At 37.8% G+C, this 111,394-nt stretch overlaps 1 protein-coding gene across 1 annotated transcript; it reads left to right on the top strand.

The window, feature by feature from the left end:
• The first annotated feature begins 311 nt into the window (after window positions 1-311).
• On the top strand, window positions 312-106,482 carry LOC134801060 (actin-binding LIM protein 3). The gene is made up of 20 exons (XM_063773588.1): window positions 312-762; window positions 71,819-71,979; window positions 72,558-72,676; window positions 72,906-73,177; window positions 74,075-74,132; window positions 74,460-74,613; window positions 76,727-76,825; window positions 77,239-77,331; window positions 79,947-80,018; window positions 81,978-82,155; window positions 82,823-82,950; window positions 85,468-85,579; window positions 85,730-85,911; window positions 95,498-95,577; window positions 95,717-95,877; window positions 100,819-100,898; window positions 102,126-102,195; window positions 105,040-105,080; window positions 105,676-105,864; window positions 105,971-106,482. The coding sequence occupies exons 1-20, from the start codon at window positions 558-560 to the stop codon at window positions 106,082-106,084; spliced, it is 2,568 nt and encodes an 855-aa protein (XP_063629658.1). The 5' UTR covers window positions 312-557; the 3' UTR covers window positions 106,085-106,482.
• The last annotated feature ends 4,912 nt before the right edge of the window (window positions 106,483-111,394 follow it).

Below are 111,394 nucleotides of genomic sequence, written 5' to 3'. Positions count from 1 at the left end.
CTCTGGCACGTTTCGGCGGCAGAGCCTTCTTTGGCTTTCACTCGAGACAATGGACTTTATTTGCATTATGTTTTCAATCATGATGAACTATCGGGTCGGAAGTGGCAACGGTGACATTGACATTGCCGATAAAACGTTGCTAATTCTGCAACCTTGGCATCGAAATCGAGCGTAAACACCAGCTCAGCTTAGTCACCGCGAAAAGCTTTCATGGGTTCATTGCCCATAAATCGTCTTCTGATTCCATATGCTGTATAGGAAGTGAAGGTTTTATTTTTAGAGTTTGACGCTCCCACGCGGCGCGCGCGCCGGCGGCGCCGGCAGTGCTGCCCCGGACCGCGCCACAGACGGACGACGCGACTCGCAGTTATCGTACCGCCCTCCGAATTTCGAAACAGTCGAGTGTCAGTGATAACTTTGATACGGATTCGCCAATCGCGAGCGTCGACGCTCGTCTTGATAAGAAGGTAGCTAGTCGAGTGCGGAATCGAAAATTTTCAGAGTGCAACACGGGATTCTGTTTCTATAATTACATTACCCTTGTGTAAGTGAGTGCGATGGGGCCGAAGGACGAAACGGACGCGAAAGTCCAGACGGGGACTTTCATCCTGTCAGAGAAGATCGACGACACCAAGTCGAGGAAGAACGAGAAGGATTTGAAGAAGGAGATGAAGCGCTTGGAGAAGGAGAAGCAGGAGCGCGAAAAGCGCGAAAAAAAGGCTCGCGAAAAGGAAAAGGAACGTGAGAAACAAGCTAAGAAAGGTCAGCATTATAAACATTTCTACTTAGGATCTAATTGAAAAGGTTTGAGTTTATCATTAGCGTTATCGTGATGTCATCTTTTGGAGGTTACGAGATAAGCGCGATTGACGTCGGACAATAAAATTGTGCGGTTTTATTGCTAAATAAAAGCGCGCAGCCGAATCGAGGCAGCGGTTACATCATTAGCTGACCTTGGTGCGCTCATCGCACATTCTTGCTGGTTACTCATTGGGCTAGCAAAATTAAAGTCAATAGAGCAGTCCGGAGTTGTCGCGTGTGTTGTCCCCGAGCTATGAGTAATCATAATAGTTTATTAAAACTACGAAGTCAAGAATTTCAAATCCTCTCTGGCAGAGGCTTCTAAACGGATTACTCGTTAAGCTATCAATAAGTCAAATAAAGTGTGGTTTACAAATATGCTTTACGTATGCAATCTTTGATTATTTTATAGGTACCTATGTAATAAAATGTTCCAAAAACATTGCGTCACCTTTCTTACAAACAAAGACCTCAAACCATTCAATATCACATCATAAGTGTTGAATATTCATGTTTTAATGGTGTCGTTAAGAACTATTAAAGTAATGGCTTTATTTCTGCTCGGAATTGGATCATTTGAACAGTCTAGAGTTTGCTAATGGAGCAATTAGTATTCGATAGGCTGTTTGTCGAATCGACTCTCTTTCTATGTCACATCTTGAACTTATTCCGGTTGCATCTCTTCCTCCTTAACTACTGCTTCAGGACTTTGTGTCCTCTTTTCCGGCTTTTCTTGGCAACGCTTTTTCTTTGGCGTCCTCTTTTTAAAAACAGTGACTTAGACTACTCTCCGGTATTTATCGAGTCTCGTCGACTTCGTGGAATTGAAATCTAGATCAGGAGTATTATGTTGGCAACACCTCGACGTTTCTCGGCATGCGCGTTACCTATATTCTATTTTGGAAAGTTTACTACTATTTCACCTAAATGCTCTATGAAGAATCGTATGTAATTTTATCTGGACGTTTTGCGATAAAATTCTGGGTGACATTGGTGTCGTGACAGCCGATCAGTGTTATTTATGATTACAATAGGTACAGTCAACCAATTTGATTCCTAGGCAACTATAGAACCATGTCATATAAATCATTTTGTCGAATTGAAAGTTAAATCTTTGAATCTATTTAAGTGTACGGTATGGTGTCTGCTTATTGCTACTGCACACACAAAAAAAATCCCAGCGATTGCATGACATGTTAAATAATCCTAGCTGATTGCTTGCATTCGTCATGGACCATGCAATTCCACGTTCTCCCGTATTTATACATTGTAATGCGGTTTCTCCTTCAATCATCTCGCCGCGTGACCAGCGGGTTGTAAATATCTTTATTTATGCCGCTTTACAAACAAAAGGCACCGGCTGTCACGATTCTGCCTGCATTTAAACGAGGTAAGGTGAAACTTCATCGCGGTCGCTACAGATTATTGGAGGTTGCATATGTACTGGACTGGCACAATATACTGTAAACATATTACGTCTAAAGTAATGTCAATGTTTGAATATGTTTGAATAGAAAATATATTGATTCTACCCAAAACTAGCGTTTACTATCAGCTCCACTTATTCTGCTGGAGACCAGGACCCTGGTTCTTCTAATAGGTCATGTGCCTCACGCACTGATAGTGCTAGTTTAGTAAAAGAGTGGTAGAAATATTTGAGTAGTAGTGAAACTTGCGTAAATGTAAATAATGTCTGAAGACAAAGAAAACGGCATATGTGGTATAAAAAAGCTGAAGGGATCGTCGGACTACCCTAACTGGAAGTTCCTGGTACGTAATTACCTTGAAAATAAAAACTGGTGGGAGGTAATATCGAAAGATGTAGTAAATGCTGACTTAGACCGGAAAGCACGAACAACTATTTGCCTGTTGTTGGAGCCAGAGTGCTTTACCCACGTCTACAATGCGAAGACTGCCAAAGAAGCCTGGAACAACCTGAAGAACGCCTATGAAGATAAAGGTTGGGGCAGACGTATCCACATACAGCGAGAGCTCTTTAACTGTAAGTTGGAGAATTTCAATTCTATGGAGAGCTACATATCCAAAGTGACGTACCTTGCACAGCAATTGGATGATATTGACGCAAAAATCCAAGAAAATTGGTTGATATCGATTTTGCTCGGTGGTTTGACGGCGGAGTACAGCCCCCTCATAATGGCTGTAGATAATAGTGGCCAACCAATCACGTTAGAGCAAATTAAGACGAAATTGTTGCAAGAAGGAGGTCGTCAAAGCAAGTTGAACACGGACTACGAGCAAGCGTTAGTGACACGTAAAGCACGAAACGATGCCAGATCTACACCTAAACCTAACGATCGTAAGCAGAAGTTTGTTTATAAGTGCTACAAGTGCCACGAACAAGGACATAAGGCGTCCGAGTGCAAGGAGCGTACCAAGACCGCGAATGTGTGCCTGAACACTAAGGAGGCGATTGACAAAGATAAGTGGTATCTTGACAGTGGATGCTCTAACCACCTTACCCATGACAAGAGTAAGTTGTTGTCTTATAAACCTGAAAGAGGCAGCATGAAAATATCGGTAGCAAACGGTGAGAAATTACAAGTAAAAGGACGGGGGAACGCTGAGCCCCAAGTCAGCGAGAACGAAAAATTAAATTTAGAAAACGTTATGCATGTTCCCGATTTGTCCATGAATTTAATTTCGGTAAGCGACTTAACCAAGAAGAAATGTAAAGTTATATTCGACGAAAAAGGTTGCGTAATTCAAAAGAAGAACCGAACTATTGCAAGTTGTAAAGAGGTCGATGGCATTTACGAGTTGACAGAAAAGAAAAACAACGTCGTGTATTTGACACTGTCAAAACAAAATGAAAACATTTCTAACGTTTGGCATAAGCGCTTGGCCCATTTATCCCGAAATTATATGTTGAAAATGAAAAACATCGTGACCGGTATGCAATTTAAGAGCACAGATTTGTGCGAACCATGTATTCCCTGCATTGAAGGAAAGACGTGCAAGAGTCCCTTTAAAAACAAAGGTACGAGAGCCACGGATGTTCTGCAAATCGTTCATACTGATTTATGCGGACCCATGGAAGAGCCGTCGTTCGGAGGTTCGAGGTATGTTCTGCTTTTTATCGACGATTATACTCGAAAGACTCATGTTTATTTTTTGAAAAATAAAAGTCAAACTTTCGATAAGTTCCGTGAATATAAGGCGGAAGTAGAGAATGAGACGAGTAAATCGATTAAAATCTTAAGATCGGATGGAGGTGGAGAGTACTGTAATGCAATATTTAATGCTTTTTTGAAGTCTGCAGGAATAAAACACCAGACGACTGTACCCTACACGCCTGAGCAGAATTCTGTTGTTGAGAGAGCTAATCGTACGATCATCGAAAAAGCAAGAACACTACTGTCAGAATCGAACTTGAGCAAAAAATATTGGGCGGAGGCTAAATACTGTTGTTTATTTGAAGAACAGGAGCCCCACGAAAGCTTTGAATAATGCAGTGCCTGAAAAGCTTTGGACTGGAAAAGACGTGGATGTCAGTCATCTGAGAATATTTGGTTGTTTGGCTTATAGACTTATACCAAAACAAAAGAGACGTAAATTGGATATGAAGACAGAACCAATGATTTTCATAGGAGATCCAGACAATCAGGAAGGGTATCGTCTGATGAATCCAAAGACGGGTGAAGTGACAACTGCGAGAGACGTCAAATTTTTAGAAAATGTGTTTCTTCAAACAGAGAACGTCAAGAAGTCGTCAGAAGTTGTCATTAACCTGGATACGGACTCTGATAGTCAGCCCTATTTATTAAATGGATCCACGAGTGTTCCTGAAGTATCGGAAGTGCACGAGAATGAGTTTCTTGACGCTGTAGACGAGAACATAGAAGGACCTGAACCTGAAGTACCTGAGCATGAGCACGTACCTGATGAGGTGGTCACTAATGGCGAAGTGATAATACCTGGCCTATCAGACAGGAGGTATCCTCAGACAAGTTGATCGGTACGGTTGCAATGTTATGTATGCCAAAGAGAGCAATCTTGATGGAGATCCTGTCACCATAGAGGAAGCATTGGCGAGACCGGATAGCGAATTATGGCAGAAAGCTATAGATGATGAACTTACGTCACTGAAGGAGAACCAGACCTGGACGTTAGTGGTCTACCAGCTGATAAGAAGCCAATCCAATGCAAATGGGTGTTCAAGATCAAGAAAGATAGCGAAGGCAAGGTAACGAAGTACAAGGCTAGACTCGTAGCGAAAGGGTTCACACAGGTATGTGGTGTAGATTATACGGATACCTACTCTCCGGTAGTTAGAAGCTCTACTCTACGATTATTGTTCTCGCTAGCTGCTGAATACGATTGGTTTATTGACCAATGGGATGTCACGACTGCATTTTTATACGGGAAGATAAAAGAGGATATTTACATGCTTCAGCCGAAAGGAGCAGTCGCCAAAGGTCAAGAAACCAAGGTATGTAAGCTGCAGCGATCTCTGTATGGTTTGAAACAAGCGTCTAATGCTTGGTTCAAAGAGTTGGACAGTGAAATGTTAAATTTAGGCTTTGTACAATCAAAAATAGAACCGTGTTTGTATCAAAAACAGCTTAAAGGTAACAAGAAGTTAATTGTCGTGATCTATGTTGATGATCTTTTTATATTTGGCGATTGTGAACAGGAAAAGCAAAGATTAAAATCAGGTTTGCTTGACAAGTTTAAAGTGAAGGACTTAGGCGCGGCTAGACATGTTTTAGGCATGAGACTGAGACGAGAGAAGGGACTTATCCATCTCGATCAGGAACAGTTTATTTTGGACTGCTTGAGGGACTTTAACATGACAGAAGCTAAGCCGGTAACTACTCCAATGGAAGTAGGAATGAAATTAGAGAGATCGACTGATTCCCAATGCCACCTACCATACCAAAATTTGATAGGATGCCTAAATTATTTAGCCTGTAATACGCGACCAGACAATGCACACGCCGTAAGTGTACTTTCTCAATTTAATTCATGTTATGATGAAATACACTTTAAGTGCGCGAAACGGGTCCTAAGGTATTTAAAAGGTACGTCTAACGTGTGTCTCACTTTTCGAAAAACAGGTGATTTAGACTTACGTGGCTATGTAGACGCAGATTGGGGTGGCGCGCTCGATCGCAAATCCTTCACGGGGTTAATTTTCAAGTTAGGCTACAATATTGTTGCCTGGGAAAGCAAAAAACAGGCGACAGTATCATTGAGCTCTACAGAGGCAGAGTACGTAGGGCTGAGCCAAGCTTCAAAGGAAGCATTATATTTGCGTAGTTTACTGAACAGTTTGACTACTGGAGGGAGTAAACCTGTAGTCATTTTTAACGACAATCAGTCGGCACATAAAATTGCAGCCAACAAAATGATGCATAATAGGACAAAACACATTGACATTAAGTATCATTTTATCCGTGAGTGTGTACTGGCTAATAAGGTTGAAATAAGGTATATGTCAACAGATAAAATGATAGCGGACATTTTAACTAAAAGTGTTTCTGGCCCGAAGTTAAAAGGTTTTTTGAAGGATTTATCCCTGTCAAATTATCCTATTAAGAGGGCGGATTAGAGTAGTTAGGTGTTTGATATTATTATGTGTTATATGTTTTTTAAATATTTTGTGTCAAGTAATAGAATAATTTTCTAGTTTTTGCTTTTTATGCGATTTAATTTGTTGGCGGATTTCTATGTTTGTGTAAAGTCAGTCACGATAGTTTAGCATATAAATTTTATTTTATGTACCGAGTACAGACGAGTACAAAAGTAAATTATGTATGTCCGTAATAGTTTAAGAGGGCGTATTGGAGGTTGCATATGTACTGGACTGGCACAATATACTGTAAACATATTACGTCTAAAGTAATGTCAATGTTTGAATATGTTTGAATAGAAAATATATTGATTCTACCCAAAACTAGCGTTTACTATCAGCTCCACTTATTCTGCTGGAGACCAGGACCCTGGTTCTTCTAATACAGATCTGGTCTGAAATCGACTCATTTGGAGTTTAAATCGGGTGCTTTCTTGCTCGACATCCTGTCTATCCACTTCTATGCGCCCAAAAGCAAAAGTTACTTAATGAAATAACTTTCAAAATTTTGTGCACCCTCTTGCTTTGTAAACAATAAAGTCGTGCATACTCGTATATCATTTGAACATTTGGTTCGTTTGACTATTGAATGCACATATTTCCGTTTGTGCCGGAACAACATCGTCTTTGTTTTCCAGTGTTTTCTTTTCCAATTAGCATTGTAGCTTTCTGGGTTAACTGCTTGAATAATTCTGCTTTCTTAGTCATACATATGGGTCTAATCTAATTGGAATTGTATAGTATTCCCACAGTGGTTTTCTATCACGGCATTACTCTCCGTTGGCATTGTTTACTTCATCTTTACTAAACCTTGGTCAACGGTTTCAGATTAATTTCTTCCCGCTAAATAAGCTCCCTGGCAAAGTTTTCTAAAGATACTACTTACTGGCTAAATTAGGCTCCCAATACCTACAACTACAGTTAACAGCAGAAGTACTAAAGTGAGCGAGGTGTTCAAATTCAAAATGATCTTGATCTCTAATTTATTTTTATTTTATTTTATTCATTTTAGGGATAACAAACAACTATAGAATGTAATGTTACATTTAGTATTACAATTAAAATTAACTTAATGTAATGTATACCTATATGACCTATACCCTGCTATATCATTACGACGATTTCTAATTCACCACCTAATTAAATTTTAGATACAGTCGACGTCAAAAATATGCTAACATTTTTCGCCTTATTACAAAGGAATAAGGTACAAAAGTGTAAACATATTTTTGACGTCGACTGTACTAGTCCTACCTCAAATTGATTGCCACTGTATAAAATAAACTGTAGTCAATTAACTGGAACACTTTACGTGAGTTTATGAGTTTGTGTGTCAACGTGTCTGCGGGACCGGTCTGTTATCTAACACTCGCCATTGAGCAATCGTTTAATAAGGTTCGAGACAGGTTTCGTATCTGCGACCTCAAAAACTTTTACGAATAAAATTCGGTAAAACGTGTTTAAGATATCGCAATTGCTTTATCTCTGGAGAAGTCTTAATTAAGTGTTCTTTATTAGTGTTATTGTCATCTGTTTTAGATAGCCGTGGACTATTGTAGTTAATTGTGTTGTTTATCTGTCGTAGAGTTGTCAGCTTGATGCAACTAATTGGTTTTGCTATTATATTATCTAAGGAAGTTATTGTTACTGTAATCTTCTTGAGTAATAGTGTCGCCATTGTTGTTTACAATCTGTTAATCCGCTTAGAATGTTTTTTGAGTATTATTAATATTTGTAATAATGAGATATTTACGTACACATATTAAGACTAGCGTTGGTTCGAGTTTTTAATCACATATTTTGTTGAAAATGATTTTAAAAATCTTATAATTTAATTCGTGTGAATCCTTCATACTTATTTCGCCTTACATGATTTACACCAAAATCACATCAGTCAGAACCTAACCAACATTTACTTCCAGATTAGAAGATTAGATTACCTGATGTGATGAGGGAACGATCATCAAATCGTGTTAGTAAATGCCGTGATTCGAGATTTGCCGCTCGACTGCTGCTGAAAACGATCGTTCCAACCACCAGACATCACTCGAATGTTATGCATCGCAGTATCAGATAAATGGTTCATATTTACATCAACTTGTCATGTTGTGCTCTCACTTATCGCTTGAATCTAGCGACGATTATTAAGGGAGTCTGACCTTTTTCGTTGCAGCATTTCCTTCTAACCGTCTTCATTTTCTGTTGTGTGTGTAGGATTTGTGTTTAGTGCTACTAAATATGTGCACTGTTAAATATGTGTTTCATGGAAGTGTGTTAAGTCTTTTCGTACCGTATATTAGTGAAGGTTACTCTACTTCGCTATTATTATTTATTAATCGTAAATTAAATGTGCAAAACCGCAAAACTCCAGGCAATAAGTGCGGTTGCCTGAGCGAACCGGAAACAATTTAGCAAGAACAGTTTCGTACTGACAATTCACGTCTTCCAAAGTTATATTACTTATGCTAGTTTCAGTAGACAATTTAGACAGTTGTAGATATGGATAAGAGAGTACTGAGATAAATATTTTTGCTCCTTGTATTATCTATTTCCTTGGGAATTTTGTGTAACGGAACCTTGCGTTGAATCTTTAATTTTCACATCGACATCATTATCATTATCTTACTACTTAATACCTAACTATCCTGATCTGGACCTTTCTTCTGTATCTTTGACCGTTAGTATTTATCGCATCTGGTCATAAAAACGCATGTCACGTAACATAACGTTTCCAAATACAAATATATGTGCAATTGTGTACATACTGTAAGATATCTTGGTTCACTCGAATATAAAAGGATAGGAAATATCATCATGGCATACAATTGAAGAAATGAGAAAATAATATGAAGCTACGAAACGTTCGGCTTTAGTATCAGCTGTTGGCAGTGGTCTTTCTTTAGGGTCATCATCACTCAGTTCACAGACGGAGACACAAATTAAAATGCAAATTGAGCTCTTATAAACTGTTCTGAGTTTGAACTCCAGACAGAACAAGTTTACACCCAATCAGCATCATACTGATTGCCGATACGATTTTTACCGTGGTGCGGATTAGACGGATGATAATGTGTAGACCTTATTTATATGCAATAAGGGTTACGTATGGTCAGTTAACTGGATAGAACTGTTCGTAGACCTTTGGTATTATGGCGGCGGCAAAAAGTGTGATCGATCAATCACAGTCGTCGACCGTCTGCGCCGATCGACTTATAAGTACCAACACCAACCTATTACTTACTCCAGTTGAACACGGTCATAAATCTTTGGTCGATGGTGGCTTATGGTGGTTGGTTTGCGGTAAGTCTGTTAAAAACTTACAGTCAGTAGCCATGAATATATATGTATAGTTTCGTTCAGATTGCTCACCAATCAACAACATCTGAAAGTCTGAACACGTTCAGACATATATGTATACGATATAAGAGGTAGAGTCGGCCCAAGCTAGTATTGCAACTGCATGGCATTTGTAATGACAATATGTAATACGAAGTTTATAATGACACTTCCTTACTTTGTTCTGTTCAAACTCAGCTCAGACGGACATTAAAGAGAAGCCCGACTGTGACCAACCAAGGTTCTGTCTCTGTTCAAAGTAAGGCTGTAAACGGAATGCGCGGGCGCCACTCCCGTGTCCACTGCACTTGCGCGGTGAAACCTCGCTTCCTCCTTTCTACTAGCACGACGGGAACTCGTCGCTTCCGTCCACGGTTAAAATCACTTTTCCTTTTAATATAACTTTAGCCATAATATACAGGCAAATATTTCTGCCATAATCACTAGCCTTGCTCTGCGGAGGGCCTACCGCGAAACACTAAATTCTAAATTTCTACAGACGCAGACGTCTCTATCACACTTTCGTATTCGAGCGATAAAGAGGCAAATAACGAAATTTCGAATTTCGTGTTTCGCGGTAGGCCCTCTGTTACCAAATGTCTGTAGTTCCAAATATGTATGTCAGTCAGCCAGTCAGTCGGTCTGTGTCAGGTCGTGTCGAAACTACGCTAATCCCTACAACAGCTGCCTTTGTTGTTTGAAAATAAATTATTTTAGGTGATAAAAGAAAAATGTGTGGTCTACCCTGTCATAAGCACTTATGTTCTGACGAAAAGCGCAGAATTATCAGCTCTGACACAATGTTATTTATAGAGCCATAAAAGCGTGTCATGCATGTTAGCGGGCTTCGTTGTGTAAGATATTATTGCAAATGACTGCATGTCACCAAATAAACCTACTCTCGAACTTTGGCCCTTATTATTCATCAATTAATTGTCATACATTGTTCTCTCACAATTCATAAACCAATTGCAAAGACTAGGTCCTGTTAGTACAATATACATCTGTGTAAGACAATAATCAGCCGCACGCCCCAGTTGACGATGTTTTCCCGGCGGTTCTACAGAACATTTGCAAAGCATTTGCGCTGACGCGCGTAAATACGGATGCCTGCGGGTGGTCCGACTGACCAACAATCTCAATGTGTTCCGTGGAAATTATGCAATGTATGTATGTACGTGTGGGAATTATTTCCTGGTATCGGATCTAAATAAACGAACCGTCATATCTTATATTTTGACGAACATTATTTGTAAAATTGTTGTTGCCTAATCTGCCATACATACCTATATATGCACATACATTTGCAGCTAATACGTTTGGATATTTAGACAACTGCAACTTGTTAAAGTAGCAGTAGAGTTAAGCTACGGGCTTACATAAACTTGTTAAGTTAATCTGTCGTTGCTCTTTCTAGATTTTTTAAAGATCCTCATCAACGCTTCCGAAATGATAATAATAATTTGCTCCAATACCATGCCCATTAGCTAAACTTAGTATTTGCCAAAAGTTCCATAAAAAAAGGGTTTTCAAGGTCAATACCGCGCTGGATAAACTATGTTCGTGTCGTGACACACATCCCATTACTAGGCACGCACACTTTCAAGTGTTAATGAAAAATAATAGTCCCGTTACGTCACTACATTAGGTCACTATTCCAGGATTAAATAGAACACTTGAAAATTCCAAAAAAATCCCGATTAGTCATTCCAAGAATACCAACTACGCTTTAATTGATCATCGGCGAACCTTATTCGCATACACATAAGGTTTATACACTGAGAGAAAAAACTAACAAAAACACACTTAGAATTACAAAAATAAAACTTAATCCGGGGACAAGGAGAGTCAACTAATAGGAACAAATTGACTTTTGCAATTTCCATTTAGTAGGAAATACAACTTCTATATTTGTAATTTGAAGTATGCTAGAGTAATTTCAGAAATTTGGTTTTGTTATTCCGAGAGGTGCTTTAGCAATATCGGAGGTGATGACGTCATGGGTGAAAACTAACCGTTTTGTAATTCTAAGCGTGCTTTAGCAATATCGGAGACGATGACGTCATAGGTTTTACTAAACTGTACTGCGATTCCAAGCTAGCTGTTGTTATTCTAGAGATAATGACGTCACAGGCAAAAACTAAACTGTTTGCAATTCCTCCGCCCCTAGCAAACGGGCGCCGCGAGAGCATGTCGCGCGCGTGGTAGCTACCCGTCTCTATTTCTGTCTGTATGAATAAAAAAGCATTTGGTAGTATATCTCTGTACTAAAGAGGCACTATAAAAGCCTGTCGAGATATTCTACCCATTCCTTTCTTATTCATACAGTCAGAAAGAGACTAGTAGTTATTACGCGCGCAACATGCTCTCGCGGCGCACCTGTGCTAGGGAGGTTGGAATTGCAAACAGTTTAGATTTACCTTTGATGTCATTATCACTAGAATAACAACAGCTAGCTCGAAGTTGCAGAACAATATATTCCTGTAGACCCCAACTACACAGTAGGTCGCGGGTTAATATGTCCATGGCCCACAATATATCCTAAATTTATTATTTAACTTAAGTATGTTTTAAACAAAGAAGACACGAGACACGCCCGCGCGACATCCGACACAATACTAACTCTAACCAAATGAACGTAGCAAGTAGCTGTGTTGGTATTACAAAACTCGTTTAGTGATTGGTACAACAATGAACATAAACACAACAAGTCTATCTACTAAATACCAGTAAACTTTGTAATGTCGCTATAGTAACAACTGAATTGTTATTTTAAATGGGGTAATGTTATTCCCGCGAACTCGTTTTTTAGATATTACAAAACTATGTAAGTGAGACATTTACTAAAATCATAACTTGAAATCACAGATGCTTTTTTCCAAAAATCACAAACTTTACTAGTAAAAATCGGAGAATTTTAGTAGTAATAAAAATGGATTGTAACAAATACTGAACTTTGTTTAATGCTCCATTTACTAAAGTCTGTTTGCTGAAATTAGATTTAGTATTACTGAGCTGTTTGTAGAAATAAATAAATTTTACAGAAATAGTGAAACTTCCATGATTACTACTAAAACTTCATTTTTTCCCCCAGTACAGAACTGTTTATTAATTCCTGGTGGTGATTTTTCTCTCAGTGTAAATTGTGCGTGAATTATGTTGGGTGAATGACGGGCTATTTCTGCCCGGCCACAGGTCACGGCGCATGAAACACGCGGCCGATATTCTTGGTCTTAGCAATCGCTGGCGCCATAATTACAGTGGAGTTGGGATTTCTAATGTATAATATCAGCCCTACGCTTTGCTACTGCCTCATGATTTGGTAAAGAGAACATAACAACCGGCGAATCGAATTAAAAAATGAACAAGTACGATTTCGTTGGTCCGTCGTTGGAAACGTGGACACAAATTTGAACTAATTGGTGTTTTGAGTTCTTTATTTTCAAAATCGACAAACATGTGAGAAGCCTTCAAATTGGGCTCACTCATAATCATTCAGTAAACATTCGGAAGATTTTAACCCTAATGTTGATTGACTCTCTAGAAGTTTCAATTTCAATATCCCTAATGTGGTTGCTTTCCCTATTGAGTACTGACTGTTTTCACACAAAAATCAACGCCTGCGTCCCTACTTTCATCACCTACTCCACGTATTTACCTTATAGTTTGTTTAATTGAACTTGTTTGTGTCTTTTCTTATTCAATATCGTGTGAGTTAGCCGCAACCTTCACCTTTGTCTGGTTCGGCGTGAGAGGGACGGAAGTCTGCGACTCATCGCAGTCACGCAACGCGTGAACAATGGCACTAACTATTAAGTTCGTGTGAAGCACTTCTTTAAAAAAAAATGATTGTTGACTTTAACCAGGTATTGACAATAGGCAAGTATTAGCTATATTTATCGAGACTATTGTTAGGTCGTAGAAAACAAGCCAGACCAGCAACCTATTGAAGTGACAAAAGTAGCGTGGAAACGACACGGACTTTAATAAATGGTATTAGAAGAGACAGACAAAGGTTTTAAAACCTATTTGTTTGCTGTTGCTATTGCTGTGGTATCTATTAAGTAACTCCGGGGTAGTTCGCGGGTAGATCTATTTGACTTTTACTTTCCCTTTTAACAGTTACGGTGTTGCGGTGGCAAAAGTGGCTGTTAGTGTTACTTTACATGCATAAGATTTACACCAGAAACGATTAAACAAGTACCTACCAGTATGCAGAAAGCTAATTTAATTAAACCCTAGCTGTGGAAACATTCATTAGCTTCTGTACTGTGACGAATGCATTTCGGCTGGTGCAGCGAATCGTTCCGCTTGCCATTCGCCTCGGCCGTTCAAAACACCTCTCGTCTCAAAAGTTCATTTCATTTGCTGTCAGAATATTTGAATCTTATTCAGGAGGAAATAAAGTGGAAGTTCATTCGTAACTTAATAACTGAGAATTTGCAAATAAACCAAATAGATTAGCGGAGCCGCTATACTCTTCCTGATGTATTTTTAAATCTATTCAAGCCAATGGGTATTATTTTCTACGCACGAATATTTTTATAGGTGCAAGTTGATCAAGGAATCGAAAAGATAGGAAATCGAGGAGTGCTAAGGAAACTATAGACAAAAAAAATACATTTTACTGACGATGGTTAGATGTTTCCCGCACCAAGGTGCTTGACCTTTTCTTTAGTTGTCGGAAATGTTTGATATCTTAAGAAATTTGTTAATTCTGAATTAGGCCAACGAAGGTTCTGAAACATTCCCTTCATGAGACCAAGGTATAAATGTACTACGCTTTGGTTTGACCACGACACGGTCTTTGCAATATTCTTTACGAATTGTGAGTTAACTGTGTGGATGGCAGTCTACCGTTCCCTACAGCGCGGTATGCCGCCCGTCTGCCACCTTCCGCTATAAATAGCGACATCTCCAGCCGAATTGCCCGCCGCTGGAATGCACAAAACACACCGAACTCTACTTATATCACTTTATATTCGTGCGCTAATTACCGGAGACCATTTACTTTGGGTGGTCCAACAGTTGCCTAATTTAGGTCACTAGATAAATTCGTTGCCAAACAAATCTTCAATTTGTCTTGTGTCCAGATGGTGAGATAATGTTTCCTCATATTTTCCTTTAGCGAACTTTACTGTGTTTTCCGACTTTTCCGTTACCAGACAGCCAGTCAAATGGTCTTAAATTGACGGTTGAAGCAAGTGACCATCTTCAAATAAAAGTAAACTTTTAAGGCCTCTTTATCAGTGCATTCCTGAGCGGTATCCACTTTATTTTTAGCGTATGATTGCTCCGTGACAGACCGATAAGAGCGATATCAGTAAAACGTCCGAACACGTCAGTATCATACATCTCAGCAATTATACAAAAACAAAAACATTACAACCGGACATCATTTGTAGTTGCCGTTTAACTTTTCGAACAAGATGGACTATTTTTTATCATTCCTTTTGAAAGTATATTACGCACAATTTCACCGTTTTCGTACTCGTTTTCATCAGTAATTATAACTACTTACTAATAAAGCTGTGCGTCGTGCTCCTTGCGCTATGATCGCCGTATCTTTTTATTGATTTGATACCTTTTATACCTCTAAAGTGTGTGCAACTTGCAACGTGTGCTATATTTACACATTTTACACTGATTAGGATTACGTCTGATTATCCCCGTACTAATTGCACCGCACTTTTGCTCGGCTTGTACAAATCAATTCTGATTCTAAGGTGCGGTTCCCTCAAGGTTACCGTGGTTCAAGGTGAATGACGTCACCAGACGTGCACTCGTGGCGTTGCAGTCCTCTAACTCACCTTGCCTGTTGTGTGTACCCATAGCTAAGCGAGCGTGTCGCCTCAGGCACCTTAAAATTATAGTTACTCAACTGCTTACAGAACAAGAAAAGTGGTTATGGATCTCGATCTCATTTTCCTTTTGACTGTATGGCCACTAAGCCACTATTGCCACTAACATCTCTAAGGGTCGGTTGCACCAAACCGTCTGTCACCTGTCTGTCACCGATTTAGCGTTCGCTAAATTTGATTGTATGAAAAGCTTCATAGTTCTCTGCTGCTTAACGTTGATCAGTCTGTTACTTGTGGTTGGTACAACTGGCCCTAAATCTCTTTACGTCTCCGTCACAGACTTTTTTTATAATGTTATGGATCCGAGGACTGTGCTAAGGCTAGGTGTGTATTTAACAGCATTTTCAAGGTAAGCATGCTTTTGAAAAATAATAAGTAAGGCACATAATGCAAGTCGTGTTGCAATGCAATACACATGCAGTGTTATTTTTATTTGTTCTTAATACTAGTTTTTTCTTAGCTACGTGAATAACCCTTGTCGGTCCAATTGCCATGGCTGCAGTAATGGTGCTCGGACGATGAACCGGTGTCTAATCAAGCGTGTAATGGGGCTTCCATCGATTTTGTACAAGACGTTCTTTTCTTGTTGACTCGCGAGTCGCGACGTGATGTTATCATGTTTTGGTAAACTTGACTGATCTCTCTGGAGGCCCTGGTCACTTTTTCTTCGTATATGAATATGATTTTTTTTTCGAGTTGTGTGATGTTTACCGGAAATGGTTAAAGAAACGAAAGGAAATCTTATTTGCACAAGTAAGTAAGTAAGTAACACTTTATTGTACGAAAGAGCGGAATACAGGTACAAGGCAGTTGTCTTCATATTCCTGCCGCTCTATTACTCCCTCTTTTGGTCTGAAAACAGCTTGAGTGAATTTTAAGGGTTAAAGTCAGAGAAGATTTTTGGACTTCACGATCGCTACGCCTAGAGTAAGATTAAGTTATTGTATTTAGATTTCTCGTCAAAATAGTTTCCGTTCAAGTCAGCAGCAACGCTACAATTAATGTCCGTCTGTCAACTCTAACAAGCCAGCATTGATAAGATAATCGTTTGTCCCAATCTGTATTTTTGACTTTTGTGTTTGTTAGAAAGAAAGAGGCAACATTTTGCTAAGTTTTATGAATGTGTGTTTATTTATTATATATTGGCAATCGTTTCCGTAACCTCGGATAAACAAATGACTTGCAAAGCCATCCATACATTATACTTTAAAAATGTTATGTGACAGGGAATGGGAACCAGGAGCCTTAGTAAATTGTATGAATGCACGCACACGTTTCCTACTTTTACTCTCACGAGTTCGTTTACTTTGCTTATGCCAGCCTACTTGGACTCTATTTACTACTTAGTAAGGCACAATTTGCTGCAGCAAACTACTGAGCCCTTTGGTGCTGCAAATTGCACTTCGTGATGCGGCTTGTTTACTTAAAGGATTATATACTCGCGCGTGGAATGGTCTGGATGTTATCTTGATCAGTCGTGTATTCTACTTGATAACTGAAGCTTTTTTAATGTTGTTGCTTCAACGCCTCCAACAGAATAGTCTGAGAAGTGACTCGTTCACAAGCTATTGGAACTAGCAAGCTTTGATTAATGTTCTTTACTATCAGGAACAAATAAGAACACAACTTCTGTGTAGAATGTAGATATTTTATTTAAATTGATTCATCTAAATTGGATTTTTTTATTTGTTTCCAGGTACGTTTGACGTCAAACAGTTTCAGACAAATCACAGTATATCACGGATATATGAGTGAGTAACGCAATGGCATCAGTCCAAGGCATGACTTATTTATTATCTTACGGTCAGCAGAAGTACCTAGACGCACTAATTCTTCAAAATTACAAGCACATAGGTATATGAGCCTATTCTCTTGTTCTCTTTACAATATAGTTGTGTTCTGTTCATTTTAGCTACTCTTGCTTTAGGCCAAACATTTGTTCAGTTTAAGGAGTCCGACCCTTGGCATTTAAAGCCCCAAAAAGGTCCAACGCACTTTGTGTTGATATTTTAATTGGCCTGGTGCGTTAGCACGTAACACCATTATTGTTTTGCATAAATTAATCATCTATTTGTGTATTTAAATTCAGATAAAATACCTACTATTTAATGTCGGTGAAGCTTAATAATCATTGTCCAATTAAACTTTAGTTAGCTAACGTGATGACGTTATTGCGATACCTGTTTGCGTATGTTACAAACTCTAATACTACTCGAAACTTGATTGAATGGACACCGAAAAGCAATGTCAAAGGAGCAGCTTTTTTGAAGTGAAACTTCTTTAGCGGCGCTGGGCACTTTTTGAGGTGGGGAAAAAATGATAAACTCGAGACAGCGTAACGCGATCACGTGACCGTAACGTATAGATGACCACTCATTTAGATGGCATTTAAATCAATAAAGAAAAACTCAATGACATTACATGAAAAAGGTTCTAATCTTGTACGGGTTGAAATATGAGGATCACACAGTTACATTCTAACTTTATATCACTCAAATATAATTCAATAAAGCTACATCTTGATGAAATCGCTAATAAAAGTGAACTTTTTAGTACTGGTGAATAAAACTCAAAATATCATGACCAAATATATTTAGATGCGAGGTCTGCAATCTGCAAGGTAACTTTACAATTTCTATTCGAATTTTAAACAATTAACGCTACAAATTTGAATTTCGAATTTTAAACAAGCTCACTGACCAGCAATTTCGGAACTAAAGTTTTTCAATAGAAAGGAGGAAGGAGGATGGGTCAATTATACATAGTGCTGCAGATATTTTGGACTAGTCATTGAGTTTTCACTTCTGTCGGCACTCCCGGAGTGCAACCCGTTGTTTTTTTTATATAGTGCCCCGTTTTCTTTGCTCGTAAGTGTAGTACGCGCCTGCAACCAAATGCCGGCCGGTAAGGTCAAAATAAAGGCAGACGTAATAAATATCTTCACGGCTGTTGCGTCAGATTACGGTATACGGCAAATTCTTTCATTAGTTTTCGTAGGAGATAGATGTAACAAGTTAAAAATCAATGCTGTTGAAATGATTTAAGAATTGCCCTTACAGTTTTATTTCTCTCAAACGAATTGTCTAAACAAGCGAATATATAACATTAAAATGAGAACGACCGAAAATCCGAATCAATCGATTTTACCAAGTCATGCCGCGATAAGCCTCCCGTGTTGACTTTGCTTTCGCTACTAACAGAACCCTATTCCATTAACGTGACAGCTATAATTAAATTTGACAGGCGTCGATTAGCTCTTTATAGCCTTGACCCATTATTACAGCGCTTCAAATTAATTTCCTAGAGTTTTTAAGAATTTATAGAAAACTGCGCCAGTTCTCAATTCTTATGGAAACGCTTGCAGTTTTTCTTACAAATCGGCCAATAAGTGGCCGCTGGTAATTACTATCTATAATTTCCCTAATAACTTGAGTCTGTCTACGCTAAATCTGCACACCAAGTGCTACGTTTAGTAGAGCACTGCTATTACGTCACGTGTAGTGCGTGTAGATATACATTGACACTGCCGATGTTAGTACAAAGTTATAGTAGAATGTAGGCAGACTTTATCAAGTATTTTTATACATTTTTAAATATTTAACAATCCATTTGTAAGAATGGGAAATCATTTGTCTACACACGAGTTGTGGACAGAATGGTCCCGGTCTCTGATTGTTGGTCACAACTCGCTCCAATCGACTTTGTGTTCTCTAATGGATGACTTCTTGTCGCGGGTTACAATAGCACCGTTGTGCAGCATATTCGTTTAGATTAGCGTAATATGGTACATAGGTGTATAAAATGGCCAATATTATGCTATTCTAAGGCTTTGAAATCTCCTCCATTAAAATGTTCATACATGGAGTTAAGAAGAGAATCTTATAGAGGCGATGTGGCTTTGCGTAGGTTTCGAAAAATACAGTAGTATCGTAGACATTGATAGTTTAAGTTTTGCTATACGAACACTGACGATTCCATAAAGTGTTCCTCTTGTCCCCCCGGTGTTCTTCTTACCCCATCTTTTTGCAGCCGTACAGCTGTAGTATTCAAAACATACTTATACTTTCCTATTGTACCTGCTGCCTATGCTTATTTATAAGTAGAGTTACATACTTGTGCGAGCATGTAGCGAGCACAATAACATACAATGTCACAGGTTCACCATTCATTCGTCGACATAACGGTTGTCTCTTGACAGCTCTTAGCGCTGTCCGGTTCATAGGTCCCGTGTTGTGACTCCTTAAATGGCACGTCTTTGTTGCATACATGCATAACTAAACAATAACGGTATTGTATGGTTTGACTTGACGCGAGCATGTGAAAGGTGTTGTGAATAATGTAAATTGCTAGGTTGGAGTACAATGTCATTTTGCTCATAATATTGAGTAGCTCAACTAGCTCATAATATTGTACATCACCATAGCAGGTATTGCTTTGTCGTGCTGGTCGATTTCATATGTCAAGTCACGCTTGAACAATGAACATTTGATACATATATGAACTTATGAAGTCGCAGGAGACGAAACAAGATGTCCTAGTGTAGAATATACAGAAGAGCAAAACAACAAAGACTGCAGCTTTTTTTGACATGTAGTGTAGTTTAGTGACTACTGTTACTAGTAAACAAAAAAGAATGATAGTTACCAAATTACTTGAGATCATTGTTGTTAACCTCATTGTTGACAAAATTAATATTGATTAAAGAGCAAACTTTTACAAGTTTGGAAACGCGCCTTTTATTTATCTGAAATTTGCAAGCCTATTGCTTTCTACTTATCATCAAACTTACGACCGTTGTAGAAAAATAAAGGGACCCCAACAAACATAACTCGATTAGCTACCAGAACTCTGGCCTAATCGAATCACGCGGTGCCACGTGTTGGAGTAACACTGATCCTGTCAGTTTGCCAAACCGTCGACCTTAACCCCGATACACTTTCGCTTGTGACTGTACACAATAAACATACTCGATGTTTTTATTGAGCCGGTTGAGAGTGCTTGTGAGAGGACCTTTGTCGTGTTTGTTCAGTTGGGCCTTAAGCCTTAAGGCTAAGCCAAAGTTTCTGTCATTTAAAAATGTTTAGCTTTTGAGGCTTGAATCTAAACCTCTGCACAGCGAGCATGATTGGATTCTAAACAATCTCCGGTTAAAATATGTCATTAAAATTAAGATAAGGTTATAAAGTCCTCTTTACACCCGTTTCCTTATTATTTAAGGTCATGAAGATCGTTTCCTTAAGTTTTTTTTGGATAATGTTCCACCATGTCTTCCTCTGTAGCCAAGTTTAGAGCGTCGTGATCTGTGAATCAAAAGCTAAACGAATTGTTCAGTCCACCGTGTCGGAAATACGCTTATATGCCTTTTTCGATTTTTTTTAATTATTAAACGAATTTTTAACAAATACTTTCAAAGGCCTCATCAAATCATTCATCTTCATATTGGACTCAAATAAGCACGCACGATATGTATTAACTTAAAGGAATTTACAATCCGGCTGTAAAACACCCTGGGATTATGTCAAGGTTTTGCACTGTGTGGACTCTTTAACAAATGTCATTTCTGGAGAAGTAAATTGACTTAACAGCAACTTTTTATTATAGTAAGAATTCAAAAGCGCTGGATCTTTAGAGGATAAAATAGGTCCACCAAGCGTGAAACGGAACACGATAGACAACCGGGGATGCTTGATTATTCGTAATGAACGGTTGGAGTGGCCTCGCGCGAATTGCGGCCTCGGCCTTCGCTCCCGCCGCCAATTGTCTTCGGTTTCGCACATCCCGTGCCTGCTCCGGCTTTAGATAACTGCGCTTCAGTCTGGAGAATTATCTACCAGACAAGTGTAGTAAACCTTATTGCAAAGACATAAGGCCTTCAAAAGGACAATTAAACGTGTTCCTTATATGTAAAAGGAACTAGGTCCCCATGAAATTCTCAGGATAATCGATTTGAATTGATACCTCCTCGACCTCGCTCCCGTAGCCAATTGTCCTCGGTGCTGGATTTCCTGTTAGAGCCTAGGAATAAAATATACTATCCAAAATGTATGTTTTAAGCTCGACGTAGCACGTTGCACAAATTCCAGGCTTTATTGTATTCCGTCGTACATATTTCCCATAGGGACGGAAAAATGTCTGCGCCAAAAATTCTTTTGCTACAGTACAGTTAAGGGGCCCATTGATTAACAGTCCGCCGGACGGTATCGGCCTGTCAAGTTGTTCGGAACTGTCAAAATTTTGTTCTAACTGACAGGCCGATAACATCCGGCGGACTGTTAATCAGTGCGCCCCTTTAGGTAACCTCTTCTGCAATTCCTTAAATTTACACGCAGATTTATATTTTTTTCTGAATCGTGAAACGTATAGTTTACGATTACAACATTTTATTGCGCACTCGTGAAATCTTGAATTCCGAAGATCTTTTTTGGTCTGGTAATTGACATGAGCAGAACAAATTCTTATTATAATGGTATGACCACGTGAAGTTGTAAAAACGAGTCCTTGGTAATCTCCTGGTTTATGGCTTGCCTACTGTTTACATTCGACGCGCTAAATGTTTATGTCATTAACGAGGCAATTCATTTGTGTTTTCGCACGTATGAACTTACACATCATTGACTACTTTTTTTAACAATTTTGTAAACTTTAATGCGAAGGGATAAGACTTCCTAACGGTTACTGTTATAATTAGGCATGTTTTCATTTGTATTTAGTCATCAAAATATACATGTTGTCGAGCTTTTGTTAAATAATTGAGTCGTGGCTGTTTTTCTTCTATTTTATACATAGTCTGTCTGTCATTGCGTGTCTGTTGTATTAGCAGTATCAGCACAGATGTTTCCATTCAAGCGACATGATAGATCGGAAAACGAACAACAAAAACAAAGTTAAAATGTCTTCGTCAATAATCCCTCATCCCTGCCATAATGTCATGTATATGCCAAGTTACCGGCAAATCTAACTATCTGCTTGCACACGCACTCTGTCTATCCGTGAGTCCGTGGGAATCTTATTTTTTATCCGCCCCTTGTTATTGTTTTTGTCTAACACTTAATCTGTGTTTTACCCGCAAATTGTGTTCTCGGAATGTTATCTCTAATCTTTAGTGCTCGAACTGCCAATGCCACGCGATGGGGCAATCTCGGGGCCACGGAGTTATCTGTCCGTTTCATGTCAACCTTCTTCGTTCGGAATCAAATTAAAGATCAGAACAGTTGTAGGCTTTGCTATAAAAAAAATCGTTTATTTCAGATCATTGATCTACACCGTGTTTTTTTTGATTTCCGTTAATTTCAAGGGTGCATACCTGAGCTTAAATCAAGTAACTTTCCCAAAGACACCGATATTCTAATTAACTCCATTTCGAAGATAATCAATATTTTATTTTTTTCCTATAAGGCCTCTACAAGCTTGTACAGTCACCTGCAATAATATGTTACACAACGAACGCCGCAAAAATATCTGACACGATCTTATTTGTAGAGCCATAAGAGTGTGTCACATATTTTTGCGGCCTTCGAAGAGTAACATATTATTGCAGGTGACTGTACACTTGCCTTAAGGCCGGTTTACATATTGATTAGTGTTTAGAATGAGTTCATACGTTTGCTACTAAACTTAAGTAAAATCTCGGTCGATCGATGTTCGAATTGACATTGATATGTCACAGATTTCAATTGTTTGGTTTAGTTAAATGTAATGCCCGTGTTACAACAACGCTATATGCTACATTTAATTACTTTTTAATATTAATTTTTCTGAAAAAAAAAGCAAAAACATATTTTTTTTTTCAAAATAACTATGCCATTTAGTTTTCTTTAACGTACTTAACCATACCCCGAAGTTAACGGAATTCAGTAAAAACACGGTGTATAGCGTGTTTTGCCTTTACTTCGAAAACATCCATACTGTTTTCATGGAAATATGTATTAGTTTTTTTCTTTCTCAGACTAAGCTTTCGACAGAGTTACAGACACAATACAATAGTCACAATTCGTCAAAGAAAGGTCAAAAAAGGTCATCGTCACTGTGGAACGCGTTCTTTAGTATCAAGAATCGGTCTCGGTGTACGTCCAGTCCGGATCGAATCGCAGTAAATATTTAAGTTATCGATCAATTGCCTCCACATACTGCTCACATGCGTGACCAAGGCACTTGATGGCTTACATCGTTATTACAGTTATGGAATGGATTAATCCTTTACCTCTTCTCATTTAATTGTATTATGATTACTTATTCAATTAGTTGCCGCACGGCCTCCTCATTTCGGGTTTTATATAGAGATCGAAAAGTAATCAAATGTATATGTTATCTTCTGTATGGTGTTGTATATGCCGCACACTAAACCTTAGAATTGAGAAAATAATAAGTGTGTTTGGGTTTAATACAAACCTCTCAAAATAGTGTTTTAATTTGAGTTTCTCGACTAGATCATAGACATCATAGTCCGCTGATAGAAATCATCTGCACAGACAAACGAGTTCGTTCAACTCTCCCAAGAAATTAAAAACATGTGAACCTTTTGAAAAGTCGCCAATAATACTGAACATTCCTTTCAGAAGTCACAAATCTTTCGTTTGATCGCGATCGTTCTTCCATAAAAACTTCAGGCGTACGGGGGTGTGACGAGAGGTTAATTCCGGAACGAATTCCTCGGATCGTCACCCTTATTCCCTTCTCTTTCTGATGAACTAGAATTACTGTGATCTCCGAATGTATGTACCTGTTACAGATCAAGAGGTTTTCCCTCAAGCTGGTACTTAATGCATTTGGTTCGGTTAAGCAATGTAAGACCTGAGAAGGAGCTGTCAACGCGGCGCCAGGGACTGTTTTGGTATCATCACCCACACTATTTACGGTGTCCATCGGTAGACCTTATGCCTTTTGTAATAAGGTCCACCGATGTACAGTTAAGAGTGTTGCTGTTTGTACCAGGTATTCTCATTGCTTTGGGCAATTCGAACGTTCTAGTGGACCAATGCAACTGAGATCTTAAACCCGTCACGATTATTCGTGGTCGCAATTGCACTTATACCAGTTTTCAAGACATTTGGAATTACACAATTTCTAATTTAGACGGATTCGTAGGGATCGGTTCTACAACCATCTTGTTTGAAAACCGATAAACAAGACTAGGTATAATCATAAATCTCAATTTCACAGTCTCACGGGAATTTCTTAGCTTGATTAAATCTGTTTAACATTGTTTTTGTATGTCAGTAATATTCATGACTTCATGAGGAATACACAAACTTTTCCTGTTTCTAAGGATTCTGACGGCGAGTCTGGGTCTCAGGTTACAAATGTTTATTGAAATGGAAAGCCTTTCCGCGTCTTCCTGTGGATGTGTTACTTAGTATTTCACGGCTGACATGCGTTGAGTGGTGGGATCGCTAAAGTGGTTAGACATTTGATCCTTATCCGTTTGGCTCTCTAGGGTTACATGAAACTATTTAGCTAATTGCAGTGGTGTCGTTCTTTGGAAATAAGCGCATCGTAAATGTTTGAGATCTTTTCCTTCTTTTTGCAAAATGAAGAAGAAAGAAAGAAAGAAAGACATTTATTGTAAAAACCTTCTACATACAGCGCCACTTCAGTTACAAAAAAGAGAGAAGAACTTACTCACTAAAACACTTAAAGCTAGATACAGGGTAATTGTTAAAGTAAATGTTACACAAAAATAGACAAGTCCACCAGCAAAGTGAAAAATAAAAGAAAAAAGGAGTAAGATAACTACTAAAATAAAATTTGGCGCCGCTATAGTGGATACAAAAGGACACCACTCAGCATATGCTCTGGTATAAATACCACAGCGCTGGTTTTCTGTGGAGCCCCAGGCCGGAGGGTAGTTTAGAACTTATTACCTATCGGTAGTGGCAACCATACAATATTGCAGAAAGGAAGCAGAAAAATAAACATAATCATTTGAAAAATATTTAAAAATACAGATAATATAATTACTAATAAAGTTACAAATTGGCTTTAATGTTATGATGGTAAGGGTAGGTATTATATATGGCATAAGACATTATAAGAGGTTGAGAGGTTGAAATATAATAGAACTTATCATAATCATATTTGGAAAATTTGAAAAATCTAGTTTAAATTCATGTAAACTCTGGTAAAAAAACTTTTACGTCTGACAATTTGAGAAATCCATGGACGCAACGAGCACGGCAATTGCAGGCTAAAGAGATATTTTCTAAACTGGAGTTTAAATGTGGATAGTGTCTTGGAGTTACGTATAGGCGGAGGTATGTTGTTCCAGCACTTCGTGGCAGAGTAGCGAAAACTGCCACGAAATGCAGCAGAACTGCCGTGTCTCGGACAGATAAGTCGAATGGCTTCTCTAGTCGGGCGGGCGGAAAACTTTAATTTGTTAAAGAGGTACAGAGGTTGTTGAAGATGGACAACACCGAAAAGCAGAGACGCAAAATGCAACGAACGTCGTGCATCCATTTTCAACATCCTACCACTATTAAGATAGGGAGTCACGTGAGTCCGTGGAGGGATGGGGAAGCAGAACCGAGCGCAGGCATTTTGGATGCGTTGAAGGAGTGCCTTAGAGCGAGCTAATAGGCAACCGTTAATGACAGTGTCGACATAGTTAAGCCTGGATAATATAAGCGTGTCACATAATTTTATTCTAATGTCAACACTAAGGTATTTACGGACCTGGTAAAGTACTTGCAGTCTATAAAAACAGCTTTTAGCAGCTTGTAGTACATGTTGTTCGAAACGTAGCTGTTCGTCAACGAGTAGTCCGAGATTACGTGCTATGGTGACTCGTTAAAATGTTAAAAAACTCTTTTTACCTGGCAATTATAATTAGTGTTTTAATAAGTACTGACATTTTAATTTACCTTCGACGTTTCGCGCCCGCGATTTTGGTGAAAGACTTGCTAAGCTATGCACATTTCCCTTTGTATTTCTCATGATATGTAAAATACATATGTAAAAGTTTTTTTTCTATCATTTTTCGTTATCTGATCAAGGAACCCGCATCTGCAAATATAAAGTATAAACACGCTTGACAAGTAAATGTGGAGTGCGTTGATTTAGTTTGTCATCATCCACATTTAATTAGCTGACAGCATCTATTAATGCCCGCGTGTTTTTACATCACACTTGACAGCCGCTGACACTATTAACGGCCTTTTATGTTTGGCGTTTTTTTAGCTAATGACTTCCTGCTTCGAATGTGATGCCCACTATTTTTTTATATTTGTAATAAAAATAATTCGTCTATTGCTGTTTTAACTGCTGACCATATGAAAAGACCATAGTCTTTTATATTTACAACATTTTAGGCACACTCTTTCCTCTTTAGTGTTTTTTTTGTTTGTTTCTTTCTTTCTGATCATTGGTTAAAAAAGTACCTACCCTTGCCACCCTTGCATAAATTTACCGATGGTTCATTCTCGATACTCTCAACATTTATATTATAGATCTTGGTATTACATGTTGTTGTTGTTGTAATTACTGGGAAACTTTAGGTGATCTAGCTTCCATAATTCCATCTCAACCTTATTGCAAAGATACAAGTTCCACCAATGGTTAATTAAGAAGTTTGGCGGTATCATCATCAACCCTCTCACCGCGATATCTAATTCAATCGAGTGAAAGTCCAATCAAGTTGACGCCTGTCCGTCGGCTCATCTGATTTCATCTCGAAAGCCACTAATTACCCGGGATGCCGGAAGCGAGTAGCTCGGGTTTCTCGCCTCGGGTTACTGGGGTTACCCTTTGCTGACTGATCTTCCTAGATTACATTGACAAAGCGTTTCAATGCAGATAGTTTTTACCGCCTTAGCCGCTTGAGTGTACTTGCCACGGAAGAGTTATCACCGATTACCCATACTTTGTACAGATCTTGAGTTCACAATCATCATGGTTCTTGTTCAAGTACGATTTTCCTATTGCATTTGGTAAGCAATAGCAATAGGGCACGGCCGCTTAAGGCTATTATTGGCTGAAGCGGCTTTGGCTAATATGTTCGTAGGATATATCAGATCGCAAGATTACAGTTTTACCGCTACTGCTTTGAAGAAATTGAATCGAGATAAAACTCTTCTTCTTCCACGCGTTATCACGGCATTTTGCCACGGCTCATGGGAGCCTGGGGTCCGCTTGACAACTAATCCCATGATTTGACGTAGGCACTAGTTTTTACGAAAGCGACTGCCATCTGACCTTCCAACCCAGAGGGGAAACTAGGCCTTATTGGGAATTAGTCCGGTTTCCTCACGATGTTTTCCTTCACCGAAAAGCGACTGGCAAATATCAAATGATATTTCGTACATAAGTTCCGAAAAACTCATTGGTACGAGCCGGGGTTTGAACCCGCGACCTCCGGATTGAAAGTCGCACGCTCTTACCGCTAGGCCACCAGCGCTTCTTCTTCAGCGCGTTAGGGTCATTGGCAGATGAATCGAGATAAAACTGCGAACTATTTTATTGTTTGATAAGTGACTCGTTAAATGCTCGCCTTTAGATCGATTAGAAGTTTTTTTTTAGGTTTCTATGCGAAAGTGTGTTCATTGTCAGTGGTTGTGCACACGGCTCCACCAGCGTAGGATTAAGTACTTGTTTCTATATTTCTCTTCCTGTCCCAAAAGGTTGGCTCCCTACAACCTCTCCTAAAGGTTTAACACTTAATAGTAGCTGTAAAACGGTATCAGACAGATACAGTTACTTATAGAGGATACTGACGTATTTATAATATTAGCATGGATATTAGCTCTTGTCTTTGTAATTATCTCTATCCTTTTATCTGTTCCGTCAGGTCATTTTACCTACACATACGACTCAACTTTACTTTTACTTGTACCGCACACGGTCTATGCGTCTTTTGATCGTTTGGTTTAATCTCAAATTTGCTCTACAAAACGTTTCAGAAAAAGTTGTCGTACTCGGGATCACATGACCATCTTGACTCACTTACTTTTAATGGTTTTTAATAAGCATCAATTCCTCCACAAGCCCCAGGAAATAAGATCGCTAATCAAATACCGCCTCTGATCGGAGAAATTGATTTAAGATATCAATCGTAGTTTTATTTTCAAAACGATGGCACGACGCGGCCCACATGCAGTGACCTGACAGCGATAACGAAAGTTTCGTTATTTCTGATATCAATGCCCTTGGACAAAGTGGAAATCAGTCTCAATAGTCTATTGTATAGGTTCGATAAAGATTACGTGAATCAGATACTAGCCTGAGTACAGAATTGAAGTAACCAGAATATCAGCTTCATCAATTCTGTGTTAGATTATTTTTTGTTTGTCTGACTATCTGCAAAAGGAAATGTTAGGTTGAGCTTTTAGGTAGTAGGTAGTGTTCCCTAGAAGATCACGTGGTTGTGGGCTATTTACAGGAAGTTAATAACCAAGATAATAACTGAACCAAGACATTAAATAAACCATTAAAATTAAGATCATAAATGGCTTGGTTTATAACATATTGTCTTAGGGTCATTGGCAGATTTTAAAACGAAAGTTGTCTCTCCAGTAGACAATAGTTAACATATTCGCTCCGTGTATGACTGGCGCCGCCCTAGTGGGTGTGGAACCTATTTCTTATTTGACAATTGGCAGCTGCCAAATAATATGAAGATGTCGTCCCACGAAAGTTCATCTTTTCACTTCACCGAGCCGTGTGTTGGCGTCGCTTGTATTTCCTCCACCACCAACTTCGCACATATCCACTGTGTGTGTGTGTGTGTGTGTATCCACTTGTTTTGTACCATCATCGCCCACACTGTTAACTGACAGTTCGTAAACCTTATTACAAAAGGCATAAGGTCCATCGATGTTCAGTTAAAAGTGTTGCTGATGGTTGTATGACCCATTTAGAAGATCCGCATCTTGGATTGATTTAGTGAATAGTTTATCAGCCTCGTGCAAGTATACAACATTGAACGTTGTATAAGTTGAGTTCCCCTTTGAGTCCCTTATGTTTGTTTGTCCCAGTATCTAGATCGGTCCCGATTCAACCAATTATACCTTCCTCCTCAAACCGATTGTTCCGCGCACTGCTTCCTAATGAATATGTCGGCCCAATACGATTGCTTTTGATTACCACCGGCCTTCGGTATTTCCGGTGTTTTCGGACGCGGCTTAATGACAGCCATTAATATAGATCGCTACACTATTGTAATGTAAAACGTGGACATTTAAGCCTGTTCTGTACCATCATTGACACAGATGACTGACTATTAGTACTATTAGTAGGCCTTACATCGTTACAATAAGATATACAAATGGATAGGTAAATGTTCATCTATAATACAAGAAACGCGTGCCACACCCTATTACGACTTCATACTTAGGAAAGGGGCTGGTCCTGCCGGACACAAGATTATCTATTATTATTTTCTGTTATTATTCCAATAAATTGTTGATAAATCTAAAATAGTAATAAGACGCGAGTTGGCACAGTGGCTGGTAACAGCCACTAGGTAGAAAGCGGCGCACACCTCTCGACACCCCTGAGCCGCTCACACCGATGTTGCTCCTGGTCGTCTTCGCGACGGCAGTTTCAGGGGCCCATCTAGTCAGCGGCGAGTCACCGCCTGCCTCGATAACGTGAAATAGTACATTGTGTATTAAGGGCGGGAAATAAGAAATTACGAACGAGTGTCAATTTTAAGCCCGACGCGAAGCGAGGGCTTAAAATGTTCACGAGTTCGGAATTTCTTTACCGCCCGTGGCACACACAATGTTTTTCATCACACTTGTAAGGAAAAAAAGGAGAATTAATAAAAACAAACTTCTGTATAAAACACTTTTCCGCCCTAGGGCGAAAATTTCAATTTCCCGCCCGCAAGCCCTACGTGTAAATAAGTGTTTTTCATCACACTTGCTCGGAAAAGATTTTTTCCGCCCTAGGGCGAAAAATTCAATTTCCCGCCCGCAAGCCCTACGTGTAAATACATCTTTTCCGAGCAAGTGTGATGAAAACATTATTATGGCAGGCGTCCGACCGCTCTACCACTCTAATAGCTCAGTCTCATTGTCCACCCAAACTTCAATTTATAGACCGGTATACTTTTCACTTTTTTTACAATAGTCCCATGGTCTAATAAAACATGGTCTTCTATTCCTAGAGTGACACGGGCCTACGTCACAATAACATTGCCACTTTATTTCAACATAACATGTTACATGGGTACATTATAGCTATGGTTAATAAGTTAAAATATTTCTTTATAATTTTATAATTTTCATTTATAATGTATTTTATCTTAAATTTTACAATAACACGTCATTTTTAATTATTCGTTAGCAATATCTTCCGATTCACGAAAGAAATTTCAGACGTTCGGGTAATTCTGTTTACATTACTGGCAACACAGGATAGCGCTGTCACATTTGACAATTCGGATCTAGATAACTTCATGCCCTGACCGTCATCCTTGTCGAACGCGTGTTAATTGTTATTTCCTTCTCGCTCAGTGTCAGCAGTCGCAGTGTTTTCCAAACTTTTCACGTCGTAAGCTTGGTAATTAATGTCTAACTGTGAATTAGTTTTTTAAACGTTTATCTTGTATAGATAAATAAAGTTTAATTTAATACATTAGATTTGTTTTATTTTACTATGTTTCTACATGAATAACTTAAAATTAATGCCGTTAAAATAATTTTCACCGTTGGTTAAAATTCTCCCACATTTTAAAGTTTGAGAACCTGTAAACAGCATGATGACGTAGGCCCGTGTCAGTTAGGTCATACGCGAATCTCGGAATAGAGTACCAGGCGGAGTATATTATTATACCATGAATAGTCCCAATGCCTGCTGAGACCGGTTCATGGGTGTCTATTGTTGCGCCTGTGAACGGGTTCCAGCAGGCGTTCTACATGACATTAAAGCTCTCCAAGGGGCCTCTACGTGTTGGATCTATATCCCCACGCATGCCTATCAAAAGACCGGGATTTATAGGCCCGTGAATTCCAAAATGGAGAAATAAATACTAAATTGTTGTTAAAATCATATATAGCTATCAGTAGGATTTGCGTGGCTTAGCAAATTTATTGGCTATTGTAGGTTTATTAGTTTGGGGGACCGTGTCGTCTCCCCTACAGTTTCGTGGACAAATACGCCATTGAGCTTTCACCACACGAGCGCTCTGACACGTGCCTTTGTCACTGAGGTATTATGTAAACTAGAGACGACATCTCGAACAAAATGTTGCCGCACTTCTCTGCTTTTAGTACGTCATCGACCACTGACGAGATGCCACAGATGTACAGAAAATTAAAAAAAATATATAAAAAATGCCTTCGTACGTGTTGAAAAGTTACAACAATAGGACAAGAAAATATAATAAAAGCGATGGAATAACATTTCACCGGTAAGCAATCGTATTAACTGTTGATTTTCGATAATTTAGTTTATCACGAAACGTCACTTTCGAACATTAGCGGCTGGAAGCCATTTTCTTCGGCGCAAAGATTAATTTTCTCAGACGTGACACATTGGTACCTACCTACGAAATGGTTGTATACGTTGTTGGTTAATTGCACAAAAGTTACGAAATATATATAATATATATTTTTCTCGTTATTTATTGAATGTTTTAGTTATAATAACGTATTTTATTATTACTGAATCGCGATTAGAAAGGGATTGAGATAGCTGTCAATCCATATTGATTTTGACGTAAGTGTATGGAAATCTGTTATTTCTAATCCCTTTCTGATCGCGGCATGATAATAGTACATTATTGTCGAGGCTCGGAAGTAGCTACTTGCAGGCTGAGGATTCGTATTAAACGGACGATCTTGGGAGTCCGTTTAATTGAATCCGAAGCCAGCAAGTAGCCTTCCAGCCGAGTCATATATAGTGCTTTTCTCAAAAATGGTGCAAGAAATATAAATATAATAAAAATATTTTACAAAAGCAACGTTCTTACGTATATATTTTCACAGAAAAAAGTAGAAACAATTGAAAAAATTAGCTTTGCCGCCTTTTTATTTTTTTTAATTAAAAAGTAGAAGTGTATTTTTCTGCCGAAAATACGCCAAGCTATTTGAGACAGCTAAATAGTCGCGGTACCAACATTATAATTATAAGTACTAATCATCTGTTTGGCTGTTTAATGGGCCTGTGCCTTCATTTAATATGGACATTTCAACTTTTAAAAGTTTGGAACACGACAAATAATGGAATTTGTATGCAACATTGCAGTCCCAAAATCGAGACTGCAATGTTTTTAACTTTTTAATTTTTGACTGACCATAAACTACGAGCTTCGCGACCAACTTTTTAAACGGCAAAGTCGACTTTGCCGTCCATTTTTGAGAAAAATATATTTATGTTACATTAAGGGTGGTAAGTGCAAAATTGTTACCGAGAATCAAATAGAAAATGTAATGAATCGTTAAAAAAAATTATATAGTCCGTGATACAAGTATGTACTTAGAATATTGTATAGAAATAATATTTTAGGAAAGAATCCTCGTTTTTACCCGTGCGATATATAATAAAAGTTATAAAAAAGGTAAATTATATTCAACTTTGCGTTTTAGTAGTTGTTCCCATTAGAAAAGTTGCTCGGTGTCACCTATATATTCACGTCGTATAATATTGCAGGTCATTAAAAAATAACCCTGTACTTAGGCAGAATATGAGCAGTTGTCATAACAGTTTCGCCTCTGGCCTAGATACGCTTATTCTTCACCTTAGTGACAGACGTCAAACGCCGAAAATGGCGGACACATAGCGGACACAATTTGTTCGAGATGCCGACTCTAGTTATATACCTCAATGGCCGTTGTAGACTTAAAGTACCATGGACGTACAGATTGCGCGCTAAGTCTAAGGAATCGAACTCACACATTGCTACAAAATCCCCCGTAAATTCACCGAGTTAGTCGTAGATTTGTCTTTAGCAACAAATGGCGTTTATAAACAATATTTCTAACAATGCTGATGCAATCATTAGGTACTATTAACGTTGAGCCGACTATCAACGGTAACTAAAAATAAGCTCCGTCTCCGTATCTCAACTTATTTATCTCTCCGAAATTGCCTCCCACTAACTTTCAAGGATTGACCTTATCTCCCCCTTTCTTCTTCACGCGATAATCGCCTACGACTGCATCTAATAATGCATTCCCATTCATCAGAGTTGTAAGTTCATCCAATTTGTGTGGGCAATTTGTCGGCATCTCACAAGCAATGAGTATGAGAATTAGGGTTACCAATTTCGAAAGTCTATGAGGAGTACTTACTATCCATGATTATTGGACAAAATTCCTGATACACATGAATCAAATAAAAAAAATATTAAGGAGACTACGTACGTACGTACAGTCACCTGCAATAATATGTTACTCTTCGAAGGCCGCAAAAATATGTGACACGCTCTTATGGCTCTACAAATAAGATCGTGTCAGATATTTTTGCGGCCTTCATTGTGTAACATATTAGTGCAGGTGACTGTACGTACAAATCGACCTACATACCACCATGTAGTACACGTACTACACATTAAGCTAAATAAAGCTTGTTGCGGGTACTAATCTATCGAAAGTTATGAACGACACACTGTGTGAAAAATTTACAACAGCACAAATGTATCTTATTGCAGAGAGATTTGCAGATTGCCAAATAACTGTGTTGATTGAAACCGTGGTTGTAGTGTCTAACCATCAAAAATATCCTTAATATGTATACGTTTCCCTATCGCCTACAGTCCTGAGAAATTTCTGATATGTCGGGAAAATTCGCGGCTCATTTCATCGTAATTTTCACCCACTGCTGAGCACAAGACATGTCTTCGAATACGCCATTTTGTCCTTATCCATCCTGAAGTAGAAAATTTTTCGTGGCGTCTGGCGAGTGTTAACCCTACAATCATGCTCTCCGTAATTTACGTTCGCCGTTGACGCGTCATCGGGACCAATTGGCTGGGTTATGTAACCCATACAACCGCCGCCGCTGGAAATTGCCCATTTGCCTACTTACAAGCCTTACAACCTTGTTTGTGCTTTCTTATTGGATTAAGAGCCAACAGGAGTGGTCATTCCTCCATACAAACGTAGTCCTCGTTTTCCTCCGTGGTTTTTGAAGCTAGAGCAATGATTTTTTCAACACAGATTAATATTGTCAATATCTGTGTCGGACCGTTTTGCTTTTTTTGATATTTTTGTTTTTTAAGGCGCTAGAGCCCTTCAAAAACGGCCAAAATGGCCTAATAGACTATGCCGCAATGAGAGGCGTGGTATTCAAAACTGATATCAATTAGCCAAAAAAGCAAAACGGTCCGACATAGATAATTTCATAATCATTTAGATTTCCAAATTTGGTTACGATTGGTTAAGTTTTGGGGGAGGAAAAAGAGGACTACGAAACCTCGATTTTTGTCATTTTTACGCAGGATTTTTCGCCTCAGCTGCAGTTGTCCCTATCGCACTAATTTTAGGGGCGGAGTCAAGTTTCTAAATACGTACACAGCCAGAAAAGTGATGGGCAATAGTCGACATTTAATGTCGATAATCTAGTGATGTAAGAAGTTATCGATAAACCGTCTTGTGTGAAAATATCTAGATCCTAAGATACAAGGGGTTTTGGGTTGAGAGTAGGGAACACATTTTTGTAGTTATGATATACAATCTATTATGAACTTTTTGATTCTAATATTTCAAATTAGAAATCAAAATCAAAAATATTTTATTGCATGGTTAAAATGGGTTAACAAAATTTTTAGGTACCTACAGGCACGCTTCGTAATTGTCGAGCAATTTAGGGTCCTAGCTGAATTGGTTGTTCCATACTTACTCGTGCTCTATGGAATGTCCAATTTAGCTAGAACCCTAAATGGCTCAACAATCACGGAGCGTGACAGTACTAATGATTCATGTTCTGTATATCCTACCCTACAATGGCGTTAATATTTGGTTGTCATGTCTATACTTCGTTTTTAAGCATTATTGAAAAAAAAAATAGTAAATACTAATATTAACCACTAAGTACATAACTATTACAAAAAAAGGTAAATAATTTCTGATTGCATGCTTAAAAAAGACACGTCACCTTCACTCTAATGCTAAACAAACGAAGAATAAGAACTAACAGCGATAAGACCGCCTGTTGCTACCTTTATCTACATTGTAAATCGGTTTTAGGGTTCCGTACCCAAAGGGTAAAACACGGGACCCTATTACTAAGATTCCGCTGTCCGTCCGTCCGTCTGTCACCAGGCTGTATCTCACGAACCGTGATAGCTAGACAGTTGAAATTTTCACAGATGATTTATTTCTGTTGCCGCTATAACAACAAATACTAAAAACAGGATAAAATAAAAATTTTAGTGGGGCCTCCCATACAACAAACGTGATTTTTGACCGAAGTTAAGCAACGTCGGGCGGGGTCAGTACTTGGATGGGTGACCGTTTTTATAAATAATGGTACGGAACCCTTCGTGTGCGAGTCCGACTTGCACTTCGCCGGTTTTTTTTAAATTTGTTTTTATGTTTGTGGTGTAATAAAGAATATTTTAGAGTCAGACCAAGAAAAGTCTACAGCAATTTTGATAGCACACGCAGTGCAAGTGTTATTTATATGTCATAATTTCATAGAAGCGACGTTTAAATAATACTTGCACTGCGTGTTCTATCAAAATCGCTATAGATTTTTCTTGGCCTAACTCTACTTTAAATTACAAAGTAAGGCCTAAATTATAAAATAAGGCCCATCAATGTTTTTTTTTTGTGTTTATTAAACTTGATATTTTGTCTATAGTATTAGCGGACATGGCCTCAAAATTTAAACCCGCTTAAGAATCGGGCCTTATTTCGTGCATTATATACAATACTACCCATTTTTGTGTAGTCATTATTTATACTATAGAAGCATTGTTTGAGTAGCCAATTATTTACACAGTATTTTTTTAAAGGGCAACGGTGGCAATATTTTAAGGTCTGGATAATAAGATACAGATCTTAATAAGGATATCAATGTAAGTGAATGTTACCATGACTACCAAACAAACAAATGTGATAGAATTTGCCAGCTGGCATTGTAACATTCAGACAGTTACCTATGTACCTAATCTGAAATATGAATAATATAGTAATATTTTAAACAGGAAAGTAAACCGAATTTTGGCCTTTTGCTGGACACAATCACAATAGTAATTTGTTTTACAAGAGGGCAAAGTTTATCGCCACCGGTTGATGCATTTGCAGCACCAATGGTAGAAAATGCAAGCTCATCATCAACTGCATAATCGACGTTTGATATGACTATTGAATCCGAGCTTTTTGATCATGAATCATGATAAAACAAAATTTTAGAAGGTCGCAGAATAGTGGATTTAAAATATTTATTTTCTGTGATCTCAAATATCAGGCACGATCATACAAATTGTACATTTGCTGATCTTGCCTTTGTCATTGAAAGACGTAAGGGTTTACACAGAGAATATATATTTAAGTGTAATATGTGCAAAAAAAAGGAAACGATACACTCTGAAGACCCAAAAAGAAAATGTTAGTAAATACTGCTCCTCCCCATGGTTACTTGGTTCCTTATTCAACCTACCTGAAATTAAACGAGTAGGTTAGTAAATTATATCATTTTACATTATAAAGTTAAATGTTTAGGTATCTCAATCACTTACTCACTGGTGGACATGGACGCAAAATTTTTGCCCATCTACTTATACTATCTTATAAAAAATGAAATTTTGAAAGTTAGCACGCTTAAAGTTCGTTTTTTTTGCATTAAGGTAACAGATTTTGACATGTCTTATTAAAAATTACCATTGAAAAATAAGTCATAGCAAATATGTTAGAATTATAAATCATATTAATCATATTAATGAGCAAGAGCACCCTAAACCGGCGAGCGTGTATGAGGAATGTTATGAATGTGAAGGAAGCGAAAGTGGTATGTCAGGATCGTAGCAAGTGGAAATCCGTGGTCTCTGCCTACCCCTCCGGGAAATAGGCGTGATTGTATGTATGTATGTATGTATGTATTAATCATATACTTTTTTATATTCTTTTGCTTTCATAAGTAATATAAACTAATTTTTGAAAGCGTTTTTCAATAATTATTAATAAAAAGACACGTCATGATTGTTTACCTTCTTTCTAATGCTAAAAAATAACGAACTATAATAACCGGGCCTTATTTGGTACAGAACCTTGATTTGATAGGTACATCGGATATTCTGGGCCCCTGAGTTTGTTACGTAAAGGACAAAATGGTGACATGTGGTTAGAGCTGATACTGTTAAACTAGTGGTTCTGTGCGCTAAGTATAAAAAATAAGCTTCAGCGAACTCATTAAGCCTAGAAAAAACCCTACACCCTACTGCCACTTAAGTCAGTCTTGAGTCTTTGAATCAATTTCCGTAGTAGTACTACTACTACTAAGGTACTAGGAGGTAATAAGGCCTATAGTAGGTATAATAAGGCCTACCTGAAAAATAATGTTCTTACAACAGTGTAACCGTGTTAGTTATTTGAGTAACATATATGTAAAGTGATACAATTAAAAGCTAACAGCAAACCAGTACATAAATTATATCTTATGTACTTCTTATGAATTACACTCTTATAAAGGTTTCGGCTAATTACGCTTAATTACTTGAATAAAGGTAGATGAATTGCGTGCGGTCCAATAGGTAACCACAACTCACGGAGTCCAAAACAATAAGCTGATCAGCAAAGTCAAGTAAACAAAGCCAAGTCACAGTAGTAGAAAGATTATCGAGTTCCGTAAACGTAAGCCGGGTCAAAAAATTCAATCGCAACACAGTAAGTAATAAGTGAACGCCTCGTGGCAGTAACGCACGAAAAATAACATTGCAAATTGTCGGCAATGAGGCGCGCGCGGGTGCAAGGGTACGCATCTGTGTGCGTGCATTACACACACAAATACAGTCTCTCACGCCCCGTCAGAGCGACGGGTATATTCAGCTTGAAATCTCAAAATTGACTTTTAGCTCAGCTCCCGATTCGTCTTAAACGCCTTCTAAGAAATTTTCCCAGTCCGAACAACATTTGTGAAACGTTTGCATTGTGGTTCATAGCTAACGAATGATTAATAGGATCTAATCTAAGTGCACGCCATGAGAGTGGAAATTGCAATATTAGTAGATAATTAAATTTCACGAAAATGTTGTTCAGAATTCATTGAGGTTTCGTATCTACTACCCTGTAGGGAATTTAGTCTTCTCTTAAACACAGTTTTTTCGGTATTAGGCTCTTTGCATCCAGTTCTTTCGTCTTCTTGACAACCACCTAATTGACCCATATACATATATCCACAGGTCTTGAAAGATCAGATCGATTATTTGACCCCAGCTGCTGTCAAAAGAAAATAAGTCTTGGTTGGGCAATCCCCAACTTTGTGTCCAAAGAACTCTATTGATGACTTATATTATGTGTGCGTGTTATATGTTTAAATGCCTTCGTAATTCATTGAATTTGGTCCATTAAATCTTAGTCTTTAGAAACGTGCCCCTTTTGGATTAAATTCTCAACTTAGATTATGACGTCATCGCTTGTGACCTATTTATACGCAATAATTTATTCCCATATTGGCTATTGTGTGCTTTTTGTTATGTCGGCAAATAAGTCGAATTCAGGTTTGGTTCGGTGTTGTATCGAATGGATCGATGTTGAACAATGAAGCTATACATCGTTTATAATCGTTAGCGGGCGTTGTGGGTCAACGTGCACCATTACCGGTGACTCACGCGCCGGTGTAAAGCTGAGTCCACACCACCACCGGTTTACCTTCGACGTAAACCATATACCTATGTCTCTTTCGAATTTCTCACACTTCCATAGTAAAAGACGACATAAAGTCGGTTATAATATAACACAGTCATGCTGGTCTGTTAGACTTCAATGAAGTCTTCTCGTCGCACTTCACACGGTCTTGTCGTCGCACTATTTTTCGCCCCAGTTCTACCAGGGCTAAACTGGGCAAGTCACTTCCGGTCCATAGAATGCAAGTAACATGGAACAATCTGTCTCTTGAACAAAACTTTCAAATAGACATATTTAGTGATTCTATACAAAATTTAAAGCGCAGAATGCTCAAACAAATTTTTAACAAGTAATGTTTATAGTAGTTATAGTCTTTCATGCATGTCTTAATTTCTTAACCTATTAATGTATAGTTATAGTTTGTTAAGTAGTGTAAAAGTCTCGAACTGTTTGAATGTTGTTGCACACCTGTTATTGGTGCATAAATATTATACGTGTCTACTGTACTTATGTAACTTTACTTGCTTTGTTTATGTACTGTTGGTGTGTCTTATAAAATAAAATAAATAAAGTTACCAGCTGACATCTTGAGGTCACGATGACAGACTCGAGTGCTAGTGCATTGTCACTTTTACCACAATTAGGATTATGCGTTCGTAACGTAATCCTTTGATAAAGCACCCATCTTTTGTTATCAAGCAGTGCATTAAGACCCATCCATCACCATTAGTTACCAACTATTATTTATTCTGTGCCATTACATAGTCCCGGAGAAACAGATAGGTTCATTATCCTCCTTCGTTCCTTTTAACGAATGCCTTCAACATGGATCATCTGGAGCTTCCTTAGGAGTACTGCATGCGACTATTAGCTTTAGTAGTATCAACAGTAGGTAATATACTCTACTGCAGCGGTCGGCAACCTTTTAGCAGCCAACTGTGTGACTTTATCAGACATTGCTGTTTGACAATATTACAAACAAAATAGCCAGGGGGGCTCGCGGGCCTCTTGTTGCCGACCGCTGCTCTACTGCAATCCTCATGCACAATCTGTATTGTAGAAACATAACGCGGACATTCACAAAAGAACCGAGCGAAAGAGCTTGAAGAGCCGCGGTTTGCCTATACATATCATATTAATCGATGTAGGGACCAGATGAACGTTTAGCTATTTTGCGTACTACAGGAATGAAAAGAACTCGAGCTTGACATAAAACTGTTAGAAACTTAAAGGCGCATGATGCCAATAAAAATACACTAAATGTGTACTCAGCTTAACAATGCTTTTATTGCTTATTACCGACAATCGCCCTGTTATGTAACAAGTACAGATGTTCCTTCCAATCCGGAGATTGCCTCAGGATTGTATTGATTATTCGAAGCTTATAGGATTACAGTAAATTATTCCATGTTTTCAAATGTTTAGCTTACGAGTAGATTCAATTTGTGCTTACGGATGATTAGATCTGTTGAGTACTGTTATTCTTATTTCGTTTGACGATGTTTCTGCTTTACATTCGTATAAATGGTAATAAGGAAGGATCTCGTTTGTTTGTAGTCCCAACGAGGTAACGAGTCCAGTATGATCAAAATTGCAGGAAATGAGCTTCTTAGGATATCTCAGGGCTGTTGCGTAGGTTAGAACAAGTGGAAAGTTTTTGACATTCAAAAATGCATTGTAATGTGCCTTAATTGAAGGCCTATTGTGCCTATATCTTTGTCTTTAAAACCTTTGGATGGGGGAGGCGCTTTCGTGTTTGTGGGTATTTTTAGAGATGTCCAACAGAGGGACATCTTTCAAGAGTTTCAAGACTAAGTATTTATATGTTTATTCTCAGACAAAGAAGTTATTCGGACATCTGACCAAAATGGTACTTTATATAAACGGAGCTCATGCTTGCAGCATTGTTTTCTTTACTGTAATAAACGCGGAAGTGAAACCCATATTTGCTTGTTCATTCACCATTTTAACACAACGCCGACCTATTCTTATCGCTAACTAACCATACGAGTATACTACAGTTTACACCAGAATACATTTCACCTAGCACTCCAAAACAATTTCACAAAATCGAGTACTACGTTATACTGGTTTCTTCTAACTACATATTAGACGTCGATAGGAATTACATTTATGGTTGTTCATTAAGTGCAATTATTGTAGTTAGATCAGTTAATGTCCGGCCCTCAGCTATCGCCCTACATCTGCAGTTTCACGATCATAAACATGTAAACAATGCTCCAACATAATTCCGATGACATAAGGTGAAATTATGCGTACTTGTTTATGACCGTGACTTCGTAATTATAACGCTAATGAAAGATTTGTGTGGAAACGGGTACGGCCATGGCGTATAGATACAATACATTAGATACGTATACGAGTAGTACGTCTAGTAAATATTCTCACATGCCAGATGAAATTTAACCTTATATTTACGCCCGAAAGACTTTTCTCGCAATCTGTAGCTATTGCTGATAATTTATAAGGTAGTCTAAAATTCATGAGATGAACCACAAGGCCACTTCATTCTTGTCTGAGGTGTTAGGGCTACGTGACTGGACTTAATGTGACGTTTATTATCGCAATACCTGCCTAGGTATTATAAGATGCCTAGTTATGCTAGTTTATGGGATTAATTGGTCTCTCTCCAAAGTAAGAGGTGAGACGAATAAGCATAAATCGATCGACCCCTCTTGACTGAAGAAGACCGTATGCGACTTATTTATATCAAAAACTAGTATAATCGTCTTAATTCACTGGCAAGGCCTTTACCGTGACAATGCCCTTCCTTCACGTACCGAACCGAGCACCGGTAACTAATCGACCACCGTAATAACGTGCATTTGGCCGTGTAATCAAATGCACGTGGCGCAATTATAACAAGCTAAAAACAACTTTAAACAACTACTGTCATAGAGTCAGAATTGAAATGGCGGGGTATCTCGATCAGGGGCAAAGATGAATGCGGCAATGGTAGTTAATAATGCACTCGCTTCCCGACACGGAAACGACATACATCCTGTGCCGGTGCGGCCGATGGCAAATATATGTAAACAATTTTCGCCTTATTATAATGGGATATGGTGTAAATTTAGAGATGGGTAGTGAGTAAATACTCACGGGTAACTACCGAGTAAATACTCAGTATTTACTCAATATACCCGTATTTACTCGTTTATACCCAAATTGGTGGGTATAAACTATTTAGAGTACTGAAGGGGCATATAAATTTGAAAAATAGGTGTATTTTGTAAGCCGCTACTGGATTAAGTAGTCAGAATTGTAAGAAATGTATTATTAAGAGGGGCACACCATACATGTAACTAATTGTCACAAAAACATTTTTCAGAAACCAGCAACGTGTTGCACGTCATTAAATGGGTCTTTAAAAATAACTGGTATGTTTCTAAGAACATTTTTGGATAAATTGAATATTTTTGCAAAAAAACCATTTCGAAAGGCCTAAATAATGCTTATCTCTCTATAACTTTAGAACCAAAGTTCAGAAAAAATATGAAAACATATCGGGAGATTGGCCGTATAATAGAGTACAAAAAACAATATTTTGAACATCATCGGTTGAGGCATTTTTGAGCTTTCATTAAAAAACCCTTTATAAAAGGTCGTAAGTGCCGCGTAAACACGCACTTTTGCGCGACATGCAGTTATCTATAACATCGATAGAATTTAAGTGCCATATTTTTAAAGTAAATACCTTCTTATTTAAAACAAAATCGTTAACTATGCATTATCATAATTTGCCTCTCACTAATAATTACCTTTTTTTCCTAAATTAAGCGTCCTATATGCTTTTTATTTTATAGATATTGTTAATACACGTTAGCGCTCTTCAATAAAAGACAATTTTGTTCTTAAATCTCACTTTTTGAATATTTTATAACTTTATAAGCAGTCGTTTTTACCCACCTAAATGAGTAAATACGGGTATTTATCGGGTGCTTTGAGTAAATACCGAGTAAATACTCAGTATTTACTCACCGCTACCCATCTCTAGGTGTAATTGTACAGACATAATTATGACACCTACTAACTTTTATTGACATGCCGAGTATCCCGATGGTTACAGCAACTCGGTTATATATAATAGAATATTAGAATTTAGAAGGAGAGAATGTAAGCAAATTAGTAGGCGCCGGAAAAAATTATCATCGCAAACCTTTTTAACTCCATTTCAACGATTTTAGGATTTGCTATAGCTACTTTAGCCAACAATACCTACGTGAAGTCCCAAGCTTGTTAACTTCTCAGGAGGGGACACGAGGCTTACGTCTTAAGCCGTCGAAATATGGCACACGTTTTGGGGGAAGAACCTCCTGCAAACCCAGGAATAATAAAACAGGTAGAGCAAAAGTGGTCAAAACAAAGAGTCAAAAAAGTTATAGTTGAAGTCTGTGGCTACGGTATAGGTATGCTTAAATACACTTTATGTCTATTATTTCATAAACAACAGACCCATTTTAACGATATTCCGCATTCGACGTTGCCACAATTTTTATAGTCGCCACTACATCCTGCAGTTTGCGTGCAACTTTGCACCGTGCTCTATGCAGTTCTGATTCAGCCCGTATTTCCTTTACACTAAAGACTATATTGTTGATAGTATCGCTCGTCAGGTCAACGACCTGTGTTACTCTACATCAGCCAGGTTGTCGCCTTCGTTTTTTCCACAAAGATTGGTTGTTGGTCCGATTTCGTCAATGGCGGTGCTTTGCGGCGTTACAGTTAGCCATGATCGATGTGGTCAGCTATAAATAGAATTGGGTTTCAGCCTTCCTTCTTTTTTAAAGGTGGAAGTAAATTGATTTTGGTAGGCTGAAAGACGTATTTCAAAAACTGTCTCTCCTTGTTGCAAAACATCCATATTATAATTTATGTAGAAATTATTTTGAGCATCAAACAGTGCGTAGCAGTATTTCATGCATGTTTGAACGAATAATGTTTTTCCACTATTTTTTGAAAGATAATTTGTCGAACGCAAAAGCAAAGTAACTTGCGATGTTGTCATTCCAATTTCCGACAGACAACTCAATTGCCAGTCGTTGTCGAATTATTTGGACATTATAGACCCAATTATCTCAGTGGGACTTATTTCCGCTTGCGTAACGTTTGGGCAAACAAATTAGCCTTAGGAGTATAATATATGACGTAATGATGTAGATATTATACTGATGCAAAATAAAGCTGAGATAACATGTCAGAGTTAAGCCTTTAGTGGAGTGAGTCACCATGTGATGGCCCTAAATTCCCTAAAGATTGTTAGTCGAATGAATACTTGTTTAACAGTAGTTAAGAGTTACGATCTCAGCACTTAGTTATATAACAGCCAGTGTGAGAGCACCATTACACTCATGCGCAGGGGGGCTATATACCGCAAATATCGATGGTCAAAATTTATCTTACACCATTTCTCCTGGGAAGACTAGCACTAGCCTAAAAAACTGTTTTTGCCGTCATAGGTATTGTAGTTAGCCGCGATGTGCACCTTGTGCCGCTGACGCGATCGCCCTTGGCATTACTGCGGACCGCTATCAGCGATGACATCACCCGACATATGAATATGATTACATTACATACAGCTGTAGCGTGTGTGCTCTTGATTTTCGCATCATCGTTGTATTTTCGTAACTATATGTTTGCTAATAGGTTAAATCACATAACAACACGTCTTGTAGAGATGCGAAACTATCATCCTTGGACGTGTACAATTAATCATCATTATTTCATTATTTCTCTTCTTAATATTTTAGACTTCTGTTAATTTCACAATTAGTTCAATTTATTTCGCACATTCAAAATCTTAGAGTTAGTTTTCACATAATCTTAATGAACTCCTTTGATTGGATTAGTAAGTTGAGTCATTTGATTGATCTCTACAACATCTTTACAGCTTGGGGCTTGTGCACAAATCACGCGAGGTTCGATAGGGGGAGGGGGGATCACGAAAAAATCACGATAGCTTACGTTGGGGGAGGGGGGTATAAGGAAACCTCACGTGTATTTTTCTACAGTGAACGAAACTAAGAAAAAAAACCTACCACATGAGTAGATACTTTATCTCGGTTTCGTTAAACATAAATCTTCACTCAGCACTTCAAAATAGCGAGTCTATTTAACAAAAATAGAAAAATAAACAAGATTTTCTATATACTATACTATTTATCTTAAAATTAGGTCGATGAAAAAATTTCAAAAAAGTACACGTGGGTTTGTGTGGGGGGAGGGGGGTAGTCAAAAACCTCACCAAATATCACCAAGGGGGAGGGGGGGTCAAAAAGTAGCCGAAAACACCTCGCGTGATTTGTGCACAAACCCTTGGCAAAAAAGAGTAGAAATTAAAAAGTGGCAACACTGTAGTTTCGTCCCGTTTTCTTATATAAATTGGTTTGAAAGGGACGACACTACAGTGTTGCCACTTTTTAATTTCTAGTATTTTTTGCCAAGCTGTAGGTCATTGTACCGCATCTTGTCATCAACTTACAAAATGTTCTACCTACTTACAAAAATCTGGAACACTTCCGTAGCTTCTCATTCAATTTACATCGAATAAACAGGCTCTGTTTCTAGTTTCCACCAGCCAACTACAATGTTTCAACTCCAAACAACCACTGAAACAATTCATGCAACTCATTCCGTACCAAACAGCAACTTATTTCATGACTATAAATACACCTTAAGTCCTCGCAACACGGTTCAAGATTGGTCAACTGTGTCGACAAGACGATGTTAGCAGTTTCATTGCAGTGAGTGCTTGCAAAGCGCAAGCTCATTCCACTCTTTCATGGGCTATTTGGCGATGTTTTTGGCAGGTTTCCAATTGGATGGGTTTATTTGTGTCAATGTACGAATTTTAAGACGTTTTCACGTGATTTGCCCATATTTTCTTCGTTTAGGCCATATTTAACATGGTCATTGTTATACATTTTATTTTCAACTACGAGTATATTTCAAAGCGTAGAAATAATCCATTTGTTATTAATGCAATTAAAATTATATTATTGCCCATATTCCTGTTTTGAGGCTTGGCAACAACAATGTTAGCGACAATGACCAACGTCGTCAAGCAAGCCATTTCGTCTACTGGCGGACACTGCACTGGTATATTGTTGCTGCACTGGACGCCATCCAAGTCTAGTCTTCCGGTTCACATCCAAGGCGGCTGGCGTGCGGAACTAGGCTAAGGGCGAAAGCTTCGGTCGTTGACTTCTTGCTGTAGGGAAATAGCATTTTGCATTGCGGATTTAGTTTTATAAACTTGACAGGGCGGGGCGAAATTAAGAAAAAGCGATTGATACCTAATATACATGCGAATTACTATACTACGACTATTTAATAGAAGATTTGAAACTATTTAATGGCTGCGCGGTAGGAAATATCGGATTGTTTTGGGTAAGTATCTAAATCTAATTTAGCAGCCGTTATACTTGGCTTCAGTTGTTGAAATTAGACTGAGCAATATGAGGAAGCGATGACTTATGCATACTGCTATTTCTACACTGCACTCAGACATGCAACATTGATTCGTTTTTAATCGGTCCCTGATTAGGTAATCGAAACGGGACATTCGTTTGCAATGTATATATTAACTGTCTTTATATTTACAAGTTGCCAAACATCATCTGCTAGCATGATACATGTGCAACATGCAAATGTAATTACTCCATGTAGACATCATTAAATAGAATGTAAAACACATGGTTTATGGCTTTGTAACACTTTAAGTGCACAACAGTAAAACGCAATTGTTCAACGTGTACGGCATTTTAATGATCCTTCTTAAACCTAACTGTGACGACATAAGGTCTACTAAAGATCAGTAAAATGTGTTTTGTTAGAAGAGTGGGGGGAGGGGGGTCAGAGATGTCGCAACTGCGCCTGACCCGACGAACTCATCGCCCTTTGCACGCACTCGCCTTATGGTCACGACGTACCGAAAACTATGACGAGCAACTATTCAGGCGGATCACTTCTGATTTGACAAGTCTTCGATGGAATACTCGGGAGAAATGATTGCAACGACTGAATTCCGTTATGCGGTTTGATTTCAATCTGAACAGCTATTGTAAACATAACAGCAACAGTCAACACACTTTACTGGCCATTGGTGGATCTTATATATCTTTTAAGATTTACTAATGGTAACTTTAAAAAACTTTGACTACCCTTAAAAACTCCATAACCTAAACGCTACCATGCTCGTTGGTCATTGCTGGTGCATGCTCAAGTTGATAATAATTCTTTCATAAAGGGATAATCGGAAAATACCTTAGAAACTTAATGACTAGTCTTGTTACTTGGTAATAGTTATCTTCACACAACAATACTCGTAGATGTATTTAAAGACATCACATCATCGCGCGAATGTCAGTGGGCGCCGGTGCCAGCATGTAAAGTGCATGTGACATCATTGTGTTGATCAACAGCTGCGGCCCTGACCACTACAAACGCTATCTATTTCAAGCTTACATGGTCATTTTACATTATAACTACTATCTATTTGAACGACCGAGCTCGAAACGCGACCTAAGTGTCTCCGTTTCAGCTTGAGCACAGATATCGGGCTGTGTCCACCAAAGGTGGCATTTCTCAACCGATTATATGAAGTTGTGTGAGCCGATTAGATGATTATATGTTTTTTCACTTCACATGCTCAAAAAGTGCACCTTTATGTCGTGCGTAGACGACATAAAATCGCATTTTATGCTCTAGAGCATAAAAGTAAAATTTTCTTCTAAGACTAAGGTAATCGGTCTCAACAGCCAAACAGTTAAAACATATTGCACAATTTTACTGAGCAATAAAATTTTGTAGATGACAAAACTTGTTATATTATTTTATTTTTGCTACAATTTATTAGAAATCCGTATTTTGTGTCATTAAATTTAGTAAATCACATAAAATAGGAGTCGATTATCGTTCAAAAATGCTCCGAAATGTTTGACTTGGCAGAAAACCAAGCGTCTGAAACTCTGATCACATGTTGAAAATTAAAAAAAAAATTCAAAAGTTAGGTGGCGGGAATTGGTTATGTATTATGTTCTTTCGTTTTACGACAATTTCGTGGTGTAAACCGTGTCCCGTGAAAAATATAATTTATTTTCCTCGCCATCGAAGTGAAAAGCAGAGTGTACAACAAGGGCATAAATGTCCATTTTTACCCTCGTCTACTATTTTGGTCTTTGCTTCGCTCAGACCAAAAAATTGCCTCGGGTAAAAATGGGTCACTTTATGCCCTTGTTGTACAATCTACTATTTTTTTGTTGATTTCGTGTCTTGAATTTTTTCAAAATGGCGGATCAAATGGGGTTGTGCGAGGTCTGCAAACTTATGCAAAGAAAATGAAAAACTAGTAATAATGAGTCCTTTATCATTTTCTTATATTTGAAATTCATCTAAAAGTGAATGAGAAAGAGAATAGATCGCTATGGTGTGTGGTTAGACCACAATTAAAACCATGAAATGATATGAAATGATAGAATGTGCGACTGTGCCGAAATATCGGGAATCATTGAAACTAACCTACATGATCAATACCTTGAAAAACGAATCATAACACAGTATGCGATCTTTGTCCCTACAGATCCATCTGTCTTAATATTTCTCCGCAATAAACTAGGCCACAAACGCAGTATAAGTTCCATTCTATCTCAATAAGAGCTGGAATGGTAGCTTTATGTCCGCTAAAATGTGTTTGTTTTGCGATTGGATCTGCTCGGACGCGAGGCAATTCACGCTCTATATTTATTGCTATTACCTACACTGTTATTCCGAAGTTTAATCTATGCGGGCGAGCATTCGCCTCAGGCGGTGCGATCTCCGAAAATGTGGTAGAAAACATATCCTACTATAAATACAAAAATAACTCTTGTCTGCCTGTGTTACCTCTTCACGCTTAAATCGCTCAACCTATTTAGATGAAATTAGGTACCTAAGTACCTATGGGGATAGTTTGAGGCCCGGAGAAGGACAAAGGATAATTTTTATCAATCAAGAGTTCCACGCAGACGAAGTCGCGGGCAGAAACTAGTCTTCTCTATCTATTAATGTACAATTACGATTACCACACACTGCACTGTAATATTTAGATATAATAGATACGTTGGACATAAATATCATAGCGTAAATAAATATTGAACAGCTTAAACCCTATGCATATGGCTCAAGAGTTAAAAACTACCGTTCGTGCACGTAACAACTACGAAGAAGACATTAATGTATCACAACTGCCATCAATCATATCGTGAGCATAAGCAATAGATATTGATATTCGATTGAGAGAACTCTTCATTAAAGAAATCTTAAGATTACTTAGCTTGCAATCCATTATCGAAGACTGTTATCCTTATTTCTTTTTTATGCACATCAACGCAGGATTTTTGAAGTGAAAACTTCTTTAGCGGCGCTGAGCACTTTTTGAGGTGGGGAAAAAATGATAAACTCGGGACAGCGTAACGCGTAACGCGAAGGCGTCTCTCCTCTCTTTCTACCGCACGGCGAAAATGTATGCCTGAGCCGGCTGTTTCATGTAGGCGGCGCAGGGCGCTTGCGTGACTTATGTCATGTGTGACGGACAATGTTATTCACCAAAGAACTTTAGTCATAACGTATCATAATCAGGTCAATTATTTAAAACTGGACTTTTATATTAAGCAATAAAGCTCAATGTTCTAATCTTGTACGGGCTGAAATACGAGGATCTCACAGTTACATTCTAACTTTATATCACTCCAATATAATTCAATAAAGTCTCATCTTGATGAAATCGCTAATAAAAGTGAACTCTAGTACTGGTGAATAAAACTCAAAATATCATGACCAAATATATTTAGATGCGAGGTCTGCAAGGTAAGTTTACAATTTCTATTCGAATTTTAAACAATTAACGCTACAAATTTAAGTTCACTGGCCAGCAATTTCGGAACTAAAGTTTTTCAATAGAAAGGAGGATGGGTCAATTATACATAGTGCTGCAAACATTTTGGACTAGTTATTGAGTTTTCACTTCTGTCGGCACTCCCGGAGTGCAACCCGTTGTTTTTTTTTTAAATAGGGGGATGTAGGTAAATTTAGAAATATGGTTTATAAACTTTCAATTTCGTGAAGACCCAGGTATGACTAACCTGCAAGTTTAAGGGGGGTATTCCACCTGTCCAATAATTGATCAAATGTGCATTGCGTCTCATTCTCTCATTTAGTAGAATGTAAGACGCAAATACTGATCAAATATTGGACAGGTGGAATACCGCCCTAACCATTGCAAGTTGAGAATTTTAGTGTATACTTGCCATAGTAAACATCCAAGAGACTCAATAAAATTTGCCGAAGCGCACAGTTCTCACATAATAAATTATATCTAATAATGGAATGCTTAACATTGGCATGCACGTCATGAACTAACTGCACTTACGACTTAGATCATTTTATCTTCTCTCAGGTGCTTAAGAACTTTATTGAGGGTGTAAAAGCTTGTGATTATTTTGACCGCTGCAACCCGCTCGGTTACTTCTGCTACTGATTGTACAAGTGTTTGTACTCAATTATTGAAAGTATACATAATCTGAAGCTTTTCCAATAATTGCATTCGTTTTATAGTCATTCGAGAAAGCTAAAGTAGACTCAAGACTCAACATCGTACGACCCACATAAAACCTCGATGATATGGGCTCGCAATGACATCATTCGTGACTATGGATGCGTTTATTCTATTGAATAGCACGGTTCACACGAGCATTGTGTTCTTGATCTTAACTTGATTTCCGCAAACATAATACACGATAATGTTAGTTCGTAGAATTCATTAAACTTCTAAAGGGATGGTTGATTGATCGCGTTTTTATGATTTGCATGAATACTTTATGTATGAGACCAACTAGCATGTTAACAAGTTAGTTAAGTTGAAAATGTAATATTGTATACCCGATATGGGTTGCCGTTGTGACTGTATGTGTATAACATTGTATTCCACCTTATTGTACACGGTAAACAATAAATAATTTCTATTCTATTCTATTAATTTTTAAAATATGTATGTAGACATTAGGTCGAAACTATAGAGAGTCTATACTCTCTATACATAGTTTCGAATGTATGACACAAATAATAATCATCATCATCATTTGAGTCTTTTATCGTCCACTGCTGTTGTTTTTATACATAGTAGGTACCCTTCGAGGACGCCTCTTGTCTCGGTCCTGAGTTACAGGATCTCATTACCCTTCGAGGACGCCTCTTGTCACGGTCCTGAGTTACAGAATCTCATGGATTGGTTTCTGAAAATAATACTTAAATATAAACTTGATAAAATAGTTTGTTGTTTAGCAAAGTTTTTTTGACGCCATTTGGCTCAATCGTACGCCATAATTGAAAACTGATTACAAATTAAGACAAAAACCTACAAAAGTTACAAATGCCTCTTAGCGTGTTTCATATTTACATTGCTGATGTTCCTCGCATTACAAGCGTAACAGCCAGAACATCAGTGAACGTTGCCGCTATCAGATCCAGATGTGTGCCAACTCGCTCGGCAATGACAGTCGAGGGCTATTCCCGCGTTTGTTTTATTTATTGCCTTATTGCCTACTAGACTTATCCAGAAATATTGTCAAGCGCTCCGTCATTCACAATGTTAACTGAAAAATCGTAAGCCACACAGTGGAAAGACTTAAGATCCATGCACTGATGGGATGGGTTATGGCCGGCTGCTGTTATTTATTACACAGAGATTCTACGAAATCACATGAACGAAGTATGTATTTGGTTTTACCTCGGAATTGACAGAAACGCTAGTGTGCACAAATCCGTATTTCAAACTTGGACTAAATATGTTTGAAATACGGATTTGTGCACCATAATCGAGTGAAAGAGGCTCAAAGTCAAAATATAGATTCCGCGGTTGGGCTACACCTGCGAGTGTGAACAACATAACCTGAGTATATATATTTTGACTGTGTTTTCCTTAGAGAAAACACTAAAACGAGTTTCTAAGAAGTTGTCAATAGAATTATTTTATCTAAGAAGCGCCGCTGGATTTTCCTACCTTTACATTTTCCTTGAATGTTGTCATCATTTGATTATATATATCTGTAAGTACTTGGTTGATATATTTCCTTATCCAGTTTTAACAACCTTTTGACATTAAGTAAATGAGTAAGCGATAAACCCTCCAGCGAAGGTTAATTTTCTATTTGTACAAGGTCCAATGATTTGTCAACAATGTACAAAAACAAGTCTTAAAACACGTACTCTCTCTACTCTGAATAGACATTGGATAAAATAAAAATGATGGTTCTGGGATGTTGTCGTTGTGATATGCGCTTTGCTGATCCCTTACAAAACTTTTTTTAAAACCTCATTCTGTAATCTCTTGAGAAAACACGACTTTGCTCAGCCGAAGAGAGCGTTTGGGGCGTTTGGTTACTTTTTCTTCAAGAGCAAAGATAAAGTCACTCATCTAAGCTTAAGATTTTAGCATTTTGACATGACAGTAATTTGGACACTTATACTTTTCAAATCTCTTGCTCTGTCATGCTTTTTATACACATTTGCCACGTCGGATAACCGGTGGGTGACTTCATATCACACACCTATCAAAACATTTACGTTATCACCAGTTATAACAATCTCATTCAAGACTGCATTAACCTTGTTTAATTGAAAACCGGAACAAATCTGCCCATTCATCGACTGCACTTTAATGTAGTTATTGTTAACTGTGTATCCTCGTGGCTAGTACATCCAGCACAACATAACCTCCAGATCTCTAACTACTAAGGGGATGCAGGGAGCTCTCTTATACTGGTGTAGGATCACCCTTGGCCCTGCGAAGCCATGCATGCGTCGATGGAAGATAGTACCGGTCTAGTAACTCACAATGCTGATGCTGATTCATCGCTCAACTTCGCTTGTTGAACCTAACTCATAATAGGACGGCTAATGGACGGTCACTGTTCATTTTGGTATTCTCGTAACTATATAAATATGTTTATATAACATACTGACTAATAACATAACTGACTACATTACATTATCGAGCAAATATCGGAATTCACTTTTATAAAAATCTAAACAACTGTAGTTAAGTATTACCCCTAATAACATTTAAGGAATTTCTTCTCTATCCATCTCAGTTTTCATCGTCAGAGCTCACTTTTAATAAAGACTGAAAGAGTCCAAAAGCTTTCAAACACTTAGGTATTTGAAAGCTTTTGATGGACTCCACCAAATCGTGAAATGGTTTATAAACGATATTTTTTTACAATAAGAGCGTGGCCACACTAGCGATTTGCGAGCGAGGCAAGCGCGCAACGAGGTGAGCGCGCCTTGCTTTCAACTCGCTCGCAAATCGCTAGTGTGGCCGCGCGCTAATACTATCGAGTAAAAAAAAATCAGGTAAATGCTGAAATCATCTTTCTTTGAAAACGACTAAAAAAGGCAAGACATGATATACTTATTGTCTGCTTGTGTCTCAGTGTCTCGATAAATACACCAGCCAAAGCCAAATTTGCAAAGCTTTCCTCAACGTTTATTTTACACCCCGTGAGCCTTAAACTCGTGAATGCGCATTGCAGTTTCAAGTCCTGCGCAAATACAAGTGTTAGCAAATATGGCCGGCGTGGAGCCGGCGTGAGCTCGAAGCAAAAACAACTGCTCAACTTAGGTTATCAACCTTGCTGACATTACCCCTGTAGGGTAGGGTTCCTTCTATAAAACTTCCTAATATTATCTTTAACATATCATCTTATCTCACTTCAATCGACCACCGTTTGCACCGTTTACTTACTAGACTCTACTACAATAATGGCCTTTTATTCCTAATCTCTAAAAAGGGTTCATGCCCTGCCATTATTCAAGGGTTATCTTGCGATCTTGACAATTCCAGCTACGACTGATTGTACTGAAAACATTTACCAAGTACGCTTTCTTCCTATTTGTGCCTTCCTTTCTCCTCCTTCCTTATTAGATCCCTGAAAAGTATATTTTTGAAATTCTGTATTTTGTAACTTTGTCTTGTCTTGTCTGTCGTGGCATAATCGAATGGTCTGGTAAGCTGGCATTATGCTGAGTGGGGTCCATTTCGTAATGCACACTTAATTTTAATTTTCTGCGTGTGTTATGTACCTAAGTATTTTAATGTGGAAATCAGAAATAAATGTTTCTTATTCTTATTATAATGAATAAATGCAATGCAATTTGCTGTACTTATGACAACAAATATGACCGACGTTGCCCCGAGCGTGCTGGGAGCTGGCGCAAAGCAAAACAACTGCAACTGCTCAACTGAGGTTGCCGACCTGATTACTAATGTAAAACCTTATTCGTTCAGCGTACCTTTTGTACAAAATTATTTGCTAACGCTAACTAGAACGTATTTTATTAGGATCTTAAATTTACAAGTGATTCTGTGAGAAGGGAATCGATTCTTCAAAAAACAAAAATGTACGGCATCTAATTCTTATAAATAAAAGATATCAAAGTCAAAAAATCACTCATACCTAGATTAGGTATATGACTGCTCACTTTTATCATGAAGAGTTCTACCTAGATCGTTTTAATACTGAAGTAGTTATATGTAGTATCTTGTCAGTGATGTCAAATTACGTGTTTTGTTTTCTATAATCGCGCAGTCTGCTGAATACCCTATTGCTCTCCAATTCTTTGTGCAATGTGGCAATCAATGTTTAAGCGATTTCATATGGCCGTGGGTGCACATGCATAATGAGGATGGCACTCATGGATGCTGTCTAAAAACTTGTACAATCAATTAAACATACAGTGTAGCGCGCGAACTAACACCAACATACTGACCTTAACGTACTAATGGTAGACTCGTTGCAATAAAGTTTTCCAACAGTCTGCCTGGTCGATGGAACATGCATCACACAGCACAAGCCAATGGACATGTTCCGTCTCATCTGTTTACATTAGCATAAGTCAAGTAAACAGGTTGCTATCTGTTAAGATAACTGACTCACTGTTTACGTTACGTGTTTGTTTATTTTCATTTTTTTTATTTTCAGGTAAGGAATGCGCGAGTTGAATAAGAAGTCCGATTGGTGGAGTGGTATGTATTTAGTTAAGTATCCTAAAAATAGGAGTTTAATATAAATCCCAATGGGTCAATTGTCAAGGAAAATCAGCAACTAGACTAGAAGAGAGAGCTGAATGTGCTTTCGATCCATGAGACCGATTTTTGAGTTTAACTGCATTAGGAAAATATTAGGTACCTACCTACCTATATTTTTGCTGTTGTTTACGACAAAAAAATGAAGATGTGAGGTTCATCGCCGGCGCACTGAGAGAAAAATCACCACCAGGAATTAATAAACAGTTCTGTACTGGGGGAAAAAATGAAGTTTTAGTAGTAATCATGGAAGTTTCACTATTTCTGTAAAATTTATTTATTTCTACAAACAGCTCAGTAATACTAAATCTAATTTCAGCAAACAGACTTTAGTAAATGGAGCATTAAACAAAGTTCAGTATTTGTTACAATCCATTTTTATTACTACTAAAATTCTCCGATTTTTACTAGTAAAGTTTGTGATTTTTGGAAAAAAGCATCTGTGATTTCAAGTTATGATTTTAGTAAATGTCTCACTTACATAGTTTTGTAATATCTAAAAAACGAGTTCGCGGGAATAACATTACCCCATTTAAAATAACAATTCAGTTGTTACTATAGCGACATTACAAAGTTTACAGGTATTTAGTAGATAGACTTGTTGTGTTTATGTTCATATTTGTACCAATCACTAAACGAGTTTTGTAATACCAACACAGCTACTTGCTACGTTCATTTGGTTAGAGTTAGTATTGTGTCGGATGTCGGGCGGGCGTGTCTCGTGTCTTCTTTGTTTAAAACATACTTAAGTTAAATAATAAATTTAGGATATATTGTGGGCCATGGACATATTAACCCGCGACCTACTGTGTAGTTGGGGTCTACAGGAATATATTGTTCTGCAACTTCGAGCTAGCTGTTGTTATTCTAGTGATAATGACATCAAAGGTAAATCTAAACTGTTTGCAATTCCAACCTCCCTAGCACAGGTGCGCCGCGAGAGCATGTTGCGCGCGTAATAACTACTAGTCTCTTTCTGACTGTATGAATAAGAAAGGAATGGGTAGAATATCTCGACAGGATTTTATAGTGCCTCTTTAGTACAGAGATATACTACCAAATGCTTTTTTATTCATACAGACAGAAATAGAGACGGGTAGCTACCACGCGCGCGACATGCTCTCGCGGCGCCCGTTTGCTAGGGGCGGAGGAATTGCAAACAGTTTTTAGTTTTTGCCTGTGACGTCATTATCTCTAGAATAACAACAGCTAGCTTGGAATCGCAGTACAGTTTAGTAAAACCTATGACGTCATCGTCTCCGATATTGCTAAAGCACGCTTAGAATTACAAAACGGTTAGTTTTCACCCATGACGTCATCACCTCCGATATTGCTAAAGCACCTCTCGGAATAACAAAACCAAATTTCTGAAATTATTCTAGCATACTTCAAATTACAAATATAGAAGTTGTATTTCCTACTAAATGGAAATTGCAAAAGTCAATTTGTTCCTATTAGTTGACTCTCCTTGTCCCCGGATTAAGTTTTATTTTTGTAATTCTAAGTGTGTTTTTGTTAGTTTTTTCTCTCAGTGCGGTCTCCATTCTAATGAGTAATGACTGAACTGTTTTTGTTGCAATCCATCGCGGCCGTGCCATTTATCCAATACACACCTATTATTAAACCGACGAGAAAGTTTATAAGCTCAGTCGATATTTTTCAACATCCGCTTGCTTGATTACATGATTTTTTTTTCATGTTTCATTCCGTAATGCTAGACACAACTACGGTCATTACACTGACATAATGTTATAAACTATTTGATTGTGGGACTGATTATAGTTTACCATTACAACTTTTTATTCTGACTTATTTTAGTGGTAGCGGCATCATCGCAGGATTAAGAGATTTAATCATTTCAATTAACTTGGTTATATTTGTCATGGCAGTATACAGAAAATATCCAAAGTTTTACAGGAATTAAAGAAATTCTGTACTTAGAAAAATTCCCCATAAGAAAATTTACGAAATTCCGAGATGTTTCCAAATGAAAAGTTTCGCATTAACTTTCTGTATACATATCAGTACTTTCAAATAAGACTATTTGATATTTCACATTTTTAGTAACTGTCATCCGGTAGTTAATTGGCATTATATCAGACACAAGAAAGCTCCGACATCCATCACTCAGCATTTCAGGAAGATATATGTTATCAAGTCGTCACAAAAACGGCTTAGCGCTTCAGTAACTGATAACAGCAACGAGATGAGATGTGATCTTTAGAGTTGGCGCAGTGAAAGGCACAGAGCTTTGAAGGAAGAAGGGCTTAAATAGCTTAAGCTGCGCTACTAATAATTTGTGAGTGGAGCTAGAAACTACAAACGAACGAAATAGGACCGTAACTGTTAAGATCGGCAGTGTGGAAATACAAGTAAAACATAATTGATATCAACCCATTTACAGTCACTGCTCAGACGCTTTGCCCTGATGACCATCCGTTCGTCTGGCTTTATGATACGTACATTGCCATTACATAGGTACGATCTCAGATTCTACTCGTTGATCTAGGCACTAAGGAATCTACATTTTATATAATATTACCATTTTCAGCCGGAAAATAGTCAATATTTTGTCACTTCCATCTAACACGTGATGGCATCTGCCGTTCTATTTTTTTGCGTATAGAATAATTTCAGCCGGCAACAGGAGTGATGGATGGAGTCTAATGTTACGTGGAAGCTTAGAAAGCTCATGATTACATAGTGTCATGTTATGAAATTAGGAGATAGATTGGGCTGATCTGACTGAACTAAACTTTATACTAATTATTCTTGTTTGTCTAATCATAAAACGAGGATTGTCGAGTAAAATACAGTATTTTGAAGAGAAGACAAAGTTTTAAACTTAAATATTCTCAGTTTGTAGAAGTTGTGGTAATAAAATTCTTTCAAATAGTATACCTAAAAGTTTCCGTCAAATGTCGATTAAAACAGGACTACTTTGTTTGTTGTTTTTTGACATCTCGTGACCGATGATATCAGAGGTCTCCGAGATCGCCGATGACATCACCGTATTTATATAAGTATCCTGAAGGTCATTTGTGTTTAGTTATTAAACATGGCACAAACAGTAAATAAAACATCTGCTTTACAAATAAAGAAGGGAATCGTAATAAATAAGTACTTATTGTGATGCCTTGTTGTCAATAAATAATGAAAAAGGGGGGATTATTCATAAAACTTAGCAAACCTTTGTTGAAATTGGCCTGTTTCGAACAAATAAATGTCGAAATGATAACTTAATAAGGGACAAACGATTATGAATGGCAATTTAGATTTGATATTCTAAAATATACTTACATTTTGTATCAACATATGATTCGAAAATTTAATTTCATTGCCATTGCTACAAGCTTTTGTATTTAAAAGTGCTCTAGATCGTGCAGGAGGCGCACATTGCTTATGCACATTGTCGTCAGTCTCAAGTTTACCAGCCTCATATAAGTAGTTACATAGTAAATTGTGAAAACTGCAGTCCCTTTTTTATTCTTACAGTTACAAACTACCAAAACCGCAACTAGCCTAGCTAGCCTAGCCAGTAAAGTAATAGTAATACATACTATATTTAATATAGACCTTTGCGTGTTCGCGCTTTCCATCAATTTGCACGAGCCCTGGTGGTCAGGGAAAGCAGACCGGCGGTAATTGCCACGAGTGGTGCCAATCATACCGGTAATTCCTGGCTCATTTATAATTATACAGTTTCTGAACTAAAACTAGAAAATTTCGTGTGTGAAGTGGCCTCTTTGATCGAAACAACCGAGAAGACGTGGTCAATAGGGCGCTTTAGAAAACTAGTGGCTCTGTGAGCTGTAGACCTCGCGAGCATATCTTATTGGACACGTTGAAAATATAGTAAATAAAAAAAAAACAATACGAAAAGTGTAAAAAAAAATACAAAAGTTATATCCCAGCATATAATTACTGGGGATCGAACCCAGACCTTCTGTGCAAACAAAAAAAGCGAACGGTTGCAAAACACGCCATGATGGTTCTTACTTAAGGTGACGAAATTTAGCTACTCATTCTCAAGTAAAAACTAAATATCTTAATACCTCCAGAATCACCGAAATAAAATTTCTGAATTTTTGGCCATTTAATCTGTAAACATGTCTCAAAAAGAATACACTCTTATGATACCGATACGACTATTTGTTTAAGCGCGAGCTGTCACAACTTTTCCATTTTAAAAAAATTCCAAAAACCGGCTCGACAATTTTTTTTTATCGAATTATAGAATTTGGTTACAAAATTTCACGAACATCGGTTAAGAATTGCGACCCGTAGAGGAGAACATCCGGACATACAAAACCAAAATGCCCGAATCAAAACGTAGACCTTCGCTACGCTTCGGTCAATAATTTCAAGCTGTACACTTTTTAGAAATAACAACTACCCAACCTAATAATCATAATTTTTATTAAGGAAAATGGTGTAGAGACAAAAAGCCCAATTACCAAGAATTGGACGTTGTTGACACAGGTGTTGCCGAATTTGATGCAGATTGTGAAACAAATGTCTCTCGTGGAATTTCTCAAGTTCAAGTCAAGAACTGTTTGCTACTTACCACATGAATTTGCACTAACGCCATTACGCCACTCGCTCACTCGGCAAAACATTGGCATTAACATGTACAAGAAACTATGTAAAGTAGCTATCAATTCGATGGTTGTATTTAAATAACAATAGCCCGATCATGTGTTGTGACAAAGTGCTAATCACACACATGGCATGGTAGAGGTGATGTCACCGGGGGTCGAGGGAACGAGAATTCGCTCATCCTGTATGACTTTGATATCGGTCAAGGTTTGAGCTATTTAAACATTAAATCCTTTAGATTCGTTGAAAACTAGGTTTTCCTGCCTCGCACTCTTGTATTTAAATATTTGGGGATGATTTCTAACATAAGACGCATTCTAGGTGTACTATTTGCGAGCCATTTTTTGCGTAAAACGTTAACGAACATCCAGTAAATAGGTAATTAAGTCTTCTATCATATTCTCACCGTGTTTTATAATTGTAGTAAGATATAGACGGCACTATACAAGCGGGTTTAATTTACGTACGACCTTGAGAATTAATGCAACGGCCAGCTCGGGCGTCTCGAGCTCGAGCGATTGTATAATGATATTAATGATAATGCAAATTGACGCGTTAATGACTGTTGACGCGGACCGGAATGAGCACTTTACAATCTCCACGTATATTGGTCTTCGTGACAGATTATACCTCGTGTAGGCTGTAACTAGAATCCTTTGAACGACGGGAATATAAACAATTTGTCTTAGTCATTGCTAGAGAAAGCAACTTGATTGACGGCACAATCTGTCCTAGGCTAGCTGGATGACAAATGACTCGCGACGCTGACCCGGGCCCGTTACTAACAGGTGATATGCTTTTTGCTTCGCATCCATCATCATTACAGCTAGTTTCTCTATTCCGTACAAAGCTAAGCTTTCGACCGCGCGCACCACAAACATTAAATCCCCTTTCTTAATACAACACTAACGCTGCACTCTCTTATTTTGAATCGTGTGTTTCGCAAGTAGCTTGTCAGTTTAAATTGCATTAAACATTGTGTCGGCGTGATGTAAAGTGAAAATCGATAGGCATTGCACAAGGGAGAAAGTTCGGGCCATTACACTTTGTACTAATTTGTTAAGTTACTGAGATAACATGTTAATTGTTCGTGCTTTTAAAAGGGTTACGACTGTGCGCGGTATCTTGCGTATATTTTCTCTATTATAAGCGTATCTTTGGCATCGGTGGTTAATTAACTAGATTTATTACTTGGTATTAGAAACCTAGACGCAGGCTGAGCATTCCGCTGACCGCAGCCTGCTGGAGAAACTTCAATGGGCTGCAGAAATGGCGTTATTGCTAATGCTTTCATGGAATTTTACTAACGAGCTTTCTTGCCCGCTATGCAATTTTTATTTGTTAATTACTTCCTGTGAAATAGCGAATAGATTAGTTGCGGTGTTTCTAATTTTTATACCGAAAGTCGTATCCCACATAATATTTTCTCGTTCAGAATGCCTGAGTATGGTTAACACATTAACACCTCACGTAGTCGATAAGAGGCAGCAATCGGCGAGCTGGTGCTGCTATTCACATCCCTTACCAAGCAAATACCTCTAAAAAGTCAGTCCAAGAATAGTCTCCTAGTAGGCAGAATGGTCATACGTTTTGAGGTCTATATATGCTGGTTGATCAGTGGTAAGTGCTAGGAATGGCGAGTCGTGCGCCTTCGCTCGGTAATGGCTGTGATTAGGGATGAGCCATTATGACACTCTATGTCATTACTGCACAAATAGCATTCACACTATCTGGCGTGTTGGGGTAAACAAGTTTGTCGATTACTTTCTTGTTGGAAGCAATCACGGGTACAGTTTTACTAACGGTTCTATTTTTAGAATGCGTTCGTTATCATAGTTGGCGGTGTAGATGATGAAGGGCCTTACTTTCTCTCTTTGGCCCTATTATATTTAGTGGCCTCCTTAAGTTGGATGTACGAGTATGTCATGTCATGACTGTAATCTTAAAAAAATTACCTTGTAATGTAACATCAACATTAATTATTTATCAAAACTATCCATGAATGTTCTGAAATTCACAGATCTAAAAACTAATTAAGGCGGAATGTAACAGATGAAAAAACTAATGAAGATAAAAAAAATCAGCTCTACGAAGCCATAACAAAATAATTGGCGGTTTGATTAACTTCATAAACAACTCTCGATATGAATCCCAAAAACTTTTTAACACATGTGTTTGTGTGGCTAAAATTAAGTGATACGTAATTCATTTACCCTTGGACGAGTAATATTGTGAAATAGGAGGCCTTGTTAGCTAAGTAGAATGGCGCATTGAAGCGGGTCATCCCCGGGGACTCGACGTTGCGACACCGGCTTTGGGGATCATATATTTATTTCGACATTTAGTTGAGGGTTTATTCTAATCGCTGGGATGAGTCAGTTTTGTCTAGGTATGTCTATGTCAAAACTCAAAACTCAAAGTCGCTCAACGAGCTATGGAGAGGGCTATGCTCGGAGTTTCTCTACATGATCGAATCAGAAATGAGGAGATCCGTAGACGAACTAAAGTCACCGACATAGCCCACCGGATTAGCAAGCTGAAGTGGCAATGGGCAGGCCACATTGCACGCAGAGAAGATGGCCGATAGGGTCGAAAAGTGCTCGAGTGGAGACCACGGACTAGCAAGCGCAGCGTAGGACGTCCACCCACAAGATAGACAGACGACCTTGTTAAGGTCGCCGAAAGACGCTGGATGCGGGTAGCTTCCAACCGATACGTGTGGAGGTCCAAGGGGGACGCCTATGTTCAGCAGTGGACGTCTTATGGCTGAGATGACGATGATGATGATGATTAGACATCATCATCATCATCGTCATCTCATCCATATTCCAGTCTTGGCAACTATCAAGCTTTGTTACGTAGCAATGTTTTGTATTTCCATGTCAGTTTAAAATTAAATTCAAGTTAGTAACAGTATCTGGTCAGCACATAGGTTGAAATCTCCGATAGTTGTTATAGGTCTCTATAATCTTATTGATTGTTTTAAGAAGTCGTTTCACCTACACTCGCGCAATACAATGTATAGTGTATTACATCCTTGAAAGCTGTTTTATCATTCATTATGGTTCTTTAATATAAATAAATACCCGTACGATTGCGCGATGGTGCCGTCAGTGACACATTATTCCAAATCGGACGTCGTCTGTGTACAGTCACCTGCAATAATATGTTACACAAGGAAGGCCGCAAAAATATATGACTCAATCTTATTTGAAGAGCCATAAGAGCGTGTCACATATTCTTGCGGTCTTCGAAGAGTAACTTATTATTGCAGGTGACTGTACATAATCAACATCTATTTTGTAGTCGTTTAACTTGTTGTTCGCGTATTCCCGTTGGTGCGTCTGATCAATCCAGTCGACTCCTCGGGCTAGTGTATTGTGATCTTGAGAGCCCTAAGTATAAGATAAGATAATATTTATTCATTTAAAAAATCTGATAATGAAGTATGCGTTATCATTACCAAGATATGTTTCAAAGACTTAAGTGGCTCGTAGAATCGATGACCGTGATGGTAGAAAGCTTTTTGAATGACGACCGCGAACTAGAGGACGCAGCCACAGCGGAAATGCCAGCCTTCTCGACTGCCTTTCCTTCCAGCCAGCAGAAAAATGCCCCCAACAAGGTGGTCTGACAAATTTTTGCATGAGAGCAGCACACGTTGTAATCCTTGGAGAGGCTAGGCGTCTACTACAAGGCTGGCAACCGATCGAGTTTCCGTCGGTCCGCGGTCTGTGTAGTTGCGGCCTAAGAGGCTTTATGTCCGACTGTGGACGTCTTACGGCTCTCGTCGCTTGTTCTTAGTAACCGGTTGGAATGACAACTGATGTGACCGTATTGGCAATATGGTGAGTCACGCACCAGCGCTTGGAATTATACTCGTAATGACGACATTAGCATTATCACATGTGTAGATACCGTTACATAATGTATGTTTTTGCTACTCGATACCATCCCAATCGTAAAAGGCGATACGACGCCGATAAATAATTGACAGGCGTTAGTGACTCAGCCTCCGTATTTAGGACGATAATCTTCTGAGACTAACACTTAATTAATCGTGACAGAGAACCAGCCAAGTACCATGACAAGATTGTCGTTTAAAGAATGTTGGGATTCAAAGCTCTTGAATTCTGTGATTTTGTATTATTGAGCGACGTTCGTTATTTCCGAAGTCTTACGATAATTTGTGGAAATAGAAAAGCGACGATCACATGAGTGATTACGATTGTTTTAGAGAGATACAGACTTATCGTGTAATTAAAGAAGGGCTGTGCGATAGATATCTCACAGTTTTTTTTTTATCAAAATTCTATATTGCCTGTGAGCTTGTAGTGACTACCCCCTGTAGGCTATAGGACACACTAGATAAGGCATTAGACCTTTAGTTCCCCAACATACTTTTCGCACATAGTAATTAAAAGCGTGTACACTTTTGCATTGCTCTAGTTTCACAATTATATATGAAGGACTCCATAGAGTAAAATTGCGATGTAGAGAGAGATATCTCCTCGCTTTTCGGCTGGCTTGGCTGGCACATTACCGCAGCCTGTCTAGATTACTAATAACATGTAGTTATCCCGTGTTAGATAATGCACGTAATTGCACGATCTCGGTTTCGACACAGTCGAGTAATATGATGTGCGGCAAAAACTGTAATGATGAGTGGCGATTACACGCCGCCGAGATTTCTTGCCCTCGCAGAATCCAGAAAATCGTATAACAAGCGTGACGGAATCCAGCGACTCTTACATCATTTCTTCGATGCCTCGTATCGGTAAAATAGACATTAAATATGTAATTTACATTCCAGGAACAAAACTGACTATTATTTGGTCTTGTTATTTCAACTTTTATATGATTTTTGTTCATTTAAGAATTTTAGAATTTGTTAGTCACCTTCCACGCCAACTCTATGACGCTCTCCTCATTGTATTCGTGTATAAATGAAAAACCTCTAAATCTAATTACTGCAATTGTAACAGGTTAAAGACCAGGATTTTTTCTTGTAGCTTGGAACCGTGAACTTCCTTGGTCCGGTGTTTGCTCAATAATTTTATTTTCTGATGGTATAGCAGCATCTTCTGAAGAACCTGTGTTGTGAACCTTACATATTTATATAAGTAAACCTCTCGTTCTATTTTATAGCTTAATATCAACTACCCCGCCCCCCTTATATTGTGATAAAAATCCCAGTATTACGATCCATAACGACTGAAATATATTGAATTTGATGTTAGAGTTGATGATAATAATAATAATATGATGATAAGTAAGTCGTTGTACGCGTAATCGTAATGTAATTGACCGAAGCGTAGCGAAGGTCTACGTTTTGACTCGGGCATTTTGCTTTCGTATGTCCGTCCGGATGTTCTCCTCTACAGGTCACAATTCTCAACCGATTCTCGTGAAATTTTATGACCAGATTCTATGATTAAATAAAAATTTTATGTCAATCCAGTTTATGGAAATTTAAAAAATGGCGGAGTCGTGATACCTCGCGCCTAAACAAATAGTCGTATCGATATCATAAGAGTTTTTTCTTTTTGAGATATGTTTATAGATTAAATGGCCAAAAATTCAGAAAATTTATTTCGCTGGTTTCGGAGGTATTGAGATATTAAATTTTAACTAATTTTAACTTGAGAATGAGTAGCTAAATTTCGTTAACTTATCAAAGAACTATTTGGCTCAGTTTGTAAATTTTCCCTTTTTTTGTTTGCACAGAGTCTGGGTTCGATCCCCAGTATTTGTATGCTGGGATATAACTTTTTTTATTTTTTTACACTTAAATTTCGTATTGTTCTTTTTTTTTAATTTACTATATTTAAAGCTCTTAGCACCATGTAATTTAAAGCTCTGCTCGCGAGGTCTACAGCTCACAGAGCCACTAGTAGATATACCGTTCGACACAATAAGTATTAACTAGATCCTGCTCCGCCTGTTTTACTGCTAAATGATAATTCGCAGTACGTAGTAACAGTAAGTAAACTTTTTATTAGTCATCTCGTCTCATCAGTAGTCTTGAGTATCGACCGCACAGGCACGCGGGGAAAGGCAAGCGAACAAACGAGATATTTATTCAGAACTGATTGTGGATTGATATATACGATCGAGAGTGCTATTTGCAATCATTTGTTTTCACTAATTATTCGCTAACAACAATATACCTACCGGCATTAGAGCTGAATCTCTCTGACTTCAAACTGTTAATGTTAATAAGTATTTTAAGTACCTCTCTTACATATATTCTGAGAGAACTGTAACTGTCACGAGATTTTACTGTCTTGTAAAAGTACCCAACACTGTTGCCATCCATTAAGACTCATTGACATTCTCTTTGATTATTGATCATAAATTATTCTACTTCCAAAAGTAACGATAATAATGAAAATAATATTCAACTTCCAGTGCGTCAATTTCTTCCACATTTGGTAACAGAGTGTGCAAATCTAATTCTAATTGACCGAAGCGTAGCGAAGGTCTACGTTTTGACTCGGGCATTTTGCTTTTGTATGTCCGGATGTTCTCCTCTACGGGTCGCAATTCTTAACCGATTCTCGTGAAATTTTGTAACCGAATTCTATGATTCGATAAAACATTTTTGTCGAGCCGGCTTTTAGATTTTTTTTAAAATGGAAAGTTGCGACCGCTCGCCCTTAAACAAATAGTCGTATCGGTATATCATAAGAGTGTATTATTTTTGAGACATGTTTACAGATTAAATGGCCAAAAATTCAAAAAAAATATTTCGCCGGTTTTGGAGGTATTAAGATATTTTAGTTTGTATGTCCGGATGTTCTCCTCTACAGGTCGCAATTATTAACCGATTCTCGTGAAATTTTGTAAGCGAATTCCATGATTCGATATTTTTTTTTTGTAGAGCCAGTTTTTGGAAATTTTTCAAAATGGAAAAGTTGTGATAGCTCGCGCTTAAACAAATAGTCGTATCGGTATCATAAGAGTGTATTCTTTTTGAGACATGTTTACAGATTAAATGGCCAAAAATTCAGAAATTTCATTTCGCTGGTTTTGGAGGTATTAAGATATTTAGTTTTTACTTGAGAATGAGTAGCTAAATTTCGTCACCTTAAGTAAGAACCATCATGGCGTATTTTGCAAACTTTCGCTTTTTTTGTTTGCACAGAAGGTCTGGGTTCGATCCCCAGTAATTATATGCTATTATAACTTTTTGTATTTTTTTTTGCACTTTTCGTATTGTTTTCTTTTTTAACTATATTTTCATCGTGCCCAATAAGATATCCAAGCGAGGTCTACAGCTCTCAGAGCCACTAGTACTTAATTTTATTTGCATCTGTAACTCCGTCCACTTTATAAATAGTCGCCATGGAAACTTACAATAGTAAACCAGCATAGTGCTTAGATAGCATCATTGTCTTTACAATCTTCAATTGTTCTTATATCCATTTAAATATTACATAAGTAGTTTTTGCTCGCTGTCAGTCACCTGTTATTTTGTTGTCGAGTTTTTTGCACCGCCATCTCTGTGAGTCACTCACGCAACTCATAGACGATTTTTTGCGATGTTTTTGTTTGAGTTCGTTTATAATTTGGTAGTGTGACTGGCCGATTGTGTTTCCTCATTTAGAAACTCCCGGAACTATTCAAGCTTTATTTATTATATTTAGTGAATCGTAGTTCGGCCTACATGTGTGTGTACAAAGGGGTCTTTTATTTGAGCATGATTTTATATTAAACAGGGCTGGTTCGTTGGCGAAATTTGGAATGTATTCAAGCTACGTATGTCGTTTTTCGTATCGGGATATGACGGGATAGAATGACAGTTGACGGAACTAACACCATAATTGTCTCTGATTACTCACCTTGCGGTCCCACTTATACTGGCTGACTGGCCACCTGATTGCAACGAGCTACGGGAACACAGAACCCGTCCTAGATTCCAGCTGCACTGCGGATTCCTGAAATGGAGCATCGACGTTACTCGGAACTCCAAGTTTGATCTTTGTTTGAGTTATGGTTGACGTCTGAGGGTAAACAATTGCGAAATTCCAGTGCAATTATCAACGCTGGATTAAATTAAGTCTACTTTGATTACTAGACTACTCGATGGATTGTGTTTCATTACCGGTTATTGTCAGATATCAGTATGAATTGTTTTATTATCCAATCTTTCATGGCCTTTATCCCTTTAACGTCATTAGCGTCAATACAAAATATTAGTGCATAAAATCCGTTAACAATTAATCGCAGTTAAGCCAACGTTCATCTCCAACAGGCCCTTTGATGACAAGATTTTATTTTGACACGTCCAATTGACAATAAAAGGCGTTTATTAGATTCAATCCGCGCCCAATTGACCGCAGATTGGAGTCAACTTGTCAACTCGTCAGCCTAAAGTCAAATTAATTGATTTCGGTCGGAGCCGAGTCATCTTGTCCATTCAGAGGCGTGAGGTTGTCAGATGGAGCTTTTGATTTTTGAAGAACTTCTAAATTAACCTTTATCAAAAAGTAAGGGTTCACAAAAGACTATGCCATCATATTCATCAGCGGTTCAACTTCTTCAAATGTCGTTTTTTGAGAGTGGGTGAGTTATTATAAAGAATCTATAGATACCTATAAGGAACCAAATGTGGAGTATACATATACCGATAGCCTTTCAATATTTCAAATAAAAAATAATCTTCCAAACGGCCATAGCCATTTTCAAGACATCCGGGAACGTACATAGAAAAAACCACTTTTGAATTGAGAATGGGAACCCCCTCCCTTGAAATCTTCAAGTCGGTTAATAAAGTTAAGTGCACTGGAAAAAAATATGTTTTAGTTAAATGATAAGAACCCCTTCTTAATTAAAACAGTATTGGCTTAAAGTTTATTGAATCCTCAGGATTATGAGACTATTTCCACTTACAGCATGAACCATTACAGTAAATTACACAATTAAAGAATTGGCTTAAAGTTTATTGAATCCTCAGGATTATGAGACTATTTCCACTTACAGCATGAACCATTACAGTAAATTACACAATTAAAGAATTGGCTTAAAGTTTATTGAATCCTCAGGATTATGAGACTATTTCCACTTACAGCATGAACCATTACAGTAAATTACACAATTAAAGAATTGGCTTAAAGTTTATTGAATCCTCAGGATTATGAGACTATTTCCACTTACAGCATAAACCATTACAGTAAATTACACAATTAAAGAATTGGCTTAAAGTTTATTGAATCCTCAGGATTATGAGACTATTTCCACTTGCAGCAACCATTACAATAAATTACACAATTAAAGAATACTTTAAATAAACTTGTCAGTTAAATATTCTCCCCCTTTTAAAAAACTGTCTGTCGTAAAGATAACTAAAGAATCCCGGAAGACCCCAACAGTTATATTTATAAAAACAAACACGTCAAAGGAGTGTATACCTTATCTCAATAGTTATAAGACTTCTCATAGATTTATCAGATTAAAGTTACACATGCGTTTTACTAATCGCATAGCACGTGCTTCGCTACATCTGCTTTCAATGTTCCAATCAATAGTCAGTGGTATAGTGTTAAGGTTCGAAATCACTCAGCAGGTAACGTAGCTCGTGCTGAGCGCATCTGCTTCCAATCTGAATTTTCCAAGCATTAAGGTCGGGAATCGCAGAGCGGGTGATTATGGCTCGTGCTACACGATCGACGCCATTTGAATATGTATATAGGGGCGAGTTTCCCGTGCGTTGCAATCGAACAGATGTTTGACGTGTGCCCAGATGCGCTCTGAGCTGGTATCGGAGCAATCTGAGCGAACGTCCCGTGCATGAGCTTCATCTGTTACGATTCATTTTAAACTATGCACTTATATTTTGACTAGCATGTATGAAGAGCACTTGAATAATAGACGTTTGCTTTTCAATTGTACCTATTACTCATGCTATGATATCTTGGCTTAGTTGTACGGAAGACGTAAATCGTGTGATACCATACAATTACATCAAAATTAATCAGGTGCTCATGTAATTTGGTCCCTCAATACTTAAGTTTTGAAATGTTTATTGAAAAATAAACCCTAAAGGGTTCAACAGATATTATGTTGGTGAATTCTGTTACATGTGTGACTGTTATCTCGATCGTTTTAAGCACGTTTTAAGCTCTCCCATATCTCTGATGGCGACTGTACCGTCTGTACCATCGTCCACGATGTTAACGGACAATTTGTAAAATTCACTGCAGACATACGGTCCTTCTATGGTCAACTAAAAGAGTTGCTGTAGTATAACGAGTTTTACTATGCTCGTTAAAAAGTGTATTTTAAAAAGCGCGACCAATCATCAGTGACCTAAAAACAATAATAAACACTGACCTTGGTTTTATGGCTGTCGTAAAGTTCCGGCATGTTACTATTACTAGGTATATATTTGATATGTTACCTACTGCTTTGTCGACGACTTTATCAAACGGGTATGGTTACTTGTCACTATTAAAATTTGGTCCCTAGATTACAGAACAAACGTTCGTATTCGAAGGTCTACAGCAGTGATATTTTATTATAGCATTTGCAATAAATTTTAACTCGGAGAGCTCGAACAATTTGCCATGTAATGGTCGTGGAGGGTATGCACTATGCAGTTCGTATGAGGCGGTTCTTCAAGCCACAGATTATCTAAACCCATGATTACTTAAGTTTAATGACTATATACGTCCCACTGCTGGGCACAGGCCTCCTGTCATGCACGAGAGGGTAACCAATAGCATCCTTTTGATTCCCTACCATTGCTTCTATGAGTAGTAGTAGTAGGTAGGGTAACCTACTACCTAATCACGCGCTAACTACAATTCGTTAAAAAAATTGCGAAGATATAACCACCGATAGTCAATTAAGGATGTTGTTTTCAGTACAATTTTATACGCGGGCACTCGGCGACGTGATTATCCAATCCATTCTGCGCCACCTTATCTTTTACGACTGAGCGGACCTGTATTTACCGCGCGACCCCACCACCTCGTCAATTGACCCCAACACGTTGACTCTAATTTATTGTGCAACCAATTACCGGCACAGCTGGTGTGTTATCACCGCTTAGCGACTGCAGGCGAGTGAGGCGAGCATTGGATTCCGTTGGGGCATGTTCCCGGTACTGGTATGTAGTAAGATTGAAACAGGAAATTTCCTCAATCTTCATACAAATTGCATGTCGTAACTTTGGCTAACTCATGGAGCTTAATTCAAACCTTGAATGACGTCATGCACGCTAATGTGCGCGCTAACGTCCCTTTTTTATATATCCCTTGAAAGTTACTTTAGTTACCTACTTGAGAAAAATCCTACGGATACAACTACGGTCCCTCGTTTTTACTCGTAGCGACCAACGTAAATGGATGCCATTTAGAAACAAAGGCATGCATATTTAAGCGAAATGGCTGGATGGCGCGACACCTCGGGATTGAGTGCGTGACGCGGCGGTCACATGTTTCGCCTGTTATTGGTTTTATTGCCGCCGAAATAATTCGGCCGTCTGGCTGGAGTGCTAAATTTGTGGAAGCGAATCGCGTGATTCGCGCTACCTCGAACGTCACGTCACAGTCAACTGAAATAATACCTATCTTACAATATGCGCGCAAAAATATACCTACGGTCTCATGCCATGCCTCTACAAATTTAATGCATAAAACATTAACTGACTCTACATTCGAATTTGATGATTTCGGTATCGTTTGATAAATTGAGGCCTTGTTTGGTAGACGACTAAGTTCCTTTGTTCCTAAGTAATGTTTTCACATTGTTGCAGGCAAGGTGGTGTGCGGCGCGTGCGGCGGCAAGTGCAGCGGAGAAGTGCTGCGCGTGTCAGACAAGTACTTCCACACGGCGTGCTTCACGTGCCGCTCGTGCTCGGCCTCGCTCGCCAAAGGGGGCTTCTTCTGCAAGGACGGCCACTACTACTGCCCGCAGGTTATATACTTTTAACTTTCTACCTTATGTTTTGAACAAACGCGTCTACATAGATCTCCTGGTCCACACAGAAAAAGCTACCTCGCGATTGTACCAGCCGCACGACGAAGCTCGGCCTGTGTAGACAGGCCGCGCGAACTTTGCTTCGGACGAGGCATGTCAGGACAGAGCGAGCTGCCTCGTGCGGCAGTGGGAAAAGCCGGTCAAAGGGAATTGTTGATGACGCTCTTCCAGATTCCATACCATTAGTGTCATGAGAGACAAAAGATAAATGCTCGTTCATCATCATAATCGCTTATTGCAAACTATGATACATAAGTTGTGTTGTTGTTTTTATTGTCCTTTACTATTTACATCTTACACATAGCTTTAATCCTAATTTTAGGGTTTTTCGGAAAATACTTAGTGGATTTCCATTTCGGAATTTAAGATGAAACAGTGCATCATTTTTGCAAAAGGTTTTTTTAAAGACCAATGTTGTCACTGTCATAATTGCCTTCCTCATTTCCTCGCGAGGCTCGTGTTATGGGTCATCACTAGTCATCGGCCTAACATTAACCGTATATTTTGTGTTGCAGGATTATCAGCGCGCGTTCGGCACGAGATGTGCAGCGTGCGGACAGTACGTAGAAGGCGAGGTCGTGTCGGCGCTCGGGAACACCTACCATCAGAAGTGCTTCACGTGTGCGAGATGCAAGTGAGTACACTTTGTTTTCAATAAATACGTTGGATTTTTGTTGGCTCAGGGCATTAACGGCTCTTTTAAGATCTTTATTGATTCGGGTAAGTGTTCTTTCATTCATCATGGTTTTCTTGAGTATTTTTGAATGATCAACCGAACACCTGGCGGATTGTAGAATTTCAGGAGCATTCCTTCTGAATCTTATCTATAGAGACTCAGTTATCTTGGAAGTTGTCGTTTCCAGACGCGCGTTCCCATCAGGCGAGAAAGTGACGTACACGGGCGCGGAGGTGGTGTGCTCCTCGTGCGTGGCGGCGCCGCTGCAGCGGCAGACGGCGCGCGCCGCCGCCTCGCCGTCCCCCTCCCCCGCGCCCGCCCCGGCGCCGCCCACCCGAGCGCGCGCCGACGCGGCGCCGCGCCAGCCGCGCCCCGCCTCCGCCGACCGCGTGGACCGCGTCGAGCTGCGCGCCGACCCCGACCGCCTCGTCGACCAGAATGGTGAACGAGAAAGATATGGTCCGCACTCTCATCCATTTGCACCCGTCCTGATCAAACATCCGTTTAATCAGTTTAATCCTGTTTAAACTATAACCGAAAACCGTATTAAATCAATTAACTAAGGGCCAGTTGCACCAACCACATTTGACAGACTGATCAACGTCAGCCGGCGCGCCCCGGCGCTTTACTATGAAATTTTTCGTACATAAAAATTTAGCGAACTCTTTTAACGATACGAACAGTTCGGTGCAACCGACCCTTAATATTTAGTTTCTTTAACGGGCTGGGCTGCACTTTATGAAACATTACTTTGATCAAATCGGGCACTTCTTTTTTCTGAATACCTAATAATTACAATGAATAAAATTTAAAAAATATCATTTTCAAATTAAATTCATAAAATTTAGATACATACATACATTGTATATTTGTACGAGAAAATGGTCTATTTTTGATTTTAGACAACTCTCATTTGTTTAGAACGGATGTTTTATCGGGATTTACGTTATGTTTAATCGATAACTATATCATACTACATTCTCCATTTGTGTGAAATCATTGCCTAACTGCACTATCACTGTGAATAACTGCCTGCAATGCATCGCTCTTTGTACTAAGCGTCCTGCCTTCCACTGAGAAAAACAACAAATTATGTCTAGAACAAGAACTGACTCCACCCAAGAAAATGCTTTGTATGAAATCCGAGTCTACGATATTTCATTTCTTATCTAGATAATCTAGAATGATATTCCAATATTTCCAATATTACCTAATGACGGCCTGTTAAATAAAACATCGTATTCGTAAGTTTTTGATGAGGCCAATCAAGGTGGTGGACAGGCTCGCACTAAGTTTGCTAATGCGGTTAACCCTTCCATCGTCGAATTAACTGTTTGATCGTCAATTTTGTTGCAGAATGCGCGGGCTGCGGCCAGGAGTTGTCTGAAGGACAAGCGTTGGTGGCGTTAGACAGGTAAACGAGCAAACCCTTTTTATTACTCATTATTGTGTCATCGAAAAATTTACAAAATTGCGAAATTTCCAGATAGAATCATCTTGAAAGCTTCTCAATTTGTATGGGGATCGAATATTTCTCTTCTGAAAAGTACATTTTCTTTATTTTTGATATTTTTTCCTCAAGTTTCGGAGAACCATTGCAACTTTTTGGACAACTTTCACGTTAAATTTGTACTCAATTCGATTGTGACGATAGTATACCCTTGCTCAAGTCGATCTGTGTAAGACTATCCCCAAACTCACACATTTATTATGAATAATAATATGTTGTGTCACTTGACAGACAATGGCACACTTGGTGCTTCTCGTGCGGCGCGTGCGGCTGCGTGCTGCAAGGGGAGTACATGGGCCGCGGCGGCACGCCGTACTGCGAGCGCGACTACCAGCGTTTGTTCGGCGTGCGCTGCGCGTACTGCAACCGGTACATCGCGGGCAAGGTGAACAAACTATTGTAACTTAACATTAAATACTCAGATTTACCCCCTCATTCATAAACGCGCTACAAACCTCAATTAGCTAAACATCGTTTGTCTTTATCTGTCATTTTGACTTATGTATTTGTAAGAAAGGGAAAAAACATAATTTAACTAAATAAGGCCCGTAAAGTTTTATGAATAAGGGGGTTATACTATATCCCGTAGTAATTGACCGAAGCGAAGCGAAGGTCTACGTTTTGACTCGGGCATTTTGCTTTCGTATGTCCGGATGTTCTCCTCTACAGGTCGCAATTCTTAACCGATTCTCGTGAAATTTTGTGACCGAATTTTATGACTAAATAAATTTTTTTTGTCAATCCGGTTTTTGGAAATTTTTAAAAATGGCGGAGTCGTGATACCTGGCGCCTAAACAAATAGTCGTATCGATATCAGGGGTCATCCATTAATTACATCACACGTTTAGGGGGAGGGAGGGGGTCAAGAAAATGTGACATGTTGTGACAAGGGGGAGGGGGGGAGTCATAAATTTTGTGACGTCACTTTAACTTCATCAGTAACCGAAAATGTATTTAAATTATTTATACGCTAATTATCATTTAAATAGCAAGTTTTTGAAACGATAATCGTTTTTATTCGTTTAATGTTATTTCTTAATCAGTTTTGGGTTATAAAATTACTAATATTTCTTTTGTCAAAAATATTTTGATAAAATATTAAATAAATATTTGCCGATTTCGTTGAAGAAATGTGACGTCACACCAGGGGGGAGGGGTTTGCCAAATGTGACCAAGTGTGACAAGGAGGGGGGGAGGGGTAAAAAAACCTAGAAATTCGTGTGACGTAATTAATGGATGACCCCTCATAAGACTTTTTTCTTTTTGAGACATGTTTACAGAGTTAATAGCAAAAAATGCAGAAAAAAATTATCGCTGGTTTAGGCGGTATTTAGATATTTAATTTTAACTAATTTTAATTTGAGAAGGAGTAGCTAAATTTCGTCAACCCATCTGAGAACTATTTGGCTCAGTTTGTAAATGTTCGCTTTTTCTGTTTGCACAGAGGGTCTGGGTTCGATCCCCAGTAATTGTATGCTGGGATATTATAACTTTTTGTATTTTTTTACACATAAATTTCGTATTGTTTTTCTTTAATTTACTATACACCGTGTTTTTATTGAATTCCGTTAACTTCGGGGTATAGTTAAGTACGTTTATAAGAACTAAATGGCATAGTTAATTTAAAAAAAAAAAATTTTTTTTGTTTTCTTTTTTGTTTTTTTTTTGTTTAAAAAGTAATTAAATGTAGCATATAGCGTTGTTGTAACACGGGCATTACATTTAACTCAACCAAACAATTGAAATCTGTGACATATCAATGTCATTTCGTACATCAATCGACCGAGATTGTACTTAAGTTTAGTAGCAAATGTATGAACTCATTCTAAACACTAATCAATATGTAAGCCGGCCCTAAGGCAAGTGTACACGCTTGTAGAGGCCTTATAGTAAAAAAATAAATCATGGATTATCTCCGAAATGGACTTAATTAGAACATCGGTGTCTTTGAGAAAGTTACTTGATTTAAGCTCAGGAATGCACCCTTGAAATTAACGGAAATCAAAAAAAACACGGTGTATTTAAAGCTCTTAGCACCATGTTATTTCAAGCTCTGCTCGCGAGGTCTACAGCTCACAGAGCCACTAGTTTAAAGTCAAACCATTCTTTCAACAATAAACTTCGGCATTGTGTGGTGTACATAATTGGCGCAGTCAGTAGGATATGAACCTATGAGGGATTATAAATTATAATTGCGCGATAAAAATTGTTTGTAATAGTGGATATCTAAAATCACTTATTTGACAGTTATGAATTGACCCTTATTAATATGAAGCTAAGAACTACCGTTTAATAAAGTGAAGGCTACACTTAATAAGAATAATTAGGAGGAAGTAGTTAAACAATTTAATTTGTTAAAGTGGAAGTGACTCCGCAGGATCTAAGCGCTAATGCTTTTGTTGAAAGCAAGATTACTTGGAATAAAACATCATACAATTCCCCATTTTGCTATTCGAACTAAATCGTTTGAAAGATATACAAACATTGTTATATGGCAGGTGCTGCAAGCGGGCGAGAACCACCACTTCCACCCGACGTGCGCGCGCTGCTCCAAGTGTGGCGACCCCTTCGGAGACGGCGAGGAAATGTTCCTTCAGGTAACTTATAACAGGTCGAGAATTATCATAGTCGAAACTTTTAATATGGTCCTACTTTTGTCGTAACTTTAATCGACCTTAAATAAAATAGAGATACTTTCGTTCCTTGAATAGATGATATTCAAGGCACGAAAGTTACACGCGAGCGTATTTTTGAAATTTTATGTAGATAGGACTAAGTTTACATTATTTTTAAGTTGGAAACCATTCAGTCAATTTGAAAGCCATGCTTGCGGTTTTTACTGGACCCATAGCCTCCTGAGACCCCTCCTACAATTTTTTGTACATATTTCATAATCTATTTTTAACATTTATTGAGACACAATATTGAGAACAGATATTGATTATTATACAGAACTAACTTATGGGTCTCAACGTACCCTACCTCATGTATTCATAAGAACATTTGACAGGGCGCAGCAATTTGGCACCCTCGGTGCGGCCCCGCGCCGCGCGACCCCGCCGACCCCGACCACGACCCCGAACGGGCTTCTTCTGAACTACAGGTACACACACACACACACATGTGCACACGTGACAGTTTTAATACAACCTACTACTACTACACTCTTATATAATATGGTAGACTGTGCGGATAAATCGCCACCAATCCTAGCCAAAATTGAATAACGATTATGTCAAAATTATTTCGCGTTATTTGTAACATATGGTAACAATATAACGAATTTATCTCAACACAGACTATCATTCACATTTGTTAAATCTTCAATTATCTAAGGCGTCTCTGTGTGGACTTAGTTCATGTAATTTTACTGATTATAGAATATTGTAGACAGATCCATCATGATGATATGATCACGTATTGATTTTTTCATCAATGCACTAGAGTTTTTTGACTTGTTATACTTCTTTATTATTTAATTAATTCCCAATTGCATAAACGTTTATTAAAAAGCCAAGAAATTCTGCATTGTTGTCCAATAACTTGTAGAGGCATTTTAAAGAACGTTTCTACTCTGGAAGAATTTCGTTAGTTTCGTAGCTCATGCACGATGTATTCGATGTTCGCAACGTAGATGTAGTTACAATTCTCGCAGTTTACAAGTCTCCTTCATATCTCGGAATATAATTGTACTTGTTTCAATAAATTATGTGTACCTACTCAAGTCATTCGAGACAAACTTAGAGCATTTAATAACTGGAGTCGCCATTAAGAGCTTACCCCTCTGCCGAAAAACTTGCACAATTGTGCAAACTTTTGTATGGACTGACATGGCTATTTGTACGTTACGTACAAAACATGTAGAAATAGCAATACATTTGACGTCCCCTCCCCCGCAAAAATCGGCAGACTGTTTCGTAAAGAAAATTACAGCGATGACATCTCCAGTTACTAAATGCTCTAAGGAGACAAATAATATGAACATAGAGCTTCTGTATGAAAAGCGGCTTATAAAACGCGAGATTATTGACGTGCATTTTCAATTATTAAATTATTTCAGTACAGTGAACTCGGGAATGTGCTCACGGATAAAATGTGCAAATATTTCTTTAGTGCAAATGCGATATAACTAAAAAATATTCGTTAGCAAGTCTGATTTCACTGTACGTTTGTACAATACTTTTATATTTAATTTGATGTTGTTTATTTTCTTTTTTCAGTGCCTTTATTGTTGTTTTGCAATGCATCTTGCCCCTCGCCCGGCTTCCGTACCGTATTGGACCCTATTAACTGACTAATGAAGCTGAGAATTGCAATCAAATAAATTATAGTATTAACTCAATGCCTTTTAATATAACTTGCTTGTACAGTCGACGTCGAAGATGTTTACATTTGCCGCCTTATTACAAAGCAGCAAGGTGCAAAAGTAAAATCTAACACGGTTGTAAGATTTTCTAACACTTTAATCTCACACGACGTTACACAAGTTATCGTTTTGGTTCTAAATTGAGATGAGTTTGAATCTTTCACTTAGTGTCGAAATATTTCTAAATTGAAATCGATTAGTCAATTGCAAAAAGGCCCTCATTTTGCACAAATTTCCTAAATAAAAGGGTTCCAATACGATGTACGGTGGTGTCGGGTCTCTGTCTCTCAACATATTGACCATTACTAGCACCACCTTTTGGCAGCACCTGTTTCGGACCAGACATACATAATTACCTACACAACGTTTACCTGGAGAACTCGTCAAAGTATAGAATTATTCCGTTTGATGTTAAAGCATTTTTAGCAATATGCTTCCTAATCAAGCCTACGAATGTTTCGCTATATCAGAAAATCAAATGAAATAAATATGCTATTGGCTTTCTCCAGATAATAATAGTAATTAAAGTACTATCTTGAACGCCTATATAGACACTGTGTGTTCACAACATTACTTATTGTATTGTAGATAGATGTGTGGAAGTAAAAAGGGTTAACAGAACAGCCCTGCACGTATTTACACTTCTATTTTCTTTGTAGAATACTTTTTTTAATATTTCCCGGTGTTACATTTGACAAAGAGATTTTACACCAATCTTTTAAGTTTGATCTACTCGTACGAGTCAGTAATGTCATAATCTTGGAGCATAATACCGTCGAAAGGTGATGCTAGGATCGCTACAGTAGAATAATTAAATAAAATCGGCGTTATATTTACATAAAAATATGACGCTTCGAAAAAATGCGTAAGGCTAAAAACCTTGTGCTTTATCCCAGAAATTAAAAAAAAAATGCGATTGCTTCCAATTTGTCCAACCGCTCTGTCACTTTAGTGCAAAATTGATATAAAAACAAAATGATTGAGTACCGTATAACCACCAAACTATAGTCACAAACCTCACAACTATGGTCCAAAACCAACTCGAACAGCTTGGTTTAGGTATTTGTGACTATTGTTAGTGTTAAGGCAACATATGCTGTTTCATAAATGGCGTAAAACACCTAGAAAATACTAAAACTAAAATTACTATTGGTGCTTAATTGAGTTTTGAAATTCAGGACCATAGGTGTAGTACTGGTGGGTGGTTTTACGGTACTCAATTGAGCAATCATATAATCTGGGGTAAAGCTTAGTTGGCGAAGCTTTAAAGACGGGGGCGAGATACCTACTGTAGCGTAGTCGGTGTGTGAGACAGAGCGAGAGGGAGAATGCCGAGTGTTGTTGTTGTGCAGTTCTCTCTGCGCTCGCGCACGCCCAGCGTCAACGGCTCCTACTGCAGCCCCTACAGTAGCCTGACCAGGAAGGTCCGCACTTTAATTTTTATTTTATATTACTTTTGGTTACGTCTATGCATAGTAAGAAAAATGTTTGAATATGCTTTTCTTAACTTTTATATAATTTTTCAAATCCAATACAACGACATATTTTCCAAATATTCGAAAATCAGTAGACCTTAAGTTATAGTTATTCAAAAGGCTATAATTATTGAAATCTTAGTAGAAGCGTTTCCTATAAATTACAAGTTAATCCCATTAAAATGAAATACCTAAATGGTTTTTCAATTGTGCAAAACCACATTTAAATTAAATGATTTAGTTTTATTTCTGATTATTTTATTACTTACGAGTTTTCAATCATAGTAGGTGCTCGTATTAGTTAGGGAGGCGAGGTAGCTAAATGGCGTAATTCAACGGCGCCGTCGAGACCTATCAAAATCGAAAGATAAAATAATTTCGAAAAGAAAAGCTCGTATGGCAAAAACCATTTTAGCGGTGGGTTTGGCGTGTACGGTTTTTCAAAAATGTTAAAAAAAACAGTTACTTGGGCATTCTCGAGCGCGTCAGATATTCATACTACGTATGCCCCGAGTGCCTCTGATAACAACGGTATACTAATCTGCCGGTTTGCGTGGTGGGGGTAGGCATATAAAGTAGTCAAAAATGCAAAAAAAAAAATTTACTCGAGCGCGTCAGATTTTCGGAAGGGGTGTTAAGTAGGCCCCAAGGAAGCTTCCTTTAAAAAAACTGACGATTTCGGCGTGACGATAAGTTACGATGAATTTTTGAAAATGCAAAAAAAAAAGTTTTTTTGAAATACTCGAGCGCGTCAGATTTTCATAGGGGAGGTTTATCTCGGTAGCCTGAAAGCATATTTTTTTAATCTGACAAAAATGTTGGTGGGTTCTCTTAATCTGACCGAATTTTATGATGCTTCAAGTCAAAAAGTTTTAACTTTGGACAAAAATGTAAAGAGACCTTTTTTGTTTATTTAAACTTTTTTTTGTAAAATGTATCGTTCGCGACTTATATGCCGCAACGCGTTCCTAGGAAGACGAAATGGCTCCTCCACACTTCCGGTCATGCGGAAACCGGCAGATTTTGTATTTTTAGTAAGTTTTAGATTATATTCTTCAAAATAAAAAATAAAAAAATCGCGCTCGAGAATGCCGGATTAACGTTTTTTTTTTACAAGTTCGCGACCCTATAACTCGGCGGCGTCAAGGACTTATCGTCAGATTAGTTAAATTTAGTCTTTAAACACTAAAATCAACCCCCAATATCTTAATCTGAGGCGCTCGAGTATTTCACTCTATCCATTTTTTTTTACTAATCTGATCCTCTATCCTAGGCGCGCGTCACTACATATAGAGCTAAATACTTTACAAGGTTGTTCTATTAGGTCTAAGGTATCTCTCATATCTTAAACTGCCACGCTCGAGTATTGCCGAAAATTCCCCTATTCGCCTCCCTAACTATATATTTTATAGTAAAAATTACAAATGATAATGTGTTTTTTTTTATTCATATTTTTGGGACACAGCCACTGGTTGAATCATACCGATCGTTAAGACTGATTTACATAAGAGCCGAGTCTTGGCAAGCGCCAGGGACGCAGTTATGCGTTGGAGTTTATTTGATGTTGATGCTTTTTGGGTAATGTATAGAAAACGAGCATGTGTGTTTAGTAACGTAGATACAGGACTTACTTAGATATTATTTGATCGTGGGTTACTTCGTGAAATAATGTGTAAATATGTATGTACTCGTAGAAGCTTAGTTGGCATTGTCTTGCACTTTTTTCAAAGAGTCGATTGTAAATTCATCACTTTTTAATACTTAGTCCGTCTCAACTGTTGTTGTTCTCGAGAAATGTTTTCACTGAGACAAGGTGCGTACATGAGTGCTTTGACTGACTCTGATTAGTGATTACTCTAATAACAATATATGACCCAAAGATTGTATGAGTATAACGTATGATTTTAGTACGGGTCCCGTGCAGTGTCCCCCGGACTAATCCTCCGCGAGTACCGCGGCGCGGGCACGCTGTCGCCCGCCAGGATCACCACCTACAGCTACCTGGCCGGCGAGCCCGGCTACCTGCGCCGGCCGCTGGAGCCCTACGACCGCGCGCCCGCCTCACCGCACTTCCACCGCCCGCCGTGTGAGTACCGCCCTACATCACCCAACTATACAACTCACTACCTACAGCTACCTGATGAGCCGCACTTCTACCGCCCGCCGTGTGAGTATTAGCGCCCTATATCACCCTACTACACAATTTGACATTCGTTACACACTCCACACTCGAACGTTTCTTACAATGTTACGTTGAACAACAATAATTATAAACGCTTTAGTTCATATTCATCACAAAAGCGAAGCTTTTTATTTTAAATGATTGCTTCTAGCTACCATCGTAAACACTGTAACTATCAATTCGTAAACTTTATTATTGAAAAGACAAGCTACGTTGACATTTCTATCTTGTTTTATCATAACATACCACAATATATCTATACCTTAACACTTTGCCACAAGCAAGACGTTATATGGTTAATGCCTCACATGGCGACCTTGCCATGACATTATAATTAGCCATTTCATAAATTGTTTCGTGTGAACTGTTTCATTTAGCACTTTAAACTCTTCCGTTTTGTACACATATTTAGTGATATAAAGAGGTCTAACGCGATATAATTTAAGGATTGTGTTTGATTGAGTTTTGAAGTTTGAAGGAAACTACGAGCTAACAATCCCCTCATGTAGTAATTAAATTAATTTCTTGATTCCTGAGAATGCAATATTAAAAATTGTTTTTTTAATTCCAGCGAGTGCCAGCACACGAGCCAGCAGTCGCGCCGGCAGCAAGGCCTCCTCCCGGCCAGGGATGAGGGTGCTGGTGGACTCCATGCGCAGCGAGACCCCGCGGCCCAAGTCCCCTCACATGAACAACGAGGTGAGTCACACAGCGAGTGACACGAGCCAGCAATAAGGCCTCCTCCCGGCCAGGGATCAGGGTGCTGGTGGACTCCATACGCAGCGAGACCCCGCGGCCCAAGTCCCCTCACATGAACAACGAGGTGAGTCATACAGCGAGTGACACGAGCCAGCAATAAGGCCTCCTCCCGGCCAGGGATGAGGGCGCTGGTGGACTCCATACGCAGCGAGACCCTGCGGCCCAAGTCCCCTCACATGAACAACGAGGTGAGTCATACAGCGAGTGACACGAGCCAGCAATAAGGCCTCCTCCCGGCCAGGGATGAGGGTGCTGGTGGACTCCATACGCAGCGAGACCCCGCGGCCCAAGTCCCCTCACATGAACAACGAGGTGAGTCATACAGCGAGTGACACGAGCCAGCAATAAGACCTCCTCCCGGCCAGGAATGAGGGTGCTGGTGGACTCCATACGCAGCGAGACCCCGCGGCCCAAGTCCCCTCACATGAACAACGAGGTGAGTCATACAGCGAGTAATTATACTAATTATTAAGTACTATTTTTTCATCACTTTCAAAACTGTGTTACCACAATAGACCTGATGACAAATTTTGAAATCCCTTTTATTATTGTCGGTACACTTGTATTGGTTCCGAAAAACACAATATTTCAGTTATACTCATAACTTTAACATAAATAGTTGCATTTTTATTTTATTTTATTTTATTTCCACACTTACAACTATTTTTACAGGTAAACCTAAGACAATAGTGTAACTATTAATAAAAATATCTAAAGTATGTCATTTCGTCTATAACATAATATATACAATGCTGCTATTGTGAATTCATTCAAAGAACATGAGAATATGTCAATATTTTCCGCTATTCTATTGAGGATCCGCACAGTGCGCGTCAGTGGCGCCAGCCCTAGCAGGTTGGTGCGCCCGCGCGGCTCGGCCAGCAGTCGCGGCCGACACCGGCGCCACACATACCTATCGGGTACATAGACACACACGTAACTCAATACCTGACTATTGTACAATTTGCCCCTGAGTAGCTTAAAAATATATGTTCCCTGCGCACCCGCAGCTCTTTGTACCCTACCATGCCAAGCACAAATAAAGTCGGATACATTAAGGGGTAGAAAGGGTATACACCGTATTTCCGCCAGTACAAAAAACGAATAAACTTGTTCTGGATACGCTCCACCATTAAGTTATATTTCGCTTCATGGGGTGCCCAGATCACTGCGTTGCACTCAAGCCTACTGCGGACTAATGCATTGTATGTATAAGGCGATAATAGCGCCAATATTTGTAAAACCATGGGACCGCCGAAGCACAAAACCCAACATTCTATAGGCTTTCTTACAGATATTGACGATATGATCCCTAAACCTCAGATCAGCAGTAAATTTAACTCCCAAATCTTTAACTTCTGTCACTCTATTTAAAATCTCCGAGTCAATTTGGTAGTCATGTACAATGGGGCCTCGCGCTCGAGTGAAAGTAATAGTCACGCATTTGGACGTATTAAAATACAACTTATTAGCTTTACTCCATGAAACTACACTATCTATGTCACTCTGTAATTTAGCACAATCCGAAATATTTTTAATAGGTAAATATATCTTTAGATCATCCGCAAAAAGCAGGCAAGCCGAATTTTTGATAACCTGAGGCAAGTCATTGACCATTACGATAAATTCCAACGGATTTTATTATAGCTAGTTTAAAACTCGCGTGGAAACGCCTCGCACGACATTTGTGACGTCACCATTTAGTTGGTGGTAGGGTGGTAGACATTGTTTACATACTTACAGTTACGAATTTCCCTTGAATCCGAATGATATTGTTAATTCAGCACCATATATTACGATTAGGGATGATAAATACACTACAAAAATTTATCACAATAACTCATTTTACACAAAAACTCTCACACGGTTGCAATTTAAGATTAATTATTTACGAGTAGATACATGTAAATTTTGAGTGAAAATCACCGAGCGCCGGTTTTACTTTTTAATTTTTTAATTTTTCTAGTTACGACAGCCAACATGGCAATGATAGTTCCATTCAGCCAAATAATTAAAAAAGTTTGTTGGTGAAATATCGTATTATTTAGCATTTTATTTAGACAATAACAAATAGATATCTACTTTATATCGTGTAATAATATTTTTTGGACGTAATAAATGTTTAGTGGCAAAATAATAACATTTTTTTTGCACCTTCGAACTCTTTGGTGAGAACGTATGGATTTCGGTCAATGAGGTTGTCTAAGTTGCTCTAAGAAATATGTTATGGATTGATGACGTCACTGTTTAGAACGCTTCTGATTAGCGTTTCAGTAATAATGGCCGATTGGAGAATTTTGCACTTATTTTATTGAATATATTAATAATCCTTCAGTTTATACTGAGAGTAGGCCATTTTTTAGAATCATATTAACATATATGTTTCTTTGAAACCATTATTTCCATGATTCTTTGTTACTTGCAACAGGCCTATTACAACAGAATTTTTTTTTTCAGGAACCCATCGAGTTGTCGCACTACCCCGCGGCATTCAAGCCGCCGCCCGGCACGCAGCCTAAAATAGAAAGAGACGATTTCCCCGCTCCGCCCTATCCTTATACCGACCCTGGTGAGATTTTTATTTGTCATGCTACTTTAGTCAACCTCAGTATTTTTTGTACCGAGAATGACTGAAATAGCAAGACACGTTCGTACGTTTCCGTGAAAATACGATGGAAAATTATGCACTACATCTGTACTTACTTTAAAACATGTTAAGAGAGGAGACGTCGCTGGTCAGACACGTACAAAGGCGTTCCCGACAGCGACGAGGAGGAGATCAAGATGAACGGCGTCAACGGCCACGGGCCGGCGGGGAAGAACGGCGCGCAGGAGCCCCGCGACCCGCAGCTGCGCAGGGAACACCAGGAGCTCGCTAAAATTGACTCTGGTATCGCACAGGTATGGATAATACATTACGTTTCACTGTATAGAATAGTGGTCGTAGAATTATTCTCTACGCCTAAATATAGGAAATTAGATGGAGAAAGTTGTGGTCCTAGTCCTAGAATAGGCCTGTTGCAAGTAACAAAGAATCATGGAAATAATGGTTTCAAAGAAACATATTTGTTAATATGATTCTAAAAAATCGCCCAATCTCAGTGTAAACTGAAGGATTATTAATATATTCAATAAAATAAAAGTGCAAAATTCTTCAATCGGCCATTATTACTGAAACGCCAATCAGAAGCGTTCTAAACAGTGACGTCATCAATCCATAACATATTTCTTAGTTAGAGCAACATAGACAACCTCATTGACCGAAATCCATACGTTGAACCAAAGAGTTCGAAGGTGCAAAAAAAATGTTATTTCGCCACTAAACATTTATTACGTCCAAAAAATATTATTACACGATATAAAGTAGATATCTATTTGTTATTGTCTAAATAAAATGCTAAAGAATACGATATTTCACCAACAAACTTGTTTAATTATTTGGCTGAATGAAACTATCATTGCCATGTTGGCTGTCGTAACTAGAAAAAATTAAAAATTAAAAAGTAAAACCGGCGCTCGGTGATTTTCACTCAAAATTTACATGTATCTAAATTCATCTTAAATTGCAACCGTGTGAGAGTTTTTGTGTAAAATGAGTTATTGTGATAAATTTTTGTAGTGTATTTATCATCCCTAATCGTAATATATGGTGCTGAATTAACAATATCATTCGGATTCAAGGGAAATTCGTAACTGTAAGTATGTAAACAATGTCTACCACCCTACCACCAACTAAATGGTGACGTCACAAATGTCGTGCGAGGCGTTTTCGCGCGAGTTTTAAACTAGCTATAATAAAATGCCATTATTTATGTTAAATCTTATGAGTATAGCTGAAATATTGTGTTTTTCGGAACCAATACAAGTGTACCGACAATAATAAAAGGGATTTCAAAATTTGTCATCAGGCCTATACTACCTTGGGGTACGACTAGCTACTAATAATTGCGACCTTAAGGGGCCAGTATACGACGTTTTCGATTTAGACCTCACTTTGTGCAAATAATTTGTTCAATAAATGTTTAATAATTGCATTCAATTACACGTAAATTTGTTCACGAAGAAGCCGTGTACCGACTCCTCATGCCATTATATTTTTAATTTGCTGTTATTCTCTACAAATCGACACTAAAAGTAAGGTAAGTACCCCTATTAACGAGCCCATTAAAATCGACATTAATTACCGCGGTATGTACAAAAAGGCGTTTTATAAGAAAGCCTATTGACTTTTTAAAAATTGAAGTACACACAAATAAAGCCTTCTCTATTGACTGTCGAATAAGTATAGCACTATTAAAGAAACACAAAGTAAACAATTCGAAAACCGTAAACTAACTCATCGGGGGCGCAGGATTTGAATGCTCCATACTAATGCGCAACACCTCAAGTAAGCAAACGCGTATTTTATTTAGTGATTTTCATAGTAATCGTGAATATTATAGATAGACTAAGACTTTATATCAATTCTTAATTATGATATGTATGGTTCCCAAATCCTCAATTTGTAAATATTTGCTGGCCAATAGTAAAAAACAGGAAATTAAAAACCTCGGTGTTGGGTTCCATTTTTTGGTGTGGTTCCTAATTTCGAGGTATACCTCGGTAATAGCGTAAACGGTATTTTAAGTTCGAAGGGTTATATATTCTTATGTAAATACATATTTCCTTAACTCTTGATGTTATTGAAATATTTAACCGTCTATAAAGCTAAAGAGCTATTAACGTGGTATGAAATCTATTCAAGAACTCTTAATTTTAACTACAGTTTTAAGCACTTAACTGGAGGTTTCCCTAGAAACCATTATATGAGAATCTTGTTTAAATATTGATATAAAAACAAAAGCATGGCTGTCAAGTCTGTTTTATACAATGTTTCGTAATATTTAGTATCTTCCATTTTGATTGTGTTCAAAATATACGCGATCTTTATTTATTTTTATCAGTCGTAAATGAGTTTTACAATAATGTGAATTAAACCGTTTAGCGATGGTTACAAAAGACATCACTCGGTAATAAGATGTATGGGAACCCAATACCGACCCACCTACAACTTTGGTCGGAAATAAATAGGTTCATAATATAATTATTATAAAACCTATTGTATTATTTTAATTACAACATATAATACACCAACATACAATGGCAATCCAACGCGGCAACGCAGCGAGCGTGATGGGAACCTTTGCGTCGGGGGCAGCCCGGGACGGGATTGTTTATTTTATACATATTTAGTTTATATTTATATTCAGGTTAAGTTTTTAATTAATTTAAAATTATGTGTGGATTACTTATTAATAAAAGATGCAGTACATCCAATATTAATTTATTTTAATATTTGATTTCACATATTTTGTATCACTGGATCAATTTGATGTTGATGGGCATTTATTTGTGTGATGAACACAGATATTTGTTCCTGTCATGGGTGTTTTCTATGTAGGTATATAATATATAATGCATGCCCAGCAGTGGAACGTATATAGGCTGAATTATTATTTTTATTTTATAAATTTGTATTTATCTATATACGTATGTATATCGTCGCCTAGTATCCATAGTAGAAGCTTTGCATAGTTTGGGGATATGTCGATCTGTGTAAGATGTCCCCTTATATTTATTTATTTTATGTTGTTTTATGTAGATACTTGTATACAGCATGTATTATTGATACGACCACATATATATTATTATCTAAGTGTAGTTAGTAGGTGTAAGTAGACTCAAAGGAATTCACTTTCATAATAATTATATTTTACTAATAAAAATCCTCTTATTTTTCCTTATAGACTTACCTAAAAAAATATTAATTGAATCTTATGATTGGACTGATTAAATATAACCCCTACTATTTATTTAACTACTATTGTCAAATAAATATAAGTAGGTATATAAAGAAGGAACTAAACATGCGATGGGTTTATCTACCCTCGTAGAAAGGAACCCTTATCCGCGGTATTTGGGTATCAATGATCAATTACCACGGTAATAGGCGATTTCGACGTTATAAGTTTAATAATTATTTTTTTCTATATAACTGGCCAAAACAAGTCCAAAAACGAATGAAATATAAATTTCGATGTACAAATTATCATAAAAAAATATGTCTTTGTTCATACAGAGCCAGCTTATGTTTCATTTTTGGCTGTCTTTGTAAAAGTTGCTTAACCCCCTCGTTAATAGGGGTACTTACCTTATCAAAAAATCCAAATATGGAGTTCCATTTGAGCAATACGCAATACAATTTTGTCTAATTGAGTAATTCTCAAAAAAGTGGCTCTTTACCTGTCATCGAGTTTTTGAATTGAATGTATGTTTATTTGCTCTTTTTTATATGAAACAAAAGTGTATCTAGATTAAAAAAAAAAAAAAAAATGTTTATTTTCTAATGAATATTCACAAAGGTACAGTTTTTACTGACCTCCACACTAGGCAACGCCTGTCCTGTGGAGGAGCTTGACACTTTAGAATACTATCTAAAAAATATATAACAGTAAAGGTAATAATTATAAAGTATTTCAGTGAGACTATTACAAAACTGAATTACACTAGTTTTATCATTTAGAATGTATACAAAGCTAGTCAGCAGGTAATACTGAACACTGTGAAAGGAACGTAAAACAAACTGAGAAGGAAAAAGAATGACTTAACATAATAAAAAGAAATTTAAGTTACTAGTCTAATTTATGATTGTGTGTGTGTATGTGTGGGTGCTTGTGAATGTGGATGTGTTGTGTGTGTATGTGTGTGATTGAGTGCGTATGTTTATGTCCATATGAGTATGAAGGTTTGTATCAATATGGTATCCTTATGAGGTTTTCAGTCTCTGAGTAGGATAGGTGCATCAAACAGTTTAATAATAGTTTTTTTGTTTGAATTACTGAGTTTTCCTGAAATTTATAGAGCCTAATTAAGCGATTGTAAATACGGGGATACAGGAAGATTGCAAAGCGGTGAGAAAATGAAGTCTTGACTGAGGTGATAGGTATTTTGAATATTCGATATTTAAGTAATGTATTATATTGGGGCAAGTTTAAGACTGATTTGTGTACATGTAACGCGACTCTTAATAAATATAGCTTTCGGACACGGAGTACCTGAGCTTCACGGTATAAATTAACAGTGGGATATCTAATCGGCTTTCTCAGGGCTACTTTTAGAACTGCTCTTTGTGCTCTTTCAAGTTTTAAAAGGTTTGTCGATGTGGTGCCTCCCCAGGCCAGAATACAGTAGTTTATTACTGATTGTCCAAGGGCCAAATAAACTGTTTTAAGTAGGCAAAGGTTAGCAGACTCACGGAGTATTTTCATTGTATATATCAGTTTCCTTACTCTTCCTGAGACACCAATCATATGCCCTCTGAAGTTAAGTTTATCATCTATTAAAATTCCGAGGCATTTAATTGAACTAGCTCTTGACATGAAGTCACAATTGCAGTGTTGAGCTGGAGTTACAAGGGAAAGACAATTAGGACTATGGATTTTAAGATTACGCTGAAGTCTTGGAGATGATGCAGAAGTTTTATGGAAACAAAGAAACTTGGATTTTGATGTGTTCAGGGTGAGAAGATTCTGCTTCAGCCACTTGGATACTAGAGAAATTCCGTTTTCGGCAGTGTCAATGACAGTATCCCAAGAAGGGCCGTGGAAAATTATAGCCGTGTCGTCGGCGTAACACAATACGTCGGCATTTTTTACTGGGATACTCGATATATCATTTATGTATAAGAGAAAGAGGGTGGGACCTAAAATGCTGCCCTGTGGTACACCGAACGATATTGGTTTTACATCACTTAAGTGCTCTCCGATTTTAACGCACTGGCTTCTATTAGTCAGGTAACTGAAGAACCAATGTAATGTTTTGCCGCGGATTCCATATGCTTCCAGTTTTTTCAGCAGGATGGGAACGGAAACTTTGTCGAATGCCTTTGCTAAATCCAGAAAGATTCCGACTCAGGCCCGCCCCTCGTCCAAGTGCTTTGAGATTGTTTTTGTTAGCGTCGACACTGCATCTTCTGTTGATAATCCTTTACGGAAGCCGAACTGTCGATTTGTTAGCAGAGAATTAGTTTCTAGATAAGCCACTAATCTTTTGCTAACAATTCGCTCTAAGAGCTTTGAAACAGATCCTAATAGAGATATTGGCCGATAGTTACTGGGTATGTCTTTTGTGCTTCCTTTATGAATCGGTACCACTGCTGCTACTTTCCAAGCAGAAGGGAAAACACCAGTCTCAATACTCAAGTTAAATATCGCAGCAAGCGGTTCCGCAATGACTGGGGCAATGGCTTTCAAAATTTTATTGTTTATGTTGTCTAGCCCCGGGGAGCTGTCAGGGTTTAATTTTTGAATGAGGCAAAGGATTTCTTGTTAATCTGTTGGGGACATGAATAAAGAGTTCGATGGGGACCAATTAATTTTGAGCTTATTTGCAAGAGACTCTTCGGTTTCATTCTCCTGTACGAGTATTTTGTTTGCAAGGTTTTGCCCGACTGAGGAAAAATACTCATTGCAAATGTTTAATGAATCCCTTTCATTGTTTTAAATTTTGGTCAGATCTTGAGCCGCGGGTGCTGATGGATTGCGATGGGTAATTTTATTAATGGTTTGCCACAACTTTTTGGGAGACTTTTGGTGAGCTGTCAGTTCTTTTTTATGGTATTCAGCTTTTATCTTTCTGAGAAGGTTATTGAAAAAGTTGCGGTATCTTACGTAAATAAGTTTTTTATTATCATCCTCCGGGAATTGTTTGGAAATGAGATGGAGTTTGTCTCTCTGTTTTGAGCACCTAATGAGTCCAGGAGTCATCCACGGATGTATGCAAAACTTGGAACGGCTTATTTTGACGAGTTTAGAGTTTTTGGAGATAGCATCTAAGATTATAGTGGAAAATTCAGACACGGCGTCGTCGACCGATTTAGTGTCTCCAAGGGGAGACCATTCTACAGATTCAAGACTTTTATAAAGCCCTGCATAGTCAACTTTCAGTTTTGATCTTTTCAGAGCTGCGTTTTTCTGATGTTGTGTTTTAATGCCTATCATAATCAAACTGTGATCAGTGAGGTCAGTAGAACAAACGACCGATTCAGCTTCAGATGTGCTTTCTACGAATATGTGATCTATGCAGGTTTTACCATGTGTCGGTTTGTTTATGTACGGCAGTAGCCCATAACAAGTAAGCAGTTCCAAGTAATTGGATACATGTTCTTCGTCTGATGCGGCATCTAAAATGTTAATGTTTATATCACCGGACAATATAAGGCAGGGATTTCGACTAACAGATTTAAGGAGCTGATAAACTAAAACAATGTTTATCGAGGCCAAGTCATTATTTTTATTTAAATTGAATACTTATATTTATAAAAAATAAAGAGTAGCACTTTTCACTGTAACCTGTCTTGTCCAAAAGCATCGCTCTTCCAGTTTTAGTTCTTTAGATTTTATAAGCACCAATTTATGTAAATAAAATATCATGCTATATAATACCATAAACAATACCTTTTAAAATGTACATTGCACGTGCCTTATATTTTTTTTTACAACAATATTCACGCACGAAATTTGTCCAAAGATATTTTCACTGTAACCTGTACATCCGCGGTATTGCATCTGACTCATACACAGAAAATTTTATTTAGCTCATAACTATGGCAAAATATTAGGTAAGTATCAAGCTAACCACCGTAGGGTACCATCATGACCCAAGTGTCGTAGTTTCGTAGAGACAAGTGGTTAAAAGCAGGAATCTGGGGGTTGTAACGGTATGTTAACTTTAACTTGTCTCGATTATTTAACGAATTTGGTATGGGGCCTAATGTAATAATATCATTTTAATAGTGTATGAAGATTTATTCATCTATGCTAAAAGTGAGACATTCGTATTATTATCCGTTCAAGAGAAAAAATAAAAAAGAACGTATTTTTCACTGTAACCTGCTTAACTTTAACCTGTGTTCAATGTATAGGTTATTGTAAGTAAGTCTTGAAAATAACTTCTTAATTTTCCGTTCCCTTTTGAAAATTTGGAGTACTAGAAGTAGTAAAACATATTTTTCATTCTTAAACGTAAAAAACATTTTTTTATCAACTTTAACCTGTCGATGCCACTTTCTTGAGAATCACTCGTGACAGTAATTGAATTATTGTGTGATTTTGAAAGCTGGAAAACTCAACTACCAAATTATTATCTACTTATATTTTTACTCACAAAGACAACATAGAAATTCAATCTTAAATGTAAACTTTCGTACAATTTCCATACATTGACGACATCACTCAAAATTCTTCTTCGAGTCAAGTGCCCGCTGGGGCTCGACCGGAGCAGACGTATACTTCTTCAAATGAAAATGACAGCTTGTTTTTACAATTATATTGACATTAAATCATATACGCACACGATAAAGTATACCAGTAGATAAATTGTGTTTCATAAAATAGGATACATAGATATCAGCTCGCGTCTCATTTTAAATTTAATTTGCTGTTATTTACGGGTCATAATGGTCGAAAACCGCTGTAAACTATCTTAAAACAAGACGATTACAGTCGAATTTAAGTATTATGTTCCTTCAAAACCCGCTTAAAATGAAAACAGTTTAAAGACTCATCTTTACTGATTGGGATTAATTTTCATTATGCTGGTATTCATTTTGCGTCATTTTAAAAACGTATTTGACTTCTGTACGTCAATGAATTTTGATGACAATTGTAGTCTTGTATTATATTAGAGAAGAAGAACTTTTATCTTAAAATATTGCCTATTAACAGGAAGCGTTATGTAATTCGTATAAGTAATACCTGAAAGTCTTGGACCTAGATCTGTAATACCATGAATTGCGACGAATAAATGATTATGCCGTTCGTTCCGTCTATATGTATAATGCGTGTACTTACGTGCTGTTCTCTGAAAATCTTCAAGAATCTTCAAGAAAAAATAACGACTAGACCAGCACTATGTACTAGCGAGTTTTTGCGGCTTTGGAGACCGAGATAAAGCTTACAGGTCAATAATACCGCTGCGGCCTGGTTATTGTTATGTATACCTATGTATCGAATGTTATATAAATTTAATATAAAAGCAATGTTTTATATCAATTAGGTCTGCATTTTGTGCATATCTGAAGTATTTTCGTACTAAACTTAAAACTTTCGTATATATATAATATAATAATGTTGCACAACGAAGGCCGCAAAAATATCTGACACGATATTTTATTTGTAGACCCATAAGAGCATGTCACATATTTTAGAAGAGTAACATATTATTGCAGGTGACTGTGACTGTACATAAATGTTACGGTGATTTCAAGATTATTTTCCAAGTTAGTTTACTAACAATCAAGTTATGCAGAGACCGATTTCATTTTATTAATTTAATAGCGAAAGAAACAGCGAATATACCACATAAAAGTAAATCAGTAAAGATACCTATTAGATTAGGGATACCTATCCAACCAGCCAACACTGTTTCCACTTATATATTTTTGTATTTTATTTTTATCCGCCGAAATGGAATTGCCACCGCCGAAAATTTTATTTATTTAAATTCCCATTGAATGAGTTTTGCACCTCATGAAAAACCGTATAGAGTAGTAAATAACATTTTACATCTGACTTTGACATCTTGTTTTATTCGCTTTAATTGTACAAAACGCGTATCTCGACAAAGCAATGTTAAGTAGTAAAACAGTCAACAATCAAATGTATTAAATAGGTACGTTACGTGTGACATGAACAGACAAGGAAAGCATGATTAAATGTATTGTTTCTCTTTCATCTTTCAATTGAACGCTTTTACAGTTTCTGTTCCTCAAAGGAGGCCAGTGGTCAATACTAAACTAAAAGTATAATCTTAAAAAACATGATGGGTCACTGACCTGTCCCAGTAAAGTGAGGTAGTGTGCGTGAAGGGCGCTTGTGTGTGAAATGGGGTAAATTAAATTGACAGAATCTGAAATTTTACCCTTCGCTACCGTCGTCTTAAAATGCTACCTAACAATACAATAAGCTTCAGTGTAAATAATAGTGGTCGTAGAATGCTGCCTCTTGCGGCACGCCTATGAAAAGAATTCTATTATACTGTCCTGAGGTATGCCTAACTATAAAAAGTTGTGGTCTTAATATAATGTCCTGTGGCACAGTTATATATAGAAAGGTCCTAGAACGAAATCCTGTGGCACACTTAACTGTAAAAAATTATAAATAAAAAAGCAGACTGATCCTATAAGGTTATTTTGCGGCACGTGTGCCTACATATAGTAAGGTTACTACTAACTTCCATATTAGAATTCTGGGGCACTAATAACTATAGAATTTAATCTAGGGGCACAATTAACTACATCCTGTTTTTGAAACGTCGGGTCATTTGGAACAATAAATAATGATGTACTTCATGTAAAACGTAATACTAGAAGAGGTATCTGAGGTACGATAAAATAAATAATAAAATATAACTTAGGTACCTACTCACGATTTTAATTCAATTATTTCAGGTTTTCTTGAAAGAAGTTAAAGAGCGGGAGAAGATGCAACAGTGGAAGAGACAAAATCTAGATCCTCGTAATGCGAGCAGGTATGTTTTTTGTTATAATCAATAGTACATACAATAAAGAGTATTGTATTGTATTGTATTTACGATACAAGTGCGGAAAGGGTGGAAGGTGGAGGGGTATACCTAGATCGTATGACAAACAGTATGTTATCTGGCACAGGACGCCGAGCGCTAGTCGCGAGCCGCCGCTCCGGCTGCGCTACTCCTCGCCCGTGGGCGCCTCGCCCTCGCGCCAGCTCCACCACGCGCGCCCCGACTCCGAGCCCTACTACTCGCACTCGCACACTCACACCTCGCACTCACACATACCCAGCTACAACGGTGAGTCCGCCCGTAGTGAGCACCTCGCCGAGTGCGGATGTTGCTCTGTGATGGTGGGCCGCTTTATGTGATACGGGCGAGATATAAACATAAATAACATTAAAAACAAAATAGCCCTCTCGCACCCGAGAGTGGGACTTCTGTAGGCTGAATTATTTATTTATTTAAAGACATCGGAGTGCATCCGACCGCTAGAAACTTGAGAAATAGTGCCTTACGAAACGACGTACTAATAAATATAATGTTTATATATATTCAAAGAACATGATTTTAAACTAAATTATTAACAAACTTGTGCCGATCGTGTCAATGTACTCTGTTGGAAAAGGATACTGTAAATAATAAATACAAAGTTATGAGCTGTATACTCATACTCACACGTGCTAATAATATTCACTCAAGCTTTGTAAAAATAATTATACCTATCCTTAGAACTATGGGGCACACCTAACTACAAAAAATAAATATTGCGGGGCACACTTAACTACAATATAATAATTTTGTAATATTAGAAAGTATAAACAAATATCAACTACAAATAAACGAAGTAACCAAAAAACACTACTTATTCTTATGTGATTTGTTTTTTTTTTAATGTTTTATCTTGTCTTTATCACATAATCGCCACCATTATATGAATTTTACTCAAAAATTACAATACAATAAATCATATCAAATACTACTTTTCTTCATCAATACCATTGGTGTTCTTTATTCTCATTTATTATGATCTGAATAGTAAGCTAAATATTTTTTTTAAATGATAACTACATTAAACAAGCTTTATAATGTAATTAATGTATACGACAGTGAAGCGTACAAATTACAAAATTCTCCTAATAAATGTGAATAAACACACTGGCAATATAATTAACTTATAGTATTCTAAGCTCAGCCTACTGACCTAAGTTAAGTCCATAGTTCTAACCGAGGGCGTTTTCACACTTACTCAATCTCGTGTGGACGTGCCCTTACATCATGTCACTGGCCTACCCTTCTCATAATGCCCCTAACATAATCGCACTCTCTATTATTTTATAAACCTCCGAAAATGTAATTACTTTGTTATGTATTTCCCTGTTACTGTAAAAGTTTTTTTGACTTAAAAAATACTCTTCAAGCGTACGCTTACACACAAAATACATGTTTGAATATACATAATAGTAAAATAATCGAGGGGGTGCGTTTTCTCACTACTAATCTGCACTCTGATCTATCATGCTCTTGCTCTCTTAATCTGGATCTAAACGAGCAGGTGATAGGGTCGCAATTGGGATTTATTATCAGTATTTAAACTGTGAAAACAATAACGTGGTATGTAGCAATTTTATAAAGAAAATGTTGCTTTGGCGCCCAACACTTATGTTATTGAAACTTTCAGATAGGTACTTTATTCACACACGTATAACTTAACGATAGTTAGTCTAAAAGTTACCTGGCCTTAAACAACCATACAACGTATTGTTTTCACTCGGAAAACTAATTTGATAACCGTTTGAATAAAAAAATGTGTATAATAATTTGTAATGAACGACAGAGCCTGGATAAATACATTGTATTGACTGTTCCAGTACAATCAGTACATAGTTACTACCTCAACGAGGGTGAGACTTCTCATGTATCTTGTATTTAGACGGCAACCCCGCTTATACCAGACATTGACGTATACGTTTATTTTATTATACATACATACATGTATCGTCTATGCTTTGTCTTTCATCGCATATCCATATCATAGTTTGTTTAAGTTTAACATAAAACTACATTCGTTTCGGTATCTCTATTATCATTAATATATTTCTTGTTCAGTTGAAAGCACAGATTTCAAATCGTTATTACGCATTTCTTGGTTACTGGTAGTATTTTTTCATAAACGTACAATTGACGACATGCTAGATTACTCCTAAGCTAACTCTAAACTCATTGTACAGCAACAGAGTGTGGCAGTGCGACTATGCGCATATTTTCATAAGTACAGCGAGCTCTAAAACTGCATACCCACTTTATGAATGGACTTAATATATAAACCGGGTATGTACCTTTGCAGCGGGGTGTAGGTATTTAACGCTTATGGTGTCACCACCACATTCAGTCGCTTGCGATGATGTACGTGTAGAGTTACCTTTACCTTGGACTAACCATTGAACGCTGAAATAGCATATAATATGTGATTTGAGCGTTACATACATGTACTGAAACGAATGCAGTAATGTAGTGAGATCAGGCGCAGCAGCCTTCGTTCCGAGGTGAGACCAATTGGCTTTAAATCTAAGCTTTTGCCACGCCGCCGCCGATTTGATTTGCTAATCTTCCAAATTTATCGAAAAACAAAAACTACTTATATTTTACTCCACTTAGGTTTTATTTTTAATTAAAGACGAGCAGGGAAAACTTCACTGAAGGGCAAACTTATTTACTTTTTGATTTTTAACAATGCTCTTAAATTTTGTTTAACGAAACATTTTTTTCAAAGTCTACTACAACAATTTAAATGAGATTTTTAGTTAAGTTTGCCCCTTAGTTAAGATTGCCCTACTTTTTTGTTTTATTCATCGTTATAAATATTTTAGTTAAGGCGGTGATGGTTTTGTTTGTTTAGTGTTCGGCTTTGGGCTTCTTATTTTTTAATAAACTAAAATGGCTGAAAAGACTACATCTGCAATAGTTATGTATCTATCCTCACGCACTTTCTCTCCACAATACGAATCACAGCATGAATTTTACAGTACCTATCATTCTTATCATATTCGTATACCTGTTTCATTTCCATTTATATCTGTGGAAGATTTTTTGGATTGACTATTAAATTTTTTGCAGAGATTTGTTTCGAATTTTAATTTGTTATTGTGATTTTTTATTTGTAGTCAATCTATAAGTCTTCTTTTATTTCATTTACGCACATACATAATGCTCATGTACTTTTAAGATTAAATATTTAAATTATTATACGAATTTATTATAAAGTTATGAATTATGATATACATATTATTCATTTATTATGTTGCTGCTCTTTGATTCGTTATCAGCATGTATGTCTGTGGATCACATATTCTTTGTCAAGTTTTAAAGTAAAATACATTAATATTTGAATTCCAACTTGTTGTTTCGGCAATAATATGTGATGATAGACAAAATGTTATATTAAATTATTTATTTTGTTCTATTCGGGTAACACGGCCTTTCAAACTCAATTCAATATTTTTATATTTGTAATAACAGTTTAGTTCATCATCATAGTTTCAAAACACAGTGTAATATATTTAAATCGTATGATACAGTGTAAAACAGTTGAAAAGCCGTGTAACTCTTTTGACGCACACACACGGCGAACTGCTAGAAATTATATCAGTGAAGTGTCGAAATATAACTATGAAATTATAAAAACTGACTAATTGCAAGGAAGACAAAAAACAATTTTTTGCATGAAAGCCTTTAAGATAAGTTAGGTATTTGGATTTAAAAAAAAGTTTTCAAGTTGGTTGAAAATGTGGCACAAAAGGCTGATTAAATTCTTGCCGATCGCCGCAGCTTTAGAGGAGTAGGTGCACCTATGCTCCTTCACTGCTGAATCGCACGAATGTGGATCGACTATATGTTATATATACTGTGTTATATATCCTGAAATTAAAATATTTTAAATTTCTTTGCAACTATGACTGTTTAACAATACATACGTGCCTAATATACTATCCGTAGGATATAATATAACTAAATATTATTGATATAAAATCAGTCATGACATGAAGTTGGGAGTCTGATATCTCGTGAAAGAAGTAGCCAAGTTTTTTTTTCTCTGAGACGAATAATACATAATGTTTTACAAATGACACGCTTGTATCAACGAACAAGCATCGGGTGATCTTTGAGAACTTAAGAAAGTAAGATGGGTACACTCTAAAAATTCCATTTATACTTTTGTCAAGAATTTTGACTTACATTTTGATAGCTTGCATATTTGTTTGTGAATGTTTGCACAAATATATAATACCATCGGTCGGTCCATATTGCTTGTGCCTGTGTGTGTCCCTAGCGCGTGTGTGTGTGTGTAGTAATGCACGCGGCGCCGCGGCCCGGCTACGGCCTGCGCTCCAACACGCTGCCCGCCACCAACGGACATGTGAGTACCCAGCATTATGAACCTTAATGCAATGTGGTAAGATTCAATATCAAACTTCAAGGTGAAAGTGCCGCTTCCAAAAGTGTAAGTGGAAAGGATATGTACTATTATGAACCTTAAAACATGGTGATGGTAATTAAATATGGTGATAAGGTTCAATAAGACGTTAACTGCACAGCTGAAGCTAAGCTCGAGGTAAGAGCACCAGAAGGTATCAAAATGGATGGATGGGATGAAGGGGGGGGGGGGGGGGGGGGGTTGATTAAAATGGCAGTTTCAAATATTGGTCACGATGATCCCGCTTTATCCACTTTGGTGCCAATGCGACAGAATTTCAATTTTAGTCAAACACGATAAGTTTCAAAGTAACGTAGTAGATTTATTGAGACTATGATTACGTATTCAGTATGGTAAACGTCAAGGTTGTGTATACGCTTTTAATTGTTTAAGCCTTATTAGTTTTATTACAAATGAATAAGGATCAAAACAGTTTTAGACCATACATAGATTTTTTTGTATATCATGTTTGATTATAGTTGGAATTCAATCGTTAATACTTAATCATATGTTAGTGTTAAGCTAGTCTAGAAGAGTCGGTTGTTTTTTCAGTCTACCTAAATAAAGTAACACTTTAGAGTCAATGCAATTGTTTAAATGAATAAAAACACCGAATACAAACAAATAATCGAAAAAACAACCGTGCTCCGCGAGTTAGGGTGACCACGATTGCGTAGTTTGTAGGACATAGTCGGGTAGGCTAGGTAGGGTAGGTAGGGCTAGAGGTAGCGGTAGGGTAGAGCCAGTGCTGACGCGTGGTGTTGCAGTGGTGTCGTCGCTGCGCCCGGCGCCGCGCCCGGGCTACGGGCTCGCGGCGCGCTCGCACACCTTCTCCTCGAGTACTGGAGTAAGTTTCAACACTACATACAACTACGCATTTAAGGTGTCTCAACAACTGTCAAATCTAAAAAGGAAAAACCCAGGAGCTTCACTGGCCAATCAAACACAAACAGTCCCGTTTTAGCAGATCTAACCTGCTAATAGAGCAATGCAAGTATAGGACATACTTATAAATGACAACGGATACGATACAGGTATGGTAGATGGTAGAGTTATATGGTGGTGTGATTCTGAGATTTATACCTATGTGAAACGTTTTGCTAGTCAGTCTAAAACAGCTCAATATCATTTTCACCTCAGCAGCTCGAACAAGGGTACTTTGCTTCTTAAAAACAGTGAACAAAATGCGATTTTGCTCACTAAGTAACTTTGTCTCACTCAGTGAGCAAAATCGCATTTTGCTCACTGAGTGAGACAAAATGAGTGAGCAAAATCGCATTTTGCTCACTGAGTGAGACAAAATGTCATTCAAGTGACCTTTATAGTCAAATGTCATTTCAACATGCGGGGTCTAATACAAGTTCGATATACTTGGGTTATATTATCTCTGTCCCTCTAGGTATGTTCTCACTGCTTAGGGTGAAAAATTTTGTGTACTACACGAGATCAAAGTTCTTTACATCTCGTGCGCTTTTGAATCCCTTACTACGCTCAAGATTCTAAATTAGATTCACTCGCTACGCTCGTGAATCTATTATAGAATCTTTCGCTTGCACGGGACTCAAAATAAGCACTCGAAGAAATATCAAACTTTGATCTCTTGTTGTACAAATAACTATTGTATATTCTAATGTGAAAGCAAATTAAAATGAACTATTCTCCTTCGCAACAAAAAACTATATAATATATACGTTATTTATTATAATTGTAAACATGTATAGTACCTACATACGACAAAGTAGTAAGTAGTAAGCTAATCCAGCTAATATATTTATGTCGTTATGTTTTCTTTATTTGTAGGAGTAACATAGTTCTGTTGTATTCTAAAAATAGTATTCGGCAATTTTTCTTTCAAATTAATAAGAGCAGTTATCACTGGTAGCTTGAAGGTGTGTCGACGTTCTTTTTGTATTTTATGTTGTTTATTAATGCCTATATAAACGACAGTTCCCTTTAAACAAAATAAAATCTCAAAACTAGTCTAGTAACCATTTGCAATACTTAGAGATAATGGTTATAAATATGTATACATTAATTATTCTTCATGCTTACCTAATATGTTGTGCATGTACAGGGCGACTTCACATTCAGCGGCATGGGCGACAAGACGCATAGCACGGACTTCTCCAGCGGCAAGTCAGACAGTGAGTACACCCTACACTACACCTGACGTAATGTGTGTTGTGGCGTGCTGTGTCAAAACGTGCGAGATACACGCATCTGACGTAAATGTTTATATACATTTTATGATTAATAGATCTGTTTGGCTAGCCAAATCAGCTGGGTGCAAAAATTATAATTCCCAAAAAAAGGTATAGTAGACTTTATCTAATTTTCAATCGGTGGGACTTATGTCTTTCAAAAGTTTACATATTGTCAGTTAAAAGGAGGACGATTGTACAAGTTCTTCGAGTGATCAGTGCAAATTAATTTCATCAACTAAAACAGTGTGTAAGATCCAGAGTTGTTGAATTATTTGCTCAATTCAGTTGGATATATTTATGCTTCTATAGGTGTGAGTTATTACTTTTCTAATGAAAGATGCCTGTATCTCGTATTATGTGTTAGTTGAATAGCTACTGTATTAATCGACCATATTGAAACGGACCGCACTTATTCGCATTTTCCTGTAACTAAAACCATCGCAAATAATGTCGGTTTTACTTCTTCTCTAATTTATTTTGATTGAGGACGGTGTTTCGCCAGTTATTTCGATCTTTGGCATCCATAAGTGCGACGAGCAACTTGTGGTGTCCGGGGTTGACGGGTTGTCCTAATTTGGTCAGATAATCTTGTTGGACTGGCCGAATGTTTGATTATCTACTTTGCCAATGGGTACTACCATTGGTTCTTTCTTTTACTTATTGCCATGTACTTTAATGGAGAAGTAATAAAGACATTAATTTACCTTTTGCAACTGTGAGTACGACAGTTTTGTGTAGTAAAATGCGAATGCGTGCGGTTCGTGGGGTGTTTACTAACAAGAGTTTGTCGTAGTTCGCTCCCCGGACAGCGGCGCCACCCTCAGCCAGCTCCTGCGCCCACACGTGTAACTGTAGACATGTTTCATCAGAAAACTATAAAACCATGCCACTTCATCAAGAATCCCTGCCCATCCGCCCAAGGCCATCGTTATTGCATTGTGATGTGACTTGCTCTTAAGCGGATGGATAGGGTTTTTTTTTATATAATGTAACATCGAAAAGTTATCCGCAAATCAACAAAATTTTCGACACCCTAATACTTGCTGAACTTTTGCAAAATATTAGAAACTGTTATTTTCCTTAACAATTTAAAAATAAAATAAACGTGTTACTGTCGTAGTCGTCGTGACTATAGTTTTTCTGATGGATCAAGAACATTAATCATATTTTTCACAATTTGTTAGTAAACATTCTAGCGACACCATTTTATGAATCGTCAGCGAAGCGACGAAACTTGTACGCTTCTCTGACGCCAAATGTATACACATATACATAACACCACTCACATATTAATTTAGTAAGTTTATGCAAAATAAATTAGCACTGTTTTCTCAAAAGTATTTGGCTATAGGTACATTACACACAAATTATAGAAACAGATCATATAATTCTCGACAGTTTTTTCTTGTACCTACTAACACTTTGAACTGACCATGTGACAAAACTACTCATTTTACTTTTGTAGAAACATGTGTCTTCTTTGATTTTACAAACATATTTTATCGATATCTAAGTATATGTACTTATGTCAATTATTGTACATATATTACATGAATATATGATTATTTTTTAAATGTAGGAGAATTACGAGGCTATTTTTCTTGTAATGTAGGTATAGAAATGTAAAATAAATGATATAGCGGGGTTATTTGATTTCCCGCGCGCAGTGCGGACGGATCTGTGCAGTAAGTAGTCGCTTCGCTCGCACGGCCGGCCGCTTGCACGCGCGAGAGTGAGACCGACGCATCTGTCCCCGCCTTGCCGCTTACAAATATATTCGAACGGTTTCTAGTCTCTCTCTCTAAGGAGGCTAGTTAGTCCTTACCTGCCAAATATCAAACATGGCTACGCTTTTAATGTAACACCGATTCTGCTTACATGGCGACCCTGTCACAACAAACCTATTCGAATAATAGTTAATATTCGCTAAAAGATTCCAATTTACTGGCCTAACACTTCCCTGGTCTCTTGCCACATCATTATGGTTGAAATAAGTAAATAACCACATTTTGTACGTAGCTACTGTAGCTAGGTTCCTTCATTGCGCTATCTGTTGTATTTTCTATGTATTTTTATATTTAATATGTAACAATTTTATTCAATGTTCGACCTATCAAAAAAGGGCTCTGCGTCATATACAATTATAACACATCAGTATCAGATCGCTTAGCAAACGTCAATGCCACGTAAATGACACGGCACAAGCACCCATCACATGGTAGATACACGCAGCTTACAGCAAAATATGACAATTTTTAGAGCAATAAAAATTCAGTTCATCTTAGCTTCTATGCCGTTTGTTTCATGAACGATCGATGTTGTAGTCAATCAATTCTGAAAGTACCGGTCAGTTTAGTAATATTATTAATAAATTTGATATCAAATTAACGTAAAGTTCGTCGACGTTAACTCTGCACACCAAGTATGGTGCAGTTACACCTTGTCACTCAACGAGTCGGTACAGACTTAGCCTAGACGGACTCGAAAACACTGAAAGCGCTAAAACTCTAAAATTCACCGAGTAACTTTTATTGTGATCGGCGAAGAGTTAAGAACAAGTTATCTTTTTTCCCGTGTCGCTGATACTGAGGTCAGTGTCGGTAATACGGAGTTCAGTATTGAAGCTACCGAATTCAGTATCACTGACTTGCGTGCCAGTGATACGGAAGTAAGGTTTAACCATACATTTGTGTACCGTCTTCACGGCATGACATTGCTTCATAACACTTGTTTAAATGGCTGTTTGCGGCACTTCACTAAACTAAAATGTTTTTCAATTTGCAGTTTCTGCCGGATCCATTACTGACGTGGACAGAAGTGCTATGGTGAGTACATTAGTTATTAGATTTTATATTTTCTCAGTTTGTAATGATTTGGAAGCTTCTGATAAAGAACAACGTTCATACAGATACGTTGGAACAATAATGTATTAATAATGTAATGTAATGTTATAATTTAATTTAATTTTAATTTTATTTATTTTAATTTTAATTTTATATGGACCTGGTCTGAAATAAAGAATATTCATTCATTCATTCATTCATAACCCAAAAATAAAGACCTACTTTTGCATCGGCATCGTAACAATCTGAAATCTCGATGATCGTGAAGACGGTTTGGAAAACGTTTACCAATTTGTAACAGCTGTATGTATTGATACTACAAATAGAAACCAAATCGGTAGTCATTTTTATTAAAAGCTCTTTTGGCAATACTCGTCACCATTAAAATATACCTAACATCAGAGATCGTGTAAAGTTCAGATACCTAATCATGTATTGTGTGCTCCAAACCCGCGCTTGGTACACGACTTGGCGCACACTCCCTTTTTCTCAAAGTTAATGTTCGGTCTGTAGGTAGTACGTAGATCTATACATTATTTGAATAAATCGGTATCTGATCGTTGTTTGTGTATTCCAGTACACGCACCCGGGGCACACGCACGTGGGGGTGGCGGCCGCGCGGGGCGGGGGAGGGGGGGTGCGGCGCTCGCTGCCCAACATGGCCACCGGCCACCTGCTGCACGAGCCTGCTAAACTATACCCCTACCACCTGCTGCTCATCACCAACTACCGCCTGCCGCCCGACGTCGACCGCCTCAACCTAGAGGTATATTCATCACTGATCATCGTCATTCTATCAGCTGGATGCCGCCAATTCATTCGCACAGAAGCTTTGCTGTTTCCTGAGTGTAACTAGAGTGTTGTGATTGCAGAGGCACCTGTCGGACGTGGAGTTCGAGGCGTTCCTGCAGTGCGGGCGGCAGGAGTTCTACCGCCTGCCGCAGTGGCGCCGCAACGAGCTCAAGCGCCGCGCCCGCCTCTTCTGAACACACCACCACACGCTTTTAAACAGCTCCAATGTAATGTTGCTCCACTCGCCGTGTGCTAACAGATGATCATAAAAAGTAGTACAATCTACCCCTTTAAAAAAATGATATGTCAAATTGTGCCGCAATGAGCTCAAGCGACGCGCGAGGCTTTTCTTAACACCGCACCACCAACATGCTTTGATACAGGTTCAGTGTAGGGATGGGCGAAATGTGTCAGTAGAAAGAAAAGAGTGATATATATATTTCTATCAATGGGATATGTATCACTCTTTTATATCTTTATCCGTATATATCAATTGTCCCGCTCGCAACTGTATCGGCGCTTGCTGACTATGCGTCATCTTATGAGTGTGTGTGTGTGTGAGAGAGAGAGAGAGAGAGTAGTGGTAGTAGCGAGTGAGAAATAGTATACTTACTGTCTGTGTCTTAGTATTGTGTGTGTGTATCTACTTCTCGCGGAATATTTAGCGAATGACGCGTCCGAACTCGCCCGAACGACCGCTGTCGCTCTTTCGTGTTACTTCGGTCGACGCGCGACCTTTACATCGCTTATCGCTTTAGTAAATTGTTGCTGAGGGAGTGAGAGCTGTACGGATATACGGATACATTCGGATTCCTAAAGACAAGAAGAGTGATTCATGAAAAGAGAAAGATATATATCTTTTTTTTCTATCACTCCTGAGTTAGTTCAGTGTCATTGCTCCAGTCAGGTATAACATTATTTTGAGACTGATACTTAGGATCACTCAGCATGCGGCGAACGGAGCGATGTTATACAACTATTTTGCTGACACGTTCACATTTAATCGTATAAAGAAAATGAATAACTTACAACGGCGAAACAAATCTATACCTATAGGTAAATTGTGTTCTTGGACGTGTAGCATCTATATGTATTGGCTTTACAATGTCAAAATACTTAGAGAAAAAAAAACGATGAAACATAAGTCGTGTTTTCAAGCGTTATAGCAGTTCTTTAATGGCAACTTTGTTTTACAAATGTATCAATGTATGGTACAATTTAGTAAATCGATAATGCAATCGATTCTACGAGCTGACTCGTATTTTATTATAGGACCATTGATTTGATATTATCTTTTAATTCGAGAATAAACTACAATATGCAAATTATCGCATAATTTTTCGACCGCGTCGTTTTTAACGTAATAACTTCACTATTAACGCGACGTCGGTCGAGCGTTTTATTTATTAATTATAATAATGATATTACAATAACTTCACATAATAATATATTTGTTTAGTATGTGTAAGCGTGTGTATCAGCTCATAGAGTTGGATAGAGGCGCCCGGCGCGCCTTCATTCTGGATACTTCTAGAACTATCTAGAACTTGATATATTTAGGCTTTGATTGTATAAATAATGTAACTTAAAAGAGGCAAATAAATAATCAAGAGTTGTTATCATATATTATCACCTTCCAAAGTTATGTTTTCACGGTAGATGGCGTAACTTCAGCGAAGTCTCAGTTCCATTAGCGATAAGATCTACGCTTATAATACAATACCATCTACACCCACATTATAATCGGAACTTTGTATAAAGAATATCAGTCTTTATTATTTAATTGTCTCTGCTTACGACATGATTTTGGTCGAAAGTTCACTTATTGTAAAGGCGGTTCTAGAGGCGTTTTGACCACTAATATTGAATCACTTATATGAAGAATTGAATAGAAGCATAATCATAGTCGGTGGTGTTAAACTCCTGCAGGATCGCCTAACAAATGCGAGGTGGCCATTTATGACGACAAAAATACTGCATTTTGTTGCCACATTACATACATTTACATTACATAATATTACAAATACATTCTGTATGGTATGAACCTTCAGAATACCGTTTTCTCCGAAATTATTTCATAAGATTTGTCAAACCGAACACCTGAACAAGATATTTCAATAAAAATAAATTTTGTGATGTAGATGTATGTGCAATTAGTGCAATTAATAGCTTAAAGTGCAAGAAAATGAATGCGTGGACGTATGTCGTAAGTATGTGTTGTAATGGCCGCCTCGCCGCCCGGCACCGAGTGCCCGGGGCTGACGTACGATGCCTTTACAAATGGAAATAATATATATGCGAGTCTTTATTTTAGTGAGAACCAAATATATTATAATGTAAGATTATATTTTCTTTAGTTTAATTCGGGGACGTAGTCGTAAGCGTACGCTTCGCTAGGAAGTTTTCTAGTTTATTATATTTTAGTGTAGGCGTAGGGTGTCGGCTTGTGCGCTTGTGTGTGTGACCAGGTGCTATCTTACGGGCGGCGCGGCGGGCGACGAGCCAAGCGAGGGGCTCTAAGGGTGTTTATATACTGTCCGATCCGATACCCCATAATGTCGGATGACTCTCGGAGAAAACAGCAAGAGAGCGCCGCATGGGCAGCAAGTCCTTTTATTTTTTGCATTAACGCTTTCTTTTGAACATAAACATTTATTAAATTAATATAAAAAAAGCACTTTTTTACATTTTACTTCTTTGGGGTCGTCTACGACATTCGATGTAAGATCGGACAAAGTGAAAATGCTCTAACAGATTTCATTAATTATTAAACGTCTGTTAATCGTGGTAAAAGAAAGCAATTGAGAATATACACTCTCCTAAGCTTAGCGTTTTGACGCTAAACGCAGAGATGGGTGTATATTCTTAGTTACTTTTTAGTTATTGTCGCGATTGACTCTGGTTATAACCATATTAAAAAAAGAAAAACAATTATCATATATATTGTATACTGTAAAAACAAACACACCCATTTTAACGTTCAAAATGTTCTATAAAAATGTACTGTAAAATCTATAAATAGGTGTATTTTTACGAATTTAAATAAACTCGTTGCAGCTTGTTGAAATGAGAGGCAGCTTCATTTATATATTTAAATAAATTCCAATACAATATAAACCCTCGACAAATCATATCCTAAAAGTCTTAAAACACTGAAACTAAACACGGAACGGATACTAAAGCACTTAGGCGATACGTTTCCGATGTCAGTGTTACAGCGCAACTTACCTACCTTAGAACTTTATTATTTAATTCATTTGTAGATAAAAAAATAAGCAATAAAATAAAAAGTGTATACATATTAATGACCTTGACACTCCGCGCTGCAGCTCGCCCAGTCGCCGTTACTGCTTTTCGTATATTTCCAAAATATGTATTATGTTCCTAAGATAGGATTACTCCCAATAGTTACCGCCCTAGCCGAATATGAACCTTGTATCAACGATTCAAAGTTCACAATCGCATGGCGGCGGTAACTACTGGGATCAACCCCTAAGGGTCTCCCCACACCTATGGACGCGTAATCGGCAAAACACGATAGAAAAAAGCTTTACGTCTACGCAATAACACCGAAAAAAAAGACATTGCTCAGCTCGGCTCGGCCGACGCCTTACGACGCGACGACGTCTTTTTCTCGACGTCGACGAAAGCTATTTTTCTATCGTCTATTGCCGATTCTGCGTCGATAGGTGTGGGGAGACCCTAATACATCTAAACGAGTGTGTGTGTGTGAGCCAAATGTCCTGACGTCATTGTTGTTAATTTTATTGTAGGCAGCTTTCAACGGTTGCGACATAATTTATTTTTAAAAGCGTAGTTATTTTTTAATTGACAGCTTGGACGGCTAGGTAAGGGATAAGGTTAGATAGCTTACAAATTGAATCGCCTAATTTTGTTACCAATTCTTGCGACCGCTACCGGAATACCGGTTTTTATTCCAATTTTTATACATTGTCTTTCGGCACTCACTATACCTTAGTTTCAAGAAATATTATATCTGATTAATTACGTTGTTTTTTCATTTATTCCCTCCACCACTCCCATAAATTTGATAAGCTCTAATAAATTTAGATAGAACTGACATATGGTACCTGTACAAAACGGTAAGTTGGCAAATTTCTGTAGGTACCCAAGGCAATCCGGAATTGGTTAATAAATGTATCAAAGCAATCTGCTAAAAGTGTCTGCATTATATGGGCATGGGTGGGTTGTATGGCCGATGGCCGGGTACCTGTTAATCTAATTAAACAAAGCTAAATGAGAAATTTGAGAATCTCTATTCGCCATACCAACATACCTAGGGTTGCCAACCGTACTATATTATATAGTATTGTACTATATTTTGGCTCTCTGTACTATATACTTTTTAAAAAATATATAGTACGCTAAAATACTATATTTCCGATTAAACGTATATTACACTCATGTTTAGTATTTTATCTAAAAGTACTATATTTTTTTAAAATGTACTATATTTTTGATGCCATATTCTGGAAAATACTATATTCCACAAAAAAAAAGTTGGCAACCCTAAACATACCCTCTACATCTCTAAGACATCACCACATTTGACTTGGTCAAGAAATGAACGTAGGTAAATTATAAGGCTCAGAAATATTCAGCCAAGGCTCGAGCTCTACCAGATACCTACCTTTAGTTAGAGTAGTAACAATGAACCAGTTTTCCTAATCTATAAGTTGCTATAAGTATCTTTTGCTATTAATTGACAGCCTTATGTATCAAATTGAATTTTAATAGAATTATTTCAAAAGAGTCGGTCAATTGAGGAGGCTTTACACCCGTTGATTATTCAAATATTCAACGCGGTAGGTGCATAATTGATCTTTTAAAAACCTAGAAGCCACAAGGGCCCATTTCTGCATCGTTATTATGCCCCAACCCAGTCCATAATGTAGAAACTTAGAAGATATAACCGACGGAGACGCCATGTCTATAATTTTCGGTACAAAATAGTCTGCCGTTTTTTGCGGGGGAGGGGCACATCAAATGTATACGTGACGTAAATATAGCCATGTCAGATAAACGTCAGTCCATACATGTGGTTGACATGTCGTTGACCATTGGCCGCCTATTTTCGACAGAGGGGAACGCCTGTTAATGACCACTCCGTTGGTTATATTCTCTAAGTGTAGAAAAGTAATCCTGACAGTCCTGAGACTCCAGTCAAGTAGGACTATGCCAAATTGCCATGTAGGCCGTACATTAGATTGAGAAGCGCCACGTATATTGAGCGCCGACCTTGAGTTTTGTCGATCTAGGCCTGAATTCTATTACCTAGTTCTTCCATAATATCCACAATTCCACATGTTATGAAAAACGGAAAAAGTGATTAAATGCGACAGCTCAATAATATATTTTTCACTTCTCATGCTCAAAAAGTGCACCTTTATGTCGTGCGTAGACGACTTAAAATCGCATTTTATGCTCTAGAGCATAAAGTAAAATCATCTAATACGACCCTTATTGACTTAGCAATAAAGTCC

The sequence above is a fragment of the Cydia splendana genome, chromosome 21 (genome assembly GCF_910591565.1).
Source record: "Cydia splendana chromosome 21, ilCydSple1.2, whole genome shotgun sequence".
Taxonomy (NCBI): Eukaryota; Metazoa; Arthropoda; class Insecta; order Lepidoptera; family Tortricidae; genus Cydia; species Cydia splendana.
The sequence above is the reverse complement of the archived record's forward strand: the minus strand, read 5'-3'. Positions and strand labels throughout refer to the sequence as shown.

What these genes read in the sequence shown, in the direction of transcription:
- LOC134801060 (XM_063773588.1), top strand. Translation starts at nt 558, where the DNA reads ATGGGGCCGAAGGACGAAACGGACGCGAAAGTCCAGACGGGGACTTTC. An exon ending in GCACTTCCACCGCCCGCCGT is followed by an intron (nt 82,156 to 82,822) that starts GTGAGTACCGCC and finishes TTTTAATTCCAG; the next exon opens with CGAGTGCCAGCACACGAGCC. An exon ending in TCGACCGCCTCAACCTAGAG is followed by an intron (nt 105,865 to 105,970) that starts GTATATTCATCA and finishes TTGTGATTGCAG; the next exon opens with AGGCACCTGTCGGACGTGGA.